Below are 143,577 nucleotides of genomic sequence, written 5' to 3' on the forward strand. Positions count from 1 at the left end.
CTTACAGAAAAAAAAAGCACCAACTTTCTAGGACGTCAGTAATAAAAACTGAAAAATAAAAGACAAAAAAAGACAGTGTTAATAATTTTTAATATTTGCTCCCATTCGTGTTTTAAAGAGGGATTCTCATGCTGTCTAAAACCATTCTTGTGTGCTTCATTTGTGATTTACTTTATTGATATATATTTATATATTTATATGCATAAGATGTGTGTTTTTCTTTTTTCAACTTGTTGTTCTTTGCTTTTCTGTTTCTTTCTTTTTGATTGTTGGCCATTTAACTTCCTAATGCACCCGGTGCTACATGCATGGCTCACTAAAGGTCAAACGGTCAATCACTTCTTTGATTGCTCACTTCAGATCACTCCTTCAGACCTGTTCAAGGACCCCTGTCATGTTGGGTTTTGTCTCTCTCTCTCTTTCCCTCTCTCACTTTGTGTATGACTTGTGCTTTTTTAATGTCTTGTGTTTCTCACTTGGTGTGTACATCTGTCATTTACTTTTTATTGTGGAGTATTTTGCAGCAGTTTTTTTTCAATTTCAGTTTTTCTGTGTGTGTGTTGTAGCCTGAATGCATTATTGCTTTAATGTGCATAGGATTAAGTTGTACTTATTTTGAATTATGTCTATTCTTTGCTGTTGTCGGTGGCCATGGTTTGTTATCACTTCTCTTTGTGTTTCTTTGTGAACACTTGTGTTTTTTTCTGTGGTGGCGCTTTGACTTTCTCTTTGTTCTTCCTGTGTTTTCCTTTCAGTTCAACCATCACAATCTGTCCTCTATGAATTAGAAAGACAAAAAGTAGGGAGAAAATAGTAAAAGTGGTGCAACTCTCACAGGTTAAGGACATTTTCAGGGATTAAAAAAAGACATATTCAGCTATATCCATAACATTATTTACATTTACCTTGATTCTTGCTGGAAGGATAAATGTTGTAGTGTCAGCTGCTGAAGTTTAAAGATTCCCTCCCAACTAGTAGGGAGTTGTAGTACTTTAATCAGGATGCTGATTAGGAGAAACTATTAGTTCAAATACCTTTAAAGCCCTAAATGCTTTGCAATCTTGCTGACCACAGCAGGATATTTATTGTATCTGCCATCACATCTTTTATTGCAGCAGGGTAAAACCAGGTTTACCTTTTAAAGTCGTCTTGTGTAAAGTAAGTTGTGTGAAGCGTCTTCCATGTGGTAACACTTGTCAGTCCTCTTTGTCGGCGTTTAGGCTCATGCTGTAACGTGAAACTTGTCCCACATTGTCATGCATGTACTATACTGTGTGTGTGTGTGTGTGTGTGTGTGTGTGTGTGTGTGTGTGTGTGTGTGTGTGTGTGTGTGTATACACAGATGTGCGTGCGTGTGTGTGTCTTTCTGTCTCGTCTCATCATATCACTGCAAATATGTCGAAGCCGGATTTTTACCTTACAGAAGAAATGTAATACATACACAGTTAAGTATAAAAGATTAATGTTTGCAGTCAAGCTTTTACCAATATGAACTGATACGCTAACTAGAGGCTGCAGGATCATATAGTTTTCCCAAAAGACATCATAGCTACTGTATGCACCCATTGTGGACTCAGTAATGTTTAAGAAGAGATCAATACATCTAATTATGTGTAACGGGAGATCACACCACCTTTAACAGGCGATTGATCCCATGTAAGAATGATACAGTATGTGGCTCCTCCAAGAATAGAATCCGAACAGTCAGCAAATCCTGCGTATCCATGTCAAGCACATGCCTTTGAAATGATAGGACGCATATAAAACACGACCTGGAGGAGGTTAAGTAGCATTGTCACTCACATGCAGCTCACACACAAATCTTTTAGATTACTATTTTAAGTTGATCTGCTTCATTTGAGAAGATTTTTTACTGGGTAAACAGTCTGGTCACAATATTTGCAGCGCTTTGTCTGCTCCTCTGTGTCTTCCCTCTACATAAGCCTCCCCCCTCTGTGATTAACACTCATTCTCCATCCCATCCCCAGGCCGCCACTGCAGTGCAAGTGTAACTAAAGTCTGACTCTAGGTAGGTACGTACTCTCTCCATAGTGTAAATTAAGTGTGACTTTGGGCAGGAATTATGTCATCACTGAATACAGTGACAGCCAGACTCACCATGTCCCCTGACGGGGACTCCCAGAGCTCTAAATGTTGTGGTAAATTCAGTAGATGGCAGCGGAGAGGAGAGCAGACTGTGACGGACTGCAGTGGCTGAGACACGGTTACCTCGATGAGCATTTCTATTGTCATTTCTCAATATGTCATGAGTTTTCAAACTGAAGCACACGGATGCTATCACCCAAATCACCACAACTCATGACTCTCCATCAGTTTCACCTTTCATCCTATAAACACATCAAATACTTTTTTGCTATCTGCATATTTGGGCGTCTCTTATATTTTATTTGGCAAGTGTTACAAATCATTTAATGACCAAGCAGATTTTCAATTGCATGGAGGGCAAAATTTGACCATCTTTAATTTTAGTGGTTTATTTGCAGAGGATGAAAGTTGCAATGACATTTTTGGGAATTGCTGTAAAGAGGAGCAGTCAAAAACACACTTCATTACTCCGTTACCGCAGATCAGAGCCAAAGAATCTAATTAAAGATGTAATTTGAATTCAACTCAATTCAATTCAATTCAACTTTATTTATATAGAACCACCTACAACACAGTCATTTCTAGGTTCCTTTAACAGAGATAAGCCCAACAAATCAACTAAATAAATAAATAAATGAATAATGAATAAAAGCAACAAAAATTTACTTTTTGTTCCCTAAACAAGATTTTAAGTGATATTTTCCACTATCGAATTATTATACGAATAGAATATTTTCTTATGATTCAGCTGACAGTACAGGTCTATGGAATAATATCGCCTCACTTTATGAGACGTGTTCAGGGGTCTGCAACCTGCTGCTCGTTCAGCATTCTTGTGGCTTTTTGCCGATTTCACAGTATTGCATCTGAATAAACAGTTATTCTTGTTGGGATTTTATTTGTGTTGCGTCAAACATTACAAACACTGGACACCTATTAAGCAAATAAGAAGTGAAAGTGATAAGCTGGGAAAGGTGAAGGGTGGTTGGATTGGACTGCTGATTGGTTAATGAGGAACACCTGAGTGATTGGCTTGATGCACAGCAGCGCCTTTAAGGGGGGACGCCTTTAAGGAGGGACGTCCTTAACCTGTGAGGGACGTTCCACCCTCAGTGCTGGTTTGACAGTGCAAGTGTGAGACGCTGCCACAGCCAAAGGGTTTTTTGAAAGTTGTTGCTTTAAAAAAAAAAAGTTGCCATGTGCAACCTAAAGACATCACTGAGGGAAGAGAGCCAGCCGGGTTTCCACCATCCTTGTATAAAAGTTCTGGAATAAGACAAATGGTTTCCATATTTCAGCTGGATCCACTGAACTCTGCACAATCAGTCCTTTCAAATTGGGAGACGGATGCACAGGAGCCATAGACTTGATAATAACCCTGAAATAAGAAAATATTGAACAAGCTTGATGGTTCAGATCCCGTTGTGTCACAAACATAGTGCCTTTTATTTCTGAATGTCTTAAAATAGCCTACATTCTTAATTGAATAAATATGTTGTTTTACCCCTAAAGTATCAAATCTTATGTCAAAGGATGTGACTTAGACCATTTTATTAAGGATAAATCATGAGACAATGTTGTTGTTTTTTTTTTTCAAATATTGAATATTCTATATTTAGTTCAGTTGACTTCGGTCATTGGTTGAGAAGCTGAGCTCTATGTATAGACAAAATAAAACTCAATCTCCAAGGAAAAGAAAGAGTTTTATTCAATGTGGACTCACAGATTAAACCTTTTTGTTTCCTCTTTGTAGTTTTAGCCTGTACATTATGTTTTAAAAAAGAGACATTATTAATTTGTGCCTTCTTTTTAATCCCATAAGAACAAACGTCAGATAGTTTTTTGTTTAATAGATAAAAAAAAAAAAGAAATAGACGAAGAAGCTTGCTCGCCTTTATTTTTTGCTCTTCGTTTAGGAGTCAGGGCGTTTAGATAAAAAAGCTAATAAACTGTGTTTATTAGCTGTGTCATCTTCAGTCCGAGGGTTAAATGTGTTGAGACACATTTCCTCTTTAGAAGGTAAAGGTTGCAGACTCCTGTCCCAACATTGTAAATTAGCTTCTACTGCTTATCCAATCAATTCTTTAATGTGATATTCATAGCTGGAGCAAGACATTAAAACCTTTCCTAAAATCATTTACTGTGCAAACTGTTGAATTAAACTGGCTTCAATCACATGGAAGTGAATCAAACTCAGCTGAGCTACAATTTAAGATATCAGTACTTCTTAATGTGGGAATGTCTGTAATGAGCTTGATTAATTAAAGGTTTCATTGCTCAGCATTAAAAAAAAAAAAACCTCGGGTGAATACAGATAAAGTGAAACAGCGGCAGTCTGACACATATCATTAATCCAAAGACCACAGAAGTTGTGTCGCATCAAAACATGAGCTGAAGTCCTGCAAAAATAAAAAAAACGAATTACTGGATTTAATCATGGCACAAACATCCAACCAAACGTAATATTGCTGTTTCACTCCAGTAGCAGCAAGTGAAATGTTCATCAGAGAAATAATCGATTTATGCTCTATACAGTGATAATACTAATCTACCAAAAAAAAAGGAAGAATGTGTATTAACAACATAAATATCATGGTTGGAAATGTGATGCATAACAACTGTCTTGATATATTTGGGTGATCTGGAAAAAACGACTTTTATTGACATGAGAATGAAGCAGCACCACAGATCCACCTTTTCAGAAATCAGTATTTTTTTTTAATTTTTAATGTGACCCGAAGGCTCAGAGGCCCAGAGAAAATGCATCATCAATATTTTACCGAGTTGCCATCAGACGAACGTGCGTCGGAATGAAAAAAAAAAAAAAAGGGCTTTTACTTATGGGTGAGTCAAACGATGCGTTATCTCCAGAGGTTGAGTGGACCTCTGCAATACTTCTTTTTCTTTTGTGCAGGAAGGCACAGAGAGTGTCACATTGAACCAATGGGTGTTTCTTTTTTTTTCCTTTTCATTTTGGTGTCTCACTGTGGCCTTGTTATGGTTGGGGTTTGACAATCGCGTGCGACTCAGAGATCAATGAGGTGCCCACAAACGGCACGGCAAACTGCGCAAGAGAAAAAGCATTGCAAGTGTGAGACTCCAGCCATTACAAGTCAGTTCGCCATTGTTAGAGCGAACACGCGCTACACCTAACAATGGCGACTTCACTCCACCCGATGCAACAAACACTCCTGTCAGCACACCTTCACTGTGGCTGCTTCCTACCGGGAGAACGCAACATCTGCATGCTGTGCTACACACCGAAGCGTACAGCGGGAAAGGACACGCAGTGTGCAGCGTCTGACATGAATTGGTTATCGCACTGCAAGCAGTGCACGAATCCTGCGTTACGTTTCAAAGTCACTTGCGCAGCTGGAGTTTTGTCTCGTTCTCAGCAGGTGTCACTTCCCACTGTAAACATATTATGAACTGACTTCATGACAGGATGTGATTACTGGGGGGGGGGGGTTAAATGTGTCGGAGAGGAAGTTTGTTTGTGTTGGCCATTTGAAGTTTACAGGAACCAAACACAAGAAAGTATAGTGCTAATGCTGTTAATAATGCTTAATGGCCGTCAATTCATCGCTACATATCCTGGAATGTAGGTTCATTCCAGGTAAAACTTCACGTGGTCAACTCACTCTTAACATTGATCTGTGGCTTTGTTTAATACTGAGTTCTTTTGGCCTAAAAGTTGTCTAAAACACCTCAACATTGAACAAGACCATTCAGAAGATTAAAATGTTGGCTGATTTATACAACAGGCCTTCTGCTGGTTTGACATATCTTTAATACCGAATGATAATTAGCTTTTATGTATTTTGGGGAGGGGAACAAAATGACATATCATAACTCGCATTTTCTTGTTTTGTCTTGTCCTGTGTGTCTTGTCTCTGTCTGTTCTCGTCTGTCCTTTGAATGTCTTCATGAATTGAAAACATGTTAACTTTTTTTTTTATCTTTGAATTGATTCTCTTCATGTCGCCATTACTTTTCCGTTGGATTTCTTACCATATCATCTTGAACTTCATTGTTATGTTTCCATACGACGTCACAAAACCGCCTGAATAAAAAAAAAATCCCCCCAAAAAATGTTCTTATGCCAACTGCCAAACATCCAATCAAAACAATAACGCTTAAAATAATCCGAATGATCTTCTCATAGCAACAGGCTACGAGAAATCTCGCAGTCTCAATAACATATCGGGAATGGCCGGGTCGTCGCTGCGGCTCGCTCCCATCACTAGCCCACCCTTTGAGACCTATGAGCCCCCGGGTCCGCTGCGCCGCTGTCGTTCCCCTATCCCCTCCATTTTGTAGCAGAAGCGAAGCTCACGATTGGATGGCGAGTGGTGGACTGATCATGGGGAAGCCTCTACCGTGCAGATACAAAAGCAATAACACAAAAAAAAAAAGAACTTGAATGTATAGAGAACGACCTCCTGTCTTGTGAATCCAACGGCTTGTGGTGCATGCGTCAGGTTAGCAGATGGCTGGAATATAACACTTTAGCTTTAAGGATACACTGCTGTTTAAGTTGTTAGAATAAATTAAGAGGAAAACTTGGGTTAGGAAAGGTTAAATAAAATATGATAAAATCCCATGCACCATTTTTTTGTGTGCGTGTAATCTGGACCAAATAAAAAGAAGCTCACCTCACTGTCCAGAGAAATAACTAAGAAATGGAAATAAAAAAAATAAAAAAACGTTTTACTTAATTTAGCTAAAGACAGTCCTTCGTTTAGAGATTAGTCTGTTGTTAAACAGTTTTCTACTTTGTATTTTTTGTGGATATCAATGGACGTGCTAATTTTAGTAGTCTTCTCAAAGAAATAGACGTGATCTCTGTGAGTTTTAATGTCTCATCGTCACGGCATCATGAGATTTTGTAGCACAACACTTTGCAAAGTTACAAATCAAAATATGAATTAATAGGATTAAGGTATAATTCTTTTCTCTTCAGATCCTGTATACGTATTTGTAGCTTGAGAGAGTAAAAGGAAAAAGAGCTGCTTAGCCATTTTTTGCAGCTGTTTGCACATTCCCAATCCAAATCACTATTTGATCATATTTTTTTAATGCTATTGCAGCATAATAATAATAATAATAATAATAATAATAATCATTATAACTTAAAGCAATGCTGTTTTTATTTCAGCAAAAGCCTCAAATCTTTAAAAAAAAAAAAAACATTTTCTTTTCCTTTCCAGTGTTTTATGGGCTCTGGTTTCCTAGATTAACTGTTTAAACGCTCAGTTTGAAGAGACGAGCTGGAAAAAGAAGTGAAAAATGCAGGACGAGATCAGACTAAGGCTACTTTCACACTGTAGGGGTTTTTTTTTGTTCACAGAGATAAATCTGGATGGTACAATCAGTGCAATAGGAGAAGATGATTACACTTTCAACTATGGCCGCTGTAGATCTGTGTAGTTTCAACAGATCGTCTCTTCCAGATTAACGATGGCTGCCTCACTTCAATAATGTAGAAGTCGGATGAAATAATTGTTCAGACAGTGATCAACTTGGAAAACATCTGATATGTATCCGATTTAGGACCACACATGTAATCTGATTAGTGAAAAACTGAAAATTTTTGATTTCAGTCACGTATGTGCAAAACAATTTGTCAGATTTGTTTCTTTCAGTGTGAACATAGGTCACATGATTAAGAAAAAGCTGCGCTCCTGCCACAAACTTAAACATTCAAAGTAGCTACTAAACATCACAGTCTCAATATTCTTAGAGAACTTTGAGACTTGCTTTGCGTTGGTTTGCATTAGTTGGTTAGCGTTTATTGCAAGCAACAATAAATAGCTCGATACCGACGCGTCACACTGACAAAATACACGTGCTGATTAATCATTCATGAAGACAAAAGAAGCATTTGGTGTGTTTTTTACTATTAAACGTATGTTCTTGATGATCAGCTGGAGACTACTGCCTGGCGTCAACTGCCTGAATCTCGTCCTGCTCATGAACTCTTTAGTAAAGGAGCACAATTTACTTTTCACATTTTTAGTTTTGTGAAAGTAAATGTTGACTGGATGGACATTTATAGACGTCCTAATCATGACGGTCATGTAAATGAAATATTGTATGTAATTTTGCAATTCCTAAACAAAAACAAATCCTATGTATTTAGAAAGCTACTAAAAATCTAACACCTTGAGACAAAGTACAACAAAAATGTACAAAATCAATTATGGAACGATGCATATATTAATGAAAGTAAGATAAATATGAGCACTTTACTAACAGTATAAATTACTAACATTTAAAACTTGCATGTTGGCATAAGATGCACAGTATATTACAGAAGGTTATTGCTGAAAACAAATGACATTTTCCATCAAATGCACCTGTTTCACTTTTTCTTCATTGTTTGTATTTCTTAGTAAATATTTTTCCATTTTTAAGTTATTTTAAATGTTTTCTTTTCTAGAGATGCAGTTTTAGATGACAAGATCAATGTGCTGGTTCATCTTTAAAAACTGTTCTGTCTTGGTATTTCCCAGTTAATTAAAATAAAGACCCTCTTTTAGGTAAGTTATGGTTTTTACTTCTGTACCTGAGGTTACTTTGTCATCCTTGGATGTAAAACAAAAGCTGTTATACTGAAAGTTGAGCAAAAAAAAAAAAAAGCTTAAATGTCCCATTATCATATGCAATAAACATGAAGTATTACTTTTATGCTGGAAAAGATGCTGTGCACATGCATATGTAAATATTCAGATCTATTTTTTTTAAAAATGCACAGACTTAGCAGGCAGTCTATTGTTGTCTTTGATTTGGTAGTTTCAAGTTTAAATGTATGAACAACCTACAATGACTCAAGTTTATTAGGCTTTGTGATGTGAAGCTCTTATTTTGTTATTTCTTTCTCACTTGTAATGTGTATTTTATTGTAGGGAATGCATTTTCTGTACCATTGAAGAAGATGTCTGTCAAATAATTAGTATGTTGTGAAATGTCCTTTAAGAGACACTCTGTAAAATTTAGGTCCTGCCACATTTGCACATTAGACGGCGATGTTGAGTCACTTTAGCGACAGCGATTTCTTTTTTTGATCTGTAGTTACAGTAGTCGAGTGGAAACCGTACAAGCGTCAATGATTTGGGGGTTGAACCAACATCCCCAAACTGACGCTTTGACATTAGTTTAATTGTCTGAATTTGTCTTTTTTTTTACCCCAAACATGTTAACATTTTCAACCCGATGAGTGCATAGAGCTTGTTGTTTTGTTACGTTAACTATTTTTTCAACATCTTCTACAAGCGACTCAATACACCATCTTGTGGCGCAAACCTTTATTGCATGACTAAACGTGTTGGTGAAAGTTGAAGAACTTTCTCACTTTGGTCGGTAAACCATCACAAAAATTGCCGTGAGCGTTGTTTTGTCTCATTCGGTTTAGTAAAGTTTAGTAAACTTTCATTGAATCCAAATATTGCATATTGTTACTATAAAATCCTACATTTACAAAAATATCCATAGATCAAAATCAAAGGAAGAAAACAAAGTGCTGCATAGTTGTTTATTGTCAGGTCCTGATAGTCCTAATCTCACAATCTTAGGCCCTGATTGTCATTTTATGTGAAAAATCGACGTGCTTCCAGACTCCCTAAGAGACTTAGATTTGCAGTATTAAGATGAAAGCTGTGCCACCACTTGACTGTTTGCTCCAATCTGTTGTTGACTGGAGCGTCTGGTTGAGGATGGATCCTGCTATTCAGTCACTGTGAGAAGTAATGCTTGCCTGGCTTCATCTGATAGAGTTTCAAAGCCCTTCACACGTTTTAAAGTCGCCTGTCGTCGTACTCTGGCTCAGTGTTGTAAAAAAAAAAAAAAAAAAATCTAAATGTCTGAAAATATTTGAAACAGCTTTCTGTGATTGGTTTCTCTTGTGAATTCCGGCATTTTGCCTGCCTCTTGATGTACAGCGTCAAACTGAGCTTGTATAGTTTAAAATCTGCGTTGAGAGCTGCGCATCATTGGTGTCAAACCAACCAATCAGAAGGGCACAATTCAGCTTGTGGGACGACTTTTCAAATTGTAAAAAAGATATAAGGAAAGCAATAACTATAATATCTCATTAAAAGCATCTGTTGTTGCATTGTTTCAGTAACAGTAGAGCTCATAACAATGGCAGCCTGTCTGAAGTGGTACACCTACTGTAAGATTAGTTTATTATTGAAGATGGAAGTAAAGCAACTCTGAGACGCAGCACTAAATTTTAAGATGGCAGAAATGCAACGAATCAGGGATGCGCCAGTGAAACTGAGGCCCTGTTTACATGACAACGAATTCAAGTGTATCCGCAAAACTTTCTTCACTTTTGGGGGGTCCGTTTACAGGACACCAGTTTGCTGATGCACTGTATCAGCAAAGTTTTGAATCCGGCTCCCAAGGTGGAAAGATTCTTTCACGACGCAAATCCTTCCTGTGGAGGCTGATGGAGGCTACAGAGCCTGTTACTGCGCATGCTCATCTCTCCCCCGCCCTCCTGCTCATTCAGTTGTAAACAAACATGGCGGCGGCGTAGTGGTACGACCCGCGGTCCATATTGTAGTTTTATCGTCCAGATCAGTAGTTTAATAGTTGAGACTCACCCTGATAGCATCCGATGTGTCATCAGTCTATACGGATGTCAGGTTCTCTCCATTTTCTTCACGTTTATAGTGTTTTGTTCTCTACACACGTCTGTGTAGTTTCGTAACAAAATCAAGCAACAGCGCCCTCCAGTGGCCCGGCACGCTAACTACATCGTTGTCTCTGTGTCTGCTGCTGCAGTGGAAACGCCCCCACTTTTTTTTTGCGGATTAGGTGTTGTCACATGAAACGTTGTCGTGTAAACATCAAATGTGAACACGTTCAGGATGTCCACCTGGGTTGTTGTTCTTTTCCTTTCCTGCCCCAATTGAAATGAAATGATGCTCTATGTGGCGCCCGAACTGAATGAGTCTGACACCCCTGCTGTAGAGAAACTTTGTGAAGTATATAATGAGTGAAGTGCATAATGACTTGTACCTACTGGCTTGGTTTGACTCCTCTAATGAATCTTAGTCCACGTGAGCAAACTTGAGTTTTGCTCTGCGACTTTTGCGAGCATCACTTCTCTCAGTGTCCAAAATCAATCAAGTGCACACGCATACTGTATAATCGAGGGGGAAAAAAAATCCACAATGTGGACGTTTGCGTTTGATGCTTTGAGTTTTTATTTGGAATGTATGTTTTCTTCAACAACAACAACAAGAACAACAAAAAAGTACATTGGAGCTTTAAACCTACAGGGGAATGCTTTCCAGTAATGTTCCAAGTGGCGGCGAGTGCGACGAGTAACGCGGTCTCACCCTTTTACTTTAATTTTAACGTTATCTTTAAAAGACGTACTGTATTTGTTCATGTTTTTAAAATTGGATCTGATGAATGTCATCGTCGTGAGGTGTCTGTTGAGTTCTTCAAATAATGTCATATCACATAGTTGTGACCAATGCAACCCACCGAGCACACTCTGAAACAAACATTGTTTAAGAAAAACATCTGTCGTACGTGCCTCTGTGAGGCCCCCGTAGGCTCTGATGTCAACTTTAGGATGCAAACTAGCTAGATTTACCTAGCGAAACCTTTGAAGCAATGCTTAATCGGCCATTGGTTATTATTGAAAATGTACATATCTGTATCTACACATGTGAATACATTAAAGTCATATGAAAATACTGTACCAGTGTAGCCTCTGGCTGGACATTTCATCACCACTGGACCAAAGACGGTGTTTAATTGTACCCTGACAATTGTTGAGAACCCAGTGTACAGTCACGGTTATTGGAAGATATGACATATAGGATCATTTCATTTGACCATTTATACCATTTATATAAATTTATAATTTTTTTACACATTACAATTAATTCAGTTGAGAGAACTCAAATTTATTGTAGCTTTGCTAAACAAAACAATCCAACTTGTACTTGTGTAATGAGTAAATTGAAACTAAAGAGAAAAGCTAAGAGTGTTTGTAAAATCCTCTGGTTGTTTTAATTATCTGAAACATCCTCAAAACTTGAAGTTGCTTTCAGAATATAGTAGCATTATCATGATATGGATGACTATCTATACAGATGTATTTAGATGTTGTCGTTACATTGTAATAGCTTTTTCTTCTACTTTGATCGGAGAGGTTTACAAAAAAAGCAGGTCCTCTCTTTTAAGTGGGATCATATCGATGACTAAACTATTTAATGTTCCTGTATGAATGGAAAGAGTGGTGAATATTAAGGTTATGACTTGTAATGAAACCAGAAGAAGAGATGCTTCAGGGTTTGGTTTTTCATCAAAATCATGTTTCAAATAAACTTTAAAACTGATGGTTATTTCATATAAAATATATTTTAGAATGGAATGTCTTGTGATATGAAGACAAATTACAACTATAAAGTAAATTGTAAATATACATATATTGTGTATAAATATATTATTTTAAGCTATAGTAAAAATCCATTACTATTTTCTTTCGGTCTACTGTGGAAGTAGCTTAACTCATTAGGACAGATTAACATAATAGCAGAGGAGGGGATGCATACATCAGGAAGTAGGCATATCCCCATTTCACAGTGTTTATTGACACATTTTCAACACACTATTTATCAATGGCAGAAACAGGGACTGGGAGCACCTTAAAAGATCTAATACATTTCATACATCTACAGTTTCATTGTATGTGTTTTTTTACAGCAATAGTCATGTGATAATAATCCAATGACAATAACAGGAATAAGCAGGCCTTTCGACAACACAGCTGATGTGATTAATAACAGTACAGCAGAAGTTATACACGCAACTATTAAAACATGTGGCTGCGTCTGTCAGGTAAAAGTGTTGAGCTAAGCATTACATCTGTGTATGCAGGCATCCATGCCTTCAGGATGCTGATGCATTGTGGGTGGGAAACCCTTCTAGGTTTTGATTAACGGATGCTTACTAACTGGTAATAAACATGTGGGTGCAGCTTGGATACAAGAAAGGGTTCGCTCGCTGCTGTCCTATTACTCAACATTTATTGTACAGTTGACCTTTGCAAGTTATGAACTGTGTCTTGTTAATGGCTTTTCACTGGAGGAGCCGGCACCAAGAAGGAGAACGTGAGAGGAAGAGCACAAAGGAAAAGTTAATCCAGCTGCAATAATGGATATTTATATTGTAGGATGTTTGCTGGTGGGGTCCCAAAAGATGTAGAAGAAGAAGTAAAACACTGTTCTTGACAAGCATTTTTTTAAAAAATTGGTGTATGTATGATGTGCGTTGTAAAAATCCAGTCAGTGTTCAAAAGTCCATTGCTTCCATCACAAACTGTAACGAAGGAGGAAAAAACGTCAGTGAGAAAGTATCGAGTGTGTTTGTGTGTGTGCATCTGTCAGAAATGTGTTTTATATATCCTATTCATGTGTAACACACACACACACACACACACACACACACACACACACACACACACACACTGGATGTTTTTTTATGATATTAAAAATCATGTTAAAAGATGTTCTAAAATGTGAAAATATTCAGATATTCTGTGTCTAGATTTACATGACGTAGACGGCATTAATCCTAGATTGTTTTCCCTATTGTATATAAGATGAGTTATTAAGAGCAAGAAAAGTAATGAGATTACGACTGACATTGGTTTTGTATAACTCAGTCATACTGTTGCAAGTTGTGTGAAGTTTAAATGTCACGTTTTATTCACTGTTTTCCGAGCGTAATAGTAATGGGTTTCTGTTCTTGTCTTCACAGTGTTAAGTTTCTAGCATTCGCCTTCTCTCTAATGAGGAGTCAGTAACCGGTAAACACAAATTTGCGGCCGGAGCCACGTAAGCAGCAGGTGTGACACGGATGGACAGTTTAAAGGAGATCTTTGGGGTGACACGAGAGACCAGAGGTTAATCATGAAAAAAAAAAAAAAGAAAAAAAGAAAAGAGAAATCACATGGTCTGCTCCTCACATTGTTACCAAAGCAGCCTCTCGGAACTCCGACCACACTTTTACCAACCTGTCTGACCGGCGATTTTTTTTGTTGGTTTTTTTTTCTTCTTCTTTTTTTCTCATTTTTGCGGCAAAGTGACTGAGCATTGCACTGACACACTTTGGGAGAGAGAAGGACTCCTGATTACACATTCCAGATGACGTCTCTCTGACATCGTTGTACTCGCCATCTCGTATTGCGACCAACTCGGTACTGCCTGCCTGCAGTGCCCAACTACTGAGCAACTTCACGAGCTTCAGAGAAAAAAACCGAAACGAAACGAAAACACCTTGTCTTCAACTGGACTGGATGAACAATGTAGCATCTCTGCTAACATATTGTAGCATTTGTTGGCTGGGAAATAACTTGACTCAATCCATCAATGGTTTAAAGAGAGAGGAATTTATGCATTCCAATTATCTTCTAGATGTCATTTTCCTCTTGGGTTCCTTTCCAGTGAAGAAAATAAACTATATAGCGAGAGTACATGAGAGACAAAAGATGTGGTCTTACTCCTTGAAGCGCTTGACATTCCAAAAAAAAAAAAAAAAAGCATACGTTCATATTACAATCCCTCGTCAATCTTAGCACTTATATAGTATGTTTGCCACTGAACTTATGTCTTCCATTCACTTCTAACAGACTGAAACACTGCCCTCCTCACGTGTACTGAGATAATCAAAACACATCACTGACAAATAGCGTTGAACAAACGAAGCACATGTAGCATCAGCTCAAACACGTCGCGTACAGGAGTCACTGTACAACCGAACTCATCTGAAAACATCTACTGCCACACAAGTGTGGGGAGAAGAAGACTTATCTTTATCTCTCATGTACTGATATGGGCTTGCCCCCCCAAAAAAATCCACGTTGGATACCAAAGGTCCTGTAGCATGCACTTGCTGAATGACCTTCTGTAGTGTATTGTATAATAGGAGAAACAACCCGCTTGGGGCGAGGCTTGTGCTCGCCCTCACACTGCCCTTTGTCTCTGGTTAGTACAATGTAATTTCTCCTAAAGACCTTAGTCCTTTAACTGCCACAAGTACCCTATCCCCTCTATATGCACACTTAGATGTTATGAAGAGGTTTACCCCCCCCCCCCCCCCCCCAATGTTTGACTGACTCAGTCATGAGGAGCACAAAGACTGAGCCGAGAAGGCAAAGCTGCTCCCAGAACCTCGACGGTCGAAGGACACTGGAATGCCTAAACCACGACAAAACCACCCTCCTCACCGCAAAGGACTGTTTTTAGGATGCACACAACTGCCGACGAGCTGGAAATTTCTGTCTTAAGTTAAAAGGGACCAATCAGAGAAATCTTCCCCCTCAAGAAACAGTCCAACACTGCCAATCAGGCACAAGACTACCCAGACGACTACTGCCCCTTGTCGTTTTTTGTCCTTCTTGCTGCCAACGACTGCTTCACTTGGCAGGTCGGTGTCGAGATAAAGATGGCCCGTCAGCGGTGCCCTTAGGCAGAGGATGCAAACGAGTCAGAAGAGGACCAAGAGTAGAGCAAGCGTGGAAGTGTACAGAGAGAACAAATCTATATTTTGATAAACAAATCTACAACTCTCCATGACTTTGGAAGAGGTTTCCGAGCAGAAACGGTCCAGGATGGCAGCGAAAAGTAGAAAAAAAAAAAAAAAAGAAAAAAATATATAAATGCAAACATGAAAAGAATATTTGGCATCATGAAATGAAGTCAAAGTCTCAAGAAAAGATGGAGAATAAATAGTCTGTCATGAACGGATGAAAAGTTGTGTACCCCACAAGCACTGGGAAATTATTTTCTGAAAGACAATGAGCAATGACAGACTTTTGCCTATGAAGACACGGGGATGACAAAGGATGGACGCTGAGATAAACAAATGAAGAAAAAAAAAAGATAATGCATTTTTTGTAACTTTGTTTACCAGCATGACTACTTTGCATGACTGTCTTTTCTGCAAGCCCTTAGTTGAAGACAAGGGTGCTAGAGATACAAAAAAGTATATATAAAATGAATTAAAAAAATGTTATATGCAATTAATGTTTTAAAAAAGATTATAATGAAAGAGAAGAGCTATATTTTGTTTTGAAAAGTGAAAAAAAAATGTGAATATTGAAACATGTATGTTTGCAAAGTACACCCTGAACTATGTTTTGTTTGATGAAATCTCTCTGCTACTACTGCCCTACATGTTTCATTCCTCTGCCATAGCTTTATTTTAACAATGCATTCTGTTTTCTTACTATCCAGTCGACAACGACCCTTCGAGACTTTGCCTATAGCATCTGCGCAAAGGATGTTTGTTGTTAGTCACACAAGTCCACGTTTTTTTTCCCCCCTCGAATCATTTTGCACAACTTCCGTAGCAGCAGCAGCAACAGCAGCAGCAACCCGAAAAGCAACAGGCTCTCCCATAACACAACTTTGACAGCTTGATTAGGACTCATAGTTTGCTTTTTTTTTTGTTGTTTTTTTTCTTTTCTTTGGCAATAATACAAGCGTTGTCACATGATTGTAGCAGGTCAAACGGAGAACCTCGAGTCCTTCGAGTATCTTCACAGCCTCAGTGTTAAAAGAGATTCTTAAAGGCCTTGGAAGTCCCGCGGGTGGCGGGATCCTGCCGGGATTGGCAGCCCCGTTCCACTCCTCCCACGTAGAAAAGAAAGAAAAAAAAAACCAAGGAGTACAAGCACAGGTTGTCCAGTCAACACCAATAAGACTTTTGAGAGATATTGTATCGGTGAAGAGTCAAGAGAGATTTCAGGTTTGCATGGAACCGACTGCCATTCCAAAGTCTGTGTGTGGTTTTAAGGACTCAGGTGTGTTGATGGTGTGCGTGGACGTAGGTGTTTTTGCTATTTTCTTTCTAACATAATAAATTCTAGTATATAGACAACGATAATGTGAACACCTCACAGTGATGTGTAAAAAAACGCATGCGTTATGACTTGATAATCTCTTGAGGAGGGGGGGGGGGGGTAACCGTCTTGACAGATCCCCCTAGCCTCCCGTCATTGTTTGTCTTGAATCCAGTCCAGATAACTAGAAAAACACTGTGCCGTGTTGTAGAGCAGAAACGTCTTCCTCCGAGAGGCAACTGAAAACTACTCACACTCGCAGTGTCAGCATGAGTGTGTAGAGGTAGCTCGTCTTCATTTTCAAAAAAAATTTATTTTTATTTTTAGATGGTCAGGTCTTTGCATCCGTCATTTACTGTGGAGTTACCGTCATCCAGCTGGCTCGGTCGGCAGCTCGTCACAGCACACAAAGAAAAGAAAAAAAACCCCGTCATGTGAGCACCAATCAAAGAGACCCAGAGCTTCCAAAATGATGTCAGAAAGGGAGAGAAGAGAGGATGAGAAATGCCAGTGCCCACCGAGGGGAGAGAGATAATCTAATAATAAGAGAATCGGAAGGATCTCAGTGTTGAGTGCGGTTGAAGCGCCTCGTCCGTGGCTCGGTATTCCAAGTGAGTTTCAGGCCCTGCTGGTCCAGGGCACAGCTCAGGCAGCTGAATGGTCCTCTGTCCATTCCTTGTACATTGCAGTCGGAGGCTCACCAGAGTACGAAACTCAACGGTGTGACGTAGACCACAGAGACAACTGATGAAAATTCTGTCAAGTCTACGTAGGTTTTACAGGGTCTAGAACTTTTGTCTACTTGCAAAAATGGTCCATGAGATTTTGTTTTAGTCCCGTATCTTCTTGAAAACAAAACTATTTCAGTTCCCATTTTGGAAGACATTAAGCTACTCTGGCTTTGATGGTCACGAAGACGTTTATGAATATTTCAGACGTAGCCGTCTAGCGATGGTGCGCACACTTGCAAAACTATTGTGCTTCACCCAGCTCTTTGCTTTTTGTTTTTCTTTTGTCTTTTTACTCCCTTGTGTGTGTTTTTTTTTTTTTTTTACCGTTTGGTTTGGTTTACCATTTCTTCATTTCTTCACATTGTGACTGCTTTGCCAATGCCAGGCTGAGAAAAAGAAAAAAAGAAAGAAAAAAGATGTCTTTCCTTTTCCGATGCATAATACTGCCATTTGATTTGGACACGTTGAGGAGAATGAGTTACAATGTTGAGAGTGCTAAGTCTGTTTTATTTTCCAAAGTTTGCAATCTGTTATAAAAAAAAAATATAAAAAAAAAGTTATAGATTTCATGTAAAAAGAAAACACTCAACCAAAATGAACATAAACGCTTTACATGATAAGTAGGCGCCAGTGCGGGGAGGATGTAATGAGGTGTCCCCTGCAGGTGATTGGACGGTGTCATGTGGTCCTGGGATGACACGTCCTCAATGGCATCCTGTTTATTTTCTTTACGCGCTTGTTTCTGTTTAAATATGTTTGTTTTATCCTAGAAATTGAGGACTCTGTATGCAATCCGCACCGCGAATGCCACTGATTGACACTCACTGCACGGCTCCCTGAGGCGTTGTGTCGTCAGTTCAGATGATTGCAGCCACACATATATTCGCTTTCTGGCTTTACCATAAGGTGACTTAGCAATCACTCCAATCTAAAAGAGAACAAAAAATGATTTTATTTTACAAATTGATGAAACCAGAGTTGCTTTAGAAGAGATGCTATCATACTGAATAGATTTTTCGTATATATTTTAATATTTTATTTTAATCAGAAATAATGTGATCAACAACGCAGAAGTCATACTGATACATCTGATATCACGTACTGGCATAAACAATAGCATTCACGTAGGCATTCCAAAGATATGAAGATTCATTCCACACACTATCATGCTGTATAAAACAGACTTAAGTACTAGTCCATTGTACTGCAGTCTTAGTAGGAGAGTGAATGGGGAGAAGAGGTGGTCACTGGAGTATCTGGTTGTGACTGATGCCGGATTTTATTTTTGGAAATGTTGGGACACAAAGAACAACTCATCAAGAACTGTATAAAGTATATTTCAATGGAATGTTCATGATCTATCTTTTTATATTTTGAAGAAAAAATAGAAACATATCAATAAAGTGTCATAATTGAACATATTTCTACTATTGAGACTTAAAAATGTATGAATGTCAATGCGATCTAATGTGAACCGATCTCCATAGCAGCTTGAATGAAATAACTGGTTAACAGTCATGAAATGCTTTTTCAGAGACATTACAAATTGCTTAAAATCATTGAAATCAACTTAAAATAAATGAAAAAGTAACGTCAGTGGTGTGTGGGTTTGTCTGAGAGTTTGTGATCTGAAAAAAACCAAACAAACAGTGTGCTTCTTTCCGTGTGTGCTGACCGAATATGATGGATACTATGATGCTCTGCACTGACTGTCACAGTTAGAACAGTTCATCAGCCTGTCAGGAGCAGGACGCCACTGAAGACTGACTGATTTAATCTGACTTGAAGTGAGGGAACACAGAAAATCTGAAGTCTTCCAGCAAACTAAAAGATGACACGTCGAATCTGAAAGTTAAAGGACATGCTTGATTGTGATGCCTGCACCTGAACGAAGCTTAAAAATCAACGGGGGCGGTACGTTATGGTCATTTAAACCACAGTGGTCAACTATACACTGTAAAAACAATTGTAACTCTCAAGCTATATCACTTAATCAATTAATCAGTTGATCAGGTACTCAATAAAACTTTTTTTTAATTGTGTTGTTCCTGCTGGTTCCTCAGAGAAAAATTGATGCGGTCTTAAAACAAAACAAGGACAAATAAGGAAACATTCAGAACAAGAATGAGAAGACAAAATATTTTCAAGAAGACAACTAAACAATAAAACACATTTTTATTTACAGATACAGATAAAACTATTTAAACCACCTCAAATAATAACACGAAATATAAGTATTCCAAAAGGTTACAGCTGAAATAAAATAAGAGATTAAATTGAAAATAATGTACGCTAAAGTAGTAGTGAGGATAATAGAATAGCTAAAGAAAAACACAGTAAATTGAAGTTATTTATATAGGTGTACAAATAAACTTATCAATAATTAATAGCAAGATGAAGGGGTCTCTTGTAAGCTTTTCTTTTAAATGTTTGATTACTTGAAGTTCTCCTGAGAGCTTCAGGTAGGCGGTTATCTCACTGAATTTTATGTAATGTTAAGATGCGTTGACATAAAATTTCAAATTTGTTGGTATAACTCACCTTTTCTGCAGAGTTAATTCAGTTTGTCAATTTAAACTCAAGAAGACTAAAAACATGTTAAATGAAATGATGTCATCAAATTATCACCAATTTGAATGAAGTTGCCTCCACGCAAAATGTTTTTTTTTTTTTATTTACTTGACATGTAATGGCGTAATAGAAATGACACCAAACCGAAATATCAACATTATCGAAATTGTCTCAACTGAAAATACATTATTTCAACTGATATTTGCAAGAAACTACTGTGCATGTTTATGACATTAGAAAAAAAATACATGACTGTGTCATGATACTCATTGTCAAAAAGAAATGAACAGTTTTTCTTTATCAAATAACTGTAAGATCTAATATCTCATAACTCGGGTGATGAAGAATTATTATCGTCATATCTTCCATCCATCCATCGCCTGTGATGCTTTTTCCAACTTAGGGTTGCAGAGCTGGGAGAAGGCAGAGTGCACGCAAACAACAGGGTGAAAGACGAACTCACATGCAGTTTAGATTCACCAATTCACCCGAAACAAATGTAGTTTGCACTGGATGTATTCTAGTCTGTGTCTGAGTAATTTAAGCCGAAGTACTTGGAGAAACCCTGCATACATGGTCTCCATTACACAGCCATGCAAACAGCTTTCCTCCCATCGTTTAGACTGAAGTGGACTCACGTTGTGCAGTGAGAAGATACAACTTGAGAAGACTAATTTAGAGAACAAAGTCATGTGTGTTGAGCCTAAAATGTCAAGTTTTTTACAAATTTGACTGTGAAGAGATTGATTTTATTGCGTGAAAAAAAATTCACTTAAATTTAAGGATATGGTCTCAGTTTGAAATACAATATCATTTCCACTTCTATTACCAAGTTCACTGAAGTAGACTAAACATAAAACCCAATTTTTTTTAGCTGTACTGTGTAATGGCTCTTATTCTCTGCGATGCGTAATCATTGTAGGGTCACCTAACTATGGGTGAAGGCAGGGTATGCAGGTGGGAAGTCAGTCCCAGGGAGAACATTTTTAACATGGCAATTTAAATGTCACCAATTCATTGCAAGTTAATGATTTTAAACTGTATGCGTATTTGGAGACCCACAGACATGCAAACAGCACACAGGAAAGTCCCCAGAAGCATAGACTCAGACCAGGGATATTCTTTTCAAGTGTGCAAGCCACTACACTGATATGCAAGCAGATTTGTTGATATAACTCATTTTGTTTTGCAAATGTACTAAACATTAACAAAATGTTATTTAAGGAACCGTGTCACACTAAGATACTGAATATTTTAAACCTAAACTAAAGGGCCTAATGTGAAACACGATATATTTCAACCAATGTTAACTTCTTAAGTTGCTTAAGTCCACAGATTTCTGAATTTTCCAGGTTTACTAATGTTAAAAAGAAATGTAAGTGCTTATGTCAAATAATTCTAGCATCTCCAATGATATGGGGATGAAATGTAAGAAGAACAAGGCCGATTGAATGCATTTTTATTGATAATCTTCTACCCATGAGGAAAACGCCGACGATGGAGGCAGAAAAAGACAGAGCGAGGAACACATGCCAGGAAACAGCACTGTGGTCTGGTGAGTCATGTATTTTCTGCTCCTGGTTACCCACTGTTTGTCTCAAACTGTGTTGTAGGGATTGTGGTGGAGTAGAAATGGTGTAGAAATTGTAATGGTGCGTGGAGCCATCTCACGGGAGTCACACGGCGGTGCTCTGCAGAGCTGCAGGCCGCAGAGTTAGAACGGAACCTGCATCTCACTTTAACTTTAACATGGCTTCATCTCTTTCTTTTTTTGTTTTAACAGGATTTCACATTTCCTTTTTTTTTTTTTTTTTTTTACCCCTAACAGAACAAAAATAGTGAATTCCTCACAGCACTGAATTTGACACTATTTCTCCATTGTTGAATGAGTTTGTGCACACTCTTGAGAGCATATTTGCACAGAGGGTCGTCAGTAAACAGACTGATGACATGAGAGCAGATGGGAATGAAATGTATCAGCCCAGTGAGCTGTGTGTTTTCTCTGTGACAGAGCAGCACTGAGGAAATGTCGGCACAGGCCTCTTTCAGTTTTTTTCTGCACTGTGCAAAACCATCACCTCCCTCTGGTGGTAACACACAGTATTTACTTTAAATAAACAGTTTTAATATGAATAAGCACTATGCCGTGAAAAAAAAACCAAAACAAAACTTTAAACACTTGGATCGATAATTTAGGTAATCTTCCATCTTCTACTTGTTATCATAGAGTTTTTACTGAAGTACAGCTCCTGTTACATTTCTCAGTGTGTACTCAATCACTTAGTCACTCAGTATTTTCATTACAAAAACTCACTAGGTCAAAGTACTCTTTTTTTTAATCACATTTGTTAAATACAATAATTAGATTTATATTCAGTAACAATGAAAAAGGAAACGAGTTGGAGCAACTTAACTGATTTGTTTCAACTGGTAACATCTTAATGAATCAAGTGCTTCAAACTTAAGTTAATGTATTTAAAGAACTTTGAAAGTTTGAAGAATTTGAGTCATTTAGATTTTACCAATTGAAACATTTCAATCGAGCCAGTTTCTTTTTTCAGTGTGTATTGCAGGCACTGGACTCTTTACATTTTTTGAAACACAAAAAAACAAAACCTAAATATACATCAAGTACATCACAGTTACAATATGGTTAAATAAACAGTATTTTTCTTTAAAATGATAAATACTATAAATGTGCTTGCTTTAAAAAAGTACACAGCAAAGTGCATATCAACAAAAACAATCACAAATTCAGGAAGCTATGTGTTTTTATTTGTAAGGATATTAAATATCAGAAGAGTCTTTCTGTGCCGTTGAACGCAACACACTAAATCCTGATAACATTTTATCTTGTTAGACTAAAGACAAACTACAAATAATCCAAAAAATACTACAAATGATGGACAAGCTTTTTCCATTATCCATACAGTGCAACGTGTGAACCAAAAAGTAACCAACATGTCTGAAATTCAGTTTTTACCCTCAAAATGATCGTATTTTCTTTTTAAATTTTTTCTCTCTTCTTATATCACTCTGGTAATAAAACAGGTAATTGTGTTCAAAACAAACTGAGAGGCTGATGTCAGTTGATCACCATGTAACTGTAATGTTGGATCCATCAGTGTGGAAGAAAAAGGTGATTAAACATTCACTAGCAATAGAAAATACTATCCCGCTGCTCCACAAATCCTTAGATGGAGCCTCTAACTCAGCAAAGGTTAATATATTTCTTGTATTAAGATATTTTGTCAGATTTACCAGTCACTTATGATGCTTTTATGAATTATTGTTTTGACCAGGAGAAAGGTGAGAAGAAGGACACATCATGGGAGTATGGCTAAAACCGGGATGGACGAAGCAAATAGCATTACTATAATTGACGAGTATTTCTGGTAATTTCACTTTAACACTTTTGCTTTCTGAGTTCTATGTCATTTTAGTCATTAAATATCATCTACTTGAGCACATTTAATATCAAGGGGTTTTAAGTCGATTTACACACAATTTAAAAATTATTCTTTTATATACTTTTGATCTACACTTTTGTGGCCAATAATTTGATTTATCACATTTATCCAGTATAATTCTTATTTACTCTTTCTTGTCTTAAACATAATTATTTGATGCAGGTATATCTACGATGCAATGACAATGCAATTCAATTCCATTTATAGCTATGACTAATATTTTTAGAAGTTTGTGACTATTTCAAAAGAAGTGAGAGTTTGTTACTTTTTGTTTTTTTTACCTTTTACTTGGAATTGAGTACAAGTCAGTTAAAGTAGCAGTAGTTCTACTTGAATTTCAGTCATTTTAATCAATAAATTGCAATAAGGTTTGCTTGTGAGCTTGTGCTCAGTAATCAGTCATGCTTGTTAGAGAGGGTTGAGCACCATGCAGTGCCAGCAAAGGTGACATTTGATAGGAAGGTTGAAGGTTGTCTCGCCCCACAGCTAAAATGGAGGGAAGGGACATCAGGGAGGGGCCGGAGGGGTCCGGGAGAGATCGAATTTCAACACGACAGCATTCCCAAAAAAAAATCTCAAGAAGGACGACGTAAGGCAGTTGGAGACGGGGCAGGATCACAGATGAGCAAACAACTGGAGGCAGAGTTTGTGCACAACCTGGTTGGAGAGTGGAGCGGGATCTGTGTGTGTGTGTGTGTGTGTGTGTGTGTGTGTGTGTGTGTGTGTGTGTGTGTGTGTGTGTGTGTGTGTGTGTGTGTGTGTGTGTGTGTGTGTGTGTGTGTGTGTGTGTGTGTGTGTGTGTGTGTGTGTGTGTGTGTGTGTGTGTGTGTGTGTGTGTGTGTGTATGGAGGCGGGGGCGAGGCCAAACAAGAACTTTGTATGACAGACAGGATGACAGAGAGGAAAAGCAACAACCTGATGAGCGTCAGGAGACAAACAATGTGACTTTTCATCCTTCGTTAGTCTCTGTCTGCAGCTGTTTATCGCCCAGTGAGTACATTTCTTTCTTCCCTCTTGTCAAACTCATCTTCTTCTTACCTTCTGCTCACTTTTTGAGTTTGGTCAGCTTGTATAAATATGGTATCGCTCCTGTACCATCCAAGAAAGCGTACAAACCAAAGACGTGAGTCTCTGATGGATCTATTGCTCTGGTTTCAGGCTGGCTTACCCTCCGAGTCCCGGAGCTCTAAGGATTCTCAGGAGGGAGGCTTGCAGCATTTCCCAAACTTGGGATACAAACCGGAATGGAAAGCGGAGACCCACTGTCCAATGAAGGCGGAGGCAGAGAGAAGGAGGGCAATGGAGAGAAAGACAAATATCTGAAGAACCAGCTGAACATCGAGGAGAAAGGAGAGAAGGAGATCAAAGGGAATGAGAAGGAGAAGAGAAAAGACCGACGGCGTTCAGGGTCCCTGTGGAGGAGTGGCTGGGCGCTGAGCGAAAGACTGGCCATCAACGTCTCAGGGATGCGATATGAAACTCAGCTTCGCACTTTAACCCAGTTCCCCGACACCCTGCTGGGTGACCCCAGGAGAAGGTTACGCTACTTTGACCCGCTCCGGAACGAGCTCTTCCTGGACCGAAACCGGGCCTGCTTCGATGCCATTTTGTACTTCTACCAGTCGGGCGGGAGGCTCCGGAGGCCGACGAACATACCGCTGGACATCTTCATGGATGAGCTGTTGTTCTACGAGCTCGGGGAGGACATCATGAGCCGCTTCAAGGAGGACGAGGGCTTTCCAAAGGAGGAGCCGAGGCCGCTGCCGTCCAATGAAACTCAGAGGAACCTGTGGATGCTGTTTGAGCACCCAGAGTCTTCATCAGGAGCTCGCATCATAGCCATCATCAGTGTGATGGTGATCGTGGTGTCGATCCTCATCTTCTGCCTGGAGACTCTGCCTGACCTCAGGCATGACAGAGAGGTTGGACCTGTAATATTTTGCACTTCATGTTTAGTTCTCAGATTGTGATGTGAAAGCCGGAGGGGCCAAGTGATTTGGTGCTCTCAAAGTGAAAGTAAGTTAGTTCAAATGATATGATAATAAATATAAATATAGGTAAGTAAATGTGTTTAAATAGACAATCTAATAGCTCACCTTATGGCAGCTAGAACTGTAGAAATAATAAATGAGATTTATATATATGTTCACAGTAATTAATTTAGTGTCACATTGTTATAACATATAGATTGAAAGAGGCTAAAGACATTAAAAACAAACCTTAATCAAAACCACTAGGGTGCGATTTCCTGAATGAATTATGTGTTTGGGTTTGGGTCAAAGGAAAGCGGATATCATGGGAAGCAGGTGTTTAGGTAAACACACACTTGGAGAGTACTACAGAGTGCTTTGAAGGAAAAGTAGTGACACAGGAAACGATTGGCCAATATGTCTGGAAGCAGACCAGAGAGAGTGAGAGAAAGTCTACAGGAAGCTTATGCTGCGATTATTTTAGTCCGCTGTAAAATTTGATACGCTCAGATTCAGGAAGTGCTAAAGGGCACGGCGAGGAACAGCTTTGGATACAAATAATAGAAAGAGAAGAGAGTCAGGAGACCGCTAGGTGTGTAAATGAAAGGTCACAAGTGACCGTACACACAAGCAAAGGTGAGCCAAGGCCTTGTGGTGGCTTAGAGGCCCGGACTAAAAGGTCTTGCAGGATGAGCCGCGCACACTGGGTCATGTTAACACATTCCTCCAGGATTGCTGTGCTGGGCCAGGCTGCCTTTGCACAAGGTAGTTGCCAGGAAACTACTGTAACCCACTCCGGTCCAAGTCTGTGACAGACTCACTGAACCGCACTGGCAGTGTTACACGGGCCTCAGCCGGCAGGCAGATGGGAATAGCGACGAAGGTGGAGATGGATCATGAGCGGTGCTGCGCGACACTCATGTTTCTCTTTGGAGATCTCACAGGGTTATATTTAGCCTTAGGAGAGCCCTTGGAGCACATCAACACATCGACGTCCACCTTTAGTAATAAACACTGTCACTGACCTGCTACTGAAAGTCATGATTAATACCCTGAGTTTATTTAAACTACCCGGAAACTTCATATATTGCACACAACTCATTACAACATACTTAAACTGACCCTTTTAAAAACCACACAGTTCGTTTCAGCGGTTTTGACTATATATCAGGTGTAGGATGTTTTAAATAGCCGCCATCAAATCCTCAATGATAATGCTAGCTGACACGAGGGATATAACGACAGGTGGAGTGAAAGAGAGATTGGTGCAGCTTAATGGAAACCCGCAGATGTCTCAGCGCTTTTATGATGCTGCCAAAGTGAGAACCAATGAGAGGGTGGGAAACCTGCCGAAGTTCACTGCAGTTTATTAGAATACCACAAATGCCACACAGCCCTCCTCTAAAACACGGCCATATAGGTCACCGGCGTCCGCCTGGTAACTTTCCATGCTGTTTTTGCCAAAGGGCATTTCCTGTCGCTCAGCTATGAGGATGTGTCATCCCTGCAAAGTGCCGCAGGAATGCGTCTTGGAGGTTTGCGTTTTCCTGCTTACCTTTGTAAAGACGCAGATGTATTTCGCTTCAGTCTTTTTAAAGGCAAAGCACATAAATGGGCTGTACGTTGTGGTGGTGTAACACCCCGGCTGTCTCTTCAGCCCAGTCGTTAGTGGTTTCTTTAATACATAAAAAGCTTTTTAATTAAAAACAATTATAAAAGTGTTTAATTTAGGCCTATGGTTTGACATGATTCTCAACGCAACATGAATCTTAACATTTTTTGTCTGTTAATACAAACCACGGTATTGGTTGTTTTTATTTTTTCATATAACAGGTAAAACTATCCCGAAATTCAGTTATATTTTATGTGCCAAAACAATAAATGTACACACTTACTGCATCACTACAAGCCAGTAGCTGCAGAACATAATAAAATAATTTGTAGTTGGTGAGTTTACACGTGAACAGCTATCTTAGCCTCAGCATGAGCACTATCCAAAGCTGTTGTCTCTAATGAAATCCAGACTTGTTTCTATTTCGCTAAACTCACTTTAACTTTGTTGTTCATCCACATTTTTAGGCTCAACTTCAAATAACGTATTTCACTTGTCAGCAAAGAATACAACTTTGAAATTTCCTAATTTGCAACATGCCAATCATTGAATGAATGAAGCCTCTTTACATAAATTTGAAATTCACCCTGAAGCAATATTACATAATCATTTAAGAGCACACAATCACTCTAGTTTCTCTATAATTACAGGGTTTTTTTTCCACAACTACCAACATGAGTGAATGAGATTTATCACATTACTACAGTAGCACAGCTATATAAGCATTTATAGACAGACAGGACTGAGGGAATGGCTAAGCACTGACACAAGAGGGATTATTCTGAATAACTGAATTCGAATTAATATTTCTATTCTTCTTATGCTGCTTTTGCTGTGTTCTTCTGGTTTTCTTTACTTCAGCAGATTGTTTTTCTCTCTTTTTGTCTCCTGAACTTTAGCCATCCCACTCTCAGCCCAAGAATGGATCAGGGAGCATGCCCCCTCCGCCAAGTATTTTCCAGGACCCCTTCTTCCTGGTGGAGACCATGTGTATATGCTGGTTCTCCTTTGAACTCGTCATGCGCTTCGCCTGTGCTCCCAGCAAGATTCACTTCTTCAAGGACGTCATGAACATCATCGACTTCTTTGCCATCCTGCCTTATTTCGTCACTCTGGGAACGGAGCTGGCCAAAGATAACGACGCATCTCCCGCCACGTCTTTGGCCATCATCAGAGTCATCAGGCTGGTGAGGGTCTTCAGGATCTTCAAGTTGTCTCGCCACTCCAAGGGTCTCCAGATCCTCGGCCAGACACTCAGGGCCAGCATGCGTGAGCTGGGCCTACTCATCTTCTTCCTATTCATCGGGGTCATCCTCTTCTCCAGTGCCGTCTACTTCGCCGAAGCTGACCACAACGCAACAGACTTCGTCAGTATACCACACGGCTTCTGGTGGGCCGTTGTCACCATGACCACGGTGGGCTACGGTGACATGTATCCGGCGACGGTGTGGGGGAAGTTGGTGGGTTCCATGTGTGCCATCGCGGGCGTTCTTACCATCTCCCTGCCTGTGCCGGTCATAGTGTCCAACTTCAGCTACTTCTATCATCGAGAGACCGAGTGCGAGGACCACACCGAGTACACTCATGTCCAGACCGGTCTGTGGGAAGATGAGGAGCCTGACGAGGAGGGGGAGGAAACGGAGGAAGGGTATCCAGACCCAGAGGAAGAGTGTTATGCCATCGAAGACATCTGTAATCCGCTGAATGGAACTCTGTTGGGTGGACTGTGCAAAGGACAGGACGGAGAATACAAAGGAGGAAACCTATATCTGAGGGAACCACTGGTTACTCAGGTTTAGGATGGATGGGTTTTTGTGTCCTATCACCGAGACACAGAGATATGAGAGAATTGTGGTTGATGAAGCATCCATCCGTCCTCTAAACCGATTGAACGATCTCCAGTCCATTACACAGGAAGCACAGAGAGACGCAGAGTCGAGCAATGTGGAGTCCCCTGTATATGTTCTTGGCCTGTAGGAAGAGACTAAAGTACCCATGGAAAAATAAAACATGCATGCACAAGTAGAACTTGCAAACTTGAATCGGCCCCCAAATGCTAAGCCCTACAGCGCCATGCTGCCTTTGGTCGACGATGTGCAAGTCAAATAATGTGTTCAGTGATATCCTAGTTCCTGGTAAAGATACAAGCAACATTTTACACTAATATTCCTCCTAACACTCATTATTATCCTTCTCATTTTCTATTTTTTTTTTTTTCAGCAATTTTCCAGTGAAAGGTCAGTGAAAAGCAACTTTTGTATGATACCATTTTACACAGTGATTGTTTTACATTCTCAGGGTTATGACATAAATGTAATATGAGATATTATTTATTCATGTTGTCGGCTTGTGTTTGAGATGCACATGACTTTCTGAATGTCTGAAACTACTATGATGTCTTAGTAATGTCACTTTGTGCCTTAAAGTTTGAAGTGGAAGCAGATTATTATCGTGTAGACGTTATGTCCCTTCAGAGATCCGCCTGCAGAGCGTCGCTGCCAGACAGACATGAGATTCCTCTTGAAGCCACTCTCAACAGCCTTCTGTGGGCAACTCACAGAGCTCACACTTGTGAATTTTGGCTTATGTTACCTGACGCGACAGACGTGACCTTTATGACGTCGCCCACAAGACTATCCCATTACCCACTGGCAGTCACCGAAGATATTTGTGTGAAAGAGGAATGTTTTGGTTGCTTTGACAAGTATTTATCTGCACCAATGTGGTGTTTTTAATAAAGACTTTATTTTATTATATTTCTTAATTGCAGCTTGTGCTGTCGATGGTTTCTTGGGGCTTCGAGTCATTCCGAGCAGGGGCAGCCAATGTGGTGTCTGCAGGCACCTGCTCGCCTGCAGGGACCTTCGGAGTAGCCAGCAGGCAATAGTCTAAAAATAGAGGCTAGTAGAAACAACATGGTAGGAAAATTTGAGTTCTTAAAAATCCAACTAATTTTACCAAAGGTAATAAAAATGATCAAGAAATATCTAGATAATCAGACATGTGCTAAGTTAATTTCAAACAAAATAAACAGAAATAAGCAATGTTGCTTATTTCAACATATGTGTTTAATACTCCTGTAATAGGTAAACAGGGTAAACTGGAAGTTAGTAAAAAAAAGCAGTTCTGAGAGTCAAAAAGGCTTATTACGCCTCCCTGAGAGAAAACAGCTCAACTCACTGTTAGGTTCATTTTTCATAAAATTTTATTCAACATTTCAGATCAATTACACAGAAACCAAAACAATTCAAGAATTTTTGTGATGATGATGATGATGATGATGATGATGATGATGATGATGATGATGATGATGATGATGATGATGATGATGATGATCATCATCATCATCATCATCATCATCATCATCATCATCATCATCATCATCATCATCATCATCATCATCATCATCATAATTGCGGGTTAAAATGTTTATAAAATATCCAGCATTTCTCAAGTTCAGTCAAAAGAAGGATTTCCAATACAGAACTGTTAAAGTCAAGTATGCAGATTTTCGCACTCACTGACGACAGTGTCAATTTCACACAAAAACTATATAAAGATGTGGCCAATTTAAACTGTTTTGCATTGAGTTTGTCAGAATCAAAAAGTGGTCTTAAGTGCGATGTGCATTGGGTAAAATGTCATTAGGTGTTATTGTCACAGTGTATATGCTCTGAAATAACTGATAACCTTTCAATCAATAGAGACACATTTATTAATACCCACATATAAAGCGGTGGAAGAAATGATGGCTTCATTTTCTTCATAAACTATTTGTCCACCAGAGGGTACTCCTGCTCTCACAATCATCAGCCTAATTTCCACTTCCGTACAGGGAAATGTTTCCTTTCTTTTTTGTCAAAGTATTCTTTAAACAATAGGTATATGATGACATTCATATCATCTTAATGATATCAATCTTTCTCTCCACCATGATAAAGAGGACTTGAGTTGAACAAGTGTAAGCTGACTTTCCAGGTTTAGAAAGTAAATCATAAAGATCAACATGATCAACATGGTTCGCAGATAAATTATTATTCAAAACAAAACAAAAAAGGTGGCCCATCTTTAAATAACAGCTTGAAAAAATATAATAAATAAATAATTTACATCAATACACACTCATAGAAACATGGTGAGAACCAAAAAAGTGCAAGTGACCCTACAAGAAAATGTCAACACACAGGCTCAACCTATAAATATAAAGTCACACATACAGTTTGAGATCCATTCTGACTCCTGCTGTCACTTTTCTGCGGAGAAATGAGGACTGACCACAGACTGGAGACCCATCCCGAGAAGGTCGTCAGAGTCCACGTTGAAATTTCTGTGGCTGTTTGGTGGCAGCACGGAGACCGTCTCCGCTGTCACAGTATTTCTCAGCGGCAGGAAGCGCGTGAAAGGGACCGAGGGCTGATCAGGAGAGTGTCTGGAAGCCAGGGAGATGGGGAAGCCGTAGTGTGAGGAGATGAAACGGGTGTAGCCATCAGCCAGCAGCAGTTCTCTGAAGGTGCAGTCAGTCTCTGAGTAGTGGCTCTGGAATTAGAAGCCTTCATAAACTCCCAGAGGACAAAACACAAATGTTTGAAGTTCTCCTTGAACTTACCTGGCCTCTCAGGTGACCTCTGCCATCGACACACAGAAAGAGGGACGATGACTGTCCCTTGATGACGACATGTCCTGGTTGAACAGACTTCAGCTGCAACACACCTGGAAACACAGAAACATGGATAAATGCATGTCCTCTTTACATCTCCTGCTAATCTGGATCTGCTGCTGGTTTATTCAATCTTATACTCACTGTACGGCGTCTGTGCATCGCTGCCGGAGACTCTCCCATCCTGAGAAATCTGCATGTACATCCCACGTCTGTGGTTATCTGCGTGAAAGGGAACAAATTAGGATGGCAGAACAAAGTCGGCGCAAAAACTGAAGTGAACGGTATTTGAAATACCTGTGTAGAGATGTCCTTCTCTGACTGCACTACTGAAGGAAAACAGAGGATTGGAGTCAGGGAGATAAAATGACAGTGAGAAAGGAAACGGAATGATTATGAAAAATAAAGAAAAATGGTTGTTTGCAATCAAAAACATTTGGGCAAAATACTTTAAAGAAATGTTACACGGAAATATATTTAAAAAAATAAATACAAATAAATAAAATCAAATAAATTAGAACTATACAGCTTAGTGGAGCAACTTTTTGACTCGGAGCAAGTTTGGAGTGCTTATAAAGGAGTTAGGAGAAGGAGGTTCTTCTTCTTCTTGAGAGTGAGGATGAGTCAGACATTTGTACATTATTAAACTGTCATTGGATGAAGAGGAAGACCTGTCTTCTCACACTATGTGTGGGTTAGCCTGGTGTTTACAGTCAGAGGTGCTTGTAAAGTTGTGTTTTCAGACTCCCACGGGTTCAGGTAGGGTTAAAACTCGTCAGGGCCTAAAAGCACAGGGAAAATGTAAAAACTGACACCCACCTAATTTCACACTGATAAGAATTAATATTGATTGTCCTTGCAAATGTTTCTTTGAGCGCGTATAATGGTGGTCTTTAAGACTGGATGGAATGGATGCAATATGTAATGATAATAATAATCCATCATGTAAATCACAAGATACGTGATATTACAGTTGTTTGATATAAAGCAGGAAAATAGTGCATATATTCCTTTTTAATTATACATGTAGTGACACAGTCAATAATGATGTCCTATTTGGACTTCCACCATTTTAAATGTTAGGTTATACTCTGATAAAGCCAGTCTGGGACTGTAAGTTGAAACAAGCTGTCGAGAAGATGGATGGAATTGAGTTGGCGTAACTGGAAAAAGTGATCATTTTAAACATACTTTTCAATTTTACTTGAAAACACGAGTTAAAGGACTGTATAATCAAAAGTGGCAAGACACAGTTCTATCAAATGTATGATCTGTTATAGTTGTTTTAGGTCAAACAACAATTAATCATGGATTTTGTGGCTTTCGATAGTACATATTGGTAAGTTCCATTGACAAAACCAAAACAAGTTTATTCGAATGTTGAATGGAAAATATTTTAACACTAATTATCAAGTTCAAAGAATGAATGATTATCAATTCAGGTTCCGGCAGGATGGGCTTCCCTCCAAACAAATCAAGGTTACAGTCTGTAACTGTGGTGAATCATGTTAAATAAACAATCAAGCAGCTCATATAAATGACCTTTTTGACTTGATAATAGTTTTCTTGAAGTTGAACGCATTCACATTTATAAGGCAACAATTGATTTTTTAAGTAGAAGCACTCTGATTGTTTTTACAGTTTTAGTGCAATACGTACAGGATTTCTTACTTTAATCTTCATCTGTATAGTTCATGCAAAAAAAACCAAAAACACTTTGACCCCGTGTTCATTAATTATCTTGATCTCTCAAGGAAGAGTCCACTGACACACTTTAATGAAACCTCAATGAAATGTTCAGTATGCATTGTCATACTGAACAAAACACTTACTGTAATCCAGGCGGCTATTTCCCATTCAGACTTCCACTTGAAACAAATACACATTTCTCCACTGCAAGAAGATGTAACGAGAACTGCGTCATCCACTGGAGAAATTACAGCAAACGTGTACAAGTGGCAGTGACTAAGAGTGTTTTGAGTTTTACTGTGTTTATATTATTTTGAAGCGTGTGTGTGTGTGTGAGAAAGAGGGGATCAGTGGAAAGAGTGGGAGAAACTGATTTACATGCGGGACAAGTGTTTACTGGACTGCAGCTGTGTGGATTGCCACAGTCGCGAGGAAACGCGTCAGACCGTAAACTGCACCAGTGAAGAAATGTTGTGCATCACCGGCACGGTTTCCCTTTGATCTGCATCACCACTGAGGTCATTGTAATGCAATAACCAAGAAATCAAATCACACTAATTCCATCAGTCATAATCGGGTGTAAAAAATGCGTTTAGATGTGTTGTTTGGCTCCGAACCGATCAGTAAAACTAAGATTACAATCCAAATTAAACGCAATAAGAAAGCACCAAATAGAATATTGCACAATGAATTAATTTATAAAATGTTATTACTGAAAGTCAAGCTTACAACATGAGTTTTTAATTGCCAGAGTCCATTATTCTACAGTTAAAATAGCTATTTCTAAGTAAATGTCTTTGAATAAGATGAAATGAGAGTTTATGCTATATTTCCACCGAATAAATGAATAATATACATATTGCGAGGACAAATCAACATTTAATAGTTCATATATTCTTGTGTTGTGTTCCCCAGGCTGAAAGTTGAACGACACACATACATAAGCAGCACAAACGTTTCTTCTACAGAAAAATACTCTTTCATGTTTATGTTTTGTTTTCCTGTTTAAAGCACCGCGAGGCCCCTGTCAGAGGGCGGAGGAGTGGAGAAAACACCACCACACACCCTCTTCATGTCTGGGCATGGGACTTTGTTGTTGTAGGGTTTTTTTTGTACGATATACACACTATCCATCATATCACTAATATCATGCAATTGACATAGTATATGCAACCTGGTTTTGCTTACACGTGTCATTAAATTAAATGAACATTTGCTCGTGCATTTGCATTCAAGATCAACTGTGTTGCTAAAAATAAATCTAAAACTCCCATTAAAAAAAATCTAAACAAGTCTCCTCTGCTCATTCATTACCTGTTTGGGTTGAACTAACACCTGTACTATTTATAACCCTCAGCCAAGCCAGAAAAGCTCTGGGGTTTCCTCCTCCTGTGCTGGCTCGCCTCCATGTGTCCACCGAGTAAAATCATGTTGTGTATGTTTGTAATTAGAAGAGGATGCCCAGGTATTAGAATAGACAGTAACGGAGCAAACCTTCTGTAGATACGCTGATTTTATGGGTATTGTCTTCATAAAGTTTCATATTAGGAACAACAAATTGGTAGTGTAGTAGTGATATGCTCTATGAGGTCAATAAGAAGATTAATCTACTGTTTTTTTAGTTTTAGAAAAGAGAGTATTTTTATGGTCACAAATGTCTATGATAGATATATGTGCACATATATCATTTCATCAGTTTACTAATATGATTTGACAGCTAGTCTCTTGAGATGACTTAGACAATATTTTGTAAGGTTTTTAATTTCTAGCCTTTTGTTTATCTTTATGTAAATTAGGACGAATGGCTGTATGCGAAAAACCGGCCCCTGTTTTTAACACTTTGCGCTGCATTTTACTGTATGTCAAGTGCACTAAAAATAAAGATTGATTTGCTGATATGTTGGAAAAGAAAAGTGGGGCTTACAGTGGAGTAATGGACAGCATTGTCACCTCACAGTGTGACTGTCCCTGGTTTCGAGTCCTGGTTGGGCTCGGAGGCCTTTCCGTGGTGAGTTTGTATGTTTTCCCTGTGCATTTGAGTTTCATTTGTGAATGTGAATGTGTGACGGTTTGTTTTTGCCTCTTAATCGTCACCTTCAGTCGGCCGGAATTGTCTCTAAAACCACACAACCATGAATTGGATGAAACACTACTCAAGACAAATGGATGAATAGATGTTGCCATACAGGGCTTCCATTGCCTGCATGTATAATAAAAGAAATAGTGCATATGGTAATCTCCACAATAAGAAAAAATCCAATGTTGATGTCATCTGAGAGTTGATTAAAATGCTTCCGTAAAGATGTCTGCAGTGTCTATTTATTTGACATTCTGATGAAGTTGGAAAAAGAGATATGGAACAAGTACGGTACCTTTGAGTTTGGGGATCGGTGGTGCTGCTGTCATTAGCGGTTTGATAAATCTTGCAAAGAACATATCTGGCTCCTTTCTGCAAAGTGAAACTCAAGACACTTGATCTTATGATCCCATTATTTGTGACTGTATGTTCAGGTGAGTTATAAAGACTGAATAAAGGAGCCCTTGAATCAAAATATGTGACGGGAAGCAAAGAGGAAGAAACAATTACCTTTACCAATCGCTTCTTCAGCATCAAGCGAAAACAGCTTTGATGCAGCTTCGCTGAGACGTGCTGATAGCTTTAAAACTTTTTAAGTCATTTAATGAATCCTGTTTGACCATTGTGATTTATTGACAGTATACCTGTCTCCAATCCAAAGGTGATCAGAGCAGAATAGTAGAACTTTTTAAAATTGCATTTCTGATTTTTCAAAATTGTAATGGCATTTAGCACTCCCATCTTCGTGTGTGTGTGTGTGTGTGTGTGTGTGTGTGTGTGTGCGTGTTGATGTGTAGGACCATATCAAAATTGAAAAAGATCTCCTCTTGGTGAGATGAGAAAATGTGAAATAACTCCACCAGCAACGTGTTTACAGGTATGTTTTTTTTTAATTACAGCTTTTACAATCATTATCATTATTGTTATCATATTATATTCAATTATCATCACTACTCTCCAATTATATGAATTTAAATCATAACACAATTTTTTTTTCAAAATGTACACATACAAGTAGCATATCTTAAATGTCCATAATTTAAAACATATTTCCTTTTTGTCAACTCAAAATGAAATTACAGTCAATCGTAAAACTAAGTATGAAATTAACATACAGTTTAATACACACACACACACACACGTACGTACATACATACATACTGTACATACATACATACAATAGCAGTTATCATTAAAAAAAGATAAAAATAAAATACACACATTTTACAAAGTCCTGACCCAAGCTTTCACATCATTAGATGATTGATATCATGACGTTCACTCTAAAATGGGTTGATTTTGGCATGCATATTAACACAAATGCTCTCTAGCTAAACCTTTTTTTTTTTTTTTTTTTTTTAACCCCAGCTTGACAGGATTTTGTCATAAAGCACTTTGCTTTGTCTCATTGTCTGTCCTATTCACATTTGTGCATCTCATGTCTGTTATGGCTTAAGAACATACGTTTCATTCCCTCTCGTGAACGTCTACACTTCCCTCCTTCTCCTCCCTGGTCTGTACTGTGTTGGGATGTTCCTCGGCAGAGTATGTTCTCTTATCAGTCCAAACTCACAGTCAGATCAGCTGAAAGTGTGTGTGCCGGGCTTGTTTTTCTCTTGATCTGAACAGGAATGCATTTTTTTTTTTTTCCTCTCCCATTTTAGAAACTGTAAATTCATTGTGTCAATATTGCCATCTCACACTCAAAAAAACCACAAAAAAACGAAGATGAATTCACAATAGTCAATGGTCACTTTCTACAGGCCACTTTCTACAGAATCAAACAGCATCATGCCACAACTATGGAGAGAGAGAGAGAGAGAGAGAGAGAGAGAGAGAGAGAGAGAGAGAGAGAGAGAGAGAGAGAGAGAGAGAGAGCGAGAGAGAGAGAGAGAGAGAGAGAGAGAGAGAGAGAGAGACTGATGGGTAAACAGACATTCACTCAATATTTTATCATCTTTTCAGAAATCATTCACTCAGTGTCTTTGATTTTTCCAGACGCGTAGCTTGAACGTCGTTGGTCATCTTCTAGAGTCCATTTTAGTTTTTTTTCTTGTTCAAAAATGTATATATATTTTTTTTTTGTATTCCTTGGTTGGGTGGGGGATGGAGGTGGGGGTTCTACAAAACAGGGAAGAAAACACACTTAGAGAGAAAAGGCGAACATCTCCCGCAGTGACGAGATGTTTGATTTGTTGTTCAGACAAAGCTATTTATAGCCACAGATACGGTCATCAGTGGAGGCGCTTCCCTCACCTGGTGTGCTTTTCTTTTAGCAGGAATACGTTCTCACGGACCCCGACTCTCCTCTTGGACCGGAGTTTACTGACAGAAAGAAAGAGACAGTTAGAACCCAGAACCAGTGGAACCACACCAGATAATTTGTTTATGTCTAGAAAGTCCCATAAAGCCAAAAACTCAATGGAGGATTACTTGAAAACGTCAACTCGTGTTTGTGTGGTGAAGAAAACAGTGAATTTGTGAGGATTATGAAAACTCATAACAGCACGGACCATATTGTGTTTTCCCTCATCTGACACCATATTTCATGTTGAGCACATAAAACTATTCAAACATTGTTTCTGAAAAGTCCGATTTAGGCCATTTCCTGGCAGAAAACCTCTCTGCAGTGTATCTAATGTGCAAAAAGAATTCTATTACACATCAACACAGATTTCTGTTTCCTCATTTAGAGAACTTTTAAAGATGAGATTCTATCAAATACAAATTACATATAATTATACTTTTCCTGACTTTAAAAATCACTCAAGTTTAAAAATATCTGACAATATTCTCCCACGACATGGTGACTTCTTACCGAGCATTTCAATGACTTAAGTTCAACTGAATTTAATGAGTGAGCCGGTTTGAGTTGTTAGCCTCCTATTTCTTTGAATCATAATGTTATCTCATCTTTTATATGCAACGAGTGTTTTCCCCGCGAGATGAGAAAATGTAGAAATAGTGACGAAGACATTAACTGCCATTTCTCAACAGAAGTTACCGTCATGAGTTCATGAAACCTTGCTAAATGCTCTGCGATGTGACATGCAACTTCGATTATTAAGCTGATGTGACCATCTTCAGGATGTATATGTATTCTATTTAATTTGCACTAAAATAGAAGGAAAACTTAGAAGTTGTTGGCTGTTATAAAGCTCATATATTAGTTTACTGGTGCAGCTCCAAAGAGATTCAATAAGCTCAATGTGGACCTGAACTGAGTCGAGTATATTGGATCATCTATAACTAACTTTCACATGAGTACCGCTATTGATGATTTAGTTAAATGTGGCCAACAATCATAAAAAGTTGGGATCAGTTTTTGAGCAGAATATTTCCACAGGAGTATCTTTAACGGCAGTATTTTGTCTTGTGATTAAATACCATTTACGGAACGCAACAGCAGTCGAACCGGGTTAATGTTCTGTATGCCTGGGCTGCGACTCCTCACCTTCACTCTGGACTTTTCTCAGGGTGACGGACGGGGTCGAGATGGCGGAGGCACGGAAGTTGGCAGGTAATGTTTCTGAGGAGTCGGAGGTCACGCCACGCAAGTCCTTCTCCCGGAACATCTTCCTCCAAGACGGCGAGCGGGTAAATGTCTTCGTGCCGTCCTGCAGACACAATGAAATGATGGCAGCCATTTAGAAATAACAGCTCTCACAGTGGAGGATGTCCATTATGGGGTGTTGCTCATTATGCATTAGTGGGGTTACAAAGGCTGGTATTTGACAGAGTGGGATTTGTTGTGACAATATTCCATAGTTGCACAGTTTTTTCAGTCCCGCCCGCTGTAACTAAGCAATTAGCACCCGTGTAAACACAGCTGAACCACTTTGGCATGGAAACAGTTCGCTGGGAGTGGCACATGCACTGAGGCCACAAGGGCTCCTCAAAGAGATTCTTTCCTGCTTCTGATCTGTCGCTGGAAGAAAACGTGTCAGAGATTTATCAACATTTAAAACAATCTGTCATTTTGTCCGGTATAATAGTGGGACTCCACACCTCAGTATCCTGTTGGGAAAGATCATTTGAGATTGACTTTTTGCATGAATGTCTGCTTTGTCATACCTCATCTGGCCTCCTCTCTGTCCCCATAGAGATGAGAGCGTTGTACTCCTTCTCCAGGAGCTGCCTTGCCTGTAAAAGACACATAAACAGAGAGACGGTGCATCAATGGGAATTTCTGATGATAGAAGTTATTAGTCAGCAGAGACACTGTAGTTCTAATTTCAGTGTTTTCCATAATCACCTGTGTGTTCTGATTTGGTATCTGAAGAAGGAGAGCCAAGTCAGTGTAGTCGAAGGTGTCATCGAGGGCCAGGAGAGCTCCGTGGACGCCACTTTCCAACAGGTTATCAGCAAACTCTTTCAGACCGATGGACTGAACCCAACACATCACTCGCTCATTGGACCAGACCATCACGTCTGTGGAGAAAACAACAGGCGGACCATAAACAATAGTGCAATACAGGGTGTAGGAGATATTCAAGAAAATGAAAAAAAAAAAAAGCTTTAGCATTAGTAAAACAGGTTACCAGATACTTTAAATTAAATAATCTAACCTGGGAGGTGCTGGAGGTATGGAGCTATGTGAGGGGGTTTCATATTCCTATATCTGTATTATACCTTTGGAATGAGTAAAAGGACACTGAAATCTGGACGCCTCACCTTGATTCTGATGCTGGCTCTCGTCCCTCCTCCTCTCCAGCTCCTTTCTGTCGTAGTTCAAGCGCTTCAAACACATGATGCCGTAGTGAAGACTCACCCTGTGGGTCCGGAAGGATATAATTGTTACAGCATAGTTAACTCAGAAATGCATAGTGAGGAAACATGAGGTAAAAAGGTGGATAAAGATGTTTATTTGCGTCTTTCCTCAGACCTGTGGAAACTGTCCACCATCTTCAGCTGGCCCCTCAGTTCTTTTTTGGTGAGATGGTCGAGCATGCGTGCATCCACCAGCGACTCCATGAAATAAGAGCGGTACTGTGGCAGACCTAGACTGGGCAGCCATTCATTTCCCACCCACTCATGGTTCATGTCTCCATAAGCCAGGATCTGGAGGACAGTCAGGGTGATAAAGATGAGCAGCCATTAAAAACACAAACAAGCTGCAGAATTAAGACGCGGCCGGAAAACAATTTGGCTTGAGTTTCACACAAAGACCAACATGAATACATTTTCTTTAGCTTATGAACTAAACGGCGGGAAAATAGTCGGTCAAATATTTTGTTCAGTTCAATTTCATAACCCTAAACCTGTGTTTTTTTGCTGTAATGTAAAGTACTGCCTGCTGGTGTGGTGGAAATAAACAGGTGTAACCCATGAAAGTAAAAACACTTTCTCTGCCCACAGGTTTTTGTCCAGCTGTTACTCCATCCTGGCTCCTCGACATACACTGCGGTAGTGTATACACGCTGCAGTAGTATATATACACTGCAGTCGTGTATATACGCTGCTGGTCTGCCAGCAATTAAGCAAAACACTCTCTTGGCTGAGTGAAAGGATGCGTCACTGGCAACAGGAAACGACCATCTACGGTGGTTCACTTTCTATAAATGTCTCTGCTCCCTATATGCGTAAGACTACGAGCTGCGATTGCTTTATTTCACGTTCTAGCACAATAAATATTTTATGTAGCGACTGAGTGTTTTTTAGATGTGTTATAAACCACTAATAAGATCATTTTCAAGATTGTTAATGAGCTTTTCAAAGGCCTGACATCGGTTTGTTTCTTTTATTTGAAGGCTTCGGTTTCAGCAATTAGAGCAGAAAAACACATATAACCAACTTAAACTGACTCAATCTTTTATAAACAGTTGATTAACCCTTTTTACGATATTCACTACAATGTGTGCAAACTGAGAATAGTTTTTTCTCTCTTTTATATCATAAAAAAAAATGCAAATTCAGTCTTGCAAAATAGTGTAAAACTGATAAATTAGTACTTACATTTTCCTTTTTCTAGTTTTAAAATCCTCTAAACAGGCCAAATCTCGAAGATTGTATTATTGAGCCTATTGAGTCCAACGAAACAAGGGTATGTTGTTTTTTGAGTTGAGTTGAGTTTTTTTTTGGGGGGGGGGGGTGTTTATAACTAGCTATTGTGACATGCAAGAGTTTTCCGTCCAGACTGCTGCTGTTAAAGTTTTTGTCATATTTTTAAGAAAAATGCATTAATCAGCAAATAGTTGTATTTTCCCCCCATATTTAAGTATTTACCTAAATCAGAGTTGATTTGGAAGAAAACATAAGGAGACGCATAACTACTAACTAATAACACATACTATATGGTAACCTCCGATAAACAGTTAACTTAAAAGACAATTGGTGGACTCAGAAGAACACCTATAATTGGCAACCCAATGTCCTAATATTGTACAGAGATGTTTCCTTATTTTTTTTTTAACATTTATATTCAATGATTCATGGATGAATCGAGTTTAACATCAACTACCAGAAATTGTACTCGACTAAATGTTGCAACCGTCTTCATAAGCAACACTGAATAATTGATCAGATAACCACTGAGTACTTCACACTCGAGGCTTGTTTTCCACAATGATGTAACTACTTGGCGGTAAATATCGTCTTCCTGTGTGTCCAAACTCACCTGATCCCAGCTGAACTCCTTCTGCTCCTTGTGGTTCGGGCAGAGAGGAACGTGGAGAGAGAGAACGGACAGAGATTTGCAGAGAGAGGGAAAGATCACCAGGGGAAAGTGCGTTGTTTGTGCGTGAGTGCGCGTTTTGTGTTTTGTTATGGTAAATCAGTGTCAGGACAGAATGAAGAGGAGAAGAGGAGAGGCAGAGGGAGGAAAAGCTATGTTAGTGAGTGAGAATTAGTTGGAAAAACACTACATCAAAACAGATTCTCAGGGAATAGCAAGGGAAAGGTGTAGCCAAACATGCCTAATTAGAGACAAAGAAAGAGAAAAGAGCTTGTCAACGAGAGAGCTTCGCTTTTAATGATCTTTACTGAAACTGTAAACTGGTATGAAAATAACAAGATAAACTAACAGATTATAAGTGTCAAATAATGTTGGCTCTTACTGGTTTGGTCGCAGCAGTGAGGGACTCCATCTCAGCATGTGTCATCCAAATATTACTGGTTGACTGTAATCACAGGAAAGAAATCACATCAGCTATTGTGCATGTATACTCTGCATGCTGATGTTATTTTTTTATTTTATTTCCCCGGCTTTCCAATGAGCCTTACAGAGCGTGTGCTTGCAGGTGCAGACGGGCTGGTGAGGGAGACCATCTCTTGGATGGCCAGACGGAGTTTGAGTCGGTGCAGAGGGTTGCTGATTCCAATTTCCCTCTGGATCTCTGTGTCAGACAGGTTTGCCATGATGGCGCCGCTCTTCACGTTGGCACGGCATGCTGCCACATACCACGCCGGCATCCCGACCCACAGCTGGATAAACAGGAAGGAGCTCAACTTGTAATGATTATACTTCGCAGACGATCAGGTGACGGGAGCCAAATGTCACGCTTGTGTTTATTGTAAACAGACATTGTAGCACTGACAAACATGAACCCGACCCTCTCTCGTTTTTCTTTGTCCGACATTTTCATAGAAGGAGACAACCTGACAAATGTACCTCAAGCCATGTAACAACAGTGGGGCCGTCCCATGAGGCGAAGGGCAGACCCTGACGGCAGGCTTCCTCTAACAAGTCGTGCCTGGCAAGTAGAGTGGAAAACACACGAATCATTACTTCGTATCTCACCTTACCACTGTCTCCTTTTATAAATAGAAATTCACATTGAACGCGACATGTAAATAGAGCAGCGGTGGTGGCTTTCGGAACCACAGAGGCATGTTTTTATTTCAATTTATGGCACCAGGAGGAATAAAAATAATTGTCCCAGACCAGGTTAGTGTCATAACCCACCAATAGCATCTGTCAGTGTGATTTAATGATCTACATTCGGATTCAAATGTCGCTGTAAAACATATGAGAAGTGTGTGGACAGATGACTGATCTCACTTCTTTTTGCTGCGCCGGTCTTTTTCCACGGTTCCAGTCCCAAGCTTCGCCAGGCCTAACGGGTCTGCAGAGCCCAAGTCATCAGATGGAGTGGACGCTATAGAGAGAGGAAAAATGAAAAAGATTGAACAAAATATATTTTTCGGTGTCAATATAGATCTTTTTTTTAAATTATGATATTCTCATAGTGTGATTTGTTGGTGAAGCTTTTAACACATGCCCTCTCCCTGGTATCTGTATTGCCTATTCTCCATATTTCTGTCTTTTGATTGGTGGAGTATAGATTAAACCCCAGCACAAGGATCAATGCTTCTTCACAAGCAGACAAAACAAATCTAAGTAATGCTTGCATTTAGAGTGAAACTCAAATCAGAGACTCACGCTCACACTGCAAACCATTTGTCTCTCACCTGGCAATTACAGGCTTTCATTTAAAAGCAAAAAACTATTGTAAGACTCCAACTGATGCACCTGAAACATTTATTATGGCCAATAATGTTGTTTAATAATGTTTGATTCATCAGAAAAGTTGTGTATTCATTGTTCTGACATGTTGTTCCACCGCTTTTATCACGAATGGTTCTCTCATTATTTTCTATATTAGCCTCAGTGTCTGATAATTATCTCCCATTATTGATAATTGTTTATTTGGTAATCAAGCAGACAAAACTGTCACTTGGAAAGCAGGAATGTCATCTGGCCACACACCCAGTGAAGCAGATTCACGTCCAGGTGCACCAATCCTTCCCTTTTCCTTTTTCCCAAAGAGCCGGCCAATGGATGACTTGATGCTTTTCTTTTTGCTGGCTTTGTGGAGCGAATCCTGGCTGGCTGTGATGGCTCCATCAGCAGAGAGACTAACACAAAGACAGAGGATGAGTGGTTAATGGAGCACAAGTGTTTTTTTTGTTTGTTTTCTCCAGTCTTTTTTTGTTTGTATTTCCTAATACCTGCGAAATTCCCTGTGGTCATCGAGGCCGGCCCCTGGGTGAGTGTGTGTCATCCGGTCCAGCCGTAGAGCTCGAGGAACAGGTGGAGGGGTGGAATCAATCAAGGCAAGTGCTCTGCATTCTTCACCCTCTTTGCTATTCTGCAGGATGGAAATAAAATCAGAGGATTAACATACTGCACCTAATTTTGACTCGCCAGCTAAGATTATTATTATTTTTTTTTAAAGTGCAATCGCAGCACCTGTCTCTCAGTCTCCCTGGCAGGTGAATGGGGCAGGCGGGGGGTGGAATGTCCAGAGCTGGGTGGCGAGGGGGAAGCCAATGTGGAGGAGGTAATGGAGGGAGTCATGTAGCCCCTTCCAACACTGTCCCGTCCTCCCAGAGAGGAAGGTGGAAGAGGGGAGGCATCAAGGGCCACACTGCTGACCCGACTCTCGATCTCCTCCGCCCTCAGCTCTGTGCTCTCCTTCTCTTCCTGAATCAGCCTGACAGGAGAAAATAGAGAGATGTTATTTGTTTTCATGCTTCACACAAGAGATGATATCAAATTTGTCCTTGCGAATGATTGAACTCACTTAATCTCTTTGTTTATGGCCTCCAGTTGCTCCTGCAGCATGATGGCCAGAGTCTGTACATCTGTCTGTCCGCTGGGAGAGAGCAGCTCCGATCCAAACAGAGTCTCCCTGTCATCCTCGTCATCAGAGCAGCCACCATCCACACCACCCTCAAACCCAGGAACCAGCATTGTGCCGCTGTCCCACTCTCCGTACTGAAAAGAGACGAGGACAGAGTGGAAGTCATACAGGAAATTAAGTCATTAAAATGATGTTTACGTTAATCTATCCACAACGTCATCCAAGTCTGAGATCAGCACCTTGTTGCCATCGTCTCTAGAAGCCCCCCACCGGCCCCGGTGCCGCCTGACCACCACCCCACTAGAGGAGCTGCCGTAGCCCGACGGGAGTGAGCCGCCACCCTGGGGGTACCGCAGCTCCGAGGCGCTCCCTGGAAGAGATCTTCGAAAAAGTGTGGAGGGAAGTGAGCTCACGCTGCCCGCCCTATGATGAGATCCAGAATTCATTAGTTACGAAACAGTACTTCAAACATGCAAACGTTCCCATTTCCTGGGTGAGTGTTTACAACCTCGACGTTACCACAAGTTCTCCTGCTTATGATATGCATTTAGAAAGCTGTGTCCATATAAACAATGCATGTATGAAGTATTTGCATATTTCTTAGCCAGACCAATAGCCTCCAGGTTGAGTATGAATAATTTAGAAAGTAGATTTCTTATGAAAGTTCACAATTACTAAATGAGAGTAAACAAAAGCTTGCACTCAGAGGGAGCAGAGTACATACAATTTCCCTCGGGACAATTTGTTTCTATTCAGGCTTATTACATAAATGTATTTCCATTAGGGTTCATTAGAACTTACCTGGAATAAGACGAGCCTGGTCTACCTCTCAGCTGATCTAACTCCAGTTGGATTCGCTCCAGCTCAGCCAGGAGCTGCTCCTACAACCCAGAGGAGAAACCAGCCATAATCAACTTTTTTTTTTAAAGGACAATGGATATTGGCATCACACCAGTGACAGTCAACATGAAACATTCTAACAAAGTGAGATAATAACAGTGAATACCTTATTAGCAAGAAGATCATCTTGGATTTTCTTCATATTGGAGAGCTCTTCAGAGAGAGCGTTCTGGTAACACCGAGGGATATATTCACAGTCAGATGCATTTTTTAAAAACAAATATGCTTCCCCGTAGATGTGTTGTACGCTTACCTTTTCCTCCAGCGCTGCCATCCTCTCTTTGAGGTGGAGCTGAAGTCTCTCGTTGGACTCGGATAGAAGCTTGTCCACTGTGTCTGAGAGGCGTTTGTTGTGTTCGTCATTCATCTTCTCCCTCTGCCTCGCCTGAAAATGAAGCCACGAGAGACACATTCAAAGCAGAGCGAAAAAGTGGAGGGGAAATTTTTGCGCACTGAGCACATCAATGCAGCTGATGTTACCCTCTGCAGCTCTTGGTTCTTCTCCTCAAGTTGGGCTTCCATTTGTCGTAGTCGCTCCTCAAAGTTTCCGTGGCGCTCCTCAGCCTACAGAGGATATTCAGGAATTTGTTTTAATGCTGCTCAAAGCTCAAAGACGCAATTTTTACTGAAAGGGGTAAAATAAATGAACTGGAAGAAGCAATAACAGCACATTCACTCTGCTGAGATCAGTGCAAAATAACCCAACCTGGAAAAAATAAACATATCAGCCTGTGATTTTAATTGCAGGTTATCTCCTCATTCAGGTACCTTATTGAGAGCTGCCACTCTTTGAGCAAGCTGGGCCTCAATCTCGGGCAATGTCTCTGCTCTTTGCAGGGTCTGCTGGAGCTTCTGTTTGGCCTCATCCAGGCGTTCCTGTAGTTGTCTGTTCTTCTCTTCACTCTGGACACACAGAACAAAACACACACTTGTGAGCTCTGTGACGGGAATAAGGAAATCCAGGTCCTGTTTCTGGATCTTCAACACAGCAAGAGTTGACCATAATATCAGAGCCATGGCCTTTACCTGTCTGTGCAGGGACTCCTTGCTGGCCAGTTCATTTTCCAGCTTGTCTTTGATATCATGGAGAGAAGTCGCCTCCCTCTGGGCACTGAGGTACCTGCATGGGACATAAGACCAAGATGAAATGGTGAGATTACTGCAGCAGGTGTAATTCAAACAGCAATAGCCAAATATTTCCATGATCCACTCAACATAAAAAGGGTGTCTTGGGCAGTTCAGTAAATGTATCAAGTTTATATTTCACTCATATCTTCTCATCCAATACATTTTAGATAGTTTCATGAAGTGACAGATTGAAGAGAACCTCAGCTACTTAAACTCTGTATGTCTATATTTGAATTCTTTACAATTGACCTTATTCAGGCATTCAAATATACTGGGCACTAAAAGGTTTACTTTCTATAGTTTGCATGCAGCTGAAATCATAATAATGTAGTGTAAAGCAAATGTCATTATGTAAAACCGTCATTGAGTGTATAAAGAGGTGCCCTGAAACCTTTGTAACACATTGCTAGCCAACAGGTGAAACATATGGTCCTTCTGCTGCACGCATTTTAATTAATGTATGAAACTATGATGGAAAAAAATAATAATAATTCCTCACTCAGGGACACAGCTAATAAAACAGCAAAGGTTACCTCCGCTCTAGTGTTGTAATTCTCTCCTCCATATCTTCTCTTTGGCAAAGAGCCTGCAGATGTCACATGAAACAAGATGATTGACAGAGAGAAAATTCATTTTGTGCTAAATATAATTATGTGAAAAATTATAAAGTGATTGCTAACAAGACGTGAACAAAAAGAAGTCTGCATAATCTACAGTTTTCAGAAATTTCTAATTTATTCTAAATGGTTTGTACAACAATATGCAAAAATATGATTACTGTTCAATCTATCTGGCTTTTCTTCTCATTTCTTTTTTTGTCCCAAAATACCACTTATCAGGACATATGCTGATTGTGGTCAAATATACACTTGGAACCCCCTTGGTACTGAGGGAGCTCAGGGTTTTTGGCCAGGAAGAGACAGATTGGCCCAACAGACCTCTTTCACTTCCCGTTGGAGCTTCTGATTGGCCTCCTCTGACTTTGTCACCTCCCTCCTGGCCGCTGCAAGCTGTTCCTCTATTTCCCCAACCTGACACGACACCACAAAGGGACAAGAGATGACACAGATTGAACCTACATGAGTCAGTGTTAACAGCCACAGCACCAAGTGTAAATAGACTCAACAATGATTGATTACAAATGTCCGTCTGGTCAACATAAGACTTGAAAACACCACTGCCATAGGGTAACATGGTGATTCGGAGTCTGACACATCAGAGACACACAGCATGGGCCCCATTTTTTATTTATTTCTTTGCTTTTCTTCTGTTGTACCTTAATATAGAGCAAAAACATCCATTTGCAGGCTTGATCTTTGACACAGTGGCACATGAAGCCAGTCAATGATTCAATTAAAATGGCTTATAAAGTTGCAATAGTATTAACAAACCACAAGAGGGAAGAGAATGACCAGCTGTACTGTGCACAGATCTTCACTTATTTAGGATATGAAGTGCAATTGGAATTGCCTGAAGTCCTGTTTCTGATAGGCGAACCAATAAACTGACTTGTGTAAAGTGGAAGAGATCAGGTAGATGAGTAACTGTGTGAAAATGTTTACTAATATGAATGATACCCACATGGTCATGTTCACAGTGAGAATATTACTGGTTTGAGTCTGGGTTTGGGGCTTTTCTGTGTGGAGTTTATCGAGGTTTTCCTCAGCTACTCTGGTTTCTTTGACAAAAACACGTGTTTGAGGTTAACTCGGGAGGTGTTTGTCCAAAACAACTGCCTACTTAAAGGAGTATGGCGACTGCTCATTATTACATCCTCAAAATTCCTTGAAGCGGCTGAAGCCGTGCTCTTGTAGATCCAGAAACTCACCTGCCGGCACATGAGGGCTAGCCTCTCCCGCAGCTGGGAGAGTTCAGCTCTCTGCCGCTCTATCTCTCCTTCTCTCTGTCTATCGAGCTCTCCGTCCTCTAGGTTAGAGGAGGGCCCATTGGGTAGTCGCTGGAATGATGAGTATCCCAAAAAAAAAAAGAAAAATGAGATGGAGAAAAACACAATTTGTTAGAACGAGTTAACACTGCACCTGATGTGATGAGAGGTAAAAATCACATTGACACTAATGTTACCCATTATCTACTTCTCTACTGATTCTCTGGACTCTAACACAAACACAAACACAACTGGAACCAACATGCATAAAACCCTCCCTTACATCTTTCCCGCCGTCCACCCCTTGTTGACGTCTTTTAATTTGGTCTCTTAAAGAGATTACCTACAAAGAGGGAGACAGAAAAAGGAATGGCATCCTGAATTAATGTCACCCCTTTGAACCAGCCGGGGAATAATGAGACAGCAGTTATTTTGCATTACCTCTTGAGAAGATGCTGCAAGTTGATCCTCCAACATGGACACCCGCTCGAGGGCCACGCGGAGCCTCTCCCGAACCTGCACGGCGAAGCAACAAAAGGACCGGCACAAGTTAACCCACTACTGCTGCAACACGTGTACCCTTTCACATGCCGCTGTAACTCCAGCCTTCTGCCCTTTCCGCTACGCAACAAACTGCTGAGTACTGATTATAAAACAGATCAGAGGAGGCCAAAAACCTCATGTCACAACAGAGGTTCATCACACGAGCTGCATTACACTCTACATCATTTCAATTGACCTCACACCAGCAATGAGTGTGATCAGCCTCAGGAGAGGACGACTGAACAATGCCCCAGTGCCAGCTCAGGAGTAAAACTCCCCTCTGCAAAGACTGACAGCGAGACATTTATTAAGCACTCCAACTTGTAGTGAAGTCTGAGAGGAGACCTCTCCTGACTGCACCATCAATTACAGTGTTTAAATGCACAAAAAAAACCATATAATGACATCAAATTTACAAACTGCAACTTAAAAATGCTTCATTGTTACTCATCACTGCGTCACGAGCTGCAATGTATAATTTCACCATTTCAACAAACCCTCTCACTTGGATTTGCCAATTTTTGGATTCCTGGCTTCAGCAGAAACACGCCGACAAATAACCATCTAAGTTTTGCCGCTAACATTACAGCAAAGACTTTAGAGTGTTGTGCTATAAGCCCAAAGTATTCCAGCTTTTCAATACTTCTGGCTCTAGTTCAGCTCTACTGATTCTCGTTCAAAAACCTTATTGAGATGCATGAAATCTATACATTTACACTAGGAGTTTTCTAAAAGTCTATTGCTTGTCTGTTTTTAAACAATATGACTGTTGCAGCATTTTTAAGGCCTTGTTGTGTTAAACCTAAAACAGTTTTTACTCAGGCATTCAAAGAGGGAATAGTTTTAAGACAGAGGTGAGCAGGATGAATCAGATAGTTGATCATTTCTTTGTGTTTTCGGTTGTCTGATGCCGGCCTGACATTAGCCTCAAACTTTGAGGTATTGTATATTAATGTGGTGGCTTGCAGAAGAAAATGTGCCATTTTGAGTCTTTGGTGGACACAGTTGACATTTTTTCAGTGTTTCAAAAATCAATCACAGAAACTTAAGTGGCACTAACTTTTAAGTTGACCCAAAAAATAGATAGTCATTCATGACTAAAAGGAAAAATAGTGTCATGTCTCTTGTGATTGACTTATTCCAAAACCTGTTTCACTCCACTTCTGCTCTCTGACAACCACCATGTGACCTATTTTTCTCTCAAACTACAAAATGTTATTGGAAGAAATTTTTTTTTTTTAAATTTATTACGCAGAAACTGTAAAAGCCTTTTTGGTTTGATTCATTACAATGTAAGATCAGATGTTCTTCGTATTTTTTTGAATAATTATCGCAATCGCAATTTTAATAATGCTTGAACCCAGTGGATTACGTGTTGTAAATGTTCAAAATGACCTTGTCAAATATATTATTCTCTCACCATACATGTTTATGTATAAAAAAAAGAAAGTGTAGTTCTGACGCACCTTCTCATCCAGGGCCTTGTGATGCTCAAAAAGGGATTTTAGGGCCTTGAGGACTTCCACCTCACTGGAAACACCTGCAGGGGACTGGGCTTGTCTTTTCACCACTGTCATCCTCAGACTGCGCTCGTGGCGAGACACGAGACACTCCAGGTGTTCCAGCAGCAGCTACAGGATCCAGTGTGTGCATACCAAAGGAGATGGAGGTGGTTAACATGGAGAGAGAGGTAAGCAAAGCAGGTTAAAGGATAGGGAAAGTGCAGGAGAAGAAAGCGATTAAGACAGAAATGAGGAGTGCACAATAGGGGAGAAGATAGAGAAAATAGAGGGAAAAGGCTCACAGGAGTAGAGGAGTGAACGGTTTTAAGAGTGACAAAGAGATGAAGTTGGGTGGTAAGACGCAACCAGGGTAGTAAAAAAAAAAGGAATGAGGAGTGAGCGGGAGGGATAAGGAAAGCCGATAGAGATTAAAAAAAGAAGTCATAAAGAGGAAAGAAGAATGTGGACGAGAAAAAAGAAGAGAAGGAGAGAAAAAAACGAGAGTCAAATGAAACACTGTCACACCCACACATCCACAATGGGTGAGGAAGATAACACAGAGACTGTTACAGTGCTAATAAGCAAAATGGCCGCTAAACATCTTACACGTGTGTTGTTTCTCTCCGCCTTGAGCTCGGCAATCTCCTCCTCCCTCTCCAGAAGCTGCTCCCGGCAAACGTTCAGCTCTTTAGTCAACACAGCAAACTCCTGTGGAACACACAAGCTGCGTTCAAGGGGGCAAGAAGGCAAACTGTTCAAATGTACGAATTTTTTGTTATTTAGGTGGTCTCTGCACTGCACAGCCAGCCGGAACGGAAAAATAGTCTTTAAAAGAACAACTAATAATTCAGGGGCGGGTTACACATAATCACAAATGCACATGTTGCTAAACATGCACACAACCAAAGGCCTCCAGAAGCACGCTTTGCGAAACACCTGAGACCAGAGCCGGAGGAGGACGCACATGACGCAAACCTCCATAATGAGCATGTAAATCACTGACACAGTTTCCAACACCACTGTCGCTCATCTTCGTCTGTGAACTCACATTCATAGATGGATTACATCACACTGTTACACAATGGCTCAGCATGGCTGGAATGCACAAGAGAGGCACCCCCCCCCCCCCCCCCCCCCCCCACCACCACCACCACCAAAAAACCTGCATCGATATGTCATTTACTACTCCGCTGGGAATACGTTTGTAACTCCTGCACGGACAAACAGGAGAGCATAACTGACATGATTTTGTTTAAAATAAAACAAAAAAAACAACAAAAAAAACATGCCTTGAGCAAAACTTACAGAATCCATGTTCAATTATTGCTTTATGTGGCCATGAAACATAGCCAAGGCTTCAGCTTAGAGACAATTGCTGTTTATGAGAATGACAATAATGTGCAGATGTTTATGGCGAGGATTACTTGCTTTATGATTCAAAAACAGTAGACACATGAAATGGGCCTGTGTTTGCAAACTGAGCGAAGAGAAAACGCCAAAGAGAGAGAAAGAGCTCTGTACAGATGGAGACACAGTAGGTTCATTGGCTCTTGGCCTTATGGGATTGTTTCTTATTTGGATAGGGGTCAGCTTCTCAGTTAGCTTCCCTTGTCCTCTTGTTGTTTCTCTTCAGCTTCATCTCACTCTGTCTCTATTCTGCATTCATGTTGCACTGCAACTCTGCAATGGACATGAGAACTGAATTACGCTCATGAAGAATAAATTCTGAAATGTTTTAGTACTCTCTGGAATCATATGCGTTCTAACTTCTGCACAGGCAACAGGCTAATGTTGCAGAAAGGGTCCAATAATGCTTCAACAACAAAATTACCCAAATTGTTCAGTTTGCAGAGAGGTGTGTTCACCTCAGAAGCTTATGTGACGTCACTCAACACTTCAGCATTTGTGCATCAACACAACAAACAGTATTTCCTCATGATGCAAAATGTAATTCTGCTAACTTTCATCTCACCTGGATGAACAGATCCAGTTCTCATTATTCTAGCTTTCATAGTGGCCTGTCTAAATGTCTAAATGGTGGAATTTAAATCAAAGTTTGTTTGATCACTTTGTCACAAAGTGGATTCAACCTAATCCACCAGAGATTAAGCAAACCTCTCATATGTAATGTGGAAAAGACATCGAAGTGTGACAACAAAGTATACATACTGTAAATATCCTCACTTAGTGACGTTTTACCCCAATGGCACAATTCTGCATTTCTTATGGTCTCATAACTGATAAATGTTTACATTGTTGTTATTATCAATAAGCAATGTTTACCCAGTAAATAAAGAAAATTCTCACAAAATTAAATATTAAACATTTAAATTGAGTTGAGCCCCTTAAAAAAACCATTATCGTTCAGCATCATTAATCATCCACTAACAATATAATCAACAAACATAATAAAACCTTAATACACAATGAAGGAAAAACAGCAGAGGCAACTGGGACGAGACAGGCAGAAGTAGAGGGGAACATAGACTCAGCTGCACGAGTAGAAATAAAATTAGTTAGAAAAAAAAAGAGAACGGAGGTCGGAAGTACAGTGCCTGACTTCTACTTTCTGGCTCTTCAAAGGGTCATTGTCACAGGGAGAAGTACTTTCTCAGTCATTCACATCTCCCAAGATTCAAACTCAGCTAAATCCTCCATGTAAATTGTAAACGCATTCATGCACAGTTTTACCTGTGGCAGAGCGATGGACAGTTGCCTCTGAAGTGACTCTTTTTCGTGGCCGAGCTCACGGAGGCGGAGCTGCGCCGTCCCCAGGCTGTCCTGCGTCTCCCTCAGGTTCTCCAGCAGCCTCTCCCTCTCCGTCAGCATGTTGACCATGAGAGACTCCAGGTTCCCTGTGCTGCCTCCTTCGTCTCCTCCACCTCGGGGCTCCCTGCCGCTGAATCCGCTGCCACCCATCGCGCCTCCGGGGCCCCCGACCCCGGTGCCGGCAGGTGAGGACGGACCTCCGCCGCTCCCGCTCCGCCCATCCTCAGATATGGTGGGCATCACCTCGCACATCATCATGAGACCGTGGTGTGTGTGAGTGTCAAGTCAATAAAGAAAACTAAACTGGGGATTGTACGTGCAAATTGTCTGTTGTCGTGCCTGGGATTTTTTTTATTAAATTTTATTTTTTATGAGCTTGTACTAAAAGTTTAATGTACAAAATATAAACCTTTACATCTTCAGTTTTTCCAAAAATATGATTCCTTTGGTCATGTCTGCATCTCAAACCTCTGTGTTTATTGCCTTTTCTGTCCCCCTCCCAACTACTTTCTGCCTCTGAATGCCTTTTCTCACTTGTCTTCTTTCACAAAGTCTCGACCTGCATGCTAAGTGATCAGAATGCGTATGTGTTCCCTTGTTATGCAAGAGGAAGAAGCATCTACAGGAAAGCCGCTCTGTGGGTCGCTAGGATTGGCGGAGGGTGAGGAAGGGAAGGGGCGATGGGGAAGGAAGGGATGAAGGAGGGCCGACGCTCCTAAATTGTGTCCACGAGGCAGCGCTCCACACAACACCAGGGGTCAGAGCTGAAAAACAGAGCAGGCACTGCATTAGATCCCCCTCAGTAAGTTCTTCTGTACAGACGAGAAAGGACACTGTGGGCATGAGCTGGTAGTTTGAGACAATAACACAGAAATGTGACAGTGATACCAACTGATAACATGCAATGAGCTCGACGAAATGTGTTGACCTGGAGCAAACTAATGTGACGACAAGTACAAAAAAATTAGAAAGGCCGCTACTTTTAATGCAAACTGTAGGAATCCCGTGACCCCAAATAACACAACCTCCTGCATGGACTTCTGGTTACTCAACCAGTTGGTTAATAGTGTAGAAATCACACAGAGTTACACAAACGGGCTGATATACCCTCTTATATCAGATGAACCATATATATTTTATAGATGATAGATATTCATTGAGAATTGACTGAGACAATGAACACAGAAAAAGCCTAACTTGTTGAATGGAGACAATATACAATGATTATGAAATCTAGACTCTTGGTTTGGATGTAAACGTGAGAACAATCTGACAGCAGCAAATTTGCATAGTTTCCAGATGTAAAACAAATATAAGCCAGCTGGTTAAAGATTTATATCGCCTGTCTACTATACTGCTTTATCCCAATTAGGATCACTAATGGCTCGAGCCAATCCCAGCTGACGATGTTGAAGGCAGCCTAAACCCAGGACACATTGCCAGTGCAACACATAGAGATAATCACACACGTACATCCATATCTACTGTAAATTCAATGGTCACCAATCAGCCTAAAACATTTGTTATCTGAATGTGATAGGAGGAGTCTGGACCTAAAGGAACGCCATACAGGTAAAGGGAGAAAATGCAAACTCCACACTGGAAGGCCCCAGGTTCCAGGTTCAGACACATCCTGGGGATATTTTCAGTGTGAAGTGGGGGTGATCTCCACTGCTCCTCCGTGCAGCTCTGGAGCTTGATTCTGGAAACGTTGTCATTGGACCGCTTCGGCGGTGTCACAATCGTTTAAAAAGTGATAAATAGTGGACCAAGCCATTAGTTATTTCTTAAAACAACACCTTTCCTGCTGAATTAAGTGTCATAGAGACAAATTCAATCTAGACAAAAAAAGCTTTTTGTTCAGTTTTTATAATTAAAAAGAGGAAGTGATTTCCTCCATTAAATATAATCGCTGCTTAAAAACAAAAGAATGATATGCATTTAAAGAACTTGTGATGAGTATAAAAATCAAAGGTATGATGGATCCATCCATCCATCCATCTATCCATCCATCCATCCATCCATCCATCCACCCATCCACCCATCCATCCATCCACCCATCCATCCATCCATCCATAGGTGCGAGTGTGAGTGCGTGCGCCTCAGTGTTTGCCCTCTGATTGGCTGGTGAGCAGACTCGACTGTACCTGTCTTTAACCACACCCTGCTGGGATGGACCCTGAGTTGAATAAAGTCGTATAACAGATGGATAAGATTGATTTGTTTGTGGTCTCTACAAAAAAAATTACATTATGATTCAAAGATGTGACGTCACCGTTCAAGTCCTAAAACGCTTTTGTTTTCTTACTGAATGGGGCCTCTGTCTCCTGCTAACAACAGGCCCAAATGGGTCAGATTCAGGGAATCAGCATTATCTCTCTCTCTCTCTCTCTCTCTCTCTCTCTCTCTCTCTCTCTCTCTCTCTCTCTCTCTCTCTCTCTCTCTCTCTCTCTCTCGTATTCTTCACTGTCTTGTCTCAAGTACTCAGGGGTCTGCTCAGGCCTTTATACTTTTAAGTGGTTCAGACTCATTTAGTGAAGCATGCGGTCTTCTCCACTGGCCGGTAAAATACAAAACAAAATAATTCAATTTGCTGATCTATTTAACGTGTGTTAAAATAGACCCCTGCTCATGATAGCATCATCAGGACCAATGTGGCGAGGGGCAAAGAAGCTCTAATTTAACATGAGGAGTATCTCCACAAAAGAATACACGGAGGACATTCAGATAAATAAAAATATTACACTTGCATCTTTAATTTTTAGTGTTTGATTTTTGTATTTTTTTTGTGTGTGTGTATGATATTTGTTTACATCCGTTGATATTGTGTAATCTATTGCCTTCATGCTGGTTAACTCTGAAGCCTTTATGCTAATACAGATTTAAGTTAGTAAACATTTAACAAAAGAGACAAAAAGAAAATTATGAGTAAAGCTTGGAATGCACACAATTTATCACTCAAACAATAGTTATTGTTAAAGAAGATGCTATGTGTTCAGGTTTAGAATCAGTTGCAGTTATCACCATCTGCTCATGTTACTGAACCTAAAGTATATTTCAGAATATCTGTCAAATTGTAGAAACATTGCAATGTCCTATTCAAGCTATTCCATTTCAACCACTTTCAATTGTCCAATAACTTAGTGGCAATAAAATACAATCATCAATCTGTGATGTGCTACAGTTTTTTGGGAGGTTTCATTCGTGGAAATTAATTTTCAACATTTTGAAAAAGGTTTAATAACCACTATGTCTCTCAAACATCAACAATGAAATAGGTTGTTTTCCAAAACAACATATAAGTCAGTCGAGAAGACCATAAAAAGACACAATCAAATAATAATAACAAACATTTTGTTAATTTTGTCAACTGACACAGTTTGATTGAAACTACTTGTATATTATAAACATGAATTGTATGGGTACATATTTTCTCTTTCACCACATCCTTTCATCAATATTTGCCCAATGTCAGTTAACAAAAAGTCACTTGAGAGATTTAGAAACAATAATTTTTGTCCCTTTACTACTGAAGAATCCAGAATCTGGTTATTTCACTCTTTTCCACTCACATTGCATGCTGGCTAGAGTGTGACATTGGACACATTATAAACTCAGTTTAGGGGCTCCTTTTTCCTTTCCAGTCAGGAGTTTACCTGTTAATGGGTTTACATAACTTTTTTTTTTTTCCAATACAAGTTTAACAGCAGAGCCAACTTCTGAGTTATAACTGTTGTTCTCTGCCTGTTTTTGCCAATCTAATGACTCTGTCCACAAATGTTCATTGTGCTATTTATAGATTGAAACCTTCTGAGTTCGCATTTTTGAAGACAAAATAACCTTTATTTCTTCTTTTTTTTTTTTTTTAGATAAACTAGAGTCCAGTGGGAATTTGATCAATTTTCTTTCATTATGATACACAATGATATAGCAAGCAATCTTTTTTTATTATCAGATGGGGCTAGAATAATAAATCTTCCACCTTGTTGTACTCGGTATGTGTAATTTGAAGATTATGAGTGGGAGTGTGTTTGCCCTGTGATGACTGACTGGGTGCATCCTGCCTTCTTTGTACTGGCATCAGCCTTAAATTGGACAAAGCAGTACATAAACAAGGTGGATGGATGTAGATTGTAGCTGATCATCAGAAAATGCCGCAAAATTTGGTTTTCAACATGACTATTGCATTTCACTTAACTGAGCAATCAACAGAATTAAAAGAAGCTATGATACATGTCATACACTGATATCAATAGTGATGCAACGATACACTGATATTGAAAATAGCATTTCTCCCTCACCTTATTTCAATTAGTGACTCAAAGATTGTGATACTATAAAATTGTATTTACTATCTCAAAACTTTGCTTGAACAGATTCTAAAAAATTAGTTGAGCCATGCCATGCCCACCGCCTTCACCTTGTGTTTCGGATTGAAAAACAGTGTAAACTGTAATCAGAATAACATCAACTCACGCACATCTTTACATAACCATCACTGTGTTTTAAGGAAATACACCAAATATGTGCTAAAAATACAATCGGTACAGGTTTTTCCGAATGTGTTCAAAGCCCTTTCTTTCTGATTGCAGAGAACACATCCAGTCCGATTTGTCACATGGGTGTAGTATTGTACAAGACGAGGGAAGCTGAGACTGCAAATATGAGGAGGCCATGTATTTGTGCAACACCGCTGCTGATCACTATGACAGGGCTATACACTGGCATCCAGGATCTAAAGAATGGGATGACTGCAAGATGGTTACTGGAGGACCGACACATTTCTAGATTCATTTCTTTCAGGCTCCACTGATGGATAATTACTGATGCAAGGTGACCTGGCCTTGTATTGACAGCATGCCATTAAAAAACAGGTGGTTTAACTCTTTTATGAGGCAAGCCATATATTCCTCTTTCTTTTGCAGGACCGTAGTTCCATGTGGTGATGAGGATGCGGCAGTGGAATTTTCAAACCAGTGTGAATTTTAACTTAATTATAGATATTTTTCTAAACTATTCATTCTGAAATATCATTTTCACCAGTTTAACAGGTTCAACATGCTTTCATTACATATGAATAACATTTAGTGTTCTCTGAAACTGACCCTGAAAAGTCTGAAATGTAAAGAAATAAGGTGTTGAATTATTTTTCAATAACACCCGAGTGACTTTAATGACTGCCTGACATAAATGACATCCAATTTGAATATTTCTTGCCACATGTGTGGATATAATACATATTAGTAATCCCATAACATCATCATCATCACCATCCTTATCATCAACATTATGAGCACACCAGATCTACTTTCAACACAAAGAAAGTAAATGTTTCACCAAGTGATGGAAAACTTGAAAATTAAAACACAATTTGGGAAGCTCTTCAGAAAATAAATGAAAGTGGCCGGGGCATCTAGTCGAGCAGCGCTCTATCCTCACATTGAAAATTTCAAGTCTCTGTCGTTCTTGGTTTGAGCTTGCATGTTCTCACTATGTGGGCTTTGTCCAGTTTCTTTGAATTTCACCATGCTCTCAAGCACAACATGTGGCAAAATTTTACCGTTACCCTTAATGTCAGAACCTAGATAAAAAAAATAACATCGGTGTCAACTTTGGTAGGTGTCTATTCACTTTTGGATGTCATAAATCAACCAGGAGAATGATGTTGTGTTATTTCTAAAGTATTCAAGTTATTCTATATTACTGCCCTGACATATTGAGCGAGATCTGAATGTGTCAATACTCTGTTGTCATCACCATACAAACTCTGATGTCACTGACAAAAACTAGCTCTCCTGAATTTATTAGAAAAGTACAGCAGAAATTTCAACAGCAAAGTGTGAGATGGCCTGTATGAAAAACTCTCAACCCCGTCGAGTGGGATCCGCTGGGATCATTTTAAGCAGCTTTTGCGCAACAAAAAAAAAAAGGAGACCCATGATTACTGCAGACTCTTTTACAACACTGTTCACTGCTCATCTTGCAGTTATACTTCACTGTGTTATGATATATCTGCATGTGGAATAAAAAAAGTGTTTAAGAAAAAGCACAGTTTGAGTGTTGCTTCAGTTCAGGCAAAAAACATAAAAGTGCAGAATGCAGTTCTGACTGAAGCATCAGCTGTGAGGTCACTGGGCTTCAGGACCTCAGTGTGTGCAGGAGAGAGAGGGAGACAGCTGGAAAACAAGAGGGAGTGTTGTAGAGTAGTTATCGTACCATTACATGACAGCTTTATGAACATTTACCAGGTCTTTTCTTTGAATAGTTGCTATTTTTTCCTGCCGTAAAGACGAGAGCCACAGAAGCTGGCCGTGAGGCCGCCGGAAAGCAACGAGCTGGTGGAAACAGTTCCCCATAATGTAAAACTACTGCACGGCTACATTGTCAAGCACGTTTATTGGATTCATTGGTGTAATGGGCGAGCTTGTGTCACAGTGTCACCGCTCAGTAATCGATCACAGTGTATTAAGAGTCTTTGTGTATGCACATGTGATTTCATATCATGAGTGCCTACATCATCATCACCATCATCATCACCAGCATCATTACACAGTCTGAATCCTGCCTGCAGTCACCATACCCTGGTTATCACAGTATCTGGTGGATAAATGGTCATTTTTTTATAAGACACAGACTCTAATTAAGAGATGTACCATTTTCCTAAATACTGACTCTGAAAAATGGGCAAAGGGGAAAATCTTGGGTGTAGGATGCTGTGTGAATTGTACTAGATAAAGAGAGATCAGTAAAACCAGACACTGGGGTGTGGAGAGACGTTTGCAGGCTCCCACAGCCGCCGACAATGAGGAACTAAAGAATGGGGGGAATTTCTGCAATCGGTTTGTGCATCCAGTGAAATGTTAAATCACCTTCACAGCGGACTGAATGCACTCACGACGGATGCATTTTTTTTTCTCGCACATTTCAATAAATGCAGAGCATATAGCGATCAATAATGAACGCATCCCCTCCACGTCTTTAATGCCATGGAACGGTATCCCCTGGGCAAAGAAACGCATCATTGGAATCGATAAATGATTGTCGGCAGCAGGGCAGAGGGAATGAAAAGCACCGGGATCCGGACTGACGCTCTTTTCTTTGCACAGGCATCCACACTGCACACTGAGGGGAGGAAAAGCGACGAGAATCTACTGATGACAATTTGTGGATATTCTATACCTCCATTTCTGAACGTATGGGGGGGGGAAGACCATTTGGCGATAGGCGCGCAATCGCGCACGCGCAGATCTACATTCTTATAGTAAGAAAAAAAAAAAACAGCTTGGTAGTTATGTATTGGAGGTAGATCACAAATACTGTCCCCCTTCGTGTGGCCATCACAGAGCAGATAGGAGGGAGATGAATTCATATCTGATAAAAAGCGTCACGCCAGGAGGATGGCCTAAAAATACTCACCGCACATTTTCAGCAAAGGGCCTGCTTTCTCCAGACATTATAGAATTATAAGCAACCCCATAGGGCCAGTCACGGACGAACTGGGTGGTTTGACTACGAAGCTCCCAACGGCAAAAGAGCTTGGTTGCAGCCATGATTAATTAGCCACAAACAACACATAGCAGGCCAACATACAGTGGCATCTTATGGTCTTACGAGGACTCTCTCTCTCTCTTTCTCTCTGTCTTCAAGTAGCTATCACCTCACCTAACTGTATGCAAACGGGAGCGAGCAAAGCGCGCCCTAAATAAATCGTGCTGTGTGCTGCCAACACACCTGTCAAAGCCTGACACCGACAGAGGCACCGAGCGTTGCATAGTCTATCCAATATGAGCTTATTTCCCTCTATGCAAATACCCTCCACCCCTCCTCCACCTCCTTCTCCCCACCACACACACACACACACACACACACACACACACACACACACACACACACACACACACACACACACACACACACACACACACACACACACACACACACACACACACACCCTACCCCCCACCCTTGACAACACAATGTTTAGGTATCCTACTTGTTATCGCACGCTTGCGCGCACACATGCATTTTACGGTACATCCGTGCGTGCACATTCCTCTTCCACGTCTTTCGATGAACATGGCTCTCTTCCCTCTCAATGGAAACTGGGTTGCGATGGGGCGGTGTGAAGTTGCATCCTTACCACAGTCATCGGGGGGAGCCTGTAGTGTCCATGTTTGATGCTAAAATATCCCCTCGGTCCATCTCCGCGGATCCCGCCTCGGTGTGCGCGCCCCTCATCCAGAACCCGAGTAAAGCTCAGTGTCGGTCTTCTCTCACCCCTGCCTCGCTTTTCCACATGTAAACGGCGAGGATGGGGACGAGGAGAGAGACGATACGCCACCTTACCACAGACTCCCCCTCTGTCGGATTGGAAGGTAATGGGTCTTAAAGAAACATTCTCTCAGCATCCTCCGCATCTCTGTGATATACGCGCGCGTGCCACGGCTCTCACGCGCACGCGAAGGCCAATCAAACACTTGATTAATTATACAGTGTGTATGTATATCCGAGACAAGTGCAAACTAACCGACTAACTGAAAACGATTTCACTCACACTTGCGCCTTCTGGCTCTTCTAGTGCGCAAATCCGTCCCTTCAATGGAAACACGGCATATAGAAGGTTTACGCATACAATTGATTTTTTTTTTTCTGTTTAAAATTGTTCTTTTAAATTGTACTGCAAAAACAAATGTATTACTTTATGCTGTTCAATTTTCAAACCATCAGAGGAAAGTAAAACGTAAATATTCTGTGCTACAACAGTTACACAACATCATATGCAATCCTTATATGGTAGAAGCCTCCATAATTCACAGTTATTCTCATTTTCTCTAGATTCCCCTGCAGCATAAAGATAATTGCATGTATGAAAATGGTGAAGTGAACACAAGTTCACAGTGAAGGTGCATCCAGGAACGCTTTCACCAATTGCAGTGTTGTGTGGAGTGCATCCAAATAATATTAAATAATAGCAGGAAAAGGTTTAAAGTAAATATGTCTTGTTTTATTACACTTCTGGAAGTGGTCTCATCTGTGACTTGGAGCACTTCATATGGCTTTCCCACAATAAAATGAATCCACAGGCCCACACAAAAACGTAATCCGGTATTAATATGCATGTTGATATTGATATCCCATTTGTAAACAGATCAGTAGGTCTGTGTGAGTGTGTTGTCTGCATGTGTGTGTGTGGCTCAGTAAACATAAGGTGGTGCTGTCTTTAAGAGAGAGAGCCTGGGAAGGGGTGATGTAATGTGTTCTCAGACAATGATGTCATCGACTGAGACACGGTCAGGATTTAAAGTGACAAAGGCTTTTTTCAGGCGCTCCATGGAACTCTGCATCAGGTCCCCTCAGAGACCAGCAGCATCCACGCACCCAGGGGGAATCTGCATCGGTGGTGATGGGGAAGGCAACATATAGGAGATTCTTGCACGTATAAAGCAGGAGTCTGTGTCTTGATGTAGCATACAGCATGTTTATTAATCAGGATATCTCAGGTACAAAACACATTTTGTTACAGTGAGAACAACAGGGTTACATTTGCCACCAAATGAAAGCAGTCACCATATATAATGTTGTGTTAGAAGCATATCTCCAGAGGAATGAATGAGCTAACCATAAATACATGGAATATATTTGACAGCAACTATGCACGGGGTATTTGGTATTCAAGAATTAAAATATATTTAGTCCCAGTGTTGGTCAAATATTAAGACTTTGAACTGCATTTGTGTTGTTGTCCAACATGTATCGTTAATAATGGAAATGTTCAAGTTCACCAAAATACTACATCTATGATATTGTGTGTTCCCATAATACATTTTTAGTCCTCTTATTCTGACATTTTCTTCTGTTACAGTGAGACACTCACTGTTTTTGTCCTTCTCAAGTTTGTTCACTTGATCTCTTTAAGCTGTTTCTGTTATTGCCTCTACAAACTTGTCCTTAACACCGTTACTCTCGCCTTTGCAAAAGAAGCACTCCGGACCATTTTCCCAGCTTCATATGCAGAACCAGATACAGTGATGGAGAGTTTATCTTCGTGTTCGAGCCCAGTCTCGTCAGTCTCTGCACTCAAACTACTACATTTCTTAATCCTTGAGTTGTCTACCTTCACATCTTCTGACTCCTCTCTCGTCTCTGCACATCCACCCTGCGTCTGACCACAATCTCCATCCTGAACTTGAGCTCCATCAGTAGTTTCTATTACTTTTAACTGACTTTCTTGCCTCAAGCTGTCTTTGCATTCAAGTGAAGTGATCTTTTCACCAACACTTGCCATATTTGCTGCCGCTTCTGCTAAAATCACTGCTTTCTCTTGGATCGGACCGTGAGCTTTTGTGCCATCTGACAAAGATTGACTGGAATTGTGGCCCTCTTGGTTATCTGATGCCTCTTCATTACTGCTGGCTTCAACTGGTGAAGGTTCAGTGATCAACAGCGCTTCTTCGTCCTCTGGCTTCGGTGAATTATGAAAGTTTCCATCATTCTTGGGTAAATCCGAATCTGAAATGCTGATGTCACATGCAATCTTATAGAAGAGGGAATGGTTCTCTTTCATTTTCTCTAAGCTTTCACTCACTGCTGATGAGATTTCATTAGAGTCCGCCATGTCGTCTGAACCAGCTGGTTGGTTGTCAGTGTCTGCCGCCTCGTCATTGCACAGTGTCTCTAAGTCTGGGATCTGCAAAGGTATGAACCCTTGCCATTGGTTGGTGGAGAGAAACCATTTTGCTCTTAGATCAGAGCACTTAGAATTACTCTCATCACCTTCAGCCAGATGTTCTCCCAAGTTTGTCTGCTCAATATCCTCGTGACCTATGAACCCTTTGCCTCCATCTTTCTGATAGACCGTCATGGAGGAGATATGATATGGTGAAGCTGGACGTCTCATTTTAGTTTTTTCAACCCCTTGTTTCCCACTGAGCTGTGTTCTGTACCCAAATTTAGCTGGACTTTTTGATATCTTGACATGTTGTTGCTTTTCATCTCCATCTTGACTCGAAATCTGAAGTGCTGCAGAACTTGTGAAATTTGCCCCACAGCTGCCATTAACATCAAATGTGTCCTGGCCTGAGAACAAGAAACAGCAACAGTTTGTCAGCAGGAACACACAGTCTGTTGTCAGTAAATATTCTAAACTATAAACATATCTCCAAAAGTTTGTTGAGGAAAAGAAAACATATTTGAGCTGCTGGAGCTGAATCACATTTATTTTGTAAATACCTGTTTTCATTCTGAGTTTTCTCGCTGTGTCAGGGGTCACCCGGGAAATTTCTTTTTTTTGTCCCCTGGTTGGGAGTTGATCGTGTGTCGTGGCACTCTCTCTGGCTGCACTAATAAACACACAACAACCAATTTGTGGACACCTTCATCAGCATAAAACACGCTTTGCAAACGATTCACCAGAAAAATCGTCTAAACTCCCACCTCCGAATGACTCGCTCCCGTATTCGTTCCACTCGTCGGAGCTTCGCCTCTCGCTGCTCAGGGGTCAGACAAAGGTCAGGTTCCATGTCAGGGGTCAGAAGGGGAGACGATTGTTCCTCTGCCTGTTCAAGCAGTGTAATGTTAAAATACATGTACGGTCACGAATGACTCGCCTAATTATATAACTGTATCAATGAAGTCCATGTTCATTTTAATGCCCTTGTGTTATTTGAGCCTGAACAGCTCCTTGGCAGCCACAGCTTTTTTCTGCTAGCATACTAAATAGGTTTTCTTAGAATTAATCCATTTTTTTCTAATAATGGGTGCTTCAGAATGGAATGACAGAAAATAATATGTTGAAATAATACATTTGTGATATTGGAGTGACCCAGTGATAAAAAAAAAGAAAAACAGTTTACATTGTTTACATCCTTTAAATGCTTGCAAGAAAATGTACACAAATTCAATAGGCACTGCAAGGCAGGCATTTCTATGAGATCCTCTCCATTTAATGCTTTTGCAGTTATTGTTATTATTGTGGTCTTTTCAGCTTTTCAACATATAAATGTCAAGTTGAAGTAAATGTTGGAAATTATTACTTTACAATAAATTATTTAAAAAAAATTTTAAGTATTTTTTTAGAGTTAGCACAGGGGTGCATTGCTACTGCTACTACTACTATGAACAACAACAACAACAACAACAACACACATACATACATACATACATACATACATACATACATACATACATACATACATACATACATACATACATACATACATACATACATACAAACATACAGACAGACAGACAGACAGACAGACATTTTATTTGTAGTTTACTTTACATACAGCAATCTCAAAGTGCAAAAAAATAATTAAACAAAGAAATAAATGAATAAATAAATAATAAATAAATAGATAATGCCAATAAAAGGGTAATAAAAACAATAATAAGACCAATTAAAATAAATTAACAATAAAAAAAGACATGACAGAAATGTTTTGGCTTCTTTTTTGAAGGACTCCTCTAATTTGGTTGACTTTAGGTGTGACTGGGACAGTAATTGTTTTTGTCTCAACCCTAAAATGGACAGGAAAACTGTACGTGACCCAATTTACATGATATGGGTGGGTGGATGGATGGATGGATGGATGGATGGATGGATGGATGGATGGATGGATATTTGTGGTATGACACCATCTTTGTGAATCAACCATGTAAATATTAGGTTATTTTAAATATTTCTTACCTTGACATCTCTATTTTCACATTCTTTTGCTCCAGCGACTTGGTCTTGAATTGGAACACCTGATGTGTCTGTGGCCCCAGCTCTGTTTGCTTCTGATCTTGGTTCCCTCTTGGAGGCCCTGGTTGCTCCTTGCTGTCTGCTTGACTTTTTCATGAGCTGATCCTGGTGCATCTCTGCCGGAGAGTGGCTTTGATCTGGACTGTCTAACAGCAGCCGTCTGGGCGGTTTGTTCAACAGTTTGTTGATCTGCTCGGCCTTTCTCTGCTGCATTTCTGGTGGGATCTGCTCGGGCAGTGGAGTGTCAAGCTCAGCTGGGGGATCCTCTACAGAGACCCGTCTGGCCACGAGTGAGGACGGTAGCACAGCTGTAACAACTCGTGTCACCCTCAAGGGAAAGGGAGCCTGAAGAAACCCCAAAATAGATTAGTGAATCAGAGAACAGCAGAATATAGTAGTTTAATGAAATGTTCTTATTAATCACATGTCAGACCTCCTCTCTTGTCTCTGAACTTTGAATCTGGGTTTGGGCAGACTGAGCAGGTAGGGGGGGTTTCTTCTTATTAGTCAACCTCTCCTGATTTCTTTTCATCCTCTCAATCTGCTCCTCTTCACTCATCTTCATCTTCATCTTCTAGAAAGGATACGAGCTTTTCAGAGTGTGAGTCATAAATGGATTCTGCACCTCACACACATATGCATGTGTAACGCTTGAATCAACGACTATCATTAAATAAATTATTATATCTCTGTGACTTCATCTGTGCAGAAAGAAGTGTACACATGCATGAGAGAATGTGAGTCTGCGTGTATGTTTTGCCCTTATATATATATGTATGAATATATGCGCCTGTTTGAAAGGGGGGGGTGGGGGGGGGGGGGTGGTTGGGTCGTTGAAATGAGAAGACTAAATCACTGTATTGTGGCATGAGCCTCTGCCTCCCTCTCTTGCCCACAAGAGGCACTGCAACATGCCCTAATTGCAAGGAAGATGAGAGAATCAAAGAATTGGAATTTGGCTGTGATTGCAGTGAGGAAAAATCAGCTTTGACTGCTTCTATATTTGGAGGATTTTGGATCACGATGCATTCCAGCACGCAGGACATTATGAAGAATCAAACCTTGGTTGATTGGTTGGTTGTGTCTGGTGGGATCCACTTTGAACCAGAATGAGATTCTAGAGAGGAAACAAAAAGAGAGGGATGAAGTTGATACATGGAACGGGACAGGAGGAGTGGAGGACAAACAGAATTGGATGAAAGAACAAAAACGTTTAAAGCAAGACAATAAAAGACAAGCAGGACGACTAATTCTTTGCATAAAACCCACATTAAATATATTGAGCATACATTCATTTAAACATTAATACAGCACATTGTATTAATTTCACTCCTTTAATCTACTGCACTCGTCTCGAATGTGTCTGTGCCAACCAGATGCGTCTCTTTGTGCTTTCACATTAAGGAGGTCAGGCTGGCTGTTTCCTCGTCTGTGCACCGGATCAACTGCGTGACTGTAGATTCCCTGAAATGCAGAGAAGAGGAAAACATGAATTCATTCTCAAAACTGATCATGTTTGTCACTCGTGATTTTAAAATATCCCCACTTCATATGGCGACTCTGTCCAGCAGTGACTCTGGGCCCTGTTCTGGTGGAGTTCCTGTAGCTCCTGGGGTAAAGGTGGACGAGCTGGTGGTTCTTGTTCCATGTCCTGAAGAGACCAACGTAACAAGGAACATTATCAGCACTCCGAATCTCCATTTTATTTACGACAGACAGATCACATTGGATTTTTTTGTTGACACACAATGCATTTTAATGGATCAGCCTGGTAATGTATTGTACTTTGGGACAACCACATACACTCACATTCACACTTAGGGGCAATTTAGGATCACCAGTTAACCTCATATGCATGATTTTGGACCGTGGGAGGAAACTGGAGTACTCTTGACTTTCTCTCTGTGAGGGGAGAGCGCTAACCAACGCATCAATGTGTGGCTCGGGTTAGTTTAGAGGAAAGAATTCATCCTATGGGCATGTCTTTGGACTGTTTAGAGGAGGCCGTAGTAACTGGAGATAGCCCCTTTAATCACAGGAAGAACTTGCAACACCTGTAGAAAAACACTCCAAAAGAAGATCTCTGATTTGTGATTTTCCCCTTGTGGGCCAGGCATTTGACATTTTTAAAAAATGTGACAAATTTGATCACAACTCACAGAATCATGTTTCCTAATGTGAAGCATTTTCTCTTCTTGCACCAACAGTCTGGAGACACCAGCAAAGTGAAGAGACCACTTGCTCACGTTTATGGGAGAAGATTGACCTCTCCTTCTGGTCTGATGTAGGATTCCAACAGTCCTGGATCTCCTTCACAAGCCTAATTTGTTTAATGCTGTCTCATGTGTTGCCATATATGTTGAAAATGGTGGCAGTTTGTTTAATTGACATTACATTTTACAAAGCCACCCAACCGACTGAAAGTGGAGTCGAATGGTAAAATTCAGTAAATGCCAGCAGAATGATGGAACCAGTGATTTGTTTGATGTGAGCAAGAATTTACCACCAGTTCATGAAAATAAGTAACTTTCAGCTACAAAGGGACAAAACAAAGTGCAGTTGTACCGCTGGCAGTCCGCCCTGCAGCCTCTCTGTGGGAGAGCCCGGGGATCCAGGATGAGGAGCTGCAGACTGGAACGCTGAGGGGGAGACAAAAAAGGTCACTGTGCAGGCACTGTTCATTGTCAGCCTGTATGTGCATCATCAAGAATTACCACACCATTTTACATATTGATGAACTTTAAGATGCGGAAACGTAGCTGCATGTAGAGTGAAATGCCTTAAATGCATGAAATTAAAACAGAATCATCAGAATATTTTCTGATCAATTAGAACCAGAACAGAGCCCAGCTTTAGAGACTGTGAAAGATTTTACGAGATGTTTTCTTTCCACACATGTCTTCTTTGGGGCTGCGTAAATATGGAAACTTCATGTTTTGTTTCTGACAAATTACTGAAATGAAACATTCACACTTCAAACTGCAAATCCACAAAAAAAACAAAAAACACCAAAAGACTCAATCTCGCTCCAGTGTTCAAGAAACTTTGGTCAAATATATGCATTTAAAAACCTAAATTATCCTCCAAACATATTACTTGTTCACAGCACCCTTTTCTGTACAAAGGAGTTTGTTTTGCTTGACTATTGGTACAGTCAATCTGTAATGTCGGCGGAATACCACTGTCCATCTGAAGCTGAGTGATTACATATGTGTTTTGTGTAAATATTTAGCTTGATATGAAACTACCATGCATCTTTCTTTGAATTGCATGTGTTCATTCAGGAGTTTTAAAATCTGCACTATATCTAATATACATGCAGGAGGTGTCTGTGCATGAGTCTCAAGCCAGAAGTTGCTCTTGAATTCTTCATAGAGATGAGATTAGTCATGTTTAGGACCGTCATGCTTCTAGTGTCTGAGCGGGGGATCGCTGTGCTTTTGTTTTCTGTGACTCTTACTGTGGTGCCTTTGAAGCCCCAGAAGAAAGCGAAAATGATCCCTGTTGACCTTCAGTCCGGCCAGGATGTCCTCCATCATCCACAGCTCTCTCTGAGCCTGGGACTGCTCCTAATAAGAGACCAAGTGACTTGGATAAAGTGTTTAAACTTCCATGTGAGCTTTGGTAGGATTTCAAGTCATGGGTGAGCACTACGGCAAATGTTTTTGAATTGGTTAAAAAAAAAAAAAAAAAGAGTTATAATTCCCCTGGATAAATACCTGAGGCATTCCAAAGTTACAAATGTGCTGAAGGTGTGACCGGATAACAGACAGTTCACTCTCCATCCTTTCATACTGACTCCACACCCGCTCCATCTCCTGAGGCGAAAGATAACAGTAAAATAAGCAAACTGCTACAGGACATACACACAAACTCTTTACATATTTTTCATTGTTTATAATATTTGTTCTTTTTGCACACACCAGTGATACATCACACATTCTGGCTCGGATCGTGACCAGCTCCTCTTGCAGCAAAGCCTTCTGGGTAAGCGCTTCATCTTGGACCCGGGGCCCCTGACTCTTCCACTCCTCCAGTTGAAGTCTAGATACTTCCAATGCACAATGGACCTGGTCCTGCAATGGATAATATTCATCACTGTGATCATCCTCGTTGATGTATATGTAAATGTATTTTCTCAAAAACAATGAAAACACTGTCTTTGGAAAAAATCTATAGTTGTGCACAACAAAAAAATCATAAACCATGTGAAAGCCTGATTATTTCACTTTTATATGGAGCCACATTAACACAGAACAAGTGTGGGATGAGCAGCAGAGCAAAGTATGTGGGTTGGTCCCCTTAAAAAAAAGAAAAATTAACAACTATTCTTTCATTTGATATAGTTTGATGAACTGAAGAAATAAGAAATATTGGCAACTTAATGTTTTCTTGCAGAGCCTCAACAGTGTGTGAAAGAACCATACACAGCCACAACAGCCTGCCACCTCCTCCTCGTAGTGGTCACCAGCCTCTTCACACACTGTCTGTGGGATGGAATCCCATTTCGCAACCAGTGTTTCTTGCAAGTCAGCCAAAGTGGTTGTCACTTTGGCACAAACAGCATGCCTAAGCTCATCCCATAGTGTTCAACTGGGCTGGACATTGGCTGAATGCAGCCGTCAGTCATATATTACTGCAAAATGTGACTGCAGATGTCTAGAAGACCCTCAGGTTCCTCAGTGCTGAATTGTCATGCTGTCCTCTTGGGATGCCCACTCTGCTACCTCTCTCTGACACCCTCTGTTACATGGAAGTCGGCCTTCAGTTTGCAGATGGTGCTAGTTGCAATATAACATGGCTACAGATCAGTTAAAGATGACATGCTGATTCCTGGAGCAGACACCCACTGACCAGTGTTGTAGGGCCCATTCTCGCCTGGGGGTACCAGAAGCTCAAAGGAAAAAGTCAATAGCAACAGCAAAGAAAAGCTGTTTGGCATTGGCAGAAAAAAATCAGGCAAAGCTTTCATGGTCGTGACCCATATATCCTGCTCAAGCCCCAATTAATTAAATAGGCTTTCCAATAGTGCAGAATTTCTAGAAGAATTTTGCAATCAGGCCTTTTTTAGGTCGAACCAGCTCCAAGTTTCAGTTAGGGAGTCCAACACAGTCTCTACTGTTAAGGTTCAAATTTTCCTATTTAAAGAAGCTTTCAGTTTGGGCCGGTTCAAGCCAACCTGGTACATTTTCTAGTAAAGCTAACATCAGTTTATACTGGAAGTTTGCCATCTGAGCCTCCTGCCCCCTTCATGTCTGCAATGAGTAGATTAGCTTGAATTCCTTGGTGCTACATGAATAAAATAAAATGATATTGAATTTATTGCCAAGAAGCACAACATTATCAAGTATACCAAACAAACAAACAAAAAAAATAATTATATAGCCTTTATTCTTTTATTTTATAAATGGCATATTGACCATTTATCATAAAAATGGCCTGAAATGTGCAGACTTGTATTAATTACTCACCTTGTCCATTTGTAGCTGAGCCAGTTCAACAGACAGAGCCTGAAGCAGCTTGTCACACCCACACAGCCTCGTCAACACAGTCTGAAGAGGGAAAATCAAACTCACTTGTACTCCAACAGAAAGATGCAACGGATATAATGCTGCACTGTATTGCAATGATTGTTGTCCTTAAGATTATAAATACTCACATCTGCATCGCTTTCAAGAGGCCTGAGTGCTGGCACAGCTCTAGGATCAGGTTTTGTGGCCTGGAATGCATCAATATTCATTAACTGCTTATTCATGTTGCTTCTTCCTGTTTAAAGCCTTATGGCACATGATAAAAATAAAATATGGATCTATATAGTTTTACACTTTCAACCGATTTGGAGGGAATTATGTGTAGGTTAAAAACAAAAGCTCTATTGTTAGTGCCTTAACAGGGACTACTAAGCTGACTCAACACAACACTGCTGCATAAATGTGAAGATGAAACACATTCAAAATGTACATTATGAATGATTCATTCTAAGTTAGTGATAGCTATTCAAGTGATATTCTTTAAATGTATGATATGTCATGATAGCAGTACTATAGCAGACAAAAACATGACAAGATACTGTATAAATGCAATAATCTCAGATGTACAACAGCACAGTATAACACAAACACATATTTATTAGACACACTTATTGTTGGAAATGAAACAAACAAAACAAATAAACAAGGACAGACCATATTAAATAAGTCAGCATACATGTGGCATTACAGGATGACAAACCAGGATCATAAATCTAGTGTTGCTAATGTTGTTAGTGTCCTTTTAAGAAAAATGCTTGGACAACGCCATGTTTAAAGGGGGACAAGACACAAAAAAACACCACAACAACATTGACCAAGTTGGGCCACAAAAGAAGCCCAGAGAACAATACATGGGCAGAGGTCAGCCTGGGTGGCTGTACCATAGCTGGCGGTAGCACACAAACAGACAAATGGTTGCGGTGGTGGTGATGGTGGTGGTGGTGGTGTTGTGGTGCGTGTGCGGCCCTCGATGAAGGAGGTAAAGGGGGCAGTAAGTCTGCAGCCGCCCCTGTAGAGAAGCTCTGAAGGAGGAGACAGTGTGTACATGAAAAAAAGATGCAGTGCTGCTGTACAGAACAACAAGAATTCATGCTGTTAAAGGCTGATCTGAACATAAAACAAGGCATATTAGTCAATAAACTTTTCGATGAATGTGATTTTCAATACTTTATGTAGAATATTACAGATATTTCTCATGTAGTTACCTTTCCCAGAGGCCTTCGTCCACTTGATGAATGATGGACAGAGCCGTATGTAGGAGTAGGCTAGAGATAAAGAAACAGGTCAAAAGTGGTCAACATGCTGACTCTAACTGGCCACTGGCTGCTCAACATCATCCCCATGCTTTTCAAACCCATTTCAAAAGGAGAGAAAGGTAATTAAAAAATATGTTTTATTCAAACATTGTTTGTAAACGTCCTCAAAACAAATACATTCTTAAGTGATAAATACAAAAAACAGGCATGACTGTTGTTTTAAAGAAAATTAGCGGCCATACTTCTCATATATCCTCGTGAAATAGGTGCTCAAACATAAATTGACCCTCTGGTTGAATATCCAAAATTCTTTTGACCTTCAAAATGTTTAAATCTCTGGTCTATATCATACTATTTATGCGTTTTAGAACCTTGCATTTTAAATAAACAAAATGTTTTCATTATTGCACTAAAATAATTGTCAAATATATAAAAGTAATGACACCTAATATATATCAATTTAAAAAGTTGTTTTCATACAATAGTCTTTTGTGCTTTACATGTGATCCAGGCTACAGAAAATAAAATGTAGACAACTGACCTTGCTTTGCCACCTTTCTGCTCCAGGAGTACTTGGAGCAGATTTGAACTCCAGCTGAGGCGAAGCAGGTGCATAGTAAAGCGTTTGGGGCACCATGTGCGGGTCATCGTGTGGTCGGATGTCGACCCTTCCCACCGGCGTATGAGGTCGTGACCCCAGCTGACCTCTTGAGGTCAAAGAACCTGTTCCCGTGATTTCCTTTTCTGGTGGCGTGTTTTGACCGGGGTGACAATCCTCATCCATGTGCAGACCGCCAGCAGCTCTTCTGCAGAAATCAGAAGGACTCGGCGTCCTGTGTGACGGGCTGTGAAAACAGCAGAGAAGGCAGAACAGAATGCCAAACTTGGACAACCCTCAGACAGGTTTTTCTCCCTTTAAGTAAACCACCGGGATTTGCATTTCACACACAGAAATGGCTCGACAACCTGCTGTTTCTGTGACGTACACTCCGCCTCCCCCTCTGCTCTGAGTGAGACATCCCCATCCTCCCTCCGCTGAGTTGACTCGGTTCACTCAGAGTCCTGCTGACGTGCTTGCGTTTTTGGGAGGGACCCTCTTCATCAGAGGGGGATTTAGGGAAGTCCACTGATTCACTGCTGCCACCTATCTGTGTGAAATCCTGATAACTTGAGCAGCGCCTGAAAGGATCATAGACAAAAAAAGGCTGATCAGGAGCAGTCCTTTAATGTTGCCTCATATTAAGCACATTATGGTGAATAAAGTTGAACCTGTGAAGGGAGCTGTCTATCTCCATAGCAGCAGACTGACTGAGGGCTCGAACCCATCCCAACATATCCTCCTGAGTGTCGGCACTGAAGAAATAGGAGCGCATCCCCTGATGCACCACCTAGTTTCATAGACATTAATTACACACGGTCACTCAAATATTTATATATTATTGGCCAATAATATATAAATACACGTATCACAACATTGATTCGTGTGATTATAATAATGATGAATGAAGAGACCTTGAAGGTAAACTTTCTGTTCTTGCATTCTCTCGGGGTGCAGAAGAGGATTTTGTAGCTGGGTAAAGGGATGCTACCGAGCACAGACTCTTCTCTACTGTCTGAAAATGGACCAAAAAAGAAAAATGAACAAAGAAAGAAATGCACTATTTCACAGTCACAGTACATGAAAGACTTACCATGACAAAGTGCAAGGTTTCCAATAATGGATCCTACCTTTATAATAAAACAGGCAGTAGTTGGAGAGAACGAACCATCTTCTCTTCCAGAGCTTCAAACCTGAGCTGTCCTGCAGAGGGAAGATTCAAACAAATGAGTTTGCTTTTTTTTTTTATTACATAAGAAAACCATTCTTTCTTTATGCAATGACAAAGTTTATTTTAAGTAAAATACAATCAAGCATAATGACCTTTTTGTTGAGCCATCCTCTTATGATGACAGGACAGTTGGGATCTCTCTTGGCGGCATGATATCGTTTCCCAAATGTTTGCACCTTTCCATCACTTTCCTGGACCCACAAGAGAGAATTTTGCATCAATATGCACCTATTTATCCTTCAACTGTGTCATGGTAGAAAATCACCAATTTGTACCATTAGAGACAACAGCAAGCTCGAACCTTTATAACAGGAAAGTATGAAATAGTCGCCACACTTGATGCTTGGCTTACTCTGTCCTGGTCCTCCATTCTGCAGGAAAACAAACAAATTCATTCAAGAGACAAAATTTGAAAAAAGAAACATTATAACGGGAAGAATATATCATGATCACAGAAAAATAGCCCATTATATATACAAAAACGGACAAACAGTTGAAATCAGAATGCCTCTCCAGGATAATTTGATAAAACCTAATCAATATTATGAATCACTAGCAGAAGTAAACGCTGCAGTGTAGCATAGCAGACACATTCAAATGACCCAGTTGAGACATGAGGCCTTACCAGTACAGTCTGAACCAGAGTCCCTGTGAAGAAGCAGTCTGTCACTCCCATTCAGAGCACCCCACAAACTTCCCAGCACACACACGTCACATTCCCGTACAGCTGGGATTTTTCTCCAAGTCAACTGTTCATTCTTCACGAGTTTCGGCGTTGTGCTCTTCCACTTCCAGCAAAACTCTCCCACAATGCTATTCTGAGCCATAACAGGCCGGTGCGCATCCCCACCATGAAACTGACAGGTGACAGCTGTGTCGCCCTGGTAGCAGGGAGGGGCCTGGACTGTGTGAAAACCAATCTGGCAGCGAGGACGAGCCGGTATGAGAGGCAAGACTGGAAACGTGTCCCTAAATGCAGAGCGGCAGCACAGGCCACACAGGACAGAAAAACCAGAGGAAGAGTCTGCTGCCTAGAAAGTGAAGTGGCATGTTGAAGACAAACATTGTGTAGTGAGAGGCAGATCTCACCGTGTGAGATGAGTGGGTTCTTCCCATCAGTCGTGGCGTGTCTCAAGGATTGATCAACCCACCCCATGGTCATATGTGGCCATGTTTTCTTATCTGCACCTGCTGTCATTTGTAATAGCATAATCCTCCCTGATACTGCATATCGAGACAAAAATATTGGCTTTTGCTTTTTGTTTTCTTTTTAATCAAATGCCTTTACTGCAGTTTAATCTGTTGGTCATCTAGAATTTGCAAAAAAAATAAACAAACAAGAAAAAGAAATACAAGAAATGACAAACTTCACATGAGAAAAATCGATTTCAAAGCTTTATAAAAAAAAAAGAAAATCTTGATATGGCACTAAAGATAAATATTTCCTAACTTATTCTTTGTATTGGGAACTGAATAGGGTGCACTAATACATACATATATTACTTTTGCACATCCTGTGAGCAGATATAAAGGTACGCAGGTTATTAAGCATGCATTTAATATGGTGTATTGGATTAAGTCTTGCGGGGGACCTAAAGTCGACTCCCAATTGTAGCAGGAAAAACAAACCAGTTCTATGCAAATAGCAATAACTTGCAGCTTTGCTTGGCCGTTAAGGAATTGTCTAGTCGTTTTCAATTAGTTTTTTTTAAAGAGAAATTAATAGAGAAAGAGTTGTATAAAAGTTGTACAATGATAGATTCCGAATCACAATCGCAATTCTAAATAAATTTCTCTCCTAAAAACAAAATCCAATTATTTTTGTTGGTTTTCTGTTAACAAAACTTTATCTTATGGCCTTTTCAACCCAGGGCCACTTGTTGAACTTGTGAAAACAGTGATACAGATGAACTTGAAGATAAGAAATCATGAGAAAATCTCACACGAAGCCTCCACAAGCACTCGTGGGTGACCCAAAGGTTTGTCATGGTTTGGCATCCGCACCCTGTGGTAGTGTCAACCACAATCTTCTATCAGTGAGGCACGGAGTAAATATGAGAAAACAATCATGTCTTTGTATGAGATGAGAGCAGGAGCTAACAATGTCATAGCCACTGGGGGTTAGGTGGGCGTTGTGAAATATTTGGAAAATCTCCTTCTTAATCAGTGGGGGTCACTTGCAGGGAGAGGAGAGGACTTAACATGCTGGAGAGGGATAGAACGGAGGACAAATGGTGGGTCTGTGCATGGCACAGAGTGCGCTTTGTGATGCCCGAGGACTCTGGAGCATCATGTGAAGCTGGACGCAGAGCATGTTGAATACATTGGCGTGGAAAATAATCCGCTCTCTCTCCATCAACAATAACATTTGCATGTCTCCCACATCCTCATGCTTTTTAATGTCACAAATTCATCAAAATGCGTTTGACCTTGATAAGTAAATGACGTACGTCATCACACATCATGACCATCAACTACTAATCCGAATTTCTCAGATGAGAACATGGATTTTTGACATGTCGCACATTACATTTGGATAAAAGCAGTAAAGTAGCACTTTCAAAAGCTTCAAAGTTGCATGGTAACGTTGACATGGCTTAAAAAGATTCTATCTGGATTGCCATGTTTCAGCTAAACAATGCATCACATCAGTCTCAATGCTTCACAATACTCTTAACAATGGGAAACAAAGTTTTGACAGAACATATAAAACCGATAGATTTGTCAAATGAGTGATTATTGACACAGATTTAAAGACGAATGCTTCTGTTTCTGACACCCCCATGCTCAACTGTCCAAACACCAAGAATCACATCAGACACAAACCCTTATAAAGATGCCATATTGTTGTACCTGACTAAATACGCCCGCCTGCTGGCTGCTTCAAGCTCCATCACTTGGCAGGCTTCCTCACAGCATCTCCTCAGGCTTGACTGCCCTCTTCCTGGATACCACAGGCTCCTGTTGCCCAAAACAGTCACAACGCTCCTCTGCTGCCCTCGGCTCCTCTCTCCCCAAACGCATGAACCTCTCTCTCCGATCGCAGGCTGTATTGGCCCGTCCTCACCGTGTTGGTCCAGTGCTGTACCTACGCTTGACGTTGACTTGGTCTGCTTTTCTGTACTCTAACGGTGCACCGTGTGTGAGCTCCTTCCTTTCTTTCTCCCCCCACTTCTTCTTCTTCGTCGACAGTTGCCCTCCCTCTCACCCTGCTCTCCATAGCTTGTCTGTTGCTCAGTGTGGGTTTGTGACACAGGAATTTACACAAAAAAAAGAAAAGAAAAGAAAGAAAGAAACAACTGTAGTTTCAGTATTCTGCTTTGCTCTTTGGATTGTTTAAATTAAATCTCTCTGTCAGTATTTTTTGTTAAAAAAAAAAAAAAAATGCTTTGAAAAACACAGAGTTGATGAATCATTAAAATATCAGAGATCCCTTTGTCTCATAATTACCGTAGTCTAAATTTTAAAAAGTTTCCACAGTTAGGCAAATGCAACTCTGCAAGGTAGTGGGATTTGTCTGCGTCAGCATTTTGTGGAGTTCTTCAAATATTCTCGGTCGATGAAGTGGAGTGCCTCAAAATGGTGCTCAACTATTCCAGCTGTAGAGAGACGGCTGCACAGTGCTTTGAGGTGGAACGCCAGAGAGCATTTCAAGTTATCAAGGATATCAAAAACGTACACATAAAGGGGAGCACACAAAGAAAAGTGAGAGTTGGTCATTGGCTTCGAGCCACCACACATGGCTCAGGAGAGCTGGTGTGGTACAAGAGGAAGATATCAAAGGCATTTTAAGTGGTGTGATAAAAAACGGTGAGGAGAGGAGAAGAGTTGGCTCTAAAATCAGTCTCACGTGGAAAGCGGCCTCGTGGCATGGTGGGTGGGTGGAACAAAATTAAACCAATGTGCCAGTTGTGACAGATACTTCATTTTAAGCCACTGCTGTTTGAAAATCCTGCAACCTCGTCGCAAACTCGAGTCCACAAAACACTCGTGGCCCTGCTGAACTCTGCCTCAGTCCTCACGCTGACTTAAAATTAGCATCTCACATGTCCAGGCCACTTGCTTTCAACCAGGAAGGTTGTGACCTTGGATGCCCAGGATGTCCGTTTCTCACACGGAGACAAATCAGTCTGCCAGCGGATATTAGTGACACCTCCCTTTTAGCATACTACACGATCAGCCGTGATGGCAGCCAGCTGGATGGATCCTCATCATCTCCTGTTACACACCGAACAACCTGAGGGGGCTTCCACCTGCAGGAACCAAGACCAATGGTTTTTAAGGCTTATGGGAAATGTAGTGTGCTCTGTAACACATGGACAACCCCTAATGACTCAAACTGTCATGTTACGTCATTATGTTATGTCAAGGGATTTGCCTCTGGGATTGATAAAATATTTTGTTTCCATTATATACTATCATAGGGCTGCAAATATTACAATGAGTTCTTAGGTGTACTTCAGCTGTTCTGCACACTGTTGTGTGAATGAGCATTAGAGGCAAACAAGGACTTAGACATGGCTTCTGTTTTATCTCCAAATAAAATCAAACAAAGGGTAAAAAATAACAGTCTAAAACAGAGCGCAGCTTCTTTTAGGGGATCTGTTTGTTGTGGCAACAAAACTAAAGCTTTCATAATGGTCTGAAATGACTTGGCCAAATGTGAATTAGTGTGTGACAGCTGCAAAGCTGTTTATCACCTCCTGCTAAACACTAAACAAGCTGTGTTGGACTCAGTGGGAGCATGAGCAGTGGTTTTTAAAGCTCATTTGAGGTAGGTTGTTTGTTTCTCTGTTATTAATAACAGTTTTAGCTCATATGAATATGTAATAACAAGTTCTAATCATATCATATCATATCATATCATATCATATCATATCATATCATATCATATACATTACAACAAAAGGATTTACACATAATATAAAACGAAAAAAAATATATTATAATCAAATTATATTAAACAAACAGTTAAAGGTAAGTTTAGTTTAGTTGCTGGTATTTATAATGAATTTGTTGAAACTCGATAATTCACTGAAAAGTAAGATGTGACCAGGTCTTATATGTAGTTTTAAAGAAAAAAAATGTAATTGTCAAGTTTGATAACTAAATTCCCATCAATTTCTTTGTGTGTTTTGACATAACTTTGACAAATTTATTGTGCTTGCTAGAATATTTACTCACAACATAAATATGATATAGAAATGATTGATTCACATATACAATCTTACAAACACATGATCGATCCATCTATCTATTTTCTATACATTAAAATTTATTTTAGATTGGATTAAAGAGGTACATGTCTACCTACTGTGTCAAAGAGAAGGGTCAGGTTAAGAAAACATAACTTGCAGTATTGATAATTACAGACGTTTTCTTTTTTTGGTGTAATGACAGCAAGTATCCAGCAGGTGAGGATGTTGAATAACTTGACACAAGTGTGTGTAAATAGTCTGACAACAGTCATTTGTGTCAGATGCTGTGTATTAAAGGGTTACAAAAAAAGAAAAAATTCTTAATGAAATACACTGGTAAATATTTATTAATTAAAGTTAGTCAGCACAAGGGTAGTGTAACCTAATCTAGACTGTGATGCATTGCTTTGACAGAGGATGACGCTGTGTTCTTAGTTATCACAAATCATCTAATTATGAATCAGGGTACTTCGAAAATTAACTTTTGCAAAAAAAAAGTATCAGTTGTTATTTCTTAAAAGACTGCCTGTAGTCACATTTGTGTGATTGAAGGTTATTGTGTGTGTGTGTGTGTGTGTGTGTGTGTGTGTGTGTGTGTGTGTGTGTGTGTGTGTGTGTGTGTGTGTGTGTGTGTGTGTGTGTGTGTGTGTGTGTGTGTGTGTGTGTGTGTGTGTGTGTGTGTGTGTGCGAGCAGATCTTCAATTATGAGGGTGTTTGAAGTTAACTGGTGACTCCATGTGATGGACTGGCAGCCTGTCCTCGGTATACTGTTGGATCAACTGATAAAGAACATGGATCGATCAAACGTTGCATCTGTTCATTATAAGTCTCAATATTTGTTTGCATTAATCAGTCTTCGATGAAGCTCAGTATTTTAAAATGCACACTCCACTGGGCACATTACTGTGAGGGTGTACAATTTTCAGCAGTCATGCAGAATTAGTCACAACATCTGTTCCAGAAAGAAACAGCCTAATGAACAATTTACAATATGAGTGAGCAACACCTTAAGCAGACAACTCTTAACAAGGTAAATTAATATTTATTTAGAGCCTGCAAATACATGTCGGGCACTGTAGAGACAAGCTTATGTTGGCTCAAGCTAATAGCTTCCATCACCAGCAGGAGAGAGAAAGACCAAATGTTTTCATGTACCACCAAAGTAACAAGTCACAAGTACATGGGTACCTAAGTCATTTTAAATATTAATTACTAAATCACAGTCAAAAACTGCCTAAACTAGCAGGGTTACAGTAATGCAAGTGCATGTGGTGTCCTATGAGATTAGAAAAAGCAATCACCCTCTCACCCTTGTCGGATGGTATTTGCATCATCGTCAAGCTCAGTCCTCTAACAGAGGCCTGCGAGCTTGAGGGTTGAGGGTTCAGATGTTGTTCCTGGGATCTGCCGCAGGCACTCTCATAGTTTGGGGGTCACTGCCCTGAGTGCTCCTACTACTATGGGAATCTTCAACCCTTGGTATTTCTCAACCTTTCCCTGTTCGTTCTTTGGGATGTTGCTGTCTACACTGCAATATTTATCACTGTTGCCCCCTTCGGTTGTTTGTCAACCACCACAATGTCCGGTCGGTCACCCAGCAGCTGTTTGTCAGTTTGGAAGCTGAAGTCACGCAGGACCTGAGCTCTGTTTTTCTCAACCACCTTCGAGGGATGTCCCACTGAGATTTGGGTACTTTGAGTCAATACTAGGTATCGATGTTTCTGTAATTTCCAGCTACTTGTGTCTCTCCATGTAGGCCGATCCTGGTTATACTTACACATTGCAATATGTGCTGGACCGTCTCTGGGGCATCTTTGCACAGCCTGTCTGAACTACCTTTGCCTCTATGGCCCTTATTCTTAGTATCTGTTCTTGCGCTGCCATGATTAGTGTTCCGTTTTATCTGTCAGTCCAGCATTTTCCAGTGTTCTGCTGGGTAGCTAAGGAGTTCGATTTTACATGATAAAGACCCTTGGTGTCTTTTTTTTTTTGCTCTAGCAACAGGAGATTATTATAATACTATGTGTACCATTTCAGAACTTTGAACTTTTCCACATTTTGTCACATTAAAACTGCAAATGTAAATGAATCCTATTGAGATTTTATGTGACAGACCAACACAATGTGCTGCACAATTGTAGGAACACGATTCATGGCTTCACTTGATTAAAACTAAAAGGTGTGGTATGCAAATGTATTCAGCCTCCTCTACTCTGATACCGTAAAATAAGATCCAGTGCACCCGAGCGGCTTCAGAAGTCACCTAATTAGACAATGCTCACTTAAAATCCCCCAAAAATTCATTTATGTTTGTGGTTGTAATGTGACAAAGTGTGCAAAGGCCAAATGATATGAATAATTTAGCAAAAAAGTAAGTGATGAAATGAAAGAAAAAAAAAAACAATAATTATAAAGTTACTGAAAACTGAATTTAATACACATTTCATAATTTTACAAAAAGGCCTTTCCAAGAGAACAAGACACGGGTTGGATCTGTTTTGCACCACTTACATCCCTGTCAGTCTGCATTAAAGCAATGTTGGGACACTTTCCAAATCCAAATCCTCGTGAACGTCAGTTGGACAGTATTGTACTACATAAAGTTGTGTGTTGCTATAGAAATAGCAGGAAAAAGGCAATTAACAATAAAATAGAGACAGACCATCATAAAACTTTCCCACAGAGAAATTCAAACAGTCCAGGTGCCAGTGAGTAAAGTTTCCTTCATCAGAAGACACAGACTGACAGGCATCCTGAACTAAAACAGCTACCTCACGTTGTTCAGAGGTTCACCCTTCAGCAAGAGCATGACCCAAAACATAAGTCCAGGCATAGTCAGGACTTCATTCGGAACAAGATGATACGCTTAAAAACATGGAGTGGTCAGCACATTCTGCAGACTTTAACTCCATCGAGCGAATTAATGACCTACATAATATGACATTGTTGTTATTTTTGTGTAATATTGTGTAGTAGTGTAGCCAAGGGACTGAATGATGAGAATGGTAAGCATTAACTCTGCATATTTACATGTAGATGTTCTATAATACATAGAAATCTGTAGGACAAGAGGAATTAGCAATGGGAGAAAAGTTTTCTGAGACCATGCAATCGCTGGAAATAGGCAGACACCTGTCACTACAGCAGTGGTACGTTTAGTTTAGTTTTCTTTTGCCATTTTGTTGTAATCAATTTAATCTGATAATAAAGACAGTGACTCATCACACTGACCATTGCAGACGGACTGTGAACGGTTTGAATTTAGGCCAGCAGCTGCATGTCAGAATCTCTGCTGGGACCAATAGTGTCAGAATAAATGAGTGTAGCATATCATCGATGGGGTGGCGTTGGACCAGATGGGAATAATATCCTGAGAGAACGTGAAGTAAATGTAATTTAGAAGCAGCGACTGAGTGCTACTCATCGAGCTGGTCTACACGTGTTCAAATGAAGCCCATAAATACTTTTTGGGGAGACTTGCTGACATGAGAGCTGCGTACAAAAACAACAACAATTCTTTAGCCTCACAATGTGTATTAACTAATAAAAGTTATTAGTTAATACAGGTTATCAATTCATTTTTCATTGAAGTACTTATAAGCTGCTGAACGTTCAAACGTTAAGTTTAAAACGCACTGCATTGTTTACAAAATCTTTTCAGACAGCACCATGAAATGGTGGACACGCTCCTGTCTCACCTATATGTCATGCTATATGTGTCACATATATTGCCGATACCACTTTAGCTGTGGCACAAGCTTAGAGTTACAGATCATTCACATGCCGGGCATAGGCGCTGATATACATACACAAACATGTAGGGCAGTGGCACTCTAAGCGTGATTATTATTAGATTCTGGTCTCCAGTTTAGTTTTTCTTTGGTCCAAGGAGGATGATTGTACCTGTCATATAGATTTAACTGTAACCATCACAGACTGTAAATTCTCACATGGGCTCAGCACTGCATAAATCACACAGTTCGGTATGGCTACAGGTGTGCTTCAGTCTTTTATGTTTTATATGCATACAGTGATCTATATAAGTATTTCTTGGATCTATTTTTAATTAGGGTGAATTTTTGAAAGTAGGTCAACTATTGTAAAAAAAAAAGTGATCCCATCTCAACTGTCATGTGCCTGGTGCTTTAGCTGTCTTGATGTCTTCTTTGCTATCCTAAAATATAATTTTTTATAGTTAATTCATACAAGGTGACCTGCCACTATTTTCTGTAGTTGCGGCTGAACTTCACAGTGCGGAAACTACCAAAGTTACTTGTGTCGTTTTTGTGCTTGAATGTATTTGCAGCGTAGTCCTTCAAACCTGTCACGTGAAATACAAGTCCAGTATACCAAAACCAACCTGCAATATATGATGATATTGCAACCTGAAAAAGTTACTAAGATGATAAGTGCAATGTTTTGTGTGTGTGTGTGTGTGTGTGTGTGTGTGTGTGTGTGTATAACTGTGATTAATCCAGAGAGATACTTGCTTGACAGATGGCACTTTTTCAAACCGAGATATGTTTAAGCTGGTTCATTCAACAGTTTATATCAACAACAAAAAAAGCATGAAATGTCAACATGTTCATAATTTGCATGTATTCGTTGCACTTGAAAAATGAAAAGTTAGTAGATGTCACTGTTTATAGGCTGTTGTGTCACCCGTTTACTCATTTCGCCCAATTCAGATAAAATTATTCTGAATGTGAGTTTGACACCTTTTGCTTGAAACGTTTGAAATGAAAAGCACACAGTTACGTATATGCACGGTGGACATTTAATAAAAAAACAAAAACATTAATCTTACTTCAGAACACAATACATTTGATCCATTTCTGACAGCGTGCGTGTTATACTGACCTTTGCTGCTAAATGTCCTTGTCTATACATGTCCTTCTTTTAAGCTGTGAATGCCTCATGTGGCTGTGATAGTACAGCCTGTATTGACCAGTATGTAGGACACATGGCGGTGATTAAATGGTGGTTAACAGTGGTATGGCTCGCATGTTGTCGCTTACTGAAGCAGCTCTGGGTGCCTGTGCTATATAGGGTTGCATGATGCATGTGGCCTGCAGGAGTGAAATTGTTTTGTGTTTTTCCCTTCTGTAAAACTCAAGCTTTAGGTGTTAAGGCAGCTGGAACAGGGGCCCACCTGCCATAGAAGGAAAGTGATCTACAAGCTGGAGCCTCTCACATTTCAAAGCGTGCCCCTTTGACCCAGAAGGAAGTATTTCTCACTCCCTTCTGCTTTACTCAGCTAAATGTGTAGCGGATCAATGTTATGAGGTATTTACACTGTATGTGCAACTTAATCTCAGTGTCACATTAGGGCTATTGCCTATTAGACGATGACCAATGACAGCAAAGCAGCAAACGCAGCTCAATGGTAATTACATTTTAAGAGGTTTCACAGTTTCCATTCAAATGGTTGATATCAACTTTTTCTAGCAACATATATGCTATGCATAACATAATCACCCTATAAATATTAAATCCTATGCATTGAACAAGTTGTACAGTTTATACAGAGGGAGGATCAGAAAAGTAGGGCACACACAGATATAAAACAATAAGGGTGTTGATATTTTACACACATTTCTATTATTTAAGTGAAAATACTCTGGCATTGGTAACATTTACAGTATTTATTTGATTTTAGGCAAATAGACTCATTCTGTTTTCCTCAGTAAGGTGGCTGAAGATTGAATTCCCATCCAGAAACCTGGAAGAACCTTTTTCTCTATAGAAGTTTGAACTTTGTACAATAGCTTAACTTCTCGCTCTGCCCCCTCACCGGAAACCCTGTAAAAGTTTATAAAGCCGGCTGGCTGGTCGACGTAAACCCCGATCGTGGAGCAATATGGCACATTATCTATGTTTTTGTCGATGCCATTGAACCAGATCTGGAAACGCATTCCTGACCAGCACAGACCCCAAGACTCTTCGTTTTCTCCAAGACCAATTTGCCCAGAAGTTGCCCTCCTTCCCGATTCTTCGTAGGTGGCTCCAATTACCACCCACCCAGAGTACTCCACTTCCCAGTAAGCCCTCATGTTCCAAATACCTTCTTTGCACAACACCTTTAAAGGAGAATACAATAAAATAAGTTGAAAGACAATACATTTGTCATATTGTATTAACATCAACATTATATCTATGTCTATTTTGGACGTACCTGAGGAGAGCATTCATATCTCTCTGGTCTATCAAGGACCGGACAGACTTCCACAGTTTTACGAGAAACCTTCGACCCACCATCAGAAATCCACAACATCCTATTGGCTGTCTTATCATCCAAAGACAAAGTCAGCCAGTCTACAGAGTAAATAAATGAAAAAGAAGAGTATATTACAGTACATTAATAAAATACCAATGAATCTTACAAAATATTGCTGGATAATACAAATGAGTTAAGAAACCAATTCTACTCTTACACTTCATGAGCTCAGCTCTGGTTGTCGGCTCGGGGATTCCAGGCAGATATGCAGAAACCTTTTCTGCAAGTAAAGTAAGTAAACTTCAACACAGATAGGCCTATATTTAACTGCAACATATATGTGGCTTTAAAACATGGATGTCCCAGTCATTACCTGGGTGTGTCTTTTCATTCTTCTTGGAGTTGATTTTCTTCCCTTAAAATGTAAATTCTAATGGTTAAAGTGTGCATTGTTTCGACTCTTACACAAACACAAGCTCAGACAAACCTTCATATCCTACAATATCACACATTTGTATTCAATGTATTTGACCAATTATAGAACTAATAGTTGAATTTTTTAAGAATGACAAAACATTTTGAGAGATGATGTACATATTTGAGTAAGATTCCGTTATGAATCGGGGGGGGGGGGCTGCAGTTCTTCACTCTTAAAAAAAAACATTAACACAATTCATGATTTAAACAAATTCAGTCTCTTTTCACATTCAGTATTATAATTTTCGAAGACATGATGTAAAATTCTTACCTGGTTTGGTGTTTTCAGACAGGATTATTGCAGAATTGGGTCTGGTTGGCATCTTGAGGCGTCCGTGTTAAAGATCTACGTCCACAGTCTTCAAAATTCTTGAAAAGGTGCTATGACTTTCCCCCCGTCACTTGACTTTTATACCCCTTCAGGAAAGATGAGAATGACTCGAGGAGTGTCTGACTAAGATGTCGAGGTCAGTGGAACGATGCTCCGCAGGTGGTCCAAGGAGGCACGCGCTTGACTCTGACACATGGGTACAAGTGGGACAACCACGGCTATTTGATCCCCAGGAAACTTGAGGCGTCTGTTCAAAAGAGCAAGACGTTGGTCTCCACCATGACTTGGGGGACCGTTCAAAAAGTGGTGTTGTCACCGTTGTCAACACGGGTGCAACGACAGGACCCAAATGAGCAGAAACACACACCAACTAGATAAGTAAGATGTTCTTTTTTAAAGAACATGGTCGCTTCTTACAATCAGTTGAACAACACACTGCACATGTCACCAGTCCGTCACAGTGAAAACAGCGAGTCAGACAGTCACATTCACACCTACGGGCCATAGTCACGCCAGTTAATCTCTTATGCGTTTTTTATTTTGTTACTGTGAGCATACTGAACATACATTTAAACATGCACAGAAATGGTCCAATAAACAGACTCAAACCGGAAATGTTCTCCATGAAGCAAAAGGCCAAACCACTTCCCCAACATGTGGCCGGCCCATGTATTGCCATTGTGCCAGTTAAATGTCATCCTTGGACTGTGGGAGAAAAGAGGAGTACCTTTAGAAAACCCATGCAAGCATATGGAGAACATGCAAACTCCATTCAGAAAGGTCCCTAAACCCAATCAGGACAGTTTGAAACTGGGGATCTTCATATAGCCATATGTCTAGCCATAGAGTTCCTATGTCCCTCTGTCCTGCTCACTGAGTCGTTGGTTAGCTGTGCAATCAGCTGAAGATTATGTCCTTACAGTTACTGTCTCACTAAACGCATGTTAACTGGAGAATATATCAACTCAGTCCTCCTGATATAATTAGCAAATATTCAGCCTTTGCTTTATACAACCTGTCTGTTGTTGTTGGTAAGCTGGTGTCTCTGTCTTCATTATTAACTTAATAAGTCATACTTAATGAACCAGTTATTAGAGCAGTCTCCCCTTACGTAGCTTCTGCTTAACTTGATGAAAAGTCGTTAGATTGACCCCACACATCGCAAACAGTTGTACGAGGTTTCAGTAACTTTCACAATACTGGTAGTATTTCATACTGATGTGTGTAGCGGATTAAGATTAAAGGAGGTACCAAGGAGGCAATGGGGAAACGTGTGTGCAAAAGTGGGGCTTATAAAATTCGAGCTCCACAAGGTTAGTGTGGTTTCGGTTACTCCTCAGCTGGACACCTCTATCGGTGGAGCACACCCATTGCGCCGCCTGACTATTTTGAGGTGGGCCTTCTGGTGGCATGTCCTGTCCGCCCCTCCTCCCCCTCATTCTGTCAGTGGTAAATAAGTCATTTGTTGATCTCCACTCTCACCATTACAGTATTTTGGGACGTTGGTCTTGTGTAATATGCACTGTGATATCCTCGGACGATGATGATGATGACCACTGGATATGTACCAGTTTGAAAAGATGTCAAACTAAGATTTCTTAATAAAAATAGAACCACAAAAAGCCAAACACTTTATTATCATTTTATTGAATATTTGGGAATTCATACATATCCAGAACTACTTTCAACATGTTCTTTCCGCTTTATTTATGCATTAGATGATGGAACAAGAAAAATATAGGTTTTACACAATGCCGTCCCATATAGTTAAACTCTCATGATTATTAGTCTACATACATTAATACATACACCAAGACTGTATACATCTTTAGCACACAATAACAATGGAGGAATTAAAATATGTACAAATACATCAGAATACACCTTGAGTGGTCCGGTAGTTTCAGGAAAGTCCGAGAGAAGAAACGGTCTGAAATACGTTTCACTGAATCCCAAACTAATGAACTTTGCTCCCTTTCTAGAAATATTCAAGAGCCACGTACTGACTATGTCTGCCCTGAAGAGTTTGTAAATAAGAAAAATGCCTACTATACTTGTACGTTACTGTCTATATGTCGATGTGACATGCATATGACTGACATGAATCTATTCTATGTTAGTAAGCTATCAAGGCACATTGAGGACAAGCGATATTGGGAGCTTTATTACGATCAGATTAAAATATCTTTCCTCCTCAGTCCACAGATTTTAGCCAAGACTACTCACTTTGAGACACGATTTTAGAGCTCAGGCCTTTAATCCTCTTTCTTTATGATGATACAGTGAGACTGAGTTCCCACCCAGAAGCCTGGGATCATTTTCTCCTCAAAGGGCTTCCTAATCTCCTGCAAAATGGTGACCTCCCGTTCGTCTGAGGCCTCCTCGCCCTCCTTCCCATCAAACACACCATAGAAATTGAGGATACCGGCAGGCTGGTCAAGATAAACACCAATTGTGGAGCATTGAGGTAAATCCCTGATCTCCTCGCTCTGGCCGTTGTGCCAGGCAGTGTAGCTAGAACCACACCACCCTAAAGCCCAGGACTCATCATTCTCTCCCAGGCCGCAGGACCCCGCTGAGTTTCGCCTTCCTGCATTTTCGTATGCAACTCCCACCACCACCCATCCAGAACAGGCCACCTCCCAGTAGCTTCGAAAGCCGAAGATGCCTTCTTTGCAGAGAACCTGTTGGATCGAGGACAAGAACGTCAGCCTGATTCAAAGGAAATATAACATAACTTGTGATTTACGACTGTTCTCAGTGGGGACAATTTAATGCATCGCGTTAGAAAGCCAATCTGTCCGAGACCTAAATAAACTCAAGAGACCTTTGATACTTAATGCTGTGGCTTGTGTTTTATAATCATATCAGTCCCCTGCTGAGAAGGCATGTTAATGACCAAATACTCTCATCTCATTTTACACATCATCAACTGGGCAAACCAGGAGAACCAACATTCGAATCCGGTAAAAAGGCCAAAGCAACTTAAATGAATCTTTATATCATACCTGTGGGGAATACTCATATCTCTCCTCTCTGTCCCAGACGGGGCACGTTAAGTCATCAGTCATACGAGCCACTTTAACCCCACCATCAGTGATCCACAGCTTCTTATTGGCCGTCTTCTCATCCAAGGTCAGGTTGATCCAGTCTGAACAAACAGGAATAAACAAGTCTTTAACAGAATATTTGGGATGCATCAAGTGGTACAGGGACATCAACAGGTTTTGATAAAGTGCTCTCACGTTTGAGGAGATCAGCTCTGCATTTGGGCTCTGGGAGATTTGGGTCATAGGAGGCGATCCTCTCTAGGGAGAGCAAATACTCAGGTATTAGTTTTGCAGAGCTATTAATCAATGCATTAGCATTCCCAGTGCATAGATGAATACTATGATAAAGTGTTTTTACCTGCAAGAGGATCTACAGGTTTGGCGTTTTTCTCTGAAAAACAACACAGGAAATATGATTTTAACCTGAACGACCTATATTGCGATGAAGGCTGTTTGCTATGGCAGAAGTCACGCCTGTCTCAAAAGGTGGTGAGGTGAACCTCTGCAAAATGGAGTATACTTAGAAAACCATCTGCCTCTGTCAGATCAGCACATCGGTTAAGCATGCTTGTTGGAGTCAGTAGTTGATTCATGGCAGGCAGTTGGAATTACCGAGCCACATCCCATGCTGTGCCATTGGCTTCAGTCACACTCGACTGCAGTGTAAAGCTCGGAGCAGATTATCAGATGAGACGAGAGACATGATCTGTTGGTTTGAATCAGATAAGCTGCCTACGTAGAACCATTGCCGGTAAATAACAGCCGGGATATGTTAGGAACGTCCTCCTAAAAGTTCAAACTTCATTAAAATTTGTCAGATGGTTGTCGGATTTTCATAACCAAGTGGGATGATCGACAGTCACGCTGATTCATAACTTTTCCTGAAGTAATAAATGATGAATTTAAGCTACATCCTAGGCTGAGTATGTATGCCAGTATTGTAACTTATACTTTGGTGTCATGTGTAAGTATGCAGTCTCCAGTTTTTTTGTTCAGGACGCGGATCATGAAGAGGGGACACTTTATCCTCCTAGCATTAAGATGTCAACATTGACAAACATAACTAAAGTGGGTTTTTTTATAGTAACAAGCAGCATCACCTCTAAAATAAACCGCTTGTTTCATTGACACGTTAAACCTAACTGAGGACATTAGGGTTATCCCTGCAAATTCCAAGAAAAATGGGCAAACCATAAACATTTTAAATACTCATTGACAGTATTAAAGGGTTTTGTGTGGTAGACGCAGAGTCGTGGTTCAAGGTAACGCTGCAGTGAGCCAGCACATGTAAATCTACCTGACATCATTATCTGCATTTTTCCAACCTAACAGATGGTTTCACGCTGTGCAGAATGTGCGTCACGTCTAAATGAGGTGATATTCATCTGCCGAGTAGGGGCTGAAAGAGAATATGTGACAGTGTCAAGCCACCTGTCTGGTTATAGCACAAGGTGATGAAAATAACTGCTTTGTCTAGCCTCATTACAACCTGACACCCTACAAAATATTTAGGCTGAAAAACGCTCCCAATTCCACCGGGGAGCTCCATGTGGGGCTCGTTAGCGGTGCTGGGAAATGATTTGACATTTGATTTTTTGGAAATCTCTCCTCACTTAAGTAACATCAACTTCATCTGTGACATTTAATCATTAAACATTTAATAAAGCCAATGTTTGTGCTTTAAACAGGCTGGAGAGTGACAGTATGATCAAAAGTCAGCACATATACTAGAAGTCTATTTTAAACTTTTTTAATGTCCTCAGCAGGTTACTGAGCGGGTTCGTTTGAGTTCACTGCGGCTGATGCTTTGGTTGACGTCTCCCCAGACTTTGCTCGCAGCAACAAGGGCTCTCTCGGCTGACACCAAAAATCTCGATATATTCTCCGCAACAAAGTCACACTGTACATACACCCACTTAAATACATACAGCTGAGTACGTTAAATCTTTTCGAATACAGATGGTGTTGACACTTGCAGACCCTTGGTCCCAGGCAATAAAAACATTATATACACCAATAATGACAAGCATGAAATCACTCAGTGAATTACAACGTGTTTTTTTTTCACAGACATAAACTCCAGTGACCCATTCACTCAAGATCTGCCTCAGAGGGTGATAAAAAGCCTCAGTGCTGCAAGACACGGTGGGGTTATTAAATCAGGACGTAAAAGCAGTACAGCTGCACTGGAGGCAGCAGCAACATTTGACAGAATCGTACATAAACTCTTGAGATGTTCTATATTTTCCTAATGGAGCTAGAATTACATAAAATGTGACTTTTCAGAAAACCAACTGCATCCACTGTCAAGACCTATGAATAAAAGTTATGCAAAATGCAACAGAAATGTACCTTTATTTGAATTCCTGGTGTTAGAAATGATCCTGTCGGTTGTAGGCATCTTGAGTTGTGGCCACCTTTTTAAGCTGCAACAGAGAGTCTCCCTTGGCCTGATGTCACCGGTCCTCTCGGGTATGATGAGTCTCCGTTGGCTCCCCTGCTTGACAACTTAATGCCGCTCTTATATACCTTTAATGCAGGACAGAGGTGAAGAAATCATAACTGGTGGCGTGGACAAGAGCATGAGGTCAAACTTGCCAATGGAAAAGAGGGAGAGGCAGGGGGTTTGTAATCGGAGCTGCTTATGTATATTTTTTTCCTTAAAAAGGTTAGATGGATGCTACGGTGTTTTCAGGTCACCCTCGGTTACCAAGTAAATCACGCCCCCCCTCCCCTCTCACTCCCTGGACATCACAACCACTGATCTCTTCACATTGCCCAGTGACAGCATTGATGCATTGATGCTGGATGAGGTGGTTGGTGTATGCAAACACACTGACACCCCCACAAAAATACACACACACACACACACACACACACACACACACACACACACACACACACACACACACACACACACACACACACACACACACACACACACACACACACACACACTCAAATGCACACGCACTCACAAATCCTGAGTATGCATCTGCAAAGACTTAAATCTACGCGGGTGTGTTCCTGGTAGTGTTAGACATCAAGACATGTGAGGTCCGACAGGTGCTAATGCAATAAATTTCTGCATAATTACGTAACTTCATCCACTACTTGGAAGTGTAAAAAAACTAATATTTACTTCAGATTACAGAACAAAGTTAAGTAACTTATACTGTAGTGTTTCCACTGATATGCTCAACATAGATAAAGCTTTGTATGGTTTATCTCAGAAATAAAAAAATAAAAAAACAACCAAATACTTACAATCTGTAATGCTTAAAAATGTTTTGCTGGCTTTTTGTGCTTACACCATGTTTTCTACCAAGTGGTGAATGTCAGAAATCACTCAAACCAATTGAAAACGGTCACATTCGATCTGTTATCTGTCAATAACATCCACATCCCTCATCACCGATGTCCTGAGGAAACACAGGAGAGATATGATACGCCACAAAGTGATGAGATGACTCACTCATTTGCACATCACTCGCTGCTAGATATTGCTAGCTTGCAGAGAGTAATGTGGAAATGTCACGGCCAACAAAACAACCCACGAAGATTATAGGAGAAGATTCAAAGCAGGTGTAAAAATTGATCGTGGGGATAAGATAAGCTGGGGAGTGCAATCGCAAAGCTACAACCAAGAATAGACAGGCATTTTTTAGATTAGTTTTCCCTTAAATTACTGTTAACTACAACGAAAACAATTAGTACTGTAAATAGTTTTGTTTACACAATATTCAGTTAACCTGCTATTAAATAAACTGTTACATAACTTTATCAAGGATGCATTAAAGGATACATTAAAGGTATATCTACAAAGTGGTTGGACAAACAACAACATTAGAGCAGACAACAAACAGAAAAGAAAAAACAAGAGCCACTCAGAGATTGATGGGAAGTTCTCAGGCAGGACGTTACAAAGTAAACAGGCCCTGAAGGAAAATGAGGGATCATCTTTGGATTGCAGCCTCCACTTTAAGATGGCCACAAGGCTTCCACTACAGGATCTAAGGCTCCACACACATATGGGTTCACGTCATAGCTTAACCTAAATACTGCGAGGAAGGAGGAGGTTCCTAGGTTCATCATGCCAGGCTTAACTACACTCGTGCCCTGCATTATCACGTCCAGCATTTCCCACCATAAATGCCCTAATGCGCGTGTACTTGGGTTAAGAGAAAAAGCATTTCGCTGGTTGTAAACTGCTTGTCGTGATCAGGTCCCCGCCACCCTCTGTGAATATGAGGTGTTTACTGTCTGAGGCTTAATGCCAAACTTCATGTCAAGGATCTCTCGTCCTCCTTGGGTTCCTGCCTGTCCAAGTAAATGACCCACTGAGGCACTTATTGCAGTGCAGCCAAGTCACTGAACAGAACATACCAGGCTCTGTAATGTCTAAACCCTCCCTTACAGTGTACTTTGACAGTAAAAAGAGAAGGGTTAGGGTCGAGAAGTTAATGGGTTTGTCTGTGTCTCGGAATTTCACCAGCTGTTCTCTCTGGAGGTTCACCAGTGCGTCTTCCTAAAGAAAAAAAAAAAAGAATGAAAAAAAAGGCAAATTTCTTCAATTATCAAGCTGATTGCAGCTAAAATTAAACGTTCCAATTGGTCATTTAGGCCTCAAGTGGGAAACCTTTGTCTCCCCCTTCTGTCTGTGAACTTAATTACAAAACAGCTGTTGACTGTGGCAGGTCACAGGCTCCTCTGTGGCTTCCACAAACTATTTGGAGTGCCACAGCCTCCACGAAATGGCTCCTTTTACTTTATAGTTTTCATGTGGTGCTCCCAGAGCGCTCCCCGTGTGCTTTATTCTGCCCATCATGGGAATGTTGCACCGCAACCCTGATTTCAAAAGTTTGTATAGTGTGAAATAAATGAAGATGTGCCTGATGGTGATGGGCTTAATGAAGATTGTGTGAACTTGCTTGTCAACGGGTGAAACGCATCAGATGCTTATTGATGGGTAGAACTGCAATGTAATATAATGTGCTCTTTGAAGAGACACCAAGAAAAAAAATAGCAAATATTAATGTATGTGCTTTTAATGTTTAAAAGTTGAAATCATCATAAAAACATATGGTTTTTGTTTGAAAAACAAGCAATCAGAATTGAAAAATGTAACACAAAAACAATAAAAGATATTCAAGAGAACTCATTTGCAGAGTAAAATTGTTTGGGATAAGTATATGAACTTACACTGACGTGATCTCCACTGATGAACTGCTCTTCCGATGAACCTCTTTTCTCCACCACTATGGGGCTGAACTGTACACCCTTTACCACGTAACCCTCCTGTTCCTCCAAGACGACAGCATTCCTGAACAGACATCGATTTCTGAGCTTACAAAGAGATGATAGTGTAATTGTACAAAGAAATGTAGGGATACTTGAATAAATGTGGGTCAGCGGGTCAGGTGCTGGTGCTGACGCTCATGTCCTGGTTTGGCAGTGTCTGTGGCACGCCCATTAGCGAGGACATTATGACTGCATACCTGACCAAAATTTCTACAAGGAAGTCCCAGGGGCCTCCAATACCTTATTACCCTTTCCTGGGGGTATATAAAGAGGCAGTTTGCATCATCGCAATACAGCACCACTGACAGACACACATTCAGGAAACCTCTATAGGGCAAGTAGCGATAAAGATGCCGACAAGTGCTCCGACTACGAGGATCATGCCTGCAGCAGGCAGAGTTGGTGAGTGAACTTCCCTTCAGCACAATTATCATTAGATAATAATGATTATGAGGGAGGTTTAAAATGCAAAGTGGAGCTCAGAGAGCTGCAGCTAATACAGAGTCTGAAGGTAAATTAAGAAGTGCATCTTAATTAAAAAATTTTTTGATGGAATTTCTAGGTTGGAACCGCTGACACTAAAAGCTTGTGCAGAAGTGATTGTGTTTATTGTTATATTTTTCACATCAAGATCAGAGTAATGCAAAACAATGACATTCATGCTTCCATTGTGTTCACAGGGAAAAGAAACAAGCAAGTGGATTCTCTCTTAGGTTAGTTTCATTTGCATAAAACAAGCGAAGTGAAACACTTCCACATACTCTATAAACACACTGCACCACACTCACCTCTGCTAACTTTTTTTTTTAACACTCAGAAAAGATTCCCGACTATGATCCCAACGTCCCCGAGCCTACCTGCCGGGCTGATCTTCTGAAATGTAAAATGAATCATTTCCCTTGTGTTGCAGTACTCAGCCACATTTCTATGCCCTCACTCTAAGAATAACTATTTCCCCTCTCCCTGTCTGGCTTTGCTTGTAAAATGTCCACACCCTACAGACTGGTTCAACCTCTCCCTGGATGACAAGACAGCCAATAAAATGCTATGGATCACAGAGGAAGGATCCAAGGTGTCACGTATGACGGATACTGTCACCTGTCCCGTGCTGGACAGACCAGAGAGATATGAGCATGTCCCACAGGTACGTCTGGAACAGTCGTCGTGAATTACACATCGCTTGGCCTAAACTAATAAACTCCTGTTTCTCTTCAAGGTTCTTTGTAAAGAAGGCATATTTGGCTTCAGAGCTTACTGGGAAGTGAAATATACAGGATGGGTTGTTGCTGGAGCGGCCTATGAAGGTGCAGGAAGGAGGGGAGGCGATGGGCAGTGTGGGCTGGGGGAGAATGAGCAGTCTTGGGGTCTCGGGTGGGGGGGCTCGCACTACCAAGTCTGGTACAACGGCCTCAGCAAAGAAATCTGGGATATTCCCCAATGCACCACGATTGGGGTGTACCTCGACCAGCCAGCCGGCGTCCTCAATTTCTACGCCGTTGAAGAAGTGGAGGATGGAGCCGACGTGCACAAGGAGATCCGTCTTCTGCGGCAAATCAAGAGCTCCTTCCAGGGAAAAATGTTGCCCGGTTTTTGGGTTGGACAGAAATCCTCATGTTGGTTCGTGAAGAAAGATGAGTAAAGAGAAGCATTTGTCTATTACAGAACCATTTTCATACATTTCCATTAAGATATATTTAACGTATCATGTTTGTTTTTTTGTAATGCATTGAAATCATGTAGATATATAAAAAAAGATTTGCAGATCATATATGCAAAATCCGTTACTGTAGAATTAACTATTTATTGAGCTGTTTGTTGTTTGAGTGTTTCTGTATGCACAGCTTGTTTGATCAAAGTTGAATGTTATATGTTTTATAGTGTAGTCTTGTCACATAGTACATTTTTGAAGCACTGTCCACTGTTTATTCTGGCATCACAGGCATGTTGGAACCTGTACTTTTTAAATAAAGAAATATTTGTTTGTGAACCTTCATCTGAATTAAACTCATTTTGAAGTTTAACTTCTGGACAATCGGTATTATTATGGTCAATATGGAACATTTACAAGATGAATATATATTAATGACGTATTATTTTTAATGTGCATCTTAGTTTCTTCTGCATTTTAATGATATAAAATGACTATTATGCAGAGCCCTGGATACATTTTAATTATTTAGGCTTTCAAAGGTCTTCAAATGATTTAATGCAATAATGACCTGTTCATCGAAACCTCTTGACATGAAAAGTATAAATACATATCTATATACTCACGTGGGTACGCACATAACTGTTTCCACAGAAGCTACGCTACTGTGTTTCAGCAGGACATGAAGGGGGAAACCATCCTCTGTGGAACGCTAAGTCACGATGTATAAATACTAGTTTACTGCACAGGAACATTCATCCATCAATGTCAAGTGAAGCATCTGAACTATACCATAACTTCAGCTGCTGTGGAACTTTCATTCTTCACCTTCCTCCTGTTAACGCCGAGAGCAGGAGGATTACAACGGTGACGTGAAAGAAGATCCTGAAAAGCTGCAAACAAGGCAACATGTGACTCGAAGAAACAGGGTCAGTGAGAGAGCGTGCATGGAGGCGATGAGCTCCACAAAGAGGCTGGACTAAACTTAATGCTTTTGTTCTCATTATGCCAACTAAAACAGATCAGTGATGACAGTTTTACATAGTATTATCGACCTGTCTCATTTTACCAAGAACAGTAAACCCTTCTGTGGCTCCAAGGAGGAGCGTGAAATCCAACAACTGCACATATGCGACATGCATCCGTGCCAAGTGTCATTCCTGCAGCCACTGAGCTGGGTAACTGGACCATGAGCGAACTACCTCAGATTTGGTGTTAGATGCCACGCTACCTCTCAGATAAACATCAATAGGACATTTAATCTAGATTTTTTTCCCCTTCAGACTATTACTTTCCCCCAGTGAACAGGGAGAGAATACTCACTAAACCGGGGAGGTTGAAGGCAAAATACAAACACTCTCCAAGATTGTTGACTTTTTACATTATATCTGTATGGTATCTCTCACAAGCGAAATCAATTTGCAAAAAAGCCAATTATGAAGTTGAAGTTCTATTTTAAGTTCTATTTCCTCAGTAGAAGCCACATTGATGGCATCACACTCTGAAAATATGCTCAATAAAAACCTTGTCTCAGCAACTAAAGTAAAGCAGATGCTTAACCTTTTAGGAAATGTCCTGCAGATTAAACCAGTTGGCACAAGTATTATTAATGTCTCAAAGTAGCACTTTGCAATGAAACTCTAACAAAACTTTTGTAAATATTCACCATGGTCAATGGCAATGATGGCTGTGAGGACATTGTGGAAGCAGTGCCGGGAGACCAATGCTCACATCAGGAAAACCCCCTGAAAAAAATATAAAAACACTAAATTGAAACTCAAAAGAGCAAGTCAATAACAAAAAGTACACCAGCACACTAAAAGCATGCTCTTTAAAGACATCAAACAATTTCAAAGATTGGCTGCACCGCCCCCCCCCCCCCCCCCCCCCCCCCCCCCCACACACACACACCTCCCCCCCAAACAAATATCTCAATGTCCCAATGTCCTAATAATAATAATAATAATAATAATAATAATAATAATAATAATAATAATAATAATAATAATAATAATACATTTTATTCATAATTGCCATTCAAAACACTCAAGGTGACCGCACAAAAGTTAAAAACAACATAAAAAAAAATACAAGACAAAACAAAACAAAACACAGGCAGTATAATTGTAAAAAGTGAGACGTAAAGGTGAGAATATATGCAATAAAAAACAGATTAGTAAATTATGTTTCTGTTTACTGATGAAGCCCTGTAAAACTTCATAGTGGGAGGTTGAATGGGATTTTACAAGTGTCTGTGCACTTTAGCGAGATGGAAGCCAAGCTTATTCAATGAATTGAAAAAGAACAGACTGTCTGTGTCTCCCCCTTCTGACAATCACTGGAAACAGCAGGCCTGAAACCATCAGTGTTTGCCTGAAATATCATGTTTGTGTGTATTTTTGTATCCATCCGTCTTCTGTGTTGTGTCGACAGAGTCACGAGGCAGGATACACCCTGGACAGATGGTCAGTCCAACACAGGATAATATCATCTTTTCTTTGGACTCTTTAATTCTTGAATTCACTACTCTTCTTTTACACTCTTTCTTATTACTTTCGTGTTTGCATTATTTTCGGTATTTACTGTTTTGCACCAGTCCCACCAGAACAAATTCCTCATAGTGTGTAAACTATACCTGGCAATTAAACCTGCTTCTGATTCTTCCGAGAAGAAAACTCGCACATGCACAGGGAAAGCAAACTATTCAGACACATTCAGATGCCCAATGTTTCTGTATGTACTGTGCAACCAATTACACATTTTTATTAACATCAACACGTTGTTGGGGTTTATGGTTGGTTATTAGCATATAATTACTGTAAGTTATAGATTACTAAAAGTAATAAATCACTGGAAGTAATTTATGAAAAATGTAAATTATTAATGGAAGTAAACGGTCATTTACTCATTAACAACTCCTAAAGTAATTAAATAATTACTTTAAAAACAAAAAAAAATGAAAAATTATCAGAAATTAATTTTAATTAAAAAAATTATTAATTTGCTTAAATTTCTTATTTATGTATTAATAATAAATCGGGGTACCACCAGATAAACTGGAAATAGCTAATACCAAAATATCAGTCTCGTTTGTAAAAGGTTTATTTAAGTTAGTTAATATTTCTGCATAAAATATAACAATCTTAAATAGATTGGAAGGTGTGAGATCCGAGCACAGACTGTTACAAACCAGTGAATTGTCAACAATAAATACACAATAATCACCAAGAAGCGTACAATTCAGCTAACAGGCGTTTATTAATAAAATGTATTAATTCATAAATAATTCGGAAATCATCTCATAAATCAAAACATTCAAATAGCAAACGACATCAAACACAGAGATCTAATCTATTAAACAGCAAACACTATGTACAAAGAGTGTGTGTGTGTGTGTGTGTGTGTGTGTGTGTGTGTGTGTGTGTGTGTGTGCATGGTCTGGAGTGACGATGGGGTGTAATGACCTTGAACGTCCACCAGGTGGAGGCAGACGTCCTCGGGTCAATGTGAGGGGGTGTAATGACCTCCAACGTCCACCAGGTGGAGGCAGACGTCGGCGGGTCAATGCGGTGACTGTGACGACCACTAGGGGCATGCGGCGGCGCGCAGAGGGAGAGCGCAATAACCTGATGTGTCCACCAGGTGGATGTCAAGAGGGATTGCGATGACCCACGCGACCACTAGAGGCGTTTGACTCGCTCTTTCTGGGGACGCGGCGGTTGCTTAGCGGCCAGATAAACAAGACGGCCGTCGAGCGCGCATGCCCGAGGGCGGTCTCGGAGCGAGTTAGTCTACCGAGGGCGTAACGAACGGGCGGTTCCGTTGGTCCGGTTCTGAGTTCTGAGTCCTAAGTGGAGGTCGTAACCTGCAGTTAGGACTCCTGTGACTGAGGCAGATCTGCTCTTGCAGCAGCTAGCACATAGTTGTGACCTTATCTCGATCTGAAAAGGGGGGGCGCGTTACTGCGGGTCAGTGAAATAGGGGGAGAGATGAGAGAGGATGAAGACAAGAGAAAGACAGAGAATTCTGCGTGGCTCGGTTCTGAACCCTGGTTCCTCCACACAGAGGTCCCAGTGGGCCTGGAGCTCACTTGGACCTCTGGTTCTGAGGTGGAAAACCAGAGTCCGGGACTTGGTTGGTGCGTGTGAATGCGCCTACACAAACATATGAGATGCTGCAGCCTTATCAGCGGCACATTGAAACACACATTGCAGGTTAACAGAACATCATCCTAACTATTCTCTGCCCAGACAAAAGCTTTCACCCTCCGGTTCTGTGTGGCTCTGGTAACTGGTTGTTACCGGGTCTGAATTCAGCGTCCTAAATTCTGAGGCCTGGCTTCAGCTGCAGCAATGGACAGCAAGGCAGTTGAAGGAGGAGAGGAGAAGAGGAGACACTGGCTCTGGTCTCCAGAATCCCCCAAGAAAGCAAAAATAGAGGAAACAGAAGATGTAGTCCGAACTGGGTCCTGCTCGTCCAGCGGGCTGGTGTTGGTTCTGTCTCTTTGTTTCGGCTTGGTGCTCTCTAATACCATCCTGACGAGGGAAAGAGATGTCTCTCCCTCGAAGGTCAGATTGACAAGCCGAGAGATTTGGTAGGAGAAGTTTCACCCAGGCTAGAATTTCGGACCCCTGTAGTGTTCGGGTCGGATTCGAGCATCCTCATTGGCCACTTCCGGGGTCTGGCTCGCTCCCCTGCTGTTTTATGGCCTGTTTATTGTTGCTGGTGTTTTCCTTCGGGGGAAAAACTTCTGGAGGAGTTCATGGAATCTTCAGCCCCAACAACGTCATAGTCCCAAAAGTCTTGAGTGTCTATATTCAAATTCTAAAAATGCAAACACAAGACATTTATTTGCATAGACCAGGGGTGTCAGATAGATTAGATTAGGTGCAAAGCAGTATTTTTAAAAAGATCCCATTCAGTGTGTTTTCACAAACTCTTCTTCACAGGAATGCTTTCATTCTAATGCTATTTGGCCAACAATGAGGCAGCTGTCACTGCTACATAACTAGTGTGAGTTTGGCTGCCATCATGCATTTCAGTTCTGGCTTTTGGTTTGGTTTGGTGTGCTCGGACCCCAGGGGACATATTAGCAAAAGTAATTATCTTCATTACAAAATTCAAGAGAAGTATGCAAAATGCATTGAAGGGTCCTATTAAAACAGACAGTTTATTTCTTCAAATTATTGTTTTTACCAGACTGCGAAATACCAAAGGACCAGCGACAACTGTTTGTCCATTGAGACTGATTCTAGGGCCAAATATATATATGCGTTTCGAATTTAAACAGGAATCTTACCCAATGATCCAAAGCGAAGAGAGAGAAAGAGTTGCCATAAACCCACAAGCGTGATGACTTTATATTCCAGCTACTTTTAAAAGTTTTGCATGACCATAAAACACCAGTAAAATTTGTTACAAAAATAAGTAAAAAAAAAAAAAGAAAGAAAAATACACCATCATCTATATTTTATTTGTAGGCCCTTAAAAAGGAACCGAAACAAATCAAGTCATAGAAAGGTAAGCTCAAAGTGACGCTGACACAGCAGGTTTATCCGTCTTGTTGCTGTCAGGAAGATTTATTCAGATTATTCAGGCACTTCTTCACCAGTAAACATGAGTTTAGTTAAATAACTATTTTGTGGACTCAACAGCAGTGCATATGAAGAAATTAGTTTATCATTTCCCTTCAATCCAGTTGACATGAAAAAGATACAGTCCCCCAATAATATGTATGTTACTTGCCAATATCAATATCCTTGGTTAATTAATATTACAATTTTTGAATTTGACCTTTTAATCTAAATAAACTGTTGTTGCTGCTATAATTTCATCAAACCACCAGCAGGTCTCTCACAACTCGCCTTAATGCAACACTGCAATGCAATCTATTGTAAAGCAAATGTATAATCAGGTGTAAAAAGAATACATTTGCAACCATGCTTAAAGCATATATTGAACAACTGACTGAATTATTTCAAGGTGAGTTTTATAGCAACGTCTTATGCAACGTTGTCTCGGTATCTTCTTATGACAGTCAGAGTGACTTGAACTATTTCCTGTTAATGTGTTGCTGCAGCAGAGAGGTTCCTGCTTCAAATAAACCACAAATCAGCAAGCTGTGCAGAAGCCTGACAGAGAGTTGTTGGCATGCATCAACAAATCAGTTTTCAGAAGGTTTCACTCCACTTTGACATGATATAATTTGCTGCAGATCGTTTGGCTGCATGTCCATGAAGTGAATCTCCCAAGTCACCTAATTTGTTCATCCTCTGATGAGGGTTCCTATCATTTCAGAGCACAGTTGGATTGTTCATCTTCTAATGGGGAACCTGAGCTGGAAAGTAGACCGTCATAAGACAGGTTAGATTTACTCTACTGATGATGTGTTGCTGCAATAGGCCTGCCGCTAACATGTGCACACTTAAATAGTCCGCTTGTCTAAATGGCTTCTTAAAAGAGGTTTTGCAGGTTTGTGTTTAGTCTGCAGGGTTGCATTTTCCATGACTTTTCATCCATCCATCTTCTATACCAGGGGTCTTCAATCCAGCCAACTCTCTGGCCCGCGCAGGCCCATGAGCAGCACATCAAGGTGAAATCAAGAGGGATTTGTTGGAGGAAAATGCGCAGCTCTAACTTGTTTGGACCTCATCCCACACCGCAGTCGGAGCCGGCGTCTGTGCGCGTCTGACGTAATTACGTCAAAGCTGCTCTGCTCGGACGTCCACGGATTTCAATTTCACGACCGGCGAAGTAAAGTCAAGATTAAACAAAGAAACAACCTGAGCTGCACAGGTTAGTTTTATATTACCGACCCATACAAGCTTCAGTTGATCTGTGACTGGACTGAACAGGTTAGTTTTAGATTACCGACCCATACTTGACCTGCAGCAGACCAGAGCTGTGCGCTGCAGCAGGCTGCTGTGTGCCGTTGCTTAGCGTATCTTTCTGTCATTAATCCGTCAGGAATGTGGCGAATCTGGAGAATTTGTTATATTCCGTTGTGGATTTTGCTGTGAGAGACGTGTCCAGCCGCCAGAGCGCACAGCGCACCAGAGGACATGAGAATCACCGTCTCAGGTGCGTTTTGTGGAGGGGCCGGGTAGCCATACGTCTGTGATGCGGCGTTTAAACTTTTCAACTGCACAGTTTATTTCTGGCCTCAAGTGCTTTCAGAAATACATTTGTCTGAACTGTTTCAGTAATAAAAGAGAGAGTTGTTGGCCCCATATTAACTAGAGGAGCTGACAGCTGTTCGTGATGCGTTCAGGTGCATCATGTAAAGGCCCCTGCTTACTCCCTTTTTGAACCCATAAGAACAAGAAGAAAATTCGGCAGTGACGTCAGCCAGCTGCTGAAAAAAAAGCTTTCTCGGCGGGACTGTTCATACTCCGATAAGAAGCTGCCGAACTCGCAGGCCACGCCCCCTCGCAGCAGCCACACGTCTGTGATGCGGCGTTTAAACTTTTCAACTGCACAGTTTATTTCTCGCCTCCAGTGCTTTCAGAAATATATTTCTCTGAACTTTTTCAGTTATAAAAAAGTTTTTGTCCGAGCACGATGTTAGTCCAGTTTTAACTACAGGAGCTGACAGCTGTTCGTGATGCGTTCAGGTGCATCACGTCAGCCTACACTCCGACATTTTAACGAGCTGCGGCGCTCGTACAGTAGCGCTGTTACAAGCTAAATATGACTAAAATATTATCGATAGTCATGAGCGAACTAGAACACGCATGCGCAGCACACGGCAGTGCAGAAGTTTCGGCAGTGCGGCTCCCACATAGTTCGGCCAGGGTGGTTGGCACAGCCGAAACAAATTTGTTCGGCCAGAAGGAGCTGGCCGAAGGAAATTACGTCATTTTGTTCGACAGGACCCTGCACTGCCGAACTTTCGTCTTGTTCTTATGGAGTAAGAAGAGGCCTTTAGTCAGATCAGCAACTGAGTTTAAATCTATATGTCTCCACACACCTCAGTTATTCTACCAGCAGCTCCTGAACAGTTGACACACTCCAGATCGCTCAGCATTCAGAGGAATTCCATGGAGTTGATGAGAGAGGATGCTGCTGCAGGGAGCGAATGCTGTCACATTGTAGAACACATCAACACACATCACTACTAATCCACACGCTCAGTTACTAACGTCACCAATACACCAATACTTATATAATACAGGTGATTCTTGATATTCTTGGAAAATTTATTGGAGCCAAAAAGATGTTCCATGATTATCAGGAATGCCAGGCCCATTTGAGAACTATATTCAGATGCATCACGTCACATTAAGAATGTCAGGAATGTGGCAGGGATGATGGAAAGGATCTTGGTAACTGTCAGATAATACTGCGACTAGAAGAGTGGAGGATTTAGTGGAGGAGTGTTCTTCACCTCTGATCACTGACTTAAAGAAACAGACTTTCTGATGCAACATACATTAGAGAAATTTCCTCATCCCACTCACTGATTGGTGAAGGAATTCATTCGTAACCAAAGCAGCACTGAAACAACAATTATGGAATTTAAAAAGTAACAAACTGTAAATCTCTCCCTGTATTTCTGTCTCTGTCTCTCTCTCTCTGTAAATAATTAGATTGTTGGTTTTGCGAGTCCTTTTTTGGTTTTACACTTACTATTTTCAAGAGTGCTTTTTTTATGTGGCCCTCAACACAAACTTTGAAAATCCCAGGCTTAGATTATTACTACGACCACCTTGACTCCTATTACTCATAATAAGAATGATGATAACAACAATAATAATAGTAATAATGGAAACAGTAGCTAACATTTGCAATTAAAACAACTTTTACTGGTGTCATGCAAAAAACCTGCGACGGTTCCGACCCTTGGTTTGGCTTGCTGCTCTGATTTTGGGCCTCGGGGGGGAAATAATTGACGACCCCTGTTCTACACTGATTTGTCCAACACAGGGCTGCAGGGCACTGGGGCTGATGCCTGCTGAAGAAAGAATACACCCTGGGCAGGTTACCGGTCCATCACTGGGCACACACACACACACACACACACACACACACACACACACACACACACACACACACACACACACACACACACACACACACACACACACACACACACACACACACACACACACACACACACACACGACTAATTTTCCACTAAACGACTGGTTGGGTAGTTTAACTTCACAGCTCAGTCGACTAAGTGACGACTAATAGCACCCGACTAGTCGACGTCCCAACCCTAGGGAGAGCATGCACACTCCACACAGAAAGTCCATAATCCCAGTCTCAAACCAGGGAATAATGGCATTTCTTAGCAAAGGTGCTAACCACTACATCGCTTCAATGATATTTTGTGATATATATAATTTTTTTTTTGTAATTGTGATCAGTTTAAAGTACCTCAAAGTTTGCGTGCACCAAGATATGAAAGGAGTTGTTTTAGCTACTTGTTGTGATTTTTGTTATTCTTATAATTATTATAGTTCTGCACAGAGGTGTGAGATTGCATTTTCTCTCTCCACATACCTGAATTTTCAAATTCCTCTCAAAAACATACATTTGTGATTAATTGGTGACTCTAAATTGAATAATGGTGCAAGTGTGAGTGTGTGTGGAATGATTTTTACAACAAAAACAAGGCAGGTTGATAAAATCGCGTTAAATGAAAACATTTTAGGAGACATTGTAAAATAAAATAGTGGTTCGTCGTTTAGTTCTGGCAGTTGTTTATATGGCATTTACTTACATGTCCACAAGATGGAGCCATTGTCTCAGAGCATAACTGCAACAAGGCCTACAACTATTGTTAATTAATTTGTCTTTCTTCAAACTTAGACTTCTTGCGTGGACAATATTTGAATAATATTAATAATAATGATAATAATTATTGTGTTAATCTTTTTTACCTTTCATATTTTAAATTGATATATAATAGATAATAATAATATTTGTATGCATACACTATGCATGTGTGGGATTTAAAATCTTCCTGACTGAAAGATTAGTTGTGTAATGAAAAGAATATGAACCTTTGTTTTATTATATTTAATTTTTTATCTTTTTCAGTTGTATTGTGCAAATTCTTGTAGTCGACCACATTTGTAGCTTAATAACCGCAGCCGCACTTGTTGTGACAGCATCTGTGGTTTGTGTAGCACTTTAACAAGCCAAGACCCTATTAAAAATACATAGTACAATGAAACTACACACAAAGCACAGAATAGTGATAGTAATTAATGTAAAAGCACCATAGTACACAAATCAATGTAATACACCCATATTGCCCACCAGACAGTGAAATAATTGGTCAGTCTTTAGTGTAAATTACCAAGCTGTTGCAGTGTAAAGACACTGCTGCTGGATTTCATGTTTGATTTAAACCATCTAATTGCAGCACGGATAAAAAATAAATAAATAAAAAAAAATATTATGGTCTCTTTGCTATAAAATGTGTTCAGTGTGCATGAGCAGCCAAAGAGCATCAGTTTCTCTGTAAGTTTATTTTCCTGCACAAGACTCTCACAGAATTCAGCTGTTAATGTGAAGCTCTGAACAGCAGCCATACAAACAACTCCTGTCAACACCTGCAGTACACACAGCGAGAGCAATAACATCTGGTAAAACAAGGTCATAATGTTAGCAGATGTTATAAGATTTCATTTTCTGCTGGGAAAATGAAAAGCAAATTATATCTGTTTCTGAAGTGTGCTATCTGTAAGAGTCCCCAGATATTTATAGTTGGCCTCAGATCCAATTCTCTTATCAGATTGTTGAGTGGGGTTTAGAGCAGCCTGTAAACTTCGAAAGAATTTATTGCACCATGACACAAAGTCACCAACAACACAGTCAAGTCTCCTTCTGTGATCCACTAAACCTGCCAGAATCATGTAGAAACATGATGAGATGCCCAAATGTTGGCTGTGGCAGACGTGCATACGAATGGAGACACTGCAGGAGAAGTGGACAGAAACATGAACACTAATTATAAAGAATTTCCAGATATTCTTAAGAAAATTCTCTTTGGATCAGAACAGCAGTTAACAATAATATCTGTGATTTAATTAACTGTCTTAATACCTATAGAATTTTTGATACAAATACAATGTACTACAAAGTCTCTTTTCTTCTAAAAGTCTGATAAAACCTGATATTGTATGCACACATTTCAGTATCTGATGTACTCACAGGATACACAAAAGATCGTGCAAAATAAGAGTTTGGCTAATTAGCTTTAGTAGAATACACACACACACAACTTTTATTTGTGGACTTTGTTATAAGATATCCCCCATAATCTTTTCGATTAAGCACATTTTTAATGTATTCACTGTAATGCTCAGATATATTTAACACCTTCCTCCACTGACATGTGCAGCTCCATTATATTAACGTTTCACTCCATCCAGTCATCTCTGTCACGAACACAACCAAACAAATACAGAAGCGATAAAGTTTTCTGTGGATCGTTTCCTGTGTCAATGGGCTTTAATGCTCCCTCACGTCAATATCGGTAATCATGTTATACTTATCGATCCACCGCAAAACAAATGGAAACTGAAATTGCAATCTATACGCATGAACATGCAATCATGTGTTTCATTACCAGGAAGTCAGCATTCTACTAAAGATTACTTGGCATCAGGGGTGTTGTTGTGCAGTAGGTGAGGTATTCAGGTGTTGGCATTGGTCAGTGACATGGGGGAAACCCTCATGTTGTCATTCTAAACAGCAGTGATAATAGGAAACACAAGTAGAAACTTTCAGGATTTTTTAACTTGGAGTTTACGCTCTGTAAAGCAAAAATTCTATCAAACGTTCTTGCGGAAGCTTCCTTAATCTGCATCCTTGCATATTCTGGACTGATCACATTACATACATGTCATGGTGACTGGAGAAGATTTATGTCCATGTTGAATTTCCATCTCATCTCTAGTAAAAAGGCTCTTTTAAGGAGCTAAATTGCACAAAATGCTCTCTGAGAAACTTAATATACCTGTTTTCCCTTCCCCATCTGTCTTTCTTACCGCGCGTGCGCAGTCTCCCTCCCAATGCCACACTCTGAAATGCTTTGTGGTTTTATTTTTTGCATCAAGGTTATTTTAAATGACTCACTCTACTTGTCATGTAGGTGCTTAACGGTTCACCACTTCACTGCTCTGTCACTATCACTGTGCACAAAAATCCACTCACAGCTACCGTTGAGCGTGATGTAGTTGTTTTTTTTAACTTCTTCAAGGATGACAGGCAGACATTACTGGAACATTATTATTATTTGTTGCTTTCTTACATGAGATGTAAAGATCAATACCCCTGGTATAAACATACAGTACCTGCAGCTTGTTACTTTTAGACTGGATCAATGGAGCCTGCTTGCTCGCCGTCTAAACAATGACATCTGTCCTGCTCTCAGTCCCGCCTGCTCTCTGTGTCGCTGTGCATATCACTTGTGGTATAACATTCATACTATAGATAGCCTACAGCCCTGTGTGGTAGTGTCTGTCGACTGACACTGCTGCCCCTTCACGGATTCACACTTTGACCCCGTCTGCAGGATACGTGTCTCCACAGCGGCTCCAGCTGATGCATGCACATTTCTGCTAGACGAAGAGGGGGATGATGACGACAAGTAATGAAGACATGCCTAAGACCTGAACCGGGGCCATGAGGTGGTGGTAACTGGCGAGCAGCAGACTGACGCTGCAGCATGGGGGTAGCATAATAAGAGTGCACTCCCACTGGGTGTGACCAGCCCACCATTTTCACTGAGTCTGATGTGAGTTCAGCCTTTGGCTTGAAGGTCTCATTTGTTCTACAAGTATTAGGAAAATACTTTCTTTCCTGCAGTTGAGAGCAGCTACTATTACTTGTTCCTTATGATAACATGAAAATACAAACAGATTATATGACATGACATATTTAAAATATATGATGTAAAACATTTTTAACACATTACAGTATCAATTATCACAGTATGCAATGTTGTTAAAGTAATACACACTAATGTTAGATGTTTCATAGCACTTCTGTACTTTAATAAGAACTTCTCATATTGTTGTTTTAAAACTACTGTAACATTCACATGAGGAAAGAAAGGAGATGGGCGATACTATATATATATATATATATATATATACACTTGAAAAGATCTTCTGAAAAAAAATTGTTGTGACATTGCAAGTCGGATCAGATAATACAATTACACCAGTGTTAAGTGTCTCGAGCATTAGCAGTGTGGTAAATTAACTTTCAAGCCCAGTCGTCCCTGTTTGCATTTTCTTAATTTGCTCTCCCTCGCCACTGCAATACATCCACCTCAGTATTAAGTTAAGTGCAACGAAAGGAAGCCAACAATTTCTGTTTCGTTTTTTTAAACACTTGTTGATCTCCTAATTCAGCCATATGGAGTGATAATTGAAAGACTCCACTGAGACCACCGGACCCTAGATGTGGTGTCAAAAACGTGATGGGTTGTTGATCATCTCCGTGCGTTTTGTATTCTCCGATGCCTGTCGAAGCTCAACAGCTCAGGTCATTAATCTCACCCAATGTAAACATCCAAGTCCCTATTTTACCCTCACCTGACCCTCTTCCCACTCCACCTTAACAAACTGTTACCCAAAGTGCTTCCCTTCTTCAACTCCTCAAGGGTGTCATCAGTCTCTCCAGAGCTCCTCGCTCACTGGAGGGTGTGGGTGTCTTGAGTGCCAGGAGAGCTTTGAATAACAAGAGAGAGAGGGGAGAAATAAAAGGAATAAGCCCCACCAGCTCTCAGTCTCCCAGCAGCATAGAGAAGACACAGGAATAACCATGCCTGAGCCAGTCCCTGCAGGTATGCAGATACTTTTTTGTAACAGCATAATTCATTTTAATTAGCATCGAGACTGACTTTCATTGGCGGTGTTGATGCTTGAATTTATATAGCTTGGATTTGGTTGGAAGTTTATTGACTTGAAATATATAGTGAGTATAGTATAGAGGGAATTACCTTACCATAGCAAGCTGCAGAGGGTAATAAATTGTATGACTGTTGTTTTCTAATTGTTTTTCAACATTTTTTGGGGTATATATTGAAGTTGTCCATCACTTCTTTGTGCATGAAAAAGAGGTTAAAAGTGATCATTTTATCAATACATACACTTTGTTTGAAAAGATACATACTTTCCATACTTTTTTATTTTTTTTTAAATACAAGGGTGAATTTGTTGAGGTGAACACAGATTTGACATATACACATATATTTAACTGGTGAATGGTGCTTTTCAATCCCGGCTTTTATGGCGTAATTAATGAGCACAACATAACATTCTGTGGCCAGGGAGTAATTTGGTTGTTAATGTTAAGTCAGACATTGTGTTTGGAAGCAGTGATTAGTTTAAGAGGGTGCAAATTCAAAACCCCAGGTGACCCCCGCCACAAGCAGCAGTAGGAGCGGCGTAATGAAGGTACATCACATGACATGGAGAATCTGTGTAAATAATATGCATGTTTGTTTTTCCTGCAGTCTCTTCCTATTTTGGAGAACTTCTACTGATAATGTCTGTCAGAAAAACACCGACTAGTATTGTGAAAGTATATCCAGTGATACTGTTTATGCCTTCTATTCATCCAGTCATCATACTTACTATACTTATCCTGTCTAAGGTCACAGGGAGGCTGGTTCCACCCCGACTGCTCACTGCACACTCCATAATACCATTAGAAATTATAACATTGCAAGTTTCTAAAACCGATGATTCGTTGCCATTACCACAGTTGCTGGGGAGATCAGGCGGCTATGAAGGAAGGCATTTTACACTGTTGCTCCGCTTATTGTTGTCTGCTCATAAAGAATGTTTGAAAGGCCTTGGATAATCTCATAGCTGGCTGTAATTACATCATCTGGGTTAGTAAATTCATGACATCAGTGCAGACAGGACCGTCGAGTCGGCTACACTGGAAAGTCTCCAGGAGCAGTTGTTGTAAAGCAGTAATAGTAGCGATGAAAGTGCTGCAGCATGTGTATGCTGAAGAGAAGGCCAGGCTGCATTACTCTAAGTGGCTCACTTCAAAGTGTAAACACATCAGTTCATAAAAAAAGATTCACCCCACTCCTATACGCTAAAACCTTGTATCATGTCACTGTGATTTTGGTTTCCAACACTCTCAGTATCAGTGTAAGTCGGTGCACAGCATCAACACTCCCCCTGCAGGGAGTCTGAGCAGTTAAGTTTCTTAAGCCAAGATTACAAAGAGGAGTTGTTGAGCCTCTCAAACCCGATCCTCCGCCGTCACCGACCGACCACGTAATGTCGTGAATGTGACAGGCTTTGCTGGAGTTGTTAGCACATTGTCCATAATTCCACCCCGCAGTAGTTGATTCTGCTTTGATTTCTCAGCCGATATAACCTTGCACTCTGTCTTTTCAATCATCTGTGCTCAGCTCTTTTTATTTTTATCCCAGAAGCATAAGCAGACACTGTGCTTTAATGACCATATACAGCTACAGTGTTTATCTGAGTAATATGGATACGATTCCACTGTGCTTCAGCTCCATCTGCTCCACCCACTGCTCCGCCGCTTCAAGCCAAATCGAGCTGCAAAGCTTTTCAGCATGAGGGTCAGATAACTCACCTTCTTTTAGTTTTTAGGTGTGCTCTGCTTTACCTGCAGGTAAAATTTTTTTATTTTATTTTTTTTATTTTTTTTTTAAGTTTATGCTTCTTACTTCATGCTTTATGAAAGAAGAGAGGCCACATTTGTCTCTTGCAGGGTAATCATACTTTTCTTTTACCCACAACATTCATTTTTGATCATAATTTACATGTGATATAATAACAAGATTTTTCATCCTTCCTCACTTAATATCTGCCGGATCCGGCTCTCAGCCAACAGCTAAAAATACTCTGCATTAAGCCTTGACCTTTTCCACTTTGTTTTTCTTCCCCGTTCGAAGTTCATGAAGTTCCACACACCCTATTGTATCAGGTTTCGCTGTAACACTTTTCCAGTCCAAGATGAGATAAATCATTATGTAATCTGTCACTTCCATCCAGAAAGTTCTGTCTTGGTCAGCAGGCCCCGGTCTCCCTCCTGAATGTGGCGCTACTCCAGTGTTTTCAATCATGCTCGTGACAGTTTTCGAGTCGGTGGTTGGATGGGATGCAATGATTCATGATCGTAATTCTGTTCATCGCCGTGTCCCGCTGAAACACTATGAGGGCCATAGCTGCACCAAAACAGCTCTGTGACGGTTCTACAGTCCATCAGCTCTGTTTAAATTCTCCAGGATACAAAAACCTCGACATGAGATGATGGGATGATTCATCTTCAGTCAGTGCGTGAATAATGTTTTCTTTAAATCACTCCTGAAGACACATTCTGTAATCCATAATCTCTGCAGTAACAACAAAACCTGCTGCCACACTGGGAGGTAGCATTCATAACAATCAACGGCTGTTAGTTTGACAAAAAACACATATGCTGTGAGTTTTATGACTTTACTAAATACTTTTAGACTATATAATGATTCGGGTGGTAACAAAAACACAGGCGCTATGTTGAAAATGTAAAAGGATTAAAATAGAATTGGAATGAGGCTTCTTCACTGTACAAGCTCTAGTAAATATGAGGCTTTTCTGCTGCAGCATTATGGCAGTAAGTACCATGAGAAGACATTCATTTTATATATGAATAATCCTCTCTAAGGCTGAATATATGGGATAGAATAGTAATGATAATAAATCTTTGGGCTTTTAATCAACCCATAAAATGTTCTTCACAATATCCAGTCAGCTACTTTTGCCGGGAAATGGCAATTTTATAATGTTGGGAAGAGTTAAAGAAATAGATAGCTTCAAATCTTCTGGCTCTCTCAGCATTGTCGTTGTAGTGTGACTTCAAAGCTGATCTTGCAAATACCTGTAACCTAATAGAAGTGGATATATATCCATATCTTTGCTTATGGTCATTTTAAAGTAGCGTCAATGCGATTATGTGTTAATCAGATATCTTCTGAAATGCCCAGTCAATGTGTATACAGTTACATGCTTGTCTTGTGACCCCAGGGGATCTTTGGGAATTTGTCAGGCTCAGCACTGGGATGAACTGGGAGGCACTGTACCTGTCCTCATGTCTGACTCGTACACCCAATAAATCAGGCTGTCGGACGGAGTTATGCAGACGTAGATAAGCAGCGAAGTGACGACCTGAAGAGCCTTAACTGAAAGCAGAAACTCATTCAAGATAGAGGAACTCAAACCAAATGTATTTTTAAGTTAATATGGCTTCAAAAACAAACAGAAGACAAAGATTTACAACATATAGCACCACAGGGAGAGAACATTTACTGTTTGACAAACATAAATTAAAGAGAAGAGTCTCCATTGAGCAAGTGAAAAAATACCGTTTTACTGACAGGTTTTCCCTTTTATTCACACATACACCCAAAGAGCTTTTTTTTTTTTAAACAAAACCATACTAATTATACGTCTAGCGCAGCCTCTGCATATGAAACCACAGACGGTCTCTGAGGGGAACATTTAAACTGTGAGGAGCAGCTGTTCAGAAGTTCATTACGCTGTTTTATCACAAACTTGTTGAAGATGATCAAGATTCTCACCTCAAGAGGACTGACTTAGCAGATGTTGATGCAGATTTACACTCAATGCAGGTGTTAAATCTTCAAACGGGGTGTACAGTGTGAAGTATTTATGCAGCAGACTTTTTGCGCTGATAAGCATCCCAGTTTTGTGAGTGTGCTGGATAATTTTCTTTTTTGTAACGGACATGCAAGGGGCTCATCTGCATATTCTAACCATAAACAAGAGCTCATTAGGGATGTGTGCACAGGTCCACTTGGAGCAATAAATACAGCACCACTAGGATTTTTATCTCTTTTCTTCAGTTAAAGCATAATTATTTTTCACAATATTAAATACAAAAAAATAAGTTAATGAACAAGCATATGATTTGATTTTTCTTAAACAAAAAACACCAAAAGAGATCATTTCTTTATCCTGCACTTGTTTTGAGCAAGACATTTATGACAAACCCCAAGTGACCAGTAAAGTATAAGAGGCAGAAGTGACTACACTATTCGAGGAAACTGCGTGCAGCTTAAGAGAACGTGGCACCACTTCAGGGAGGTCACAAGACACCATCCCTGGCCTTTTCCAGCTCACGGCAGTGACCCCTCTCCACGGGAGAGACACTTGGGTGTCTTATATGCCTCTATTTCAGTTGACCAGTTTCAGTCACCAGATTTAGGCTTCAAAAATGACCCGCATCCGCTTTGTGAAAAATAAAGATTGTCAGTCATCCTCTGAAGCTTTAGTTTAGCTACAGAACCTCGTCTACTGGATTAAGACACGGTATCAATTTCAGAGATACTGTAAGTACCAGTGGTTGGTGCACCGTAATAGAAAATCTAAGATAGCCAATTCATAAATTATATCATCTTACTTGGCGGTTCATATTTTAGACATACGATCAGAGATTACTTGCATCGCTGCACAAGCAGATGCACCGTACACATTGCTCAAATAGCCATTTTATGGATGGCCATCAGTTTTTGACAAACATTCCTTTAAGCTTTTTTTTTTATTATTTTTTTTGGGGGGGGGGGAAATAGGGAAAGATTAAGTGCCTATGCATGCATGCATGCACCTAACTGCTTAAAAGGGAGTATGTGCGAACACGTTTCTAATCATTTTCTTCTTCAGACGACACGGCGACGCCAGAGGGGGAGGGTAAGTCAGCTGCCTCGCTGCCTTTGCATACTGACCTTTTGTGCGCTTTACATTATCACACGGTGACGTGATTATAGCTCTCACATTTTCACTTTTCGCTCATACGTCACGTCAACCGCTTGTGCGAAGCCTGCACAGGTTTTTCTCTTTTCACGCTCTGCGATCAGCATGCACTCTATTATTTATTCATACATTTCTAGTAGAGAGAGCTTCTTTATTTTTTCATGTATGCCAGCACACTACTCGTCTGTATATGGTCTTTACCTTCAGGCTTTGAATCTGTTACACGGTACATTACAAGATCACCAGAAAGGCCTGCCACAACTGTCCGAGTAAACCACTCGCAGTCTTATGAGTAGCATATGTTCAAGGTTGACCATGTGACGCTGGTCTAGACTCTATGTGTTACACACTGAAATCTATTTGTCCAGCTGCCGGCTGTCAATAATGTTCGTTTTCCAGTGGGGCTTACCAGGGTATTACTTTTCATTTTCTGTGCCTAACTAAGATTCTCTAATTTTAGCCCCAGCGGAGGAAGCTGAAGTGGGTGAGGGGATATTGATTTTCTTTTGTTTCATCCTCTGTGACTTTGAGTGATTCGGTGCATTTACACATTGTTAATAAGTGACATGGAGTGGGCTTGCGTTGAACCGAGTTTTGGAAAATGCATTTGAACTAATCAGTCAGGGTAATTATCTGAATAATACAGAACAAGTGGTTTTGCTATAGATAATAAGTCGAGCAATTACTGAGTCAAGAAGATAGGTCTATAAGTCAATCACATCATGAGACAACATGAAGCTGCTGAAGGGGATAATGGCATTATCATGCCTCTCTTATTCGGCATGTTTACATTTCCCAGCAAACCTGCAGCAAACCAGTGTTAGCTCCTTCCCCAAGTGAGTGGGAGACGTCTTTATTGTCACAATCCCGCCAATCCCATACCAGAACGCGAAGAAGATGTTGATGTTCTCTGTGCACGTTTGCACTGTGTCGTCTCAATAGTTCCCCCTCTGTTTGTTTGCGCGTTGATAACCTGTTTAATTAGAAATTATCCTCTTGTTTCCTTGTCACAAACAACCTGAAGGATTTGGAGCTTTTGCAGCATGTCTACCTCTGGATTGTGAAAAAAAAGCTGTTTGTTTGAAACCAGGCGGTACATGCCCTCTGTGGAGGTTCATGTACAACGAATGACTGCAACTCCTGGATTGCATTTTCCACATCTGTGACCGTTTCCCAGAGTGACCTCCGGGTTGCGCATGTGAAGGATTGGATGCCGCTGTGCCCCCTCTTTCTCCCCGATATTGTCAAATGTGATTTGTTCCAGGTCTCGTCATTATTATGTTTTCTGTCGCTTAACTTTGCCTTTTATTTGTCCAGCTGAGCCGCAGTCTGAACAACAGGGTAGGCACCTCCTACTTTTGGGAAATAAAACAGACTCTTCGAATGTGACCAGATTTAGTCAACAAGTACATGCATATCCAAACTCGGCACTAATTTCCGTTCATTTCGTTTAGATGCTCCCCCTGCTGATGGAGGTAAGGATGAATCCTGGGTTTGAAATGACATGCAGTTTCCGAACTCTAATATATGCACCTATATAATCCACTCAATGTATTCACATACGTGTGTATACATCAAACCGTATAGTGTGAAATTCACAGTATCTGCATGACTCTTGTATGTTTTACCTTCATCTTTTCAGGTCGGTCATAGGAGACCTTCATCATTTTTCATTGTGTAATTATGTGGATTAAACTGAATGAATGTATTAGACTGGTAAAACTAATGGATATGCCTATGGCTGAAAAAGAACGTTCATTTTTGCAATGAGTGGTTTATGTTTGATTTCCTCACTGTACAGTTCATATACTGTACCTTATAATATACTGTGTATGGGCTATATTTTTGCTTGGTCTTGCTTTCTGTGTACAAATAATTTTCAGTTCTGTTAAAAAGTACAATGCACAAGAATACGTTTATTTGAAAGTTGCCGCTGTGGCGTCTTTCTAAGCTCCACACAAAAAAGAGGTTTGGTGACTTTTTTCTTTGTTGTAACAAATCTTCTTGACAAATTTTCTATACTCTAATGCACATGCTGCACATCCCACAAATGAATGCGTGTGGCAGCATTTCGAATGAAATGAGTTAAGATTTGAGGCATTTGTTTAAAAAAAAAAAAAAATGTCAATCAACCTTCCTAATTTTTGTGTGTAATTTATACTTTCTTTTTTTTTAACATCTACTTTATTTCTGCATGTTCTAACCCCAAACACATCAAAATAGAAATAGTTATGATTAATATTGATATAATATTTTTTTAATGAAATGATGGTTGATGGTGCATTTGTTATAGCTGTTTGCTTATTACTTTTGCAACAAGCATTTGCTTCCTAGCTGCTTTTTTCAGTGTCATTTGCTTCCTTGTCTGCAGCAGATACAGACGATGGGGATGGTAAGAAAAGAGCGACATTCATATTGACGTGTCGGTTGAAGTTCTACTTTTGCCCCTCCAAAAGTTCACTTCGAGTGTTGATAACATTACTTTGAGGATGATTTTTGGTATTATGTGCTAGTCAAGATGCCACATAATATATCAAGTGTTAAGTGGTCCTTGGTCTATTTTATTTTAAATTATTTTGAGTACTACCGTTTGGACTGATTGAAGGCTATTTTTTCCAATTCCACAAAATTCGATGAAAACAAATTTCACATTATGTGTCATCTGTCAAGGCAAAGTAGATCTTATCGCAGTGGTCTTAAAATGTTTATGACACTGCTTGACCAAGATTTAAAACTGAACAAAACTTTATTTGCCTTAGAGCGATATATAATGTATTCAAATAGGTTCTGCTTGCCTTAGCGCTTCTATTTTATAGATTCGATTAAAAAAAAAAAAAAGAAATCCCTGTAGCACAAGTCCCACGTGGAGCTAGCTGCTTGTTGCAGCTCAGTAGCAGCTCCCCTCAGAATACGCTGGACCTCAGGCCTGTAAACCACCAGCTCCACGGCTGGTGTCAAAGAGAAAACACAAAGAGGCGTGATGCTATTCATGTCTCGCTCCCTCTTTGTGTTTTACTGCCGGTATCCGCCGAAGCCGCCGGACACCTTCCCGACAAATTATGCTGTTAATGCTCTTTCAGCAGTTGAGAATTTGTTTCTCTGTGTGAAGAGTCCTGTCCTTTCCATCTGTGACCTATGATACCAGCTCGCTCTTGCTTCCGTCCCTCAGGCAGTTTAAACAGCGAGAGTGGCAACACAGCTGTGGTTCATCTGCAACATTCATTGGGCAACAATGGCAGCTGCTGCTGTTAACATACCAAGTGTCATCTGATGTGATGACACTCTGTTGTGGTTCCTTCTCATCCGAGCATTATGCTGCACTAAGGAAGGCCAAGGAGGGGGGTCAAGCAGTGAAGTCATCCGAGAAATTGTCAAACTCGGTGCGGCCAAACGCCAAGTTCTGTGTGCAGTGTCACGTCTCGTCAGCTTGAAGGCCTCGAGATGGTCAACACAACTCACCAGTGTTGTTGTGCACCGCAGCCATGCAGTATGAGTCCCAAGTCAAATGTCTGAAAAATGTTTCGGCTGCACTGCAGTTCAGATTTTACAAGTGAAATTCAAGCACTGCTGTTATAAAGCTGTCCCTGCGTGCCACAGTCTTTCAGGGCCACAACTTCCTGAGTGATGACTGTGTGTCTGCTCGGCTTACTCTTAGAAGATTGGACGGAGAGGGGTTATGGAAGAGCCAAGGCCTCGGGGAGCTGGGGGCCACTAATTCCTTTCAGTTTTGTGTGAAACAGCATCCCCTCGCTCACACTACAGTGTAAATACACTTTTTTAAATCTTTCCTTCAGCACATGAACACTTGTTCCAGCCTGTTGTCACATGTTTATCAGTGTCAATGGAACATGGTCAAGAAAACCAGTATGATGGCCAACGTGTTCCTCTCTGGACTCATTGATGAGAGCCAGCTGATGAACTCGGGGGTATGCAGAGGAAACGTGAGTAGTATCAGCCTCCTCCTAAGGTGGCTTGTCCTCACATCAAGACTGCCACTATTGTGGAAATGTAGGGGAGGATTCTTGCCCAAACTATGACCTTCCAAGCCAAAACCAAGGGTCAACCAGATATTGTGGGGGTGAGGGTGAGGGGTGGGTCGCCCAGGGCGCCACTGCCCCCAATGTCACCTCCATGAATTCAATTTAGAAGGGAAACAGTGCTGCAGCATTGCAACACTTAATGCTCATCACCTAATGTGGGCTTCCACAAGCTTTTCCTGCCGCAGCAACATTCACCCACAGGGAGTGAAACATATACTGTTCCGCAGATGATCCACAAGTCACCCAGGAGTAACTGTGACAGTGTGAAAAAATATCGGCAGAGTGGCAGAGCATGACCAGGAAGAAAACTGGACAAAGGAAGGGGGAGAAAAAGACTGAGCAAGTGCAAGGATTTTCTGAGTGGAAACTGGAACCCTTTGGGGTTGTCACTTTCAGCCGAAGTTATTCCCACACTGGTACCCATGGTTCTGAAGCATCTGGGAAGCTACATTTAGCTAAATGGAAGCATGACTTTCAAGTCACACCCAGTCCAAGATTACAACTTGGAGAAGTTCAAAAGGAAACTTGAGGAGGGGAATTTACTCAATGCATCACTTAGCCTGGTGAGAAAGGGTGTTGCCCCCAATCCAGTTGCCATAAAATTCACACCGAGACAATTTTCATTCCTCCAAGCCATTTTTTAAAACTTCACTCTGCTGGAGGACGAAGCTTTGATTTATTGAAGACAGACTGTTTACATGGTATTTCTTGCGTAACGACATTAATGGCTTTGTGAACTTGAGAAGTGGCTGAGGTCCCAAACAGAAAAGCAGTTTGTGTATTCTGCTTTTGAAAAATCACATTTTTGGCCTGATGGATATCCAAACATTGTCTCCTGGTGGCTGAATAGAGGTTATATTTGCTGTGCAGAAATCCACCCTGGGGATGGTTTAATTATAATGAGTCTTATGCAAACAGTGTTGGAGGACAAGTGTCCTTCAAACACAGGAACCATCAGTTAATTTTTATTCTTCATGTCTGCAATTTGTTTGATCCCTTGTCCTGACGCCAGAGCGGGTATTGCACCACATTGACTTTTCCTTTAGTGCGTCGATTAAATGTGGAATTTCTGTGTGGGAAGTGCTTACCATACCAAGTCTGTTTAAAGTCATACCCACGGGGGTATAGTGTGTGGGGGAATTATCATCACTTGGCCAACTGCAGTCTGTTTTCGGGCACTAGTACCAGCATCGCTAATGAATGTCAGCAGGAAGTTTGCTGGCATTTTCTTAAAGAAAGAAAACAAATTCAGCCTTGGAAACCATTTGACTTGACAGCTTCCTTTGAACTAAATTTATTTCTATGTTATCTTAAGAGAGAAAAGCAAAAGAAAATCCTTTCATCTAACATACGATATTCATATTGTATTGAGTAATATGAACAATAAATGGTAGAAAATGTCTCACCTCAGTGGTACAGAGCAAACAAAGTAGCCTTACAAACCAGTCCAACAGACGTATTCAAAGTTATTTCAAAATATTTTTTCATCATTTTGAATTTGTAGAGTAATCAATATATTTGATTACCTTCTGATTTGATTAATAGCAGTCATGATCTTACCATCATGAATTAAACTGGTTGTATTTCATTGTGTGGTGTGCGAATGTGATAAATCTACAGAATAGTCATTCTGTGATTGATGTTCACTCCCTTCTGTTTTAACTCCCAAGTTAACACTAACTAATGGTACAGTACGACTGTGTACTGTACACACATATGGTAAACGGGAATGTTTGTTTTTCCCAGCTATCGAAAGTGCTGCGGGGGAGGGTAAGGGCACGTTAAGACATACAGAGCAGCACTGTGACAGCCTAGTGCATGAAAATGCGTCGTGAGATGCATTCGTGTGCGTCACATGTGTCAGTCAAGTGGCATGTTTCTGGGCCGCCAACTGTTCTTCTTTCTGATTATGGTAAACACGACTGATTTAGTTTCTTTCATGTATCGTCATAGCAACAAAAATATGCAGGGATCAGATTGAAGATATGACTCTGTGCATTGTTTGTAAAGTTAGATCTGGGACTGGTAACAAGTGTTGATGTATAAAGGGCAACAGGTGGACTTGCTTTTATATTTGGCACAGTCCATATTTATTAAACCGCAGTGGGCCGTCCATAGGCGGGGAGATTCAATGTCAGTGTAAATCTGGTTTGCCTGAACACATAAACACTGAATGTGGTCCAACTGTGGAAAACGATCCTCTGTTTCTCATAGCAAACAATCTGAGAAACCACCAGCTACTATATTTTTTTTTTGTGTGTGCTGCTGTGAATGGATGTAATGTGGGGAAAATGACATTAATTAAGATTTGAAACACTGTGAATGTTGGTAGTCAAAACAAGCCAGAGCACTGCTTTAAAAAAGTTATTCACAGCTTTAACAGCTTTAAATAATAAAATAAAATAAATAAATACCAAATAAATTTGGTACGCAAGAATTTTATAAAAGAAAATATATATATTAATTAATTTAATCCATTAACTGATAATGATCTGTGCAGTTAATTTAACATTTGTTGTTATGAATTCAAGCTGGGTTTGTTTATGTCAGCATGCTGTACATGCTTGCCGAAACTATCCTTTTTGTACTTGTGACACTTGGATGTCAATGAACTTGTTTTTGTTGCTTTATTATATCTGTGAATGTAATATGATTTTCTACTGTATGTGCACAGCCTGTGTGTGCACTAGTGGTTGTGGTTATTTTTATATTTTATGTCAAATCATTTCACTGTTTCAGTTGCACTTTGCATTGTTGCACACTGTGGATGCTCGGCGCCTCGTAAATCATGTATGGGCAAGGGGGTTCTACACTTTCCTTACTTAAAAAACAGAATTCTCTCTTGGTGAACCCCCCGGACAGTTTGTCTTGAGCACTTTTTATGTTTTATTGCCCCCGAACAATGACTTGGATTTTTTTGCCCTTGCATGTAAGGGCTAGAGTATGTAAAGTTTGTGTTTGATCAGTCCTTCAGAATGTTAAATAAACCTTAGTGAATAGTCGACCTGATTTCGTTTCCCCCCGTTTTCAGAGCCTGAGAAGACAGAGCTTACTGGGCTCTTTGTGGAGAAGCCACCAAATAATGTGGTCGCGGTTGCAGGTTAGACACACAAACACACTTGTGGCAGTTTATTTTGTTTACGTGGCGCTTTTTTTGAATTGATTATTGTTTGTGAATGGCAGGAACGGACGCCATTTTTATTGCCAGGGTTGACTCCACCACCCTGACAAGGAAGCCCACCATGAAGTGGCTGAAGGGCAAGTGGATGGACCTCGGCAGCAAAGCGGGAAAACACATGCAGTTCAAAGAAACCTATGACAGAAATACAAAGGTGTGTGAGCATGTGACAGCATTTTATGAGCAATGTGCTTTGATCCGTGTCTTTTTTGGAATCCATAGCCATTTAAGATGTGGGATGAATAAATACTTTCTCCCACAGATCTATACTTATGAAATGAAGATCATGAAAGTGGTTGCCGGAGACGCCGGCGGCTACAGGTGTGAGGTGACGGCAAAAGACAAGTGTGACAGCTCCACCTTCGAGATTTCTGTGGAGGGTGAGTGAAAACAGACCCTGGCCTGCTGAAGCTGCCACAGATTCTATGCGTGCTGATGTTTTGATCCGACCCGGCAATAATGTGCTTTCTCTGCAACTTATCGTCTTACAGCCGCACAGCAGGAAGAGCAGGCTGATATTTTGTCTGCCTTCAAGAGGGCGTAAGTACTTCACAGAGGGTTTGTTTTTCAGTCCGTATCGGTAGTGTGACAGTGAAAATGCACGTATGAACCACTCGAGATCCTTTCCAATGCATGTCAGGGTGTCTTTCCGTGCACAGGCACATGATACTATATTTAATCCTATCCCGTGTTGGAAAAGCTGTCAGCTCTTGCTCATGGTGTCTATCTTGCACCCAGGGATGCTGGCGAGGATGATGGAGATCTGGATTTCAGCGCCCTGCTGAAAGCCACGAAGAAGTGAGGAGCAGAATAATATCTGCTTTGAAATATATTAAAGTAGAAAATATTGTTTCTCTTTAAAATCTAATACTTGACTTTTTTTCTGTGGCTGGCAGGAAGAAGAAACAAAAAGAAGAACCTGAGATAGATGTGTGGGAATTGCTTAAGAGTGCCCATCCAAGCGAGTATGAGAAAATCGCATTTGAGTATGGCATCACGGACCTGAGGGGCATGCTGAAACGTCTGAAAAAGATGACGGCCCCCGAGCCCAAGCACAGCGAGGGTAAGTTGGGTCAGCTCAGAGGTGAGAAGAGCGCAAGAAGCAGTATTTGAAGTTCGGACGAAATGAATTAGGTGGTGAGAATTCACATTAAAGACGTTGTAGGCAGAGAGAGTCACAGCAGGCGGGAGAGGAGAGGAGGCCAGTGGAAGAACTGCGATGCTGAATGGATGAAAATGAGTCAAAGTGATGAGTTAATTAAGTTCTTGTCTTCTCTGTCTGCAAACCCCAGCTTTCCTGAAGAAGCTTGACTCTTGCTACTCGGTGGAGAAGGGCAAGAAAATCGTCCTGAAATGTGAAGTGGTTGACCCCAATGTCCAAGTCAAATGGTTGAAGAATGGCCAGGAGATCAAACCATCAGCCAAGTACAACGTTTAAAAGCATCATTACACAAAAACTGATTGGCTTTATCATTTCCTATCATTATACTTGCCCAAAATTACATTCCACGTAAGATGTGAGTTAATTCAACCATACTGAGTATGGTATCAGGATTCAAGCTGAGATGGGCCTGAAAGGCGGTGCTGTAAAAATATCAGGCTAAAAGTATCAGTGCCACAGTCACTCGGAAACCATGCTGCCCTCAACATGTTTTATTTTTAGATGGTCATAAGGAGCCCCTCAGGATGTTAAGTAAGTCAAGCAAGCCAAGACATCTTATTCCCCACAATCACTTGTGCAGACCCCGCTCCAGGACAAAGATCTTGGTTGTTTTGAAGACTTCAGCATGAAGCACAGTGTTGCCCTGCAGAAAAACCAGAACTCGATCTGCTCCATGCAATCCTTTAAAATTACTACTCAGCCAAACGTTTTTAGGCCACTTTTTTGAGGTCAGGGTCAGAGGGCACTGTAGCTGCAGCTGACTATGATTGAAGACAAGCTTTTTTTGGAAGAGTCACAGGGCAAACACCCAGAGACAGAGAGTGACACATTCTCACATAAACAAGTAGTAACAATTTAGAATAACTAGTTAAAATGGTTTTTTTTTAGAGCCTGGGAGTAAAATGGAATACCCGCAGAAACCTACAAACACACACAGAGATAACATGGAAACCCCTCTAGCCCAACCTGGACTATGAATTTGTGAGATATTGAAAAATAATTATGGTTTGACTCTTTGTATAATCACACACACAATTCATAATCTTATGATCACCCAAGACCCATCACAGTGTCCACCTTTACAAATCTGTGACAAGCCTTCAGTTCCACTGTGTACAGCCCTGATTGGCTAGTCTGCACTAAGTCTGAATGGCTTCAAATATACATATTAATAAACAACTTTTCAATAATTTCAATTTACAGTGCCTGGTGTCTATCAGCTAAAATTTTGAACATCTTCACTCTTTTCAAGGTACATCATGGAGGCAAACGGAAATATCAGAACCCTTACCATCAATAAGACCAACCTGGCTGATGACGCTGCATACGAGTGTGTGGTTGGAGAGGATAAGTGTTTCACAGAAGTGTTTGTCAAAGGTGGAGTGTCTCTTTCTTTGACAGTTTGTAGTCGGCAGCCATGACAAGCTGTTGAAACTGTGTGATTGTAAATACTGAAATGTCCACTGAGTGTGAATCTTCATATCTCCGTCTACTGTCCCCAGAGCCCCCTGTGACAATCACCAAACTAATGGACGACTACCACGTGGTTGTGGGTGAAAGAGTGGAGTTTGAGATCGAGGTGTCAGAAGAGGGTGCTCATGTCATGTGGTCAGTAGATTTCAGGATATACCATATACTGAAATAAACACATAGGCTGTTTTGATGCACAGGTTTTATTTAAAATACAGATGAAGGCCACATACATCTTTAAACAAAAGCATGTGAAGTCTAGTTTTTGGATTTTTTTTTAATTGAAATTATTAATATATAATATTAATTTGTTTCTGGTCATTTAAGAAAAGCTCAGAGTTTATAATTTAATGTTTTTGGAACCATGAGTGAGTTGCATATTTCATACCCCTGCAAAAGATACGTTTAAAATGTAATAGAAATCGAGTACAATTAAATGATAATGAAATCCGAATAAAATTAAACATAGTCTTAACATTTTCTTTTTGTGAGTTTCAATGTTATTTCTATGTCAGGATTTGTTCATTGATTAGTGAACATGGGAAATGGAACCATCATCTTTTAAACTGCCTTATGAAGAGGAATAATTTAATAGCTGGAAATACAAACAGATTGTCGATTAAGCATTAATGAAGTGTAATTGCTTAATAAATGTGAGAAATAAAACAGATGTTTTTTCAAATCATTGTTTATTAGTCAGTGAATGCTGGGAATTTTATAACCTTGCCCTTGTTTTGTTGTCTGATTATCTTACTCTAATAGTCAGCATTGACAGTTTTCAAAAAGATTTGTATTTTACGTTGATCTCCAGGTTCTTTGAGGATGTGGAGCTCCTTAAAGACAAAGACTCCTCTAAATTTCGCTTCAAGAAGGATGGGAAGAAACACACACTTATCATCCTGGAGGCCACACTGGATGACATTGGAATGTACCACGCCTGGACAAACGGGGGTCACACCAAGGGGGAGCTGGAGGTGGAAGGTACCTTTAAAAAAACAACAACAAAAAACCCTATCAGAACTCCATACAGTGTATATTTTAGTACATTGCGATTGAGGAGTTATCTAACTTTTACATTCAAACTAATTGAAAATGGCCTAAATATTTTTGTTAAACAATGAAATTCCATTAATCACCTCTCATTCTGAAGAAAGTTACAATTGATCGCAGTGGATGTTAAGATGTCATGATGAACCTCATTGTTCTTGTCAGTGTAGCTTCACATACTTTTTTGTTTTTCAATCTCTCGTCCAGAAAAGGAACTGGAGGTGTTGCAGGACATCGCTGACCTGACTGTCCGGGCTCAAGATCAGGCCGTGTTCAAATGTGAGGTGTCTGATGATAAGGTCACAGGAAAGTGGTTCAAAGATGGAGTGGAGGTTCTCCCAAGTGAGCGCATCAAGATGAGCCACATCGGAAGGTATGAAGACGACAGAATAGTCATTTGTCGTTGTTGTTGTTGTTGAAGCTAAAACGTGAGCACAACAAAATCGTTTATTGTTTGATTTGTTTTTTCTGTGCATCATCACCCCCTCTGATGCTTGTTTCAGGTTTCACAGACTCGTTATTAGTGATGTGAAGCCAGAGGACGCTGGAGACTACACATTTGTGCCAGATGGATATGCTCTGTCACTATCTGCCAAACTGAACTTCTTGGGTGAGAAAGACAGAATGATAATAAAGGTGCTTTTGTAAATACATTAATCATCAGCTGCCTGCATAACACTGTCAACTGTTTTCTTTTTTTCCATTTCAAAACAGAAATTAAGATCGACTATGTGCCCAGACAAGGTGTGTTGGCTTACTGTGCCACAGGTCACAAATAATCAAAAACCATTTACTTTACAATGAGTTTATTCTTCCCCTAAAATAAACCGTTTCTATTAACCAGAGCCTCCAAAGATCCACCTGGACACCAGTGGAAACATGGTCTCCCAAAACACCATCATTGTGGTGGCAGGAAACAAGCTTCGTCTGGATGTGGAGATCACAGGAGAGCCAGCACCCACGGTTGTTTGGTCCAAAGGAGATCAGGTAAAGATCTACTGTACAAATACTAATAAGCTCGGAGGACTGAGAAGAGGAGGGAACGTCCTCGTCTGTGGATAGTTTTAGGGAAGACTGCTAACCACTGTACCCCTGGGACAATTTCTTTCTTTTCTCTTCACCATGATGTGATGCATTCATTTGTCCTGGTTTGTCTATAACTCATCCATTCAAGCTGCTCAGCCTCGATTATGTCCCTGTGTTAGCCCATCGCAGACTCTGAGGGGCGTGTGAGGGTGGAAGCCAGGAAAGATCTCAGCTCCTTCGTCATCGAGGGGGCAGAGAGGGATGATGAGGGCAACTACACCATCTGTGTCACCAACCCATCTGGAGAGGATAAGGCTATGCTGTTCGTCAAAATTGTGGGTGAGTTCAGGTCTTATAGAATAGTATAATCGGTTCAGAAGTTGCAGATGTACTTCTATTCTCCACAGGTTGAGGTTAGGGTACCAGAGCTTTTAAAACACATGTATAATGTAAGACTTGGTAAGGTGTAGGACGTGGACACAAGATTAATGAACACTTTACATATTTCCAGTGAAAAAGATATTCAATTAAGAAACATTTTAATGATCAATTGATTGAGGGGGAAAATGAGAATTTAGTCCATTTGCCATTTTCTGTTTTTATGGGATATAATTGACATAAAATAGTTTTTCTTTATTCAAACTTTAAAGTTATGTAATAACCTCCAACAATACCCATATTTTACCACTTTCCATTTCTGATTATGTACGAAAATAAGTGAAGTGATTTCTTTATTTTATCATCATGATGGATGAGAGTGTTACTTGTGAAACTGTGTTTATCAGCAGTTTATAATTATCAGCGATGAGACAGATCATAAATTAACATGTATCGTAGATCTGGATCTGCAACCTTGAGTGTTGAGAGAAGGGTAAAACTGTTGTTTATTTTTAGTTCCACAGACTTTTCAGAACTGAACGCTTTATCAAAACATGATATAACAGAAGAGATGTTATGAATACATGTTAACTGCTGTGAAATCTTAAACTGTAATAGGGAAAATAATTGCAAACATTTAACACATAATTACTAATACTTTCAATATGAAGGTGCCCTGAGTGCTTCAGATTTCAGAGTAATATGTCTTCTTATTATACGTTCTTGCCTGTCTCTGGGTCAAAGGCCTGGAAGTGGAGCTTTTCACTGAAACAGGTGGGATAGGATCTGCTAGATGAATAACTGTGGTAAATTTTTCCCAAGACATCTTAATTCAAATCAATATGCTCCATTTTGAAACAATACATTATATTGTAGATCACAAACTTACTCAGCTCGACGTCTTCTCTCACAGTTAACTTTTGTTTCCTACATCTGTAGACGCCAAACCAAATAAATGGCCAGTATGAATGTAAAGAGTTGACACAGATCATTATGTAGGGTGTATGAGTGAAATGAACGCTTGATGCAATTCGCCACTTTCCAGTTGGTTCTTCCCTTGTATTTGAGCTTTTCTCCACGACATTCCTATTCCAGACGTGCCTGACCCCCCTGAGCATGTGAAGTGCACTGCAGTGGGAGAAGACACTGCCACTATTGTTTGGGACCCTCCCAAATTTGATGGTGGCGCACCGATCAAAGGTAAATAAGTGATCTGTCTCTACCTGTTCACCTTGCTTACCTTGTTACTCTTCCACTTACTATTCATGAAAAACATGTCAAAATGTGTGTGTATTTTATTGCCATCAGGTTACCTCATGGAAAGGAAGAAGAAAGGCTCCTCCAGATGGACAAAACTCAACTTTGACGTTTATGAGTCGACTACATACGAGGCCAAGAGGATGATTGAGGGAGTTCTGTATGAGATGAGGGTGTTTGCTGTTAACAGCATCGGTCTCTCTCCGCCAAGCCTCAACTCTAAACCCTTCATGCCCATTGGTACGTTGCAGCACATTTACTTCCCCTTCCCGAGTTACTCCTCGTCCAAAGCCAGTCAGAGATTCTCAGGAGTCTCTCTTTCTGTCACCGTCAGCCCCAACTAGTGAGCCAACACGCTTGTCAGTCCACGACGTGACGGACAGCACATGCAGCTTGAAGTGGCTCCCCCCGGAGAGGATTGGAGCTGGGGGTCTGGATGGCTACATTATCGAGTACTGCAAGGATGGAGGTGATAAGACCACACAATGCTGCGAGCATCATCATGATTTAGGCTATGATGCTGGCGGAAATGTAGAAGAGAACACAGACATAAGTGGTAGGAAGAGGCTATGAGTTACAGTGTGTTGTACTTTTCTTTATTTTAGGCACTGAGTGGGTTGTAGCAAACAAGGAACTTTGTGAGAGGCAGGGATTTGTGGTGCGTGACCTCCCTGTGGGAGAGAAGATCAACTTCAGGGTGGTGGCAGTAAACATCGCCGGACACAGTCTTCCTGCTACACTGGGACAGCCGGTCACCATCCGAGAGATCGTCGGTGAGTCACTCAGGTTCCGTACTTGTGATGGCTCATGCAGACTATGCCACCGAATAGATACATAAAATGCTTCATTTTAATGGAATGTGTATTTCTACTTTAGAACATCCAAAGATCAGACTCCCCCGTGAGCTGAGAACAAAATACATCAGGAAAGTAGGAGAAAAGATCAACCTGACCATCCCCTTCCAGGTTAGTAGAGGCTGTATTGAATTAGCTACCAAGATCATTGAGTGATTTGAAACATGAAGCATATCTTAATATGGTTCAGTCTTAAGCCATTCCACTCAGCAAAGAATTGATCATCAGCTACAGGAAAGAAAAGCTTAATTTGTGTGGAAAAGTGACAGAAACAAGCAGCCTAAAGCAGATCTATCGTCTCACCGGCTCATTACTTTTGTGTCACAGGGTAAACCACGCCCCGTTGCAACCTGGTACGCGGACGGTCAACCGATCGACCCCAAGATGGTCAATGTCCGTAACTCAAACGTGGACACCATCCTCTTCATTCGCTCGGCAGAACGAGAACACTCGGGAAAGTACGAGCTGGTTCTACAAATTGAGAACATGGAGGACAGGGCCACCATTGACATCCGGATTATTGGTAAAATCACCACGTTGGAAATATCAAATAAAATTGAAAAAAAAAAAATAGACATGCACATAAATATATTTTATCCATCCCAGAACGGCCTGGACCTCCTATGAAGGTGAGGGTGACAGACGTTTGGGGTTTCAATGCGGCCCTGGAGTGGGAGCCCCCCAGAGACGACGGTAACAGCGAGATCACTGGATACACCATCCAAAAGGCAGACATGAAGACCAAGGTTAGAAAAGAGACAGCCTTGTATTTCCCCCTCCAGTAATATACTCAATATCTTGTCAGGACTTGTGTCTCTAACAACCCCGGTTTGTTGCTTGTTCTTGGTGAGATCTTTACTGATGCCATTTCTCTCTCCCTCTCTCTCTCTCTCTCTCCAGGACTGGTTCACCATTTATGATCACAACAGACGGACAAACTGCACAGCTTCAGATCTCATCATGGGCAATGAGTACATGTTCCGGGTCTACAGTGAAAACCTCTGCGGCCTGAGCGAGGAGCCAGGCCAGGGCAAGAACACGGCTAAAATTTCAAAGACAGGTGCGGCAGCGTGTGTGTATGTGTTTGTGTATGTGTACGTGTATGTGTACGTGTACGTGTATGTGTACGTGTACGTGTATGTGTGTGTGCAGAATAAACAGTACGTGTAAGCTACAAATTTAGAGTTGAAATGTAGACATCATTCCAAGTTTTCCCTGCACCTCCATTCTTAGGTCTGGACTACAAACCCAACCCCTACAAGGAGAAAGACATGTCCTGTATGCCGAAGTTTACTCAGCCGCTGTTTGACAGATCTGTAGTAGCTGGTTACAGCACTGCCATCAGCTGCTCTGTTAAAGGTTACCCAAAGGTAAATATGCATTCTGAAGCACCTTTCAGATTGAGATTCACCTGAGGAGGCAGACATTTCAATGTAAACCAGACTTGTGCTGATGATAGCTTTATTTATTTATTTATTTTCACCAAAGGTCATGTTTAACCTTTAAACCTTTATATAGCAGATTTTGTGCAAAGCAAATATTTTAACCTTAAAGTGTCACTGACAGATTTTTCTTCACCTCAAGACTTCGAAGTCAGTGTAAATATACATTACATGTCAATTATAATCATCATAACTCATCATAGCATAAACTTCATAGCACTCATATTTCACCATGTATTTCTATATTATTGATGCCATGGTATCACAATACAATGTAATATATTTGAAAAGGATAACTGAATATGACTTACTAGACTTATTGGGAGTATGGTTGAAACCAGATGCTGTCACTTGTAACAGTTTCCTGTGTACAGTGCTATCAAAGCACCACTTATGTAATTTCTTCATATCTTAAAAAAAAACAACAATTAGGTACATTTAGGGAAATGAGATGCTTTGCGAGAGCAAGGTGGCAATCACTATAGTGTGTAAGCTATTATAAGAAATAGTACAAAAATAATTTACCAGTGTTAGTTTAGAAGAAAACAGAATCGATGCACTATTTAGAATATATCCTCACTTTACGTGTCTGCATTTTAGCCTAAGATTATTTGGATGAAGAACAAAATGATCATTGGTGAGGATCCCAAGTTCCTGATGCAGAACAACCAAGGAGTGCTGACCCTCAATATCCGTAAGCCGAGCACCTTTGATGGCGGCAAATACTCATGCCGGGCCGTTAATGAGCTGGGTCAGGATGAAGTGGAGTGCAAACTGGATGTCAGAGGTAAGACCAAACAGGAGGAGAAGACCCCACAAATGAGAAGGGGGCGGATGAAGGAGGAGACAACGCTCCAGTTGCTTTAGTACAAGATAAGGCTCCTTGGATTACACAGACCAGGCCTTAGTCTTATTATGAAATAGATGCGCTAACAAAATGATGTCTCTGTTTACAATGAGAGCTGCAGCTAAAGACGTAGTTTGAAAGTGACTTTGAAATTAATGTCATGACTCTTTTTTTTTAAAGATAAATTACAGGACAATACTTGTCATTACGTCTGGGCCGATTCCAAAACAGCCTAACACTCATCATCTGTCCTGTTATATCCCACAGTCGCCACAGACCCGGAGAAGAAGTGAGAAACCGAACAGAAAAGAATGTGAAATCATACAAACCAAAACAGTGAATGAACAGCAAACTGTCACTATGCAGACTACACACCGATAAGAGTGGATTAAATAACATTTTAGCGATGACTGCCATAAATGTTGTTTATTTGAAATACAGTTTTCTTCTCTCAAAAAGTCTTTCTGTGATTATTTATGTGCGCAGTTTTTTCCTTTATTCACAAAAAAAAAATAATAATTCTTAGAGGGAGTAAAGAGCTAAAACATGAATTATAAACACAATCATTAGAGTTTTGTCCACAGATGGGAGAGTGTGTTTGACACATCAGTCTTCAGCACTACACCTCCCTGGAGTAGTGAGCTCTGCGCCTGTGGATAGCCACCCCTATACTGAACAACAGCGCCACTGCCAGGAGTCCCACTGCCACTGCAAGAGCTGTTATGACACCTGTGAGGGGGAGGGACACAATGATTCTGTTTAGACGCATGCACATATGGAGCATTTGGAACATTTCTATTCAGCATTTTTACCTCAGGCAGCCTGTTTTTTTTAATGAATCCCCACAATGGCCAACAAGTAAATGTAGGAACAAGTATCTTTTTCACCAACTTCTTGAGTGTTTTATCCAGCTTTGGGTCACATGGTGCTGAAACAATTCCCATTTGGCTGTGGCATGTTTTTTTGGACTGTGAGAGGAAACTGAAGGGCTCAGAAAGAACTCATGCAGCCACAGGGAGGACATGGAAATGCCACATGGAAAGCCCCCACCCTGCAAGCCCAGTAGTTTCTGTGAAACCTCAGCACTGTCAAAATATACGTCGACACAGGAGGCAACAGAAATACAGAAGCCAGTAACAGCATCCATCCATCCTAGTGATTTATCCAACTCAGGGTCGTAGGAAGCTGGAGTTGATCCCATCTGACTACGTGTGAAGGCAGGGTACACCCTGAACAGGTCGCCAGTCCATCACACAGCAAACAAAGAGAGGCAAACACTCACGTTCACACCTAGAAAAAAATACCCCGCAACACACACACACACACACACACACACACACACACACACACACACACACACACACACACACACACACACACACACACACACACACACACACACACACACACACACACACACAAACACACAGGGAGAAAATGCAAACTTCACACTTTGAGACTCCGAAGCCCATCCTCGACTCAGACTGGGAATATTAATATCTGAGAGTGCTCATCAATACAACACTGTGCTATCCCCAGTGCCAACATGCAAACACAATGTGTCTTCTTCACCTGCGCTCGACCATTTTGTCTTGTGGCCACATTCGGCCTCCCAGTCTTCTGCCGTCACCTCCCTCACCAGCTCAGTGAACACAGACAAGGGGCAGGGGTTCAGCCTGTCGCATCCTGGCACGGGGTTGGGATACGGGTCATGCCAGGAGTCATTGCGGTAATGCAGCTCCACAGAATAGGATCTAGGTAATTATTAACACATACAATGAGATGAAACACGGATGTGGTTAGTGTTATGTAAATGGATTTATATCATGCGCTAATTTGGCCACTGCAGCCCTGGACTGCTGCCAAATTCCCATCGAATGGAGAAGAGAAATGCATTTGAATGGTTTTTGCAGACAAACATTGGAGTGCAATCACTCAAAATGTCGTGCAATTTTTGGGGGCATCTGACCTAGATTGTATACTTGGCTATGCAGAGAGAAATGTGCACCGAGGAAAACTGGAAGGAAGTCATTACCCATCATACTCCTGGTAGAACTCGAAGAGCTGACAGGCGGCGTAAGGAGGGAGATGGCCGTTGTACACGTCCAGAGCTGCCTGGAGGGTGATGAGTGTGGAGTCGTGCTGGAATGAGGAACAAGCATCGCAGCAAAGAGAAGATGAAGTGATACAGTATGTGAAAACAGCAGTTTGTGAAAGAGATTACCAATGTGTGTGCATCCGAGCAGTGAACTTACAGCTGAGTACATAATGAATTTGAGAGGGCTCCCTTGTTCCGCGGCCTTGGAGAAATTCTTCAGGATGCCGTTCAATAAGACCCCTAGTAAATTAATTCAGTGTCAACAGCGCTAATGAATTTTCTTTCAGATATCCACACAACCTCTTTGACCTTATCGAGCATCTTGGCGTTGCAATCATCTTTGTCCCATTAGCTCATGCGTGCTAATATTCTTTTGGGAAAGACCTGGCACTTTGCACCATCAGAAACATAAACAAAGCCTCAGCCAGCAGTCACATTAGATTCTTATTTCTCCCTCTTTTCTCTCTAATGACAAGTTTTTTTCGCTCTCTGAATTGCATTTTAAATTAATTGCCTCTAATGTGAATTCCCACCTCCGGAGAGCCGGGCCTTCTCTTTCCGCTTGTGGCTGAGGATGCTGTACTTGACCTCGAAGGATGCGATTCTCTTCAGGGTGTCCAGGACATCTTGGGTGGCCCAACGTGGGAGAGTCAAGTTATGGATCCTCTGCAAAAGAAAAAAAAAAAGACTATTCATTGCCCCACATTGTGCTAATAATCACATTACACAACGAATGAATGGCAACAAATGAGGTTTAAAAAGGCTCTATTTCATAGTCTCTGCTATCCCGGCTATTTTTAGCACCAGTCTGAGGATAACAGATGCTCATTTTGCAAGTGTGAATGAGGATATTCAACCTGGCCTAGAATCCACCCATCACAATGCTTTAATTATCATTTCAATATGCTACTCTATTCAAGATTTACTATATATATACTGCCCCCCCCCAACACACTCTTGAATTATCTATTTCTCTGCACATGTGTCGAAGAAAGCAGATCTTTTTTTTTCTCCCAACTTTCTCTTTTACTCTCGACAGAGCAGCTGGTGTTTTCTATAATAGCTAGAGAATCTGTTATTAGCATCATCCAGGCTCCACAGTGTTTGCATCTATTTGCTTTGAATCACAAAACATACCTGACAGGTGAGGGTGTCGTAGACCCTCCATATTTTTTTACCAACCAGTTTGGACACGGGGTAGCCAGTATGGTTGGACAGTCCCTCCACAAAATGCTGAATAACAAAGAAAACCACATTAAATTATCCAGGGAATACACTTTAATCACCATTTTTATGACTGACAAGAAACATTTCTGGGGTTGTTTTTCCATTCATAGAGATACAATTTCTATATTTAGGTGTCTGCAGTCCAACTTGCATTCATTTAATGGACAAAAGTTGTTTCTTTAAGTAACGATTGTTGCAAGTTTAACTTTTGCTCAGACATCACAGTGACAAATGGCACCAATCTGGCTCTGGCATACACCTTGCAGGTATTCTGCCTCCAGCAGAGGGTGTTAAAATTCAATGCGGGAGGCCCTGGCCTGATCTCAAACACCACCTTGATAGGCAGCACTGGGACTCAGTTTAATTAAAACCTTTTTATTGTAATTCTCAATCTAATTCAATCCAACCGTTAATTAGCGTTTCCGAGAATGTGAGAGAAATTGCACTGTGCAGGTTTTTTTTGCAGGCAACGGAGTCACCGTGCCTGAGAAAATCACTGAGAAGACATAATGTCTACAGCATATCTAACACGTCCACTGGAGGTGCTGATTACATTGGCAACGACGACTGTGAAGTGTATATTTCACTAAAATGTGCATTTTGCAGTGTTGGTTAATTTAGAAATTGAGGCATGGATAGGTAAAACAGGAATGGTTGGTGTGAGGAAACCAATTGTTCAGAGCAATTTCAATAATATAAATCTGAAGATTTACAGCAACAGAGTTACAGACAAGTTTTCTGTGGTCATCAGGCTTGTGACTCATAGAGAAGTGAGCAGCGAGAGGAACAGATGCTGAGCTTGAGCTTCAGTGCAGTGAATTTAAAGACCTGCCTTCTGCCGTGGTCCGTCTCACCTGGTGACTCCTGAGGAATCTCTGGTAAGACCCGCTCTCAAAGGTCTCTGTCATCAGAGTCCTGAACCTTGGACAGTCTTTTCCCGGAGACTTCAACAGCTTGACAAATCGAAAACAGCAGCAAAACATCAGATAACATAATGCACGGTCAGTGCAGGTAGTGCAAGTCTACAGGGCACAATTATGTGTTCACTTCGCACTTTAAAAACTGTGGGGAATTCCAGGCTGCCAGGTTCACGGCTGAGATGGACACAAAGCAACACGGAGCGACAGAGCGAGAGACTCACATGAACTTTTAAAAGTATGCATTCAAGTGTGTGTGATGGCAGTGAGGAAAGAAAATATTTATGTGGCGCGGCAACCCACCTTGTCCTGGGCCCTGGGGATGGTGTGCACTGGAATTGGCCGCCACATTAACTGGGGCATGATGGGCGGTGGGCGTCTGGATGGGGGGAACACCCCAGCAAGGCAGGCCTGGGCGCTCATCAGAGTACGGTCATAGTCAGTACTCCGTACGTACAACTGATGTAAGCACGAGTGGGGGAAAGGAATAATAAAGCATGTACATATGTTAAATAGATTAGAGTGTCACATTTCCTCAGAGCTGTATCTCAGGAAAAGCTTTTTCTTTTTTTTAAATGCAGCAGTGACAACCACAAGTAAAGGCATGGATGAGTAGAGAAAAGTTAACCAAGTATACCACATCAATCATTCATAACAAGAGCGTGTAGGTCCTCCTTTTGTTCCCAACTAAAACAATCTGTATTAAACTTTGTATTCGGACACTTTTAAAAGAAAAATCAGAACCAGCAGTTTGACATCTGTGAGCTTTGTCAGTCCATGACCTTGTCACTGCTTCACTTCCTTTCCTCCTCTGGACCATGTTTGATAGAAACTGACTACTGCAGACTGGAAACACCCAACATGGGTTGCAGTTTTGGAGGGAATGCTCTGACCCCAGCCATCATTATTTGGTCCTTGTCAAAATCACTCTGATCCTCACATTTCCCGCTTTGCCCATCCCATTTGTCTGCTTCCAACACATTCACTTTGAGTATAAAATGTTCACTTGCTGTCTGGTAAGTGCCAGCCACTGGCAGGTGCCAGATAAAATGCTATTCACTTTACCTGTAAGTATTATATTATGACCACAAACAATCCTAATAATAGTGATATTATTGCTGTGATTTATTATCCGTTTTTATTATAAAAATATTTATTTTTACACAATCTATTTTCATTTTTATTAACTATTTTTAATTGTCAGGCATTATCCTTGGATGGTGACATTCATTAGGAAGGTGTACGCTCTAATTAAATATGTCATTGAAGCTGGTTTTATGTTCTTCCAAAATGATAAATATGGCTTAGTTTGCTGTTCATGAAAAAAAAAATGACCTGCCTTAGGAATCTGGAAAGGAATTGCATCTGCAATCTCAAAGCAGAAATTTTTTTTCCGGTTTTCTTTCTTTTTCTATTTTTTCCCCAGATGAAAATGCAAAATAAATGCATTCTCCAAAGCAGAAGTGTGTCATGAATGAGCACTATTTATCCCAAGTCAACTAAGGTATTCCCTTAACATAAAGAGGAGGGGAGGCAGGAAAGATCCAAATGACTGAGAGGGGGAGGGGGACAAAAGATCTGTCTTGCTGTGATCTCTTCTGACATCAGCCTTCACTCGTCTATATCTCTCTGTCACTCTGTGTCAGGTTTTTGCACACAGTAAATCACGCTGATAAGGTTGGATGTTCCTGTGAAACCAAGAATGCTTTTTTTCCCCTCCTTTTGTGAAATTAGAACAGACATGGCGGCACAGGGAAAGGTACGGCACAAGTTGACTGAGACAAATTGTCAGTGACAGGTACTGAGAAGAGTTGTTATTTTTGTGGTAATTGCGTGTTAGTCAAGGGAGGCAAAAGAGGAGTGAAAGCGAGGATGGAGAGCTGGGGAGGATGAGAGACAGCGAGAGCATAAAGAAAGGCGGTGAGTGTAAAAACAGGGGCAAGAAAATAAAGCGAGGAATCATATCTTCATCATGACAGTATGCTGGGCATGCAGCCCAGGGCCACACTGAATCTACATGCATGCTGCCAACTGTGCATGGAGCCCAGGGGCTACACTACCCCACATGTTTCAGCATGTTACGAGGCCACTGCAGTGATATCGCCAGCATGACTCATGCTCATTAACTTAGTGTCTGTAGTTAGAGCTATTAGAGATGGTGACTGACCATATGAACTTGATTTCACATGTTGGAAGTAGGGCACACATGACAACAACTTCAGGAAAAACACGCACATGCACATGCATGCAGACACATACTTATAAACCAACGGTGTATTCGTCTTCTTAATGCATCTACCTCTTTGTTGTTGTAATCGTCACTGAGAAAGTTTCCATAACGCCTCCTCAGGAATCTGCCCAGCTCGAACTGCTGCTTCATGCCCATCTGAAAGGAGAGTTGCCAGAGCTGTTTTTGGTTGTTGTTGGGTTTTTTGTTTTTTTGTTTTTGTAAGACAACTGACCTCTTTTCCTGACCCCTTGGCATCATTTCTTATCTTATTTGCATAAAAATCACAAATTTTAACCCTTCTACTCAGCTTCCAAGAACAGTAAATACAACATTTGTCCACTATAAACCAGCTAATCGTCCAAGAGCAGAACAATGTCAGGAAGAATTGGAATCAAAACTCAATATATAGCTTTGCTCCCATCACGACATGGAGAGAAAACACATGCATGCGCAGGGAAAACATGCAAACTGCACACATAAAAAACACAACATGCATATTTTTTTAGATGCCAACAAGAGCTCAAACGCCATCCCTTTACTGGATTTCTGGTTAAATCTGGGTTACTAGTTTTTTGCTTAGTGTGTTAGTGTGTCTCCACAGCTGCTCCTTCTTTCTTTCTTTACAGGGGTCGTCATGGCAAGACATTAAAATTTACACTATGCACTCGCACTTAATGCCACAACTATGATTTAAACTCAGGGTCATCTGCCACCAAGGGGAATATGATATGTATAAACGGTGCTACCTTATAGAAAACACTCACTGTGACTTATATACGCTTTCGGTAATGTTACTGCATTTTGCATACAAATTGTGTGTGTTTGCGTTCAATCGGAATTTATCTATTTGGCACTATTGTTGCTGTTTAATAAAATGCAATGTCATTCACAAACTACAGTAAGGACAAGAAAAGAGTATTGCAAAGACAAATAACCGAAAATTTACATTAACAAGATTATTACTAATCTAAATTTAAAATCATCTTTGATATAATAAACTGAAAAGTAATCAACTCGAACTGTAGAATCCTTTCTTACTGTTTTTCGAGGATTAAAAATCAGGTTCTACACACTGAATGTGAAGACTTAACCCACTGCACCACCAGGGGAGACATCTTTGATAATACAAACTGTTAGAAATAACCAAGCAATGTGGAAGTCATGCTCAAATCACCAGATAAAACAGATCAGATTTGTCAAATAATACCAAAACAATTGAATTCCTTTTTTCAAATTAAAGCCAGGCTGAACATCAATTTGTGAAGCAGTATAATAAATTCACACGCACACAAAGAGTAACACACAAGTACCTCGGTAAGTTGTCCGAAGCCCTGGGCCCACACTTCCTCCCCATGCGGATCGGTGGGATAGGACTCAATAGGCGATCGATCGCCGTGTCGAAACACCTAATAAGAGCAGAACATGTCACATGATTTCAAACGTAATGCTGCAGTTGAGTTTGCTCTTAAACTGTGCGCTTCAGTGAGTGATTCCTCCTGAGATAGAAGCCGCAAACATAAACCTGAGATGGAGGAAACTTCAGCGGATTTGAGCCACACAGGAGTCATTTTACTGATGTCATCAGGTCACAAAACCCAGAGATGTTTCATTGGTATCATTAACCTGCAGACTCACTTTCCTCCTCAGTGGTGACACAACTCAGAGGCGAACTTAACTGGATTATGGACGCATCTGAATCACTCCTGCTAACAACTCAATAATTAGAGCTCATTTTACAAACCATGTTGCTGTCAAACCTCAAGAATCAACCCAACACCAGAGTAAGATCACCTGTTATGACCTGCTTCCATAATTAAATGTTATTTTCCAACATGGATTGTCCTTGGATTCAAGTCACCTTCCCAAGATGTAAAGGAATCATACTGAACTTTAATCATCTAAAATAAAACAGAGCATGGCTGAGAAATTATTCAGAAAGCAGAATATTTTTAACCAGTAAGGAAATTAAAAGAAGATAAGCAGTAATAAAACTTTAAGCACTCCAAATAGATGAAATCTCGTATTTATAAAGTGGAGCTCATCACAGTTACATATCGACCAATCAAATAAATCGAATCAGACAAAACCGAATGAAAATATTGTCAAAGACCACATGTCTTTATTTTTACAGGAGTTTGATATTTTATTTGGATTATTGATTTATCGCCATGCCTGTCTTTCTATCAACCTCATGATTGCCTACCTACATGGAAAAACAAATGTGACACATTACACATAATGAATGGATTTACTGTTAAGAATAGGAATGTCAAATGAATCTACTACCGTGTCAATCAGACTGAGGCCACCTGAGCCTCACCTTTCTTCCTGTCACCTCTAAGACTAAATGTTCCAACTTTGCTTTCAATGTTCTCTTTTTCTAAATAATCACTAAAATTGAGTGTTTAAAGAGAGCCTAAGCTGTGATGCAACTCAAAACAAAACACCTTTGCTCTGGTATTTATCAAGAAAGTCTGCACCTGCCTGGTGTTGTTTTGAGGACTACATGTTCTTCTCTCACTGAAGTATAATCCTCTTCTATCAAGATGCAATCGAAAGTGTTAGTGTGGAAAAAAATGTTAAAGAGAGAGATAAATATGATTATGTAAATGTGAAGTCACAGTTAAAAATTAATCTCAAAACACTTTTATTCAATTTTTTTTTAAGTGTTACATGACTAGAATATATGTTTTCTTCACTTATATAATTCAATTGTGTAATGAGGTGTTATGTAAAGAGGTTTGTGAACAAAGCTGTAGTGTCTGGGAGGGATATGTCGAAGTTTAGGCCCAAAGTAATCCTGCCTCACACAGAAGTGTGTATGAATAATATTCACTACACTGAGAAAAGTGGAACCAACAAAATAGCAAAAGCAGCTTCAAACGGTGGCATTAAATGAATAAAAGCTGTACAAACATCCTGCGTGTGATCACCTTGTGTTGCTGCTCCAGAACATAGAAGAAGAACATCAGTGCAATAAAATCTCCAAATGTTATTGGTGACAAACACCAGGGAAAACTTACCGCTACAACAAACTTCAGCACTCTGCACTCAGTCAAGCAGACGGACCAGAGGAAGAACAAGCAGCACAAGCTCCTCTGCATCTTCTCCATCTTTTTGATTGCTTGAGTTCTGCCTGCTTTAAAAAGCTTCTCTGTTGACAGAAGAGGGAAAACTACAGAAATGTAAATTATAAAGGACTACATTAGTGAAGCAATGGTTGTGTTGAATGGATCTGTTGAACAAATATGTTTGGTTTTCTTTTAGTTTAAAACAATTCAAGATGTATGAAATTGGGATTCGAAGCATTGTAAATATAGTCACACAAAGCAAACTGAATTCCCACTTCTGAAAAAACAGAAAATTGTGTGAATGAACACTTTCACTTACCTCAGCATGCTTGTTTGCACATTTTGCTTTTAGAGTCAAAATACTTTACGGGTGGCTGTGCGTCCCAAATCCTCCGTCACACCCAGACTGGCATTAAGTGTATGGTTCAGTGAAGTTAAGTAGGGCTTTTATAGACCTCCTACCTGACCTCCTCTCTCTCTCTCTCTCTCTCTCTCTCTCTCTCTCTCTCTCTCTCTCTCCCAGAGGATTTCTGGTCCCAATCTAGTCGGTGGTCGACTTGAGTCCAAATCACTGCCTCTGCCAATATTTGCGCGCTGTGCTCATGACATGACGACCCACCGTGGCAGATCTCTGTTCATGATCTCAACAATACATGTTTGGCCCCCTCAAAAAATGGAGGACTCCACTGTAAAGCCACAGTCGGTGGCTTTACAGCGACAATATGACAAAGAAAATGGGTTAAGTGTAGATGTGGCCACCTGGCTTCTCAAATTGTACTCCTACGTGCATAAACACACATCCACACACTTCGGCATTGGCCCACGGCCACAAACACTCATTATAACTTGCTATGTCATCTGCCTTGGGTTTGGCCCCTAAATTACAGGGCCTGGAGTGTTTTCCCTTACTTGGC

The 143,577-nt window shown here is 40.5% G+C and overlaps 9 protein-coding genes across 23 annotated transcripts; 3 read left to right on the forward strand and 6 right to left on the reverse strand.

The window, feature by feature from the left end:
* Positions 1–24,308: 24,308 nt before the first annotated feature.
* Positions 24,309–30,086, forward strand: LOC308121183 (potassium voltage-gated channel subfamily A member 7-like). Its single transcript, XM_080482290.1, has 3 exons — positions 24,309–24,740; positions 24,909–25,672; positions 28,232–30,086. Exons 2-3 carry the CDS (start codon positions 24,995–24,997, stop codon positions 29,129–29,131), a joined length of 1,578 nt encoding a protein of 525 aa, XP_080338416.1. The 5' UTR covers positions 24,309–24,740; positions 24,909–24,994; the 3' UTR covers positions 29,132–30,086.
* Positions 30,087–31,577: 1,491 nt separating this feature from the next.
* Positions 31,578–32,425, reverse strand: fgf21 (fibroblast growth factor 21; the record flags this gene model as incomplete). Its single annotated transcript, XM_080484973.1, has 4 exons — positions 31,578–31,868; positions 31,939–32,042; positions 32,134–32,211; positions 32,287–32,425. 4 exons carry the CDS (start codon positions 32,423–32,425, stop codon positions 31,578–31,580), a joined length of 612 nt encoding a protein of 203 aa, XP_080341099.1.
* Positions 32,426–37,115: 4,690 nt separating this feature from the next.
* Positions 37,116–62,431, reverse strand: LOC308120978 (liprin-alpha-3-like; the record flags this gene model as incomplete). Of its 5 annotated transcripts, XM_080481959.1 has the most annotated exons (32): positions 37,116–37,876; positions 38,012–38,080; positions 39,210–39,372; positions 39,830–39,898; positions 40,011–40,186; positions 40,430–40,527; positions 40,641–40,816; positions 42,372–42,398; positions 42,811–42,873; positions 42,977–43,177; positions 43,365–43,446; positions 43,755–43,851; positions 44,463–44,611; positions 44,705–44,844; positions 44,946–45,189; positions 45,280–45,473; positions 45,579–45,762; positions 46,141–46,220; positions 46,346–46,408; positions 46,493–46,624; positions 46,720–46,803; positions 47,008–47,142; positions 47,266–47,359; positions 47,901–47,953; positions 48,306–48,398; positions 49,196–49,324; positions 49,536–49,595; positions 49,694–49,768; positions 51,262–51,426; positions 51,904–52,005; positions 53,989–54,830; positions 62,207–62,431. In XM_080481959.1, 30 exons carry the CDS (start codon positions 54,322–54,324, stop codon positions 38,028–38,030), a joined length of 3,717 nt encoding a protein of 1,238 aa, XP_080338085.1. In that variant the 3' UTR covers positions 37,116–37,876; positions 38,012–38,027. The 5 variants fall into 5 exon arrangements, 4 of the variants coding, with proteins under 4 accessions (XP_080338085.1, XP_080338087.1, XP_080338088.1 ...); XM_080481961.1 differs by lacking the exon at positions 49,536–49,595; XM_080481962.1 differs by lacking the exon at positions 49,536–49,595 and having other exon boundaries at positions 45,579–45,720; positions 62,207–62,428.
* A 1,095-nt stretch (positions 62,432–63,526) lies between these two features.
* On the reverse strand, positions 63,527–78,548 carry plekha4 (pleckstrin homology domain containing A4). Of its 5 annotated transcripts, XM_080486268.1 has the most exons (24): positions 78,281–78,548; positions 75,729–75,798; positions 75,520–75,618; positions 75,327–75,399; positions 75,111–75,211; positions 74,868–74,986; positions 74,565–74,777; positions 74,140–74,443; positions 73,548–73,607; positions 73,224–73,364; positions 72,471–72,530; positions 72,283–72,363; positions 70,735–70,887; positions 70,531–70,629; positions 70,272–70,380; positions 69,377–69,450; positions 68,358–68,462; positions 68,185–68,275; positions 67,873–67,928; positions 67,245–67,385; positions 66,755–67,156; positions 65,500–65,621; positions 65,296–65,405; positions 63,527–65,142 (listed from the first exon to the last, which is right to left on the reverse strand). In XM_080486268.1, exons 1-24 carry the CDS (start codon positions 78,319–78,321, stop codon positions 64,001–64,003), a joined length of 3,966 nt encoding a protein of 1,321 aa, XP_080342394.1. In that variant the 5' UTR covers positions 78,322–78,548; the 3' UTR covers positions 63,527–64,000. The 5 variants fall into 5 exon arrangements, with proteins under 5 accessions (XP_080342394.1, XP_080342395.1, XP_080342396.1 ...); XM_080486269.1 differs by lacking the exon at positions 73,224–73,364; XM_080486270.1 differs by lacking the exon at positions 67,245–67,385 and having other exon boundaries at positions 78,281–78,543.
* Positions 78,549–85,385: 6,837 nt separating this feature from the next.
* On the reverse strand, positions 85,386–87,838 carry LOC308108145 (tripartite motif-containing protein 16-like protein). Its single transcript, XM_080460898.1, has 5 exons — positions 87,591–87,838; positions 87,216–87,257; positions 87,060–87,122; positions 86,801–86,940; positions 85,386–86,705 (listed from the first exon to the last, which is right to left on the reverse strand). The coding sequence occupies exons 1-5, from the start codon at positions 87,640–87,642 to the stop codon at positions 86,295–86,297; spliced, it is 708 nt and encodes a 235-aa protein (XP_080317024.1). The 5' UTR covers positions 87,643–87,838; the 3' UTR covers positions 85,386–86,294.
* A 1,422-nt stretch (positions 87,839–89,260) lies between these two features.
* On the reverse strand, positions 89,261–93,462 carry LOC308123239 (stonustoxin subunit beta-like). Its single transcript, XM_080485624.1, has 5 exons — positions 93,053–93,462; positions 91,059–91,091; positions 90,896–90,958; positions 90,659–90,801; positions 89,261–90,334 (listed from the first exon to the last, which is right to left on the reverse strand). Exons 1-5 carry the CDS (start codon positions 93,099–93,101, stop codon positions 89,906–89,908), a joined length of 717 nt encoding a protein of 238 aa, XP_080341750.1. The 5' UTR covers positions 93,102–93,462; the 3' UTR covers positions 89,261–89,905.
* A 2,831-nt stretch (positions 93,463–96,293) lies between these two features.
* LOC308123827 (tripartite motif-containing protein 16-like protein) lies at positions 96,294–98,020 on the forward strand. The gene is made up of 5 exons (XM_080486521.1): positions 96,294–96,403; positions 96,682–96,714; positions 96,819–96,881; positions 97,003–97,145; positions 97,218–98,020. The coding sequence occupies exons 1-5, from the start codon at positions 96,352–96,354 to the stop codon at positions 97,638–97,640; spliced, it is 714 nt and encodes a 237-aa protein (XP_080342647.1). The 5' UTR covers positions 96,294–96,351; the 3' UTR covers positions 97,641–98,020.
* A 13,274-nt stretch (positions 98,021–111,294) lies between these two features.
* On the forward strand, positions 111,295–133,574 carry LOC308114825 (myosin-binding protein C, fast-type-like). Of its 7 annotated transcripts, XM_080472024.1 has the most exons (32): positions 111,330–111,459; positions 116,330–116,356; positions 116,880–116,903; positions 117,737–117,760; positions 117,874–117,894; positions 118,791–118,811; positions 123,491–123,559; positions 123,643–123,791; positions 123,900–124,017; positions 124,129–124,177; positions 124,376–124,435; positions 124,534–124,700; positions 124,930–125,062; positions 126,052–126,176; positions 126,302–126,407; positions 127,081–127,250; positions 127,524–127,689; positions 127,820–127,926; positions 128,031–128,060; positions 128,161–128,303; positions 128,522–128,681; positions 129,816–129,920; positions 130,029–130,217; positions 130,312–130,446; positions 130,583–130,750; positions 130,854–130,942; positions 131,159–131,354; positions 131,438–131,577; positions 131,732–131,891; positions 132,065–132,201; positions 132,874–133,060; positions 133,388–133,574. In XM_080472024.1, exons 1-32 carry the CDS (start codon positions 111,438–111,440, stop codon positions 133,411–133,413), a joined length of 3,423 nt encoding a protein of 1,140 aa, XP_080328150.1. In that variant the 5' UTR covers positions 111,330–111,437; the 3' UTR covers positions 133,414–133,574. The 7 variants fall into 7 exon arrangements, with proteins under 7 accessions (XP_080328154.1, XP_080328155.1, XP_080328156.1 ...); XM_080472025.1 differs by lacking the exon at positions 118,791–118,811 and having other exon boundaries at positions 111,407–111,459; XM_080472026.1 differs by lacking the exons at positions 116,330–116,356; positions 116,880–116,903 and having other exon boundaries at positions 111,309–111,459.
* A 165-nt stretch (positions 133,575–133,739) lies between these two features.
* LOC308114857 (testicular acid phosphatase homolog) lies at positions 133,740–140,992 on the reverse strand (the record flags this gene model as incomplete). The annotated part of the gene is given in 11 exon segments (XM_080472086.1): positions 133,740–133,849; positions 134,693–134,874; positions 135,156–135,319; positions 135,321–135,360; positions 135,362–135,458; positions 135,752–135,884; positions 136,356–136,451; positions 137,300–137,398; positions 137,666–137,821; positions 139,662–139,748; positions 140,903–140,992. Coding segments are annotated over 10 exon segments (1,164 nt in total). The 5' UTR covers positions 140,903–140,992.
* Positions 140,993–143,577: the final 2,585 nt, after the last annotated feature.

The sequence above is a fragment of the Lipophrys pholis genome, assembly GCF_963383615.2.
Source record: "Lipophrys pholis genome assembly, chromosome: 1".
Lineage (NCBI taxonomy): Eukaryota > Metazoa > Chordata > Actinopteri > Blenniiformes > Blenniidae > Lipophrys > Lipophrys pholis.

What these genes read in the sequence shown, in the direction of transcription:
- LOC308121183 (XM_080482290.1), top strand. Translation starts at nt 24,995, where the DNA reads ATGGAAAGCGGAGACCCACTGTCCAATGAAGGCGGAGGCAGAGAGAAG. An exon ending in ACCTCAGGCATGACAGAGAG is followed by an intron (nt 25,673 to 28,231) that starts GTTGGACCTGTA and finishes CCTGAACTTTAG; the next exon opens with CCATCCCACTCTCAGCCCAA.
- plekha4 (XM_080486268.1), bottom strand. Translation starts at nt 78,321, where the DNA reads ATGGAGCTTGAAGCAGCCAGCAGGCGGGCGTATTTAGTCAG. An exon ending in CTCAGCTACAAATGGACAAG is followed by an intron (nt 70,888 to 72,282) that starts GTGAGTAATTAA and finishes TATCCATTGCAG; the next exon opens with GACCAGGTCCATTGTGCATT. An exon ending in GAATGTGTGATGTATCACTG is followed by an intron (nt 70,630 to 70,734) that starts GTGTGTGCAAAA and finishes CTTTCGCCTCAG; the next exon opens with GAGATGGAGCGGGTGTGGAG.
- LOC308108145 (XM_080460898.1), bottom strand. Translation starts at nt 87,642, where the DNA reads ATGCCAACCAGACCCAATTCTGCAATAATCCTGTCTGAAAACACCAAA. An exon ending in GTCTGAAAACACCAAACCAG is followed by an intron (nt 87,258 to 87,590) that starts GTAAGAATTTTA and finishes TTACATTTTAAG; the next exon opens with GGAAGAAAATCAACTCCAAG. An exon ending in GATATGAATGCTCTCCTCAG is followed by an intron (nt 86,706 to 86,800) that starts GTACGTCCAAAA and finishes TCTCCTTTAAAG; the next exon opens with GTGTTGTGCAAAGAAGGTAT.
- LOC308123239 (XM_080485624.1), bottom strand. Translation starts at nt 93,101, where the DNA reads ATGCCTACAACCGACAGGATCATTTCTAACACCAGGAATTCAAATAAA. An exon ending in CACCAGGAATTCAAATAAAG is followed by an intron (nt 91,092 to 93,052) that starts GTACATTTCTGT and finishes GTTGTTTTTCAG; the next exon opens with AGAAAAACGCCAAACCTGTA. An exon ending in ACCTGTAGATCCTCTTGCAG is followed by an intron (nt 90,959 to 91,058) that starts GTAAAAACACTT and finishes TGCTCTCCCTAG; the next exon opens with AGAGGATCGCCTCCTATGAC.
- LOC308123827 (XM_080486521.1), top strand. Translation starts at nt 96,352, where the DNA reads ATGCCGACAAGTGCTCCGACTACGAGGATCATGCCTGCAGCAGGCAGA. An exon ending in GCCTGCAGCAGGCAGAGTTG is followed by an intron (nt 96,404 to 96,681) that starts GTGAGTGAACTT and finishes TTGTGTTCACAG; the next exon opens with GGAAAAGAAACAAGCAAGTG. An exon ending in CCGGGCTGATCTTCTGAAAT is followed by an intron (nt 96,882 to 97,002) that starts GTAAAATGAATC and finishes CACACCCTACAG; the next exon opens with ACTGGTTCAACCTCTCCCTG.
- LOC308114825 (XM_080472024.1), top strand. Translation starts at nt 111,438, where the DNA reads ATGCCTGAGCCAGTCCCTGCAG. An exon ending in CGACTATGTGCCCAGACAAG is followed by an intron (nt 128,061 to 128,160) that starts GTGTGTTGGCTT and finishes TCTATTAACCAG; the next exon opens with AGCCTCCAAAGATCCACCTG. An exon ending in GCTGTTCGTCAAAATTGTGG is followed by an intron (nt 128,682 to 129,815) that starts GTGAGTTCAGGT and finishes TTCCTATTCCAG; the next exon opens with ACGTGCCTGACCCCCCTGAG.